Consider the following 144,179-nt stretch of genomic DNA (forward strand, 5'->3'; position numbering starts at 1 on the left):
GCTTTCAATGCAATAAACTAGTCTATTACTGGGTAATTCTTATTAAATTTTCAAAACTTTAGAATTCTCCTAGTTTAAAAATCATGTTGCTTAATTTTGAAAAATAGACATACTAACTAGAGTAACTGTCACAGCCCAGATTAATACAGAAAATTACCAAGTACAACCGTGGTTACTTAAAACAAACATATATAGTCAGGGCTGGTGTCTTTAAAAGCATTTCATTATGACTTTCTTATTTTCACTGTGTCACTTGTTTTAAGGCTACTTATTTTAAAATAAATAATACATTATTCTCATTAGCTGTCCTTCGGCGAAGGAATATACATTACAACACAATATTTAGTAGTATATAATAAATAAATATAATTGGAAAATGAATAAAATCAGTAATGTAAAACCAATTTCAGCAATTTATTTCAATTTAACATTTGAAAAACATAGCAACACGTTTATATTCAGTACCATAAATCATCTTTCCATTTTTAACCACGATAATATTCTAAGTATTAAACATCTGTGCAGTTGTACAAATCCACGAGGACTCTACTAACAGTGGCATTAGGCGAAGCACTTATCTAGTTATATACGCTCGTATTGCCGTATAACCCTTCACTGCCTCGTCTAATGTAAGTGGATTGCTGCAACAGCGTTCAACCTTGTTAGTTACACGTCCACGGCCAGATCAGGTTGGCACTAAAAGCTAGTTATATACGCTCGTATTGCCGTATAACCCTACACTGCCTCGTCTAATGTAAGTGGATTGCTGCAACAGCGTTCAACCTTGTTAGTTACACGTCCACGGCCAGATCAGGTTGGCACTAAAAGCTAGTTAGATACGCTCGTATTGCCGTATAACCCTTCACACTGCCTCGTCCAATGTAAGTGGATTGCTGCAACAGCGTTCAACCTTGTTAGTTACACGTCCACGGCCAGATCAGGTTGGCACTAAAAGCTAGTTAGATACGCTCGTATTATCGTATACCCCTTCACTGCCTCGTCTAATGTAAGTGGATTGCTGCAACAGCGTTCAACCTTGTTAGTTACACGTCCACGGCCAGATCAGGTTGGCACTAAAAGCTAGTTAGATACGCTCGTATTGTCGTATATACCCCTTCACTGCCTCGTCTAATGTAAGTGGATTGCTGCAACAGCGTTCAGCCTTGTTAGTTACTCGTCCACGTGCTGATCAGGTTGGCACTAAAAGCTAGTTAGATACGCTCGTATTGTCGTATACCCCTTCACTGCCTCGTCTAATGTAAGTGGATTGCTACAACAGCGTTCAACCTTGTTAGTTACACGTCCACGGCCAGATCAGGCTTGGCACTAAAAGCTAGTTAGATACGCTCGTATTGTCGTATACCCCTTCACTGCCTCGTCTAATGTAAGTGGATTGCTACAACAGCGTTCAGCCTTGTTAGTTACACGTCCACGTGCTGATCAGCTTGGCACTAAAAGCTAGTTAGATACGCTCGTATTGCCGTATATCCCTTCACTGCCTCGTCTAATGTAAGTGGATTGCTACAACAGCGTTCAGCCTTGTTAGTTACTCGTCCACGTGCTGATCAGCTTGGCACTAAAAGCTAGTTACATACGCTCGTATTTCCGTATAACCCTTCACTGCCTCGTCTAATGTAAGTGGATTGCTACAACAGCGTTCAACCTTGTTAGTTACTCGTCCACGTGCTGATCAGCTTGGCACTAAAAGCTAGTTACATACGCTCGTATTGCCGTATAACCCTTCACTGCCTCGTCTAATGTAAGTGGATTGCTACAACAGCGTTCAACCTTGTTAGTTACTCGTCCACGTGCTGATCAGCTTGGCACTAAAGCTAGTTACATACGCTCGTATTGCCGTATATCCCTTCACTGCCTCGTCTAATGTAAGTGGATTGCTACAACAGCGTTCAACCTTGTTAGTTACTCGTCCACGTGCTGATCAGCTTGGCACTAAAAGCTAGTTACATACGCTCGTATTGCCGTATATATCCCTTCACTGCCTCGTCTAATGTAAGTGGATTGCTACAACAGCGTTCAACCTTGTTAGTTACTCGTCCACGTGCTGATCAGCTTGGCACTAAATGCTAGTTACATACGCTCGTATTGCCGTATATCCCTTCACTGCCTCGTCTAATGTAAGTGGATTGCTGCAACAGCGTTCAACCTTGTTAGTTACACGTCCACGTGCCAGATCAGGTTGGCACTAAAAGCTAGTTACATACGCTCGTATTGCCGTATATCCCTTCACTGCCTCGTCTAATGTAAGTGGATTGCTACAACAGCGTTCAACCTTGTTAGTTACCGTCCACGTGCTGATCAGCTTGGCACTAAAAGCTAGTTACATACGCTCGTATTGCCGTATATATATCCCTTCACTGCCTCGTCTAATGTAAGTGGATTGCTACAACAGCGTTCAACCTTGTTAGTTACTCGTCCACGTGCTGATCAGCTTGGCACTAAAAGCTAGTTACATACGCTCGTATTGCCGTATATCCCTTCACTGCCTCGTCTAAATGTAAGTGGATTGCTACAACAGCGTTCAACCTTGTTAGTTACACGTCCACGTGCTGATCAGCTTGGCACTAAAAGCTAGTTAGATACGCTCGTATTGCCGTATATCCCTTCACTGCCTCGTCTAATGTAAGTGGATTGCTACAACAGCGTTCAACCTTGTTAGTTACTCGTCCACGTGCTGATCAGCTTGGCACTAAAAGCTAGTTAGATACGCTCGTATTGCCGTATATATCCCCTTCACTGCCTCGTCTAATGTAAGTGGATTGCTACAACAGCGTTCAACCTTGTTAGTTACTCGTCCACGTGCTGATCAGCTTGGCACTAAAAGCTAATTAGATACGCTCGTATTTCCGTATAACCCTTCACTGCCTCGTCTAATGTAAGTGGATTGCTACAACAGCGTTCAACCTTGTTAGTTACTCGTCCACGTGCTGATCAGCTTGGCACTAAAAGCTAGTTAGATACGCTCGTATTTGCCGTATATCCCTTCACTGCCTCGTCTAATGTAAGTGGATTGCTACAACAGCGTTCAACCTTGTTAGTTACACGTCCACGTGCTGATCAGCTTGGCACTAAAAGCTAATTAGATACGCTCGTATTGCCGTATAAACCCTTCACTGCCTCGTCTAATGTAAGTGGATTTCTGCAACGGCGTTCAACCTTGTTAGTTACTCGTCCACGTGCTGACTTCACTAAAGTGCAGATCAGTTGGCTATAACAGGGTTCTATTTAGGTTAGGTATCGAAGCGTGGTAATATATCGGTGTCGATTCATAATTAGGAATCTACGACGGTTGGGGATATGAAAACACATTAAAATGGTTTTAAGATTGAGAAATAAACTAGCAGATAGAGTACCAAGAAAGGTGAAGAGGAAAATGTTTATACATGGAACGATGAGGCGGTACCCCAACTCACCAAAGGGTGGTACACCTGGCTCGGATCCAACAATTTAGCTATGGAATGTATTTGTCTGTCGCTAACGGGTTTTACAAGGGCCGTTTGAAATAACGCCCGCACTTTGTCGAGAAATACGGTTCTCAAGTTTACACACTGAACAATTCCGACCACCGAAGCGTGACCATCGAAAACGACGCCCCAACTTTGTTGAAAACCAATAGATCATATTGAGTCGAACTTCTATGACACACAACTCCCTGGTCGTCCAGCAGACGCTATCATACACGATCAGACTACGCCATCTCTATCGGCCAATCGGAGACGATCAGCGATCAAACATCAGGGTTCAAGGTACAACTCAGGCCAGCTTATTGGTGATTTTTAGGGAAGAAAATGCAATCGAAACTATTTTTAATATTAAAATTGAATCTTATTCTCTATCCAAACATAATTGTATATATTATACACAATAGTTTGGTGGCATAGCTTATAATGAAATTTTTTTATACCCTCAACCTGTAATACATGAGAGAGTTTTACGACACAAGTGTCCGACAACAATAGAAACGAGAGAGAGAGGGGGGGAGAGAGGAGGGGAGAGGAGAGGGAGAGAGGAGAGAGCGAGAGGGAGGAAGAGACAGAATGAGAGAGAGAGGTTGAGAGATGGGAAGGGGAGAGAGAGGGACAGAGAGGGAGGGATTGAGAGGTGGTGGAAGGGAGAGGGGGTAAGAGGGAGCGAGGGGAGGGGTGGGGAGAGATCCACCCTAACCCTGAGTCACATTTTCGAACAACTGCTAGCCCGGGCAGCGAACGAGGAACGCCGTGCCGACTGCTCAGGCTATGTGAAGTCAATGTAATTAAACTATTGTCTCGCCCAATGAAGAGCAATCACCCGATTTTACGTCACGTGTACAGTGCAGTGTAGCCAGCACATTGAGTATTAGATAGAGAATACAAATACAAACCGATCTAATCCAGACGATTAAATTATATTTTATACTAATGAAACAGCTATAAATATTATACAACCACCATTGTAATAATTTCTTCCGACACTGTTGTTTTTACCAGAGCCTGCGCCCTTGGGTGGTGCGCCTTCAGGAGAGGACAACCTCGGTGACTTGAGGCCGTGTAGAGGACTCTCGGCCACCACCTACTCCGGGGGCCGCAGGGCCTGTCTGGGCGAGCAGATCATCCACTCCTACACCCACGTGGCGCAGAAGTACAAGCGGAGAGGCTCCCAGTACTTCATGCAGAGTGTGAGGCAGATCGCCGGCCCCAGACCGGTACGTGTATACGGTCAACTGCTACAGGCAGCATAGATCTCGTAGAACTCAACCAAGTTATAAGGGAAATCCGTTTATTTACATTTGCAGGTTTACAGTTGGGTTGACTTTCACAAAACGTAACGACGGCATTAGTTCAATTTGTATATACAGGGTGTTTCATAATCATTTATGAGGTATCTATCTCAATTCGATTGTGAGATTATATAGTAAAATATTTAATTAAAAGCATTTCTCACGAACAATGTTTAAAAAATACATTAATGAATTTTTAATACAGAGTGCGTAGAAATCCATAGGTCTGAGGTTTGATTTTTGGTTTTCCTAAAGGTAACATTTGTAATGTTATACATTATTTTGAAGACTTGTAAGCTAAAAATGTTGGTGTGAATAAAGGTCAATTATCTTTTTTCGTTTCGTTTTTACGTTGTACCGAAAAACTGTGAAAGTCAGGATGTTATTTGATGAGTTCTTAAAAATCTAAATAATATTTTAAGGTGAACATTTTTTACTTGTAAATGTATTATCACACTACTTGTTATTTTAGTAATCAACATGATAATAGTTTGATAATAGTTGAAAAATTACTTTTTCCCCTAAAATGTTTAAAAATTATCATATCTTATTATTTTTAAAATGCTTAAATAATACAAATCCAAATTATTATATATTATATATATATATATATATATATATATATATATGCTAACCAAAGAAATTTTACATTTGCACGTACTTGTTTTAATTACAATAATATTCCGGTATTCGTATTATGACAAAATACATTTTCAGCTGTATTTTAACAGGATTTCAATTTTCGAAAACAGTTTCTAAGCAATTAAATACTATTTAATTTCAAAACTAACATTATACTAATTTAAACTGAACATTAAATCTTTATACTAATAAAATTTTGCACTATTTTAATACAATATTGTTGTATCGAATTTTACTATAAATAAATAGATGATACCCTAATGCGATTTATATAGCCTAGCCTACCGAATTTTACAAATAGAAATCATCTTATTAACAAAAATAGCTGTTCTGATATTCGATTTACACTTTTCAATCATTAGAAAAACTGCTCTCAAGAGTTTATTTTGTGAAAAATCACTTAGTTCACTTCACTCGGATAATATATTTTTCTCCCAAAAGATATGAGACACCTCGTATGAAAACAATTTTGCGTTTAGTTTCTGTATTCATAATTTTTTCTAAATTCTATCACACTTGACTTTATAGTACTGCCGACTACAATGACGCGAATATGCTTTAAATATATAATGTAATATAGTGCAATAATAATATAGCAGTTCCTTGTTCAAAGTTTCAAGAAAAAAATACTTTTTGTAATCATGACTAAACTAATTAGTTTTCTCAAAGTACCTTAATCGTAAGAGTAATAAAATATTTTAATTATTTTGTTTTACAGTTAATTTTATTGTACCTGATCTTTCTTAACTTTTATGCTTAGTATAAAATAGTAATTTATTTATAATTTAGTTATTAATTAATGATTCGAATAATGTAAGAATAATATGTTATCAGAGATTTAGAACTTTAAATTATCAGGGGTTTGTGCACACATTTATTTTCATTCAGCATATTTTTTACGATTATGTTACTGTATTTAGAAAATGTCGAATTAAACCTATTTCAGATTATATTTATGCATTTGGCGTAAATTTAGATTGCCAAATGAAAATGCAGATATATTTTAAATACTAATCTAAAATTTAATCTAAGACCTTATTTATCTTGTTGATTTGTAAAAGAAAAAATCGTTTTCCGCAAAAAAGTTAGAGATCAAGATTGTGTTTTGAAACCAAATGTTAGAATCTTTAATTAACAATTTCGTTGTAGGAGGAAACGTTTACAGTATTTTCCAACGAGAATATCATCTGGAACTCTACCCACAATGCCTTTGTACCAACAACACTTGAACAGAAATACGGACCTTCTGCTGTAGACGCCACCAACTTCACCATTCCAGAGTTTGTATGACAACTTTTCTCTCTTTAACTTGATACTGTTTGACTATCATTCTCTTTTTGTCTGTTTCTCTTCTTAGGAGAAAATTATACATTTGAGTATCAGTATAGATTTGTTTACATAACCTTGAATATGTGCTTCTTTAATTACCGTAGATGTTTATTGTTTTATAAACATTAATAATGCGCAGTAAGTACTCGTAGTATCTAACATCTTAGTTTTCCGATTCTCACAAAGTCAAAACATTGCTTACACAATTAAATTAAATTCTTTAAATATTATGGCTTCGCTGTTGAGAACCATCTTTAGTCAACAGATGTTAAACCGAAACTGGCGCGTGCGTGTGTGTGTGTGTGTGTGTGTGCGCGCGCGCGTGTGCGTGTGCGCGCGTGTGCTGTGTGCGTGCGTGTGTGTGTGTGTGTGTGTTTACATTATAGTTGAAGTTGCATAGTTTGTATAGTGTTTAGCTGAAGCTTACAGTGATCGATAAATATGGTTCATTTATCAAGGGCTGCCTGCTTTTTGACAATCTGATGCTGTCTTCTTTGTTGAGATGAATTTCCTCATTGAATATTTCTAAGGTTTCTTTTATTATCCTTGGATAATAATGTGTAATTTTTTGTTAATTCTTTTTTTATTGTTGAATTCTTTTATACGTATTATGTAACTGCGTTCCAATATGGCCAAGTTTTCATATCCTGACATGTTGTGTGCCTAATGTATTATGAATCCATGGCAGTTATAGCAACAAAACGGTAATCGGTATATTTCCTTGTCAACAGTTACAATTGTTATGTAGATTCCACAGTACATGTTTCGGGGCGAAAGTGACATCTTTAGAGGTGTGTAAAAACGCAAAAATCAACGGAAGTTAAAAACACGTAAAATAACATTCACAAAAACACACACAGAGTCAATAAAAAAACATAGACTTGATAAGTGGTTATTATTAAATCATTATTAATGTTTTAATGTGAAATCGAATGAACAATTTTATGACGCATTTTTGAACCGGAAACGTGGATGTTAATTATGATATTGGCCGCGTAAGCTTAAGCACTAATAAAAATAACATACTAACTAATTTCAACTGTTCTGTACTTTGTTAGTTCTGTTGTGTCTGTCAATAGGCTTTTGTAACGAGCCATAGGCATATACTAAGAAAATTGAAGGCAGATAAGTTCAGTAATGAAAATTACTCTAAAGATTTTGGTCTAGGAAGGATTGAATTCTTTATCCAGATTCTAAGTCAGGCCTTTTGCACTGTTCTGACTCTTAAACATTATTTTTTAGTCAAGATTCATGTTTTAAAATAACACATGGATAACCCCTGGATTGTAATAATCAGTAATTAATTAGATGTTTACATACATTCAACCAACAATCCAAAACAATATTGCGCTCACGTATTTCCATTTAAAGTTATTATCAAAGCAGTAGTATTAAAATTGTTAAAATGTTTCAGCAGTAGGCGTCGTCATAAATTAAAAGATCGGCTGTTCAAGCCTCGTGTTATTTTATTTCAATTCTGTGTCCGTGTGTTTGTTTGTATTTTAAACTTATTACGACGTCCAGTACTCAAACATTTTAACAATATTACTACAGTTTTGACAATGATGTTGTAACATGGAAATGTTTTAATGCATTATTGTTTTTTATTGCTGACTAAAGCTTGTAAAAAACCCCATTTAAATACTTTTTTATTTCAAGGACTTATTATCAACTAGTACACACGTTTCTACGAATAAATGGAAAATATTGGACAAAGTCAAACAGTGGTCGATACCTAAATCTGAAACATTCGTGCTGTCAGAATCGAAACAAACGCCATAGTTTGTTGATCAATAATGTATCAACCAGTTTAAAAGTTATTTATTTATATTCACGATTGCCTCCTAAATTAGTAGCCTTGACCGTTATCACAGTGACCTTTGCCACACGTTATCTTTCTTTCATAAGCCATTTTCATCATTTAGCTTGATTTGTAGGTCACACACAATCTACTATTCAGTTAAACAAATTGAGAACACTCTTGCCAATTATGTCCTTGTGATTATCGAAATTTCCATAGAGTGATTGGCATTCTTAGCAATAGTATAAACATTTTAGCTGAAATAAAATTATTAATGTTGATAACTTACTAGTACGCAATGTATATTATGCTTGTAAATATGTAACAGGATACAAATCTACAGTGTATTCAATGATGGTACTTAGAAATAGTGTTCACTTCATCATATCGTACTGAAAATATTTATTTGGACTTCTGATGCATCACTATATCCACTTATAAGTGAAACTGGATTTTTATTTCATTTGATATATGCAAACACACTTGTATCATCATTATTGTTTTTTATAAATTTTGATTAGTAAGGTTTAATTAATAATTTATATCAATCTTCATGGGGAGGTTTGAGTTGTTTACCTGGGATGAAGTGTAGTGTTGTATTTTAAAAAAAGCCAAATTTTACTACATTCTATATCCAATTGAATGATATTTTTCTAACTTTGTACTTCAGTTATTGTCAATTTTTCTCTTTTTGGGTAAATATATGTTATCCTCTTCTTCTGACATGAATGTAAAAAAGCAATATTAGATAAGCTATTTTCAAGTTTTGTTGAGAAAAACCCAACAATTTAAATGTCCCGTTGTTTTAGGAATATTGGCTTAAAAATCAAACACATGTTAAGTTCGTCTAATATGAGTTTGTGTTGATAAAGGTTACTTGGTGCAATTATTGAAGAAAATTTTGATATATTTTGGAACAGAAAATTGCTTAAAAATACTTGAGTGAGATTCACTGATTATATCAATTATTACTCCCGCCAAAAGGATAATTTCAATAAGTTTTTTTTTGTTTTGTTTGTATTACTCTTGGTATTATATTTAATAAACTAAATAATGTCTACAACTGTAACTAGTTTTATTAATATAGTGACATAAAATAAATAAATGGTATATTTCTATTTAAGTTTATATAAATAAATTATGTAGCTTATTCCGGCGGTAAAGAAGTACATTTATATATCGCTAGGTATAGTCTGCTATAGTCAAAACTTTAAATTAATTTTGTAGAAAGGGGGAAATTTTTGTTTTTCTTCTGTAAAGCAATGGTAGGCCTATAGTTTCACTATATTTCAATAGCTCAGGTAAATCCAGCCAGTATTGGAGCCAGAAATATTTTCAATCCGGAGAGATTTACTCAGTGGGAGGAGATTTTTGGATTTTACAATTTCGACTTTCTAATAAACTACTATTTCACTACTTCATGTTACTTGAAGATTTTAAAAGCTAACAGATCTGTCGTTGTTGCAAACCATATATGTGCACCAATTGTGAGAAAACGAATTTGATATGTAAAATCATATATTTTTGCGGAATTATAATGATAATGAAATAAATGTAAAACTAACCCCACTAATCATTATTTATTTTTTATGGTTATCTGTAATTTCCTTTCTGATCTACAATTTTCTTTAATTTGCTATTCAGCGATTCCTTATCAGCAAGATTAAAAAGTAGCTAAACATTTTAAAATTAAAATTATCGTTACTTTTAACTCAAAATCTCAGATAATCTCAATCTCCAGTCAATGACATCAGAATGCTAAAAACTTAATAACTCAATTAATTTAATCTGACTTTGTGTTATGTAACAAGCTATAAATTGATTAATAAAGTTGCTGCTACACAATTTTTCTGAATAAAAATATATTAAACAAAACTATACCACAAATCCTGTATAATAAATTCCCATAGAATGTATTGTCTGGAAGGAATTCAAGGTGGTTTAGAAAACCCCCCCCCCCCTCCAAAAAAAAAAGAACCATACGTCTCACAAGAACACTGTACACAGAGCCATCCGATGGCCAGACCTAGGAACTACCATAGCAAGACAGCGCATCACTAGCTAGTTCTGTTGGCTAGTCCTAGTTGTCTCAGTGAAACGCCTGGGTTTGGATTTCTTTGCTCACAAAATACTATACCATTTACCAGACTACTAGAGTAATTTTTAGTAAAGTAAAACTAATACTTTTATAGAGGGCTTCCTACACTAGAACCATATATAAGCTGTACCATCTCACTGCTTTGTTCTGTGATAGTTGTACATCAGATGATCCAAATCTCTGCAGTGCGGAGGCAATGGGCTACTTGATCCTTCCACCGATCATCTCTGCCAGACACTCCACAGAGAAGACATTCTCCTTCTGCTACGGAGTCTTGGAGGTCACTGCCAAGCTACCCAGAGGAGACTGGATAGTCCCAGGTAGCAATTCCACTGTTCTCAAAGTCTTTTCTTAGTTTATAGTAGGGACCCTCATATATTTGAGGAAAAAATAAAAGTTTCCACAGATGATTTCAAGTGAATGTTGAGTTTGGCTTCAGTTCACCTTAATTTTAGTGCAGCGTCTGAAATATGACACTGTCACAGACTTGACTCCTGGAATCAGGAGTCATGTTTGTCTGAAGAGATCTAAAAAAAGAGTCGGTGACGAAGAAGCTCAAATGAACTCTTTACATCGTTTCGACACCAGAAACACCCTGACTACAAAACATAGTTTAATCTAGGTGAAGAGGTATTCTCATTATCTCATCAATTGCAAAATAAATGAACTACGATGTTTTAGGCACGATCTCTAATCACGGTGGAGCAATCAAGTTTTCTGCACATAACGTAGCAACGGTGGGAAGGGTTGATTAAATGTGAATGTTGAGTTTATCTCCAGTTCATCTTTCTCTCAGTGCGGTGTCTGGGATCTGACACTGTTACAGACTTGACTCCTAAAATCTGGAGTCATGCTCGTCTGAAGAGATCCAAAAAAAAGTCGGCCACATAACGTAGCAACGGTGGGAAGGGTATTGATTAAATGTGAATGTTGAGCTTTGCTTAGAGATCGTGTCTAAAACATTCGTAGTGCAATCATTCGTGCATCTGATGAAACAATGAGAATACATTTTCACTTAAAGTACATTATATTTTATAGTCAATGTGTCTTTTAAGGACATCTTAATTAATACTTGATTGATCTTCAGTGATTATGTCAATTAACATTTCCCACCATAAGTATGGTTTCAACATGTAACAACTTATCTAAAAATAAAATAAACAAATACTTTTTCTGTATTAAACAGATTTTAATATACCAATACAGAGTTAGTATGGTTTTTGATAAGTTAATTTTAAGGAATGAACCAAAATAATAAAAAAGGCCTATATTCTTGTTTCCTATTTCTCTGCCCATCTTGTTTCTGCTCTTACAATCGCCATTTACTATTGGCCTCTTCTTGTCAGTTCTCAGTGGATTGGTCGTTAAGTGTAGACCTAGTTTGACTTGTTTTATGTAGTTTGACTTTTAATAATATGTGTTTTTAAGTTTTAAAGATAGTGTTGACACACATCATGGTAGTCGTGATTCCTGACTTATGCGTGTCACAGCGCTCTGATATTATTTGCTTACTTCAATCTTGTGGTTATAAGGTTAGGTTAGTTATCCATTTGAAGACGAACCAGATGATGGATCTGGAAAAGTAGTGTTACTTATTTTTGTATCACTGAACGATGGCAAATATCAGGAAAAATCCTGTGTCCTTATACTAACGAGTCATATACTAATGGAAAGTCGTTAATCAACTGTCACCATGCAACAGACTGGTAGAAAAGAAAAGAAAAACCAATAAACTAAATAATTGAATTTACTCACTATAACTGACACTCTACTAACAGCAATCAATATAAAATTGTTTTCGAGTGACTCGATAATCCAGCTGTTGACTTTGTGACACATTCATCATTCTGACACATGCAAATGGACAGTGAAAAGTGACGTCACAAAACTGCCTTTTCTAATCGTGATTGATAGATCACATAACTTTCACTGATGGTTTTTTTATACCGAGAAACCAGTTGATTGAAATGTATGGATATAAATTTATTTGTTTCCTAAACAAATAACAATATTCGGATTAGGTCTACATAAGTAGTATAACTACTGCAAGGGGAGGAATTAGGAGGGGAGAGCTATATCTCAAAAGCTCTAAAAAATATATTAAAATACCCTAAAGACACATTATCAGATTCATTAACCCCCCTCCCCCCTAGTTACCCACTGATCTAAATAAATGGTAGGTTTTGAAATATATTTCTTCATAACTTAGAATAATTTTACTATCTCAGCTTATTTGACAGTTATGTAGCAAATTTATTTGCCTTAAGGTTTATCTTATCAACGAAAAAGTGTGCTGAAATCAAATCTTGTCACCACTTTTGACATTGACTTTCTAATCATTATTTTATATTTTTACTGTGTGAAAAGCTGTGTGTGTTAATGTGCCCCCATATGTTAATATCTCCTGTGATTAGTCTCAGCTTGTTTACAAGCATTTATTTATTTTGCTACTTTTTCACCGTTGTGATCATGTTTACCCATAAGACCACTCACTGTAAAATATTTTCTAATGTTCAGCCAACAGAGTAACATGCAACATCATTTAACTCAATGTTGCCTATATAGAAATGAAGCTTCGTGCAAATTTCAGCTCTATAGGTCAGTTCATTTTTTAGATATTGTACAAACAGACAGACAGAAATCACATTTGTCAAACCCCATAAGTCATAGGCTTCGATAATGCTGAGCCAACTAATACATTTTTATTAACAATTTTAGATTCCAATTCATCCCTAATTAGCCAATATTTTTTCGAATGTTATATCGGTTTATAGTTCGGACCAAATCAAACTCCACATTTAAAAGTAAAGGATTTTCTAAGAACAATGTTATTTCTTTATTTGTATAATTAATTTAACATTATTAATTGTGCTATGTTGTAAAAGTAACCATTAAAATGAAAAAAAAATATTTTTTACATGATATTGAAAGTGTCTTTCTATAAATTGTTTTATACCAAATAAAAATTGCTATAAATTTATACAAAATACAATTAAATAGAAAAAGTATAAAAATAATGAATACACACTGTAACAGATCAATCAAACTGTTGCCAACCAGCTGATTTATATTTGAAACTAGCAATTTACCCGCTGCTTTGCACACAATTTAAGTTTGTGAAACAGGGCGACCATGGGCTTATTCTTTTAAATGGAATTCTAAACAATCCTGAAATAAGTAATATTCACAGAAACATATTCCAATCTCTTGATCAATGTTTAAAGATGGGGCCCTGAAGTCAGAGATTGATAGGGGGTTTTTATAAGTACCTTTATATACAAGGTACTTTTTTTTTAATAATTCATTGAATAGCTTTCAGTAACAATTGAACTATTTTAGGCTAGCATAAAAATATCCTAAGTCTAAAGGGAGACTAAAGGTTTGAAGTTTCTTAGCTTTTCAGTTGACACACTTATAATATAATAAATTAGGGCATTTTACTGTAGTTGATTAAAATGTGATTTTTTAAAATAGGAATAGACCTATATCTTAACCAGAGACCCAAAAAATGTCAGTGTTAAAGTTAAGTACAATCGGTCCAGAAGTTTTTATATGATTGATTAACAAATACACAGAGAGACACCATTAGAATTTTTTAAATTATTGTATAGATACGTAATTCACAATCATAAGTTTATTCTGGGGTCGTTCCATGTTAATGTATACATACTCAGTCCCCCTCTTCGAAAATCCTGGCTATGTCATTCTACTAGGTTAAAATCCATGTCCCATTAAAATACACCCACCTTAAAATACACACTTGACATGATGATATTTTGCATCGGTGATAGTTCTTATTTTGTAGAAATTAGTAATTCTTTTCCTCAGTGTTCCAAAAAAAGAGAGTTGTGTTGCAGAACTGTGGCTCCTACCTAAAGACAACAAGTACGGTAACAGTTCTGGTAGGATCATCCTGGCCATGTCCCGCGGAAACCTGAATCTGTCATCTGCCGAACAGGACTACAGTGGGAGGGTCCTGGAGGCCGGAGTGGAAACAGCCTCTGGAGCCAGGATGTTCAAAAAGATCCAGGATAGGCCATGGTCCAGCGATTATCATAAGTTCAAGCTGGTGTGGACTCCAGGTATTCCTTGATTTTTTCTAGACAGAATGAGGAACCCCTAAGGTTTAGTCTTGCATCCTATTTTATTCCTTCTAGTAATATATTACTTATCTAAGAATGCCTTACTAAAACCTGAATTATCTAAGAGACATAGAAATAAATAGATTATAATAAACAAAATGTTCAAGTATTATTTTTAACAAAATTTTACCCCAACTTAACTGAAATTTTCTGAATGGTGATATAGGTACCTAATAATAGTATTGTTAGAAATATTTCATTCCATATTTCCACTACTGACAAATTTAACTTACTTTCAAGTCTTACTTTTGAAAATCATACTCCTTAACAAATTACTTCTTTACATTGTGTCATTTTATTAAAAAGGTGTATTTTATTTATTTGTCTAATTTGAGAAATATTATATATTTATTGAGCAAAATTAAGATTTACAGACCCAATTGTTTGGCCAGATTTTATTCCAGAAAGAAAAAAAATCATAGAAAGGTAGTAACAATGGTACTTGGAGAACATTTTAAACATCTAGATTATAAATGTGTAGATGAAATATTGTGAAAATATCAAAAGAAAAGTTGTCTCTCACAATCTGGCAACCCAAAGGGTGTTTAGAAACAGAGAATTGCTATATTGTGATGGTTTGAGATCCATATATGGAAAACAATGATCATAATGGGGATTCTCTTTTCGCCATCTTGGGTTTTTTTGGGGGTTTGGATCTGAATTGCAGCCAACCTAGATTACAGGACCTTCTAAGAAGGTTCCTTAATTCATTCAGCCACTTAGGCTTGATAAGGGTTTGTCTTTCCCTCTTATAGAATAGAATGGAGTTGACCAGAGATTTCCTTCCTCCATTCATGGACCACAAATTCTCTAGCTTATCATACTCCATCCCTTAAACCTTTTTATAACTTTTTTCTTACAAAAAAAACAAAAAACCTCATCCACCTCAAGTAAAAAGAAAATCTGAATCCAGCATACTGTTGAGGCAGTAGCATTATGATCTTCCCTAATTTATAAACTTCTTTTTGAACTGAAGTATACGCTGAGAAGTGAGTGAAGAAAATAGTGAAAGAAAAACCAAATAAAAACTAGAAGGTTGAGTTTCAGTATCTTCACTCATCCCATGGCCTACTACTCCAACTGCTTGGCATGTTGTCACCCTATTTGTAGATGAGCTATTTAAAAGAATTTGTGGGCTACAGCAAATCACTTTAGAATTTGAAACTTGAGTTGAGTCCAAACGCCTTTGCTTCAAAACTATGAATGGTTCCTACTTCTCTTAGTATTTTTAGTCAGGATTATATCAATTTCTTTCGCATTCAAATAAAGTGTCTCACAAAACATACACTTATTACGGTACAGGGAGACTTTTTTGGATCTATGCAGGGTTGCCTCCTTTTGGCCGAATAGAGCATCATGATAGTGATTTATCAACATTGGTGCCATAGAAGCTTTTTCCAATACTAATTACAGATGCTAAGCCCTGTAAAAGCCTAAAAAAGAAGCAAAGACCTGTGCATCATTGACACTTAAGCAACACAAGAACTTCTGCTGAATAGTTTTCAATACAGTAATGGCAGCCAAGAATCATTGTGACTAGGTCTATCTCAGAAATACATTGCGTTCTCATTTTGCGCAATCACTTGTCACAGGATGTGATCGTCTCAGATCACAAATTGGGGTTTTACATCTCTGCTAATTAGGGAATAGTGAATAGGGTTCTCTTAGATAACCATACGAAGATTTATCACCACAGCTGATTGAGTTTGTATGGGGTCAGATATTCTGTCTAAACAATCCAATGGGTAAATGACGGGCCCTATTCAATTACAGTCCATGGGAAAGGAGAGACTTTCACATTTGGTCTAGTGAGTGCCATCCTGTTTTCACACGAACTATCCGTACAATGCCACATGTTGAGAGAATCCACACATGCTGGGAAAGGAGAGAAAGTTAGCACCACCATAGATGAATGAGCTATAAAAATAATCACTACATTGTTTTTGGGCAATGAGCTGGGATCTCTTATCAAAGAGAGAGGACTCTTGAACAAGTCTGAAATTGACAAGCTGCAAAGTTTCCAGCTCTGCGTGACATGGAGCTCCAAAGACATGAGTTTTATAGCAAGTGTTGTGTTTTTTTGTTAGGATGAAACTGCCAAACACTTTCTCTTTGATTGCTCTTCAATAGCAAGGGAGCGGTATGCCATCTTTGGTAGTTTGGACAAGGGTGGTGAATTTACCCAGGAGGAACCTGATCGGTTGTTTTCGGCGGTTTGTGGAACTGCTGAAATTGTAAACATTTTAAATTTTTTACAACTTTTACGAATGTTTCTGTTGCAACGAAACATTAAAGTCTCCCGGTTTAAAAACAATACTTGAACCGCACAACGAAACAAATACACCCATTAAAATTCCATGTTCTATTAAAAAGTAAATAATCTCGTTTCGGGTTTGAAATGTAAACTCTTAACATGCCCGACAAATTACTCCGACACACCAATTCACTACGATTGGTCGAAACTAGTGGATGGTTGATCCGTGATCGTCACGCACTCACTCGATTCCAACCTACAGTACACGATATCTTGTGAAGCACTGACTTCTGCCCCGGAGCGCTCAGATAACAAATACGCTATCAGTCCCAGCCGCAGATAATATTTACAGATATCCAGACACAGCACACAAACAGAGAACATTGGATAATGACATTTAAAAATTATTCTACATATTAATTTTTAGTACGTTACTTCTCCACACTAGGTCACTTACTTTATTGTATTTTGATAACAACAAATTTTATTTATAATTTTAGACATTACCACATAGGGTGTTTACAATAAGCAATTAATTAATTTACCTTATACATTTGTTTTATATATTAACTCGTCATCTCCCCTGTAGGCTATCCTGATATTATGTCACAACAATATAATGTTAGCCACATCTTACAACGTAATATTAAACCAGATATTGTAAGTACCCAAAAGAAAGTAGCCAAAAAAATAAAAACAGTAGTATATCATAATGGCCGCTTCTTTACTTTTTAGACAAGATAGCCATTGAATTGTACCTACAATAGTAACCATTTATATAGTGTATTGGACAAGATGTTTATTATTGGATGAATATTTCCAGATAAGCTGGAGTTCTTAGTGGATGAAGAGGTGATTGGCAAGATCCAACCTGGAGAAGAGGGTCTGGAGCCCGGACTGCAGGGATCAAAAATGGCACCATTCGATCAGGAAGTGAGTTTCAAAAATTTCTTAAGTACCTTAAGTGTGGATAGCCAAGCGAACTGAGTTGCACAAATAACTGAGCTGTAGCAAATGTTGCTATGCCATTCCTAAGCACTCTAAATTGGTGTTCAAAATGGCTGCCTCAATCAAATCTCCCACTGACTGTGAAGTATATATCGTCATTATATTTCTTTTCGGATAAAATTCAACCGAAAATTCGTCGTGAATTGTGTTTTGTGTTCGGGGAAGAAATGCTGAGCTGTATTGGAGTTGTTAGTTGTTTTCGTGAAGAACAAACCAATAATCACGATGAAAAGCAAAGTGGCCGACGTCTTGTGGTTACCGATGACCTAACGGAACAAATCAATCATAAACTTCGGCAAAATCAAAAATTCACAATGACAGAGCTAGTGTATGGAGCTGTAACTAAGAGACTATCGTAAATTTTGTGCCTGATGGATACCCAAACTCTGGACTGATGAACCCAAAAAAAAGATTAGGACCAGCTCTAGGAAAATTTCTTATCCGGGTCTCATGAAGGTTTTTTTTAACCACACGGCGACTGGTGTGGGTGAAATGTGGATTTCTTATGTCACAGTCAAACCAATAAGATAGTCGATGGAAGTGGGGCCACCACGAGAATTGAGGCCACCACGAGAATTGCCACAATCGGTTAAGTGCATTGACGGCAGACGTTTATTCGTTACTGAAAAGCTTGTACCTAAATAAGATAACATGTTATATATTTTAAGAATAGTTTAAGAGTTCTATTTCAAAGGTATACATAAAAAAGCAGTAAAAATTATGTTTATTTTTTTATTAGAAAGCAAAAGAAACCAAATAACCAGTGGTAAAAGAATCTCTACATTGACACCAAGCATACAAATAATTTTGATGGTTCTCATTATGTATCCAGATTTTTGACAGAACTACGTTATTTCTAACTATATTGAACGTTGTGTTATCAGTTCTATTTGGTGTTCGGGCTCCATGTGGGCGGTGACAAGGACTTCCCTGACTCAATCATCGGCAAGCCTTGGAAAAACTACGAACCCAAGGTGAGTCTGACTCCGACAGTCAACTGAGTGTGTTAACAGTCAGTAAACGTATTACACTGTAATCTAGATACAGACAAGATCCAGTAAGTAATGTGACCTCTCCTTGAAGAACAACTCCTCAATTTCATGGATGTACGTACTTAACTTAATACCTTGCAACTTTGGTGATTCCACATTGAATTTTTAGGACTACGTAAAAATTCTAATCATTCTGATAATGGCCATGTTTTTTTTTCTTTACTAACATACTATAGTGTTCAATTACACTCTTACAATGTATTGGTAACACTTTAAATGAACAAACCTGAAAACAGAAAGTTTGTGATATCTACGTTAAATTTTACGTATTTTGTTTTTAAATTTTTTTTGTGATACCTACTGTATCAGACTGTTTTCTTAAAACCAAATGAATCAGAATTGAGGATAAATTTATGAAAAATTAAGGTACCTCTAATGGAAGCAACTCACCCAGCTCTATCAGAAATTAACCATAATGGTATTGCTTTATTTGAGAACTAAAAATTAACAGAAATAAATTATGCGACGTTTAATTTTGTTTGATTATTGTTTCAGAATAAACTGAAGTTCTGGTTTGCTCGAGACAGTTGGCTGCCCACTTGGGGCATACATTCCGTCTTTCTCATAAAAGGACTTTCGATCACTGCCTTGCATCAGCCTTAAACTGTGTGTTTTATTCTGCTGTTGTTCCAATACATGTTTTTATTCCAATATATGTTTTATTTTACCCTAGAACTGGCAATTGACAATATAATGTCGATCTGACATTCACATGTTTCGACAGTTTATGTAGTACAAAACTTACTATCACCACTATTTATATACCATTTCAAACAGAGTAATTGCTGATTTCAATACTATGTTACATTTCTATATATTTTGGAAACATTTAGTGTAAAAATTGTATTTTTTTTTGTAAATTGTTGAAAATATCCGTACCTATAGTAACAAATTTGGCCTTTCGTGTTCTATTTGTGGTTTTTACAAAATATATAATTTTTTTCAAAATATACCATTATATATTATACCCAGTATAAAAAAAGTCCCACATGGACTTGATAATTCCCAAACAATTACAGGTAAAGCAATAAAACTTAGTTGATCATTACTTGCACCTATAAATGTACTTTTTAAAGTAACTACCATTTTTATGTCATGTCAGGGGGATGGTCCGCAAGGAGTCAAAAGGAAACCTTAAATTAGAGTATAGGTCGAGTAGTAACATCAAATTAAAGGCCTCTATTAGTGGATTACAATGCCGCAAATCTGACCCGAAAAGGTTCACTCTTTAAAAAATTACGCTGGTTTAAAGTTTGAATCATCTACAATTTAGGTCCTGCTCTAGATGGTTTAATATTCTTGTCTTGGCTTAAGTTGTGAAAGTTAAACTTAGTAAATTAAGAACTTAAGAAATAGTTTTTTATTGACAACGTTTATTTTGGAAGGTAGTTATTGACACTTCACATCCGATGGAGGATGGTCTACAAGGAGTCAGGCAAAAAAAATTTTTAACATAAGCATAGCCCAAGATGTACATTATTTACACAAACAGTATTTGTTTTTTCTCCACTATATACATCCAGATTTTTGTAAACTTGGTAATGATTTGGAAACATCAAGAAACTAATTAATTAAAAAGTTTATAATAATAGTAGTAAATGTTGTTCAATAGTAACAGAATATGTCATTTTTTGGTGTAATAACTTTTGTACAATTTATGTTTATACCTTGTTTATTTGTGTACAATTTTATGAAAATACAACCACTTATTTAAAACGAAGAAAGTCAAAACTCTACATTGTTTTGTTTGTGTTATTATTTTACTTATAGTCAAGATAATTGCTGTATGTAGCTCAATTCACAGAGAAATGCAAAATAATCCCTTGACAAAAGTAAATAGAAAATCCAAAATTCGAAATATTCGTACAAATCTAACAGAAACTAAAACCTATACGCAATTGTTGTTAATCAGAAAACAATATCCACATATCCTTTATTACGTTCAACATTGTGCAGTTTACCTATTCCGATATGTTACGGGGTTAATAAATAATTATAATCCAATACACTTTTTAATTTTAAATGTTTATTGTAACACGAACATTAAAATACAATTAAAATTATACAACGTAAAATGTTTATATTTGAAATTAAATTCGTATATTTTATTGACATAAAAAGTAAAAATATGTTTAAAATTGTTCTGAAGAGAAAAGTATACGTAGCTTTGAGATAGTTAAAATTAACAATGACCTTAATCAAAATGTAAATTTTGTTGTTCACAAACTGTTAATTAACGGTACACAAATATGAGCAATACTAATCTATGTGGTTCTCGAATTGTCATCGTTATCACATTACAGCGAATAAACAAAAAATACTGATGATTAATTAAAGTTTTTGGACACGTTCACAACACTTATCGTCAAATAATATAAAACCACTTAGACTAATAAAACACAACACCCCCACAACAGTATTTACAAACACTCAGGGGTACAGCCGTGAAGTACAAAAACCTTATATTTTGTTGCATCAAAGAGAACTTTTGTAAATTATATTTTTTCTTTTACAATATTTCAATAGTGTCATTGCAATATTGACATTAGTCCAAGCTTTGTTTGTTACAAATGTGAACTCTTCACTGTTTACAAGTTTCTAAAGTAATGAATTTTGTTGCTTAATATACATTATTTAAGTATATTAAATTACATAATATCCAACCAAATTACAATATTCTAGCTTAAAATTAACAGTTTGAAATAAGTAGATACATTTATAAACCTCTGGTAACAATAAAATACTACAACAACAATCTGGTACGTATTCCTGTGTGTACTGTATTTTGATACGTTTTCCAGACACGAATATTGTGTTGAATGCGCATTTGGAGTTAAATTTTCAGTTTATTAAGAGATTGTGGATTCACAGTTTTCAATTCAACATAGTTATAATCTGTTAAGACATTATTTTTAGTTTGATTCCGTTGTTGCATTCTTATTTGCACAAAAAAAGCTCTGGGGAAAACTAACAAAAGGCAAGGCATACACATAAAATGTTGTGATATTGCTATGAATCTTTGTAAAAAATCAATTAAATAACTATTTTTTAAAATATTAATGTGAAAAATGTTCAACAAGTTCATGTACAGCAATCTGTTTCCTCACCATTATTATTCTCAATGGGAACCAACCTCCATAATCCATAATATGATCATTTTGTATTTCGTAACAAAGTCTACTGCACAATAATCTTATAATATAAGTATATTAATGAATAAAAGGATATGGAATATTCAACTCCATACCTTATTATATCATCAAATTAGGCTGTCAAAAATAAAGCAATCCTATTCATTGACAAATAACTAAAGTAAAGGTTTACTTAAAAGTACAATCAAAGGATATAACAGTCGGAAAACCACCAAATAAGGTTAAATTTTAAAAGAACATTATATAGTGGTATGATTACAATGTTTTGGGTGACATCTTTAAGATTCCACTTTTCTGGTAAACAATCTCGTCAGCATAACGCTCTAAAGTCAAAAGGTATAATACTTGTAACCCTTTTTTATGGCTAACTCAGTTTTGATTAGATCATTTTACTTTTTCAATACATTTGAAGTAGACTCACAAATTCCATATCAAAATTGACTCATGGTAGAGTTTGGAGTGGTTGAATCTCAAGATATATTCTGTACCCCAGTCGGCTGTACCCCTAGAGGGAAGACCCCAAACCAAGCACTACGCCAGCATCCCCTTGATGGCCTCCTGTAACTTCAGTCTGGCTGAGTGAACCCTGTCCTCTTGTCTCTTGATGTCTTCGTCTCCTACAGACAGAGCCTGCGGGCAAATGAAGCATTTGATCAATTCAATGTGTCAGAAGTGTCTGATCAATTCAATGTGTCAGAAGCATCAGATTAATTCAATGACGTAAAATAACTCATAAACCTTTAGTGTTCGCTGCTGCTAAAAAATAGCTGAATGACTCAAAAATAGCCGGCCACACTTCGGGAAATTGTAAACAGAATATGACAAAGAAAGACATCACTATAAATGAGGGTCCTAAAGTGGTTATTTTGGTTTCCATCTGTAAGTTTATGTTTATTAGATTATAGTGTGTTTGTAGACAACTATTGTAGCTATAAAGTTGAAATTCTGAACATATGAAATACTCTTGGATCCATCACTGAAAAAAGTAAAAATTGTTTTCCATTACAAATATCGCTCCACCTGGAGCTTGCACGACTAACAATAAGTAAATGCACTCTTGCTAGGTTACATCATAATTAGTACACTCATTCATTAAATTCAATTAGCATGTTACATCAAAACAATTAGTTGTTAAAATTTATCACAGATTATGTATGATATAACTCTACAACATTAGACAATAGACAAATTCTTTATTTACAAATCATCAAGAAATGCAATGGCGTCAAATATTGTATGGTTAGTTTTCATTGAGAGTATTGCTCTTCTCTTTTCCAGTTCAGAAACTCATCCATGGTGTAGAATGGACGGCTAGAGAGCCATTTGGTCAGTGCTGTCTTCAGTCTCTGTCCTAGTAGCATTTTTATATCTTCAGGAAGATGTTTGAAGATTTTTCTGCCCATGTAGGATGGTTTCCTTTCAAATAGTGCAGTGTGATGTAATGGCAGGTGAAAATTTGAAGCATGGCAGTGTTGTAGGTCTGGAAGTCATGGTCTCGTCCCAATTGCTCTTTGTCAACATGGACTATGACTTCTCTGATGTATAGCCCGATAATTGTTATGATTCCCTGATGAGGGAAGGCATCTCTGCAGCTTTCCCTTGGGCCAAGGCCAGACATGATCCTGACTGCTCTTTTCTGTAGTAGCAGTATTCTAATTAAATTTCCTGCAGTTGTGCCTCCACAAACTGCAAGGCCGTACCTTAAGTGTGACTCGAATAACGAACAATAGGCAATTTTTGTAGTTGCTTCATCACTGGCATGCTTTACTCTTTTTTAAACATATAGGCATGAATTCAGCTTTTTGGAGAGTATATCAATGTGACTGTTCCATGATAAATTGCTGTCAATAATCATTCCGAGGAATTTTCTCTCACTTTCCATTGATACGTCAGGCATCCTGGAACTTCTTCTTGTCTCCTTCCAAAATTCAATTCAATTCAATTCAATTCAAAATTCTTTATTTCATTTTTATGCATATGTGATACAATGAATAGTGTCAAAGTTCTAAATACTACCTAAATAATATTTACAATGTTAAGTACAGCTAGTACTTAATTGCAAGCATCTTAGAAACTATAAAGAGAGGTGGATAGTTCCTCAATGGAATAGAGGGCTTTGTTGATTAGGTACTCTTTTAGATTTTTTTGAACTTAGAGCCACTTTCAGTTTTTTATGTTTTGTGGGATGTATTTTAAAAATTTGTTCCCCATGTATGTAGGTTTTTTTCAAAAAACTTCAACTTATGGTTCGGAATAATCTCGTGTTTTGCTCTAGTGTTGTAATGGTGACTGGGTGTCTTAGAATTTAAATTTAATTGTTGATTTTTTGCTAGAAGGATTGATTCAAAAATATATTGTCCATAAACTGTAAAAATGTTTAAATGTTTAAAATGTTCTTTAGCTGAATCATTATATTTCAGCTTCAGCATTATCCGTATTGCCTTTTTTTGTTGTTTTAATATATTTTCCATATTTATTTGCTTAGTTGAACCATACAGGGCTATGCAAAAAGAGATGAGAATGAACATAAGCGAAATATAAATTTTTCAACGTTTTTAGGTCACTGTAGTAACTCATTCTCCGTAATGCATAGACCCCAGAATTTATTTTAATTAAAAGCTTATGAATGTGTTCATCCCAATTCAGATGATGATCTATTGTTAAACCTAAAAAATTTGTGCTGTTTTTCTGTTCAATTTCGAATGAATCACAGACTATTGTAGGTCCCTTCAACGTTCTATTTTGTTTCTTATTTGTTTCTGTTTTGAATTTTACAAAGTTTGTCTTTTTTGAATTTAATATTAAATTGTGGTTTTTTAAATAATTGCCAATATTTTCTAATTCAATAAAAGTATGAATTTCTAATTCTTCTAGAGATCTTGATGACATAGCTAGATTTGCATCATCGGCATATAGGCACAGTTCACTATTTGGCTCATGTGCCAAAACCTTATCTATGCCACCCAGGTAACACAGGAACAGTAGTGGTCCTAAAATAGACCCTTGGGGTACACCAAACCTTAGAGCATTACAATGAGAAGAGGCTTTAATAATTTTGTTCTGTTTTGATAAGTGTGTTATCTCTACATATTGAGATCTGTCAGAGGTAAGACCGAAACCATTTAAGAGCGCTGTTTGCTACTCCTAAGGTTTTTAGTTTTTCCATGAGCTTAGAGTGTTTAACACTATCAAAAGCTTTTGAGATATCCATGAAGACCCTAATCGTATGTTTTCCTTCATCAACTGACTCTTATAATTGTTTCGATAAATGACACAGCAGCACTCACAACTGACCTACCGGATCTAAATCCATGTTGGCCTTTATCAAATAAATTAAATGTTTCTAAAAATTCTGTTAATTGTAAATATACTGCTTTTTCATATATTTTATATATTGCTGGTAGGACAGATATCGGTCGATAATTACAAACGTCCTTTTTATCGTCTTTTTTATGTATTGGTATTATTTTTGCTTGTTTTAATTTAATTGGAAAAATACCAGAAACAAAAGAGGAATTAATTAGATGTGCCAAAACTGCACTTATGTTTGTTTTTACAGCCTTAATTACTGTGACCGGTATTTCATCATGTCCACTAGACGTTTTGTTTTTGAAAGAGTCTATTATTTGTTCCACCTCTCTTTTATCTATTGGTCTTAATCTAAAAGTTGGTTTCATAATGTGAGCATCATTATAATTACATTCAATATCAAAATTCACAAACTGATTGTCACTATTTGTACCTAAATCTTTCACTAAGTTAACAAAATAGTCATTGAAAGCGTTTGCTATCAATTTGGGATCAGATACAATTTGAATTCCCTCCCTTAATGTAATGTTTTCAAGAGTTTCCCTCTCTTTCACCCCTACTTCTGAGTTTTATTAATTTCCATACGGTTTTTTTGAATATTAGCTAATTTGTTGATTTGCTTTTGAAAGTAGCATTTAGATTGGATCAATTCAAGCTTGTAATCTTTTTTTGCTTGATTTAATTTGATTTTTAATTTTAAATTTTTTGTTTTTTCGATACTCTTTAGTTGTTGAATGAGATTTGCTTGCTTATATTTTAGTTCTTCTGTAACCCATTCATTTTTTTTGTTATTTTTTGTTATTAATAATTTTTGGAATGCCTGGTCAAAATAGAAACTTAATGAGTTATAAAACTTATCATACTTAGTTTCCACTGAAGCCAAAATATACATCTTTCCATGTTTCCCCTGATAACAACTGTGAAAAATAATTTAGATTTTCCGGTGACAGCTTTCTTATTTCTTGTTTTACAAGCAACCTCCTTTCATTTAATGTATTTTTCATTTTTATTTCTAGCAATTGTCCATCATTATCAGATAGACTAGTTATCAGGCCTTCTATTTTTATACTACTTAAGTCTATGTTTTTTACCAAGAAATTGTCAATGGCAGTTTCCGAGTTTTCGGCCACTCTTGTGTGGGAAAACCAACTAAAAACTTCATATTTTGGCCCCTTAATGTTTCTTTAAATAGTTTACAATTGTTATCATTTTTAAGAACATCAATATTAAAGTCCCCTCCTACTATTATTTTATCATATCTTTTACTAATATATTCTATTAAAAGGCTAAGCCTATCAAGAAATATCCTAGTATCCGAATTTGGTGATCTATATATTTCAATAATGACAATCTTATTTTTAGGGGTGTTAAAGCTACACACATTAAACTCAAATTGCCTCTCCTCAATTAACCTTACAGCCAAAGAGTTTGGCACAGTCACCCGGTTCAACTCAAATCCCGCCTCAGCCAATATCATTACACCTCCTTTTGTTTTGTTTTTTCTGGAGAAATAAGCTTTTACTGTATAGTTATTAATATTAATTCGTTCTATTTCTTCTTCTTTTGTATCATGTTCTGTAAGTATAATGATTTGTGGTTTTATCTCATCTAAAATTATTTCTAATGCGTTTATTCTGGAAGAAAGATGCTGTATATTTTGATGAAAAACTTTAACGGACTGGAACTTATTTATGTTATCGGAGGGATTGCCTGAACTTGCAAGTTTAAAGACGAATCGGGCGACTGCACCACACTAAAGCCATTGACAGATGTATTAACTATATTGATCACTGCACTATGCTCCTTGTTAACACTGCTCTGCTTTAGCAATGCACTGCACTGCACTGCATTCAGAAAAGCTAATTGTTTGGTTTTTTTTCAGTGTTGACTACTAGATCGTTTTCGTGGCAGTATTGATAGGCCATTTTTAATGCAGTGTAGGAGTTTATGGCTAAGTTATTTGGAGAGGATTCGGACACTAGAAGTGTTGTGTCATCGGCATACATCACTGGAGCACAGTACATGCCTAAGTATTGTTTCTTTGTCTAGTTTAGTGCAGATAAAATCTATTGATAAGATGGATGTAGGGGTGACTCACATTGGTGGTAGTGGTAGTCTTGAGATGCTGTGGCTGCTCACGGTGTTGTTTAACATTTGATTCTTTCTATCTGATTTCAAGCCATCAACATTAATGTCTCCTATAACTATAAGTGGGTGGTTTTCTGCTTTTGTGTCCTCGATTATTGCAGAAAGTAGACTTAGTGCTTCCTCAAGTTGTTCTACAGGAGTTCTGTAGACACCAAGAATGTACAATTGCCTTTTCCCCCCGAGATTAATTTGATCATTCCCATCTCACATATTAGTTCTTGGTTGTTTTCTATGTTTAGAGGCTGTGGCAATGTTTCCAGTTCATCTCTGACAAATATGGCGACTCCTCCTTTTTTGTGGGGTTTTACGACTGAAATACGTTATTAAACAGTAATTTGGTACTCTGGTATTTTCTGTTTCATCCTTTTTTAATCCATGTTTACTGAGGATGATAATGTCTGGATTTATTTCCTCAAGGAGGTGATTTAGCCTGTCTGTTTTATTTTCTCATTTCCTGCATGTTTTGGTGTAGGACAGAAATTTTATTTGGGGGATTTGGTGAACTCGATGTAGTTGTCAGTTTAACTAAATTTTGATTAGCATTGTAATGGGAAATTGTCAGTGTTTTCCTTTTAATTGGCTTTGATGCTAACGCTCTTTTTGGTGTTCTTGGTCTGTTTTCTCCTTGAACTTCTTGAAATGGCTGGCTTCTAAAAAATGTTCAACAGGGCCATTTTTGTACTGCTCATTAATTATTCTATAGATGTCCATGTGGTTATTGAAGAAATCTTCAAGGTTTTCCTCCTCAGAGCGGATTATTTGCTGTAAGTGAAGGTTTCTTTTCTTTTGGTTTCATAAAAACTTCTTCATTAACTGTTCCACTTTCATAGAGAGTTGCATCTTGAGGGGCATTTGACAGTGATTCTATGGCATTGTTGGTTGAATTAAATTCTCCATTAATGGGTTCTCCAATGCTAAAAGCTGGATGATTGGACCTGTACTTGGCAGCTTGCAGTGACATCCTGTATGCACTCCGCTAAGCTACTATCATTGTACTTTTATTGTTTAATGGTTTCATTGTTGTTGAGGAGGTGGAATTTGCTCGTCCAGAAACATTTTTTAAACTTGACTGCCTAGTTCTGCCTGCAGTGTTTTGAGTGTTTTCCATCAGGTCCTGTCTGAGTTTTATCTGAGCCAATTCGTGTTGAGTTGAATCCAACATTTCCAGCTCTGTGTTAACTGTCTGAGTTTCCATTGTCTTCAGTAATTTTGGATGGTGATTTTGAGTTTGTTTCTCAGAAGAATTTATTAAGTAAAAATGTCAAAACAATTTTTATCATGTGAATGTTGAGTTTCAGCTCCATTTCACCTTCCACTTAATGCAGTGTCTAAAATCTGACACAGTACAGATTGACTCCTGGGTCTGAGGAAATTCAAAAACGTATGTATAGACTTTCATAACAAACTCTGCATCGCTTCGATGTCAGATACATTTTGATTACACTTTGATTACAAAGATATAATATATCTGGATTACACAACAGTCATCCAGTGTAATCTATGTATCAGATCTTAGATACGGCACTAAGCGGAGGATGAAATGAAGCTAACTCAACTTTCGCATTGAATAAACCCTCCCACCATAGCACTTTATGAGTAGCCAATCTTTTAGCTAACAAAAGAGCAACAAAAATTTGATAATTTATTTACATTATTTTTGTTTAAGTTATACAACAAAATATTTAATTGTTGATCTTACTTTTATTTACCACAATGTTATTAGAAAAAAACCACAAATTTCCACCACCCTGGACTGAAAATATCATTTTTATATAATTGTAAATCAATGAGTTGATTCAAAAAATAATTTTAATGCTTAACATACATTTAAGGCAATCTAAATTTTAATCATATACAATGTTATTATTAAGAACATTTAAAATGTTATTTGTATGTATAAAACGCTTACTAAACAAAAAAACATGTGCACAGTAGTTAAAATAAAACCAAGATCTCATACAAGCCAGTAAAATGACTCTTGACCTTAAAGGGTTAAGGACAAAACTACCATCTCAAGTATCAGTGCTGCAGCATTGAATTAAGAGTAAGAACAAAGACCAAACTGATTTGAATTGAATCAACACAATATCTGGTAACTCACCTGCACGAGGGGTTGGTCAGGGTTGATGTAGACCCCGGGGTTCTTGTCGAGGGAGGTTCTCGAGCCCGTCTGGCCGGTGATGGGCTGACTGGACACGTGGAGTGCCGTGGCCACGGACTGCAGCAGTGTCTCCTCGTTCACGTGGGGACCCACTGCTTTCAGTCCCCTCGGCAACTCCATGGCCCTCAGCTCGTGACCGTCCGTGTCACACGCTCGTAACCCCTCCAGCCGCTTCTCCCAGAACAACTGACACACCACACAATACAGCTAACGTTTCCATTAATGTAGATGGAGGATAGAAAGGTTTTTGACTACGATACGAAAAAAATTGCCCTGGCTTACCTATTAGTATGAATCATTTTTTTGTCTCTCTTAGTTAAAAACATCAGTGTAGACTAATGCAATAGCTAAATAATAAATTTTAATTTTTAATTTTGTTAGTGAGAGAGGAGACTTTCTCATCAACTTAAATTTAAAATTTCTATATTCACACATGTACAGGTTACATTAATAGCATCAATATAAAATTTGATATATTCCCATTACATGAGCATATACAATTTTGTTCACATTTATAAAACAAAGACATTAACTGTAGCACTAACAGGTGGAGATAGGCCCACTGGGCTTTGACGACCTAAGTGACATCAATTACACTTATAAAATTTTATATACAGGGTGATGCAATGAGAACCACATTTATTTTGTATCACAAATTTAATACTTTTAATATTTTACTGCTAAATAACATATAAAGACATGGTTAATACTGTAAAATTTTACTTAGTCAATGTCGTTTTTTTGAAAATCACATCCTTTAAATGACGACCTTAAATCCGGAAACATTCCTACAGACAGCTAAAAAAGCCACAGAACACTAGCTCCAGCATTTCTTGAGGAACTCCCTGAACTTCCCTGTAATCTTTTGCTTTAGTTCATGCAAATTTCTCGGACGAGTTTGAAAAACCTTGAACTTCAAGTAGGAAAAAAAATCACAAACAGATAAATCTGGGTGTTTGTGCTGGCCAGTATATGTTAACAAATCTTAAGATCAAACAACCATTTAAAACCATTCTGAAAGCAGTAATGGTTAGATCTGCAATGTGCTCAGTGGTCCCGTCTTGCTGAAAGTACAGAGCATTAGAGTCAATATCCAGCGTCTCTAGTAATGGGAATAACAATAGTTATTCTACATTACAACATACTGTGCTGAGTTCACAGTAACCGTGTTTCCCAGTTATCTTAAAAGATGTAAGGTCCAAAAATTCGCTCTGTCGTAACTGCACACCATATTGTCACTTTGGGGCTATGTAAAGGCTTGGGCTGAAGCTCTCTGGGGTTATGAGCACTCCAGTAACGCATGTTGTTTGTTAAAACTGCCAGAAAGATAAAATGTGCTTCATCAGACATAATCAACAGGTTAGAAAAATTTGGGCAGCTCATTTATCAATAATTCAATTAGGCAACTCATGTCAATAATTCATCACAGAACACAACTCTTCTGCCATAGTCTGGCTCTTTAAGTTCTTGCACAAGTTGAATTTTGTAAGGATGAAAATGAAGGTCCTCGTGCAAAATCCTCAGCATGTATCTGCTTGAAAGCCCAAGTGCCAACACTTCCTTCCTGACTGACCACTGTGGACTGAGTAACTACAACTTTCACTCTTTCCACATTGTTTGGCGTGTGTACAGTTTTTTGACTTCCCCAATTTTTTTGGGTAGAGGCTGTATTTCTAAATAAACTTACTCAGGTTTTAATTGTTTCTCAATCTGAAACAGGGCCTTGTCAACCAATGTTGAAGTGAGTTCTAAACAACCTTTGAGTTTTCACATGAAGATCACAGTTCTTATAAACGCTTTTACAGCAAAAGCGAGGTGTTCAGGACCCCAAAACACCATGTTTACTAAAATGGTGCAGTTCACTTAAGGTTATAAACACAGCAGATGATTTATTGTTGCAATATTTATCATATGACAGCTTAAAAAAATTGAGGAGTTCTGATTGTCTCACCCTGGGGATAACTGGGATAACTAGTAGGTATTGGCAGAAAATCAGCCAAATTTCAGATCTGGTGTATGAAATTGAACGATTGTGGGTGTGTGTGATGCTTGTAAGTATGGATGGATGTAACTATTAGATTACAATTTTAACTTTTAAAACCTGACGTTACAAAACAATGTGTTATTGTCAAAATTCAAAGTTTAAAAAAATGAATTTGAATAAACTGAAACTCACCTGCTTGGGTTTCTCTTGTGGACCATGCTTGAAATCAGTCTTTACTTTCCCTTCCTGTGTCTTGTACACTGTTACCGGCTGTTTGAAGATAGATGCAGTCTGGCGAATCGGTGGCACCAGGGAAGCATCTGTCCTAACACCTCGGCTGTACAGCAAAAACAACAATAAGTGACGATTGGTTTATTGAATACAGTACAATTACGACTGATTGTCGATTTATTGTCAAGGGGACACACTGGATCATTTTTGTTGAAAATAAGTTTGCAGCTTTCAATTGTACTCTACAACTCAAACCCCAGACCCTTTATAATTTTAAATGATCATAGCCTTCTTCTTCTTCTTCTTCTTCTTCACTTATTATCATATTTGAACTTGATTTATATGTAAAATCTTTTACCAAAACACAGTGAAATTGACAATTTTATGAACGTATAAGAAGCAGACTTCATTACCCCTCTCACTTTGTAAAGGGGATGATGCTATTTAGGCCAGTAGAATTTTAATTATTAGTCCCTCCAATCGCTTTAAATGGAAAACAATCTAAAACCATTTGCAAAACGGTTTATTGATCTTCCCAGGTATCAAACCCATGATCTCTCGGTTAGAGAAGTGCAACCTAAAAGATGCAAAACCTGTTTGCTACATTACACTATAACGTTAATTTGAGATAAGTGATAAGTTTATTTAACTAAAATTTAGATAATTTACATAAGTCAATTGAACAATGAACAGAATACTGTTAAGAAATACTTATTAGTTGTTTGTTCAAAAGAAATTTATTTTTTATTAATAGTACATTTTCATTTTGGTTCAGATTTGAAACAGTTGATACTCTATTTTAAGTATCTTGAGTAATTAAAGTACTTAATTTTAAAATGTGCATTTGCTCATTCAACTCACGGATGCAGAACTTGTTAGGCCTACTATTGTGAATACTTTTAGTATTTCCGATATAAAAGGTTTTTTTAATTTACTCAGTAGTAAGTTACAGAATTCAATTAAATTAATAATTGCAATAGACAAATGACTCAGATTAACAAATCATTTTAAATTTTATTTGAAGAGACCTTACAATATCTTCAGGTATGAATCCAACAAATTCTTAGCTTCTGTTGGAATAATAAATCCAACAAGTACGGCCTTTGACTTCTATGAAATTATTTTGATTATTTTTCACCAATTAGTAACATTTATCGTGCCCAACTGAGTATTACAGAGATCATAAGTACTAGACTCCTCTGAGGTGTGAACAAATGATCCAACAAAGCAATGTACTTTTTCAGTACACAACGCCTTTGGCATTGAATAAAAATAGGCGTACCGCACAACACGTGTTATTAGGCTAGGTTCCTAAATTTAGCATTTGAAAGAATAAATCTAAATGCAACTAAAGGATGATGCTTCATGCCAGAAACTCAGAGTATTACAGCTAGGTAACTCAAATACAAGCAATGAGATGCAATGCCAGCATAAAAACTTTGTACAAAACAACTCTACTTAGAAGCGCTCATGCAAAGAGAAGCCATAAACTGTATGAGTGTTATTCTACAACATGCATTCAGATCGGTAAAACATTTACTTACACTAATAACTACCCCTGATTAAATAGTTTACTTTCAATTGCCCAAACTCCAGTATCATCATCATTAACTTCACGTATTTTGAAATAATAAGTCTCATACTACCAAATTGTAGTAAATCGAAACAACTTAACTCTGTACTAAATGTAATGGTTATTTTTATACTATAAACTTCGTAAAATTAGCCTTAGCATTTGTTAATAAGATCCACTACACATGGAAGTCACTTCAGATAGTTCCTCTTTGGGGTTAAGATGAGGAATCGAGGATTAATTGTGTGAGCAGTATTGTTAGTAAATCGGTCACTTTAACTATAAAGTACCTAATTCTTGAAAAGGTACACAGATTTTACAGATAAAACTTATAGCCTATGTTATATTTCACATATTAAAAACAAGATTATTATAGATTATAACAGGTACCATTTTAGCATTTTAGTGAACAATTTTGATAACCTTAAAGAATTCTATTGTTAAATACATTTGTCGTCTATTCACGTTTTTTTAATCTTGGCTCTAAAATTTACTTTACAAATTTGATGTGGATTCTAAAGTATTTAAAAAGAACTGAATTTTTCCCCGTTTTACACAGGTAGCTCAAAGACAGTTTAAATTATATTTAAATATGTATTTAAAAATGATAAATGAATTACAAAAATCATAATGAATAGATCATTTATTTATTAACTATTATTTATTTAACATTATTTTAATTTATTTCAAATTTAATAATGCACATATTCACAACGCACAAAATTCACAGATGAATATTGAACAAAATTTGTTCTTTTTATATGAATAACTAGAAATTTGCCACTATGCAACTAACTAATCATTTGAAAACTAACAAGAAACACACAGAATATCTCAAAATTAATTTTTATTGTTTTCTGTTTACACTTAATTTTTTTCTGTAGACATCACCATCAGGTTCAGTCTCTTAGAGACCAAATGTAAAATAAAACTTAAATTTAAAATGTTAAAAAAGGAATTATTTCTATTAGTTATACTAAACACTTATTGAGGCTGCATTTAACAATTTCCCTAAAATATGCCAGCCACTGTTGCATTGTTCTCTCAGTGGTTGACTCCATACACTAACTTCTCTACCTCCTGAAGTATTCACTGAACTTAGATTAAAACTAATTATATACAACCTAATTCGAAAGTAAATTACATCAAATTGTATGAACATCTCCGACACCCACAGCGGTTTGTTCTTCAATATGAATAGTGAAATCTCACCCATGAGCTTTACAAGGACTACACTATCGAGAACACAAAACGCTGTCTGTACGTTAGTCTTCTCCATTCTAGCTTAATCACGTTCTAAGTAAATGTTATGATCTGAATCAAAGTGTTTCATAACAAATTTTGGATCATTGTAAAATAATTATTTTTATTAGAACCGTTCCACTCCATTACGTTTCTGAGGGCAAAGCTGGTCCAAGATTCGGTCAAAGATATGCTGAGCATAATTCAACATTTTTACAGTTTTAAATTTGAATAAAAAAATGGTTACAGACTTTTCATTTAATAGTTGCATTTACGTATAAATTACTTTTGTTCACTTGCTTTTAATTTTTTGTTAAGTTGTAAAACAACATTTGATACAATTTTAATTCATCTAAAATTCATTAGATATCAAACTAACCTTCTAAAACAATATCACTAAAAATCTTGCAAATTAAAAATATGCCTCGACAACTTAAATTGCATTGGTTTGTGCGGTTTTCTAACTAACCAAACAGTCTCATAACACAAAGTTGTGATGAACTTAATCAGTGCAGAACTAAAACCAATGCAACATGTAAGAGGTTAAATGTGAATGGGGGGAGGGTGTGACCAACTCAACAATAATGTACAAAGACCAATGGTGCCAAAGGATAAGATCGGATATTACCTGTATTCTACTTGAGAAGACCTTTGTTTTCTCTGCTTCCGCAGAAGTAGGTTATTGACCTTGCCGCTGCGGAAGTCAAACGACCCATAGTCTATGACGTCTCCCAAACATCGAGCGAGTTGAGGCTTGCTGCGCACCTTCCTTCCGTCCGGGCTGTAAACAACCATAGCCCCTTTACTGTCCCTAAATACTTCTACACCAAGGGACATGGTCACTTGTTTCACCATTAAGGCCTCAACAGTATTCCGTATCATTTAAATTTTTAAACTTAAAGAATGCAAAAGAATGTATATGTAAGCTTAAGGATCTATATAGTCCTATTTTAGGACCTAGGCAAACAAATATGTCTATCACGTTCTCAGTCTTAGAGTGTTTTTTTGTACTCTAAAAGAAGGTTCCTTTAGTACATTTCAAACAGTGAACTTTGACTACTTCATTGCAAGTTAACTTTTGCAATAAAACCATTACCCGTACTAAAACTTTTTTTTCCTGAGGGAAAAGGACGGTTTGCCCTGCGCTTAGTCCTACAAGGACCTTTGCATCTCCCTTACTTAAATTTGTGTCCTCAAAGTCCAAGGCTTTTGTTTTTTTGTACTAGAACTTACTCAAGCTACATAAAAACTATTATTTTACGAATTAATGACGTTGCAAACTAGATAGCATAGAGAAACACTAAGCATATATTTTTAGCTGTTTATTTTTTCTTTGGAATTGGGAACTAAAGAATTGAAACTAAAACTGACGGTTACAGCATCCTTGTACAATACATTTCAAATTTTAAGCTAAAAATAAGCAAGAAAACACAAACAAACCAAAATACAAACACATGCAAGAAAGGTGTAAAAGATTTGATAAAAGCAATGAAAATTAAAAGGAATCTTAATTGAAATTATAGAACTGTGTATAAAGTGAACTTAAATCAATATTAAAATAAATAGATCATAGGTTTTAAGAATAATAGATTAAAAGTAAATATTAGACTACATATAAAGTATCTTAATAATTTATTTTTAAGTAACGGATGAAAAGTATATATGTAGTTTATATATTTTTAATTATAAATAAGTTATTTTTTATTTACAAATTATACAGTGAAGTGTGAGTCAATAAAAACTCGACCGATTGATAAAATAATTTCAACTACGGTACCTACAAATTTGAATTACACAAGTATATCCTTAAGTTATTTCAATTCCATGACACTTATAAAAAAAACTGCAATGTTAAAAACATATTTTTAAAATATTTTTCATATTGAAATACATTAAAAACCATAAACAGATGGAAAACCTTATGGAATTAAAAACATCATTACATCCAGTTGTAAGCATTCACTCTGACAGATGTGTCACGATGGTGTTGGTTAATCAAAGTCATGAAGTTAAGGAGAGGGCTATATTGCATTGGAGGGGTAAGGGGGATGGGACCCTGAACTAAGCAGCAGTGGTGAGGCAAGGTAAGGATTAGCAAACACATCTTTTCTTCTTATGTGTTCACCGTTCCTGATATATTCACATCTATTGACTGGCAGGGAGAGGTTCCGTATTATACAGAGCAGGCCACTATTTTTGGAAGACTTTTCCTTACTGGGGACTTAAAAAAAACTACATTAGAAAGAACAGACTTTATTTTACTTACTGTGAAAATTAAGTGTCATTAAGAAGATGGGCTCTTACTTTTTTGCCTCCCAAAAGCAAGCAATGTCTGTGAGAATGAGGCCACTCTGTCCCTATCTACTACTTATTATTACGCGATATAAGTAGGTTTAGTTAATGATCAGTGCCCACCCAACAATTATGGCAAAAAAAAAGAAAAACGTCCCTTGAGATAGGACTACATTCAAGTTCAGATCACATGAGCGCTCATTAACTTTTTATATTTATAATATGTACGTATGTATTTACCTACTTATATAGCCTAATAACAAATAGTAGGTACGAACAGAGTGGCCTCCTCTTGTCAACACCACATCTTGTGAGAGGCAGAAAACAAGAACCGATCGTCACAATAATGTGTATTTTAAACAGGAAGTCAAATAAAGTTTGTTATTTCTATTAATGCAGTGTTTTAGGTTCCCAGTAAGAAAAACCCACCCAAAAATTGTGGCCTCCGGTAGATATCAAAGCACCAGTTCTCTCTTGTAAAATATGACGTGAACCCCCCCCCCCCCCCCCCCCCCCCCGACTCCTCACAGTACCATGTGGCAACAGCAGCAATATATATATATTTATGTTGCCTAGTCTATTTCAGGCTGTTACTCAAAAACAATGTACGGTAAAAATAAAACATTTGTGTTATCCAAAAAAAGGTTCAATTAGGCCTATTATTTAGGCTTCCCCCTTTTATATCTATAACATCAAATTAATTCAAAAGTATGAATTTTAAATGTAACAGTTTATTTGTAATTTATAGTTACAACTATATCTAGACTAGGCATTGTGCTGCAATACTGATGTTAATACTTGTAAAATCTTATAACTTAACAGTATAAATTGATTGATTTTTTTTATTAGATTATGTAAAATATATAGTTACTTATATAGATTATATAGTTTACTTATAATATGTTTGAGCAAAATAGTACTTACAATTACTTTACATGTTAAACATGTCTGACAGCATTTATAAAATGCTCCAATAAATTACCACCATCTAGGTCATTATCTTACAACCATTTTAAACATTGTTCATTATTTAAAAATACATTTCAAGACAAAAATCACATTTCCATCACCATATTTCTTACCAATGTCACTACATTGCCATTTTTCTTATCGATGTCACTAGCCTACTCAGTATGTACCTAAATGATTTTATTTTATAGAAATAAATTAATTATCAACAACATTATTATTCCGGTAAATAAAAATAGCTGGCAATGATTATGAATATCTATAGGTAAAATGTTTTTATACTTGAAACCTTAATTAGGCGTATTTCAAATCGATAGTTGATTCGACTGTTTACGTGGCCGCTTATTATATATCAGCCTGTAAATAACTAATAGAACCAATACAACCATATTTCCTATTTCAACATGAGATGCTGAATTTTCCAGTCAACACCAAATAATAGTAATGTAAATGCAAAATATTTTATAAATCCATTACAGTAGGCATAAAACAAGTTTTGACCTTTATAAATTGGTTTGTATCAGGCTTGTATAGAGCTGTCTATGATAGCCTATTTTAATTCTTAATGTATAGGCACTTTAACCTATTAAATTGCCTAGAAATTAATGAAAATACAAAGGATAGTATTAGAAGTGAAACACACTTTTGTCTGCAACATAGCAAAGAACATTTATTCAAACCATGCACACTCTTTTGTAGACCTAATTTGTAATAACTAGCATTAAATTCCGTAATGGAGTTTTGCTTGCCTGTAATAATAAACGTCGACTTTTCCTGCAGAAAGACCGTTTTTTCCTCATCACTTCTTCTCTTTGCCATCCTTTAGGTAAAGCTGAACAATCAAATCGTTTTCTTTCAACAGACATGTTTACAGTGTTTACACTGAGGTAAAGGTACAGTAGAATTTGACAAAACAATCCCTAGAGTCACAATGTGAGTTATTGAAATTCGAAAATATTTAGGCCTGGACTATAATACTATAGTATATACATCAAAATAATTTGGTGTTACATGAATTTGTTATAATTATTCACTATCACTAAGACTCTAACACGCTATTTCACTTCAACTCTGTCTATTCATTTCCCAAACTATGTTTTGTTTACAGTCTAGTACAGACCAGACAGTAAAAAAAAAAAAGAGGAAAGTCTTTTTCCCTTTGCTGTTTGTCATATAGGCCAGCTAGTTAATAACATACATCTTTGAAGTTCTCTTTTCTCTTGTTACAGGTTGCCTTTATAATACTACTATATTTTTAGTTATATTGTAACACTGGTACTGTACTTCAAATGGTTACAATAATTATTTAACATACACATTTACAATACATCGTGTTTATTGGTTAAAATATTGTATGTGTGTAGGTAAAGTTTAACATACTGACTATACTGTTAAAGTTTATTTATTTATTTATTATGTTTATTTATACTTTCATTTGGTAACTATCCATTTTTAATTATATTATCAATGGCACTCCACTTCCCTATAGAGCCTATCAATCTATGGTTAGTAAAGAGTGGATATTAAAATGTTCAAAGGATGTCAGTAGGGTTCTGTTAGGATATTCACTGCAAGGGGATCAAGCAGATATTACAATTCGAAATCGGGCTGAACCAAGGGATTAGATACCAAGTTCCGGGATAACAAATATGTATACTAAATAATTCGAGTAGTTATTTTCATAAAGTTAAAGTAGTTAAAAATGTTGATCTTTTTATGATATTTAATATTTTTTCAGCTGATATTCCCAGCAATATTTTATTTTTTCATATATTAATAGGTTATCTGAACCAATTATCTCTATTAGGGAAATAGCATAGGAACCTTATTAGGGGTCTAGATTTTTTTATTTTTACTTTTTTTCTCAATTTTAACTAACTTTAACAGTTTAAAACATTAACTTCGTGTATTTTTGTTTATTATCTCTTTTTTATTTCAATAAGAATAATTTCTTAGTATCCCAAGTGCGATATTTCTTCGCCACTAAGGTTCATCTTTTTAGCTCTTTATATACGGGACTAGTGGGGGAACGTATCAGCTCTGCAAATTCAGTTAGCGGAGTGTGCTTGCCCGGCGGCGCCCGATTGTTCGACATCATCGGCTCTAGCCAAGCATCGTATGAGCCTTGATTATAGATCCTTCAGATCCTCATAAGGATCTATAATCAAGGGTATGAGGCAGGACCTAGCTGCGAGGTGTTGATTGCTGGCACCAATGACATGGCTATCGGCGAATAGCTTAACATCTATCGCCATTTTGAGACTTACGTCGCAAATAATCCGCCCAGCTGGAAACTTGTCCTTGCTACCCTACCGCACCACCACGATCTGTATGCGGACCACTATATCTACAAAGAGACCGTGCTCGTCTATATCGAGGAACTGGCTGTTCATTACAGAATCAACGGCAGCTAGCAGGGGCAATAGTAGAGTCTCATTGCCCTTGAATTAACACTCTTGAGAGCCCAGGAATGTCCTCCCTCAGTCGACACGCCAGTCTCCACGACTACAACTGCTGTCCCCGAGGAATCAGGCATCTCGTGCCAGTAATCTCCGACGTATCAACACATTGCTTATGCTGGGGCCATCAGGGTCTCACCGACGCCTAATCTAAGTAGTGACAAAAGACTGTATCCACAGCCTGTTATAAGAAGTAGTTACTTTTGTCGGTCAGTCTCATGACTGACTTATTTTTTTAATTATTACAATTTTAAACACACAATTTTATTGAAGCAATAAATCATAGCAATATATTATAAAACTTGTAACTTTTGTTTTATTATAAGAGCAATAATTCATACAGTTTTAACGTACAGAATTAATTACCGTATACAATTTAAAATTAATAATATGCTTTCACACAATCCGTATTAGAATAGTTAAATATTTATTTAAAATTCTTAGATTTTAATTGTATAACCATAATTATTGCACACCTAATAAATTTATACAACTATAGAACATGCAATTTATTTGTTGTATTAAGTAATATAGTCGAACAGTTTATTTTGTATAATTTAAACAAGAGCTTTATATATATATATATATATATATATATATATATATATATATATATATATATATATATAAATGAATGTTTGAGTGTTTGTCCTTTATAGACTCAGAAACTATTTGACCGATCATTATGAAAATTTATATGTATATGTATTTTTCCACGTAGAAGGTTTATATGCTATGCCCATTGATGTAACTCACCTCCAGGAGGCGCTGCAAAATATATAAGTTATCAAAGCGCCTGCACATTGTAAAATACAATGACGAGATAGTTGTGTATAATAACCACACACTATGTGAAGGCGCAAAGTGTTTATGGATATTTGTCTTTCAAATGAATTTCTGTTTGGCCTTATAGCTTGAATGTTAGACCACTTTATTATTAAGTACATGTACGTGTACAATGGCTATAAACATACAATTTTGGCAGATTTTCTTGATAGTGTAAACAAGGTAAACTCTACATCGGCGTTGAAAATATAATTCACTTGAAACAGAAGTGCTCATACACGAGCAAAGCTTTCAAAAAGCGTGAGAAGCCGCGGGGTCAGCTAGTAACTTATAAACAAGCTGCTTTTGTTGAGATATATTTCTGGCAATGAAATAATAATGGTCACACTACAACTCTGTTGTTCGTTATAACCCCGTGTTTCAAATAACAGCTGAAGAGTTTTGAATCAGTAACCAGTTTACTGAGTAACCTAATACCAGAAAGCCGTTATGAGAATATAAAATTATCCAGGCAGTGAAAACAGGGTGTTAGCCTGGTAAAAGGTTACCACTGAATAACGATGATACCGACACTAATAAGTATAAATTACACGAAAAACATAAAACCAATATTTAAAACTTTTATTGTTTTGTGAGGCCTTTCGATAGCGAGGCTATCTTCTTCAGACACATCATAGCCTCGCTATCGAAAGGCCTCACAAAACAATTAAAGTTTTAAATATTGGTTTTATGTTTTTCATGTAATTTAACAGTGACCAATATAAGCTCCATCTACAGCACCAATAAGTATCTCTATCTACACAGAATGTGCGGCTCATGACCAGTGCCCTTGATTATAGATCCTTCTGAGGATCTATAATCAAGGCCAGTGCCGAGTGCGGGTTCCAGAACCAGTTTCGGTTGTATATTTTTTTGGCTAGGGCAGATCACGAGCTCCTCGTGGGCAACCCGCATAGACTGATCATACACCTCGGAGAGAAAGAGTAGGGATGGAGGGGCCCCTCCTGCCGACTACAGATAGCTCGTGTATTTGAATAGTGGAATGAGCAGTCCCAAGCGTTCTCGCTCCTTACTATTCTGGATTTAATTTAGTTCAATATCTAGCAAACCTATTAAAATGTACCACTGTGTTTTCAGCCTATAATCTTGAGTTGAAGACACCATTCAGTAGTTTGGTACATCATACATATATTTCAATTAAATTTTTAAGCTGCATGTTGCAGGATGCGGCTCAATTACATTTATTTTATCATACCTTGATTTTACAACGTAATTAATATTCATAGCATTAGAGATCAGTAGGACTAAAATATTGTCAAACGTATTATATAGGTATTTCTACGCAACCATAAGAGTGGTGTTTTAAATTGTAAACCATACTTATACTAGTTTATGATCTTAAACTTAATTTGTCAGTTACATTACTATAATATAATTAGAAAAATGTTGTATTTATTGCAACGATGTCACGTGCTATGTTAAGTATTTAAGTTAGGTAGCTGTGACTTGATTTGTCATATTTCTATATTTGTATTTTTGTTGGACATTTGCTTACAAGTTTCTTTTTTAATCCACTTAGTTTCTAGTTTTAACACATCTATTGTGATAACTCTTTATTACAGCTTTTGTAGCGTAATTATTAATGTATGTACTACTACTTAAGGACTATATTAAAATATGTTACAGTAATGCTTATGGATGTGTTGCTTTGTCCTATTAATTTTAATAGCTTTCCAATGAAATAATTTATATATATATATATATATATATATATATATATATATATATATATATATATATATATATATGGTACATGTGTTTTTTTTATATATTTATTTATTCTAAGCCGCCGTTTTAAGCCTATATGCAAAATATGATGAAATTATGACACTTCATTCGATGTGCACCATCTCACATTTTGTCGAAGTGTCTTTGGAGGTATAAAGAAAGTTCAATATTGATATAACTAAATACAATGTTTTTCATAAAAATTTTGATGTACTATTTTGATGTTAATTTTCCTCTGGTCAAGTCTAGGGTAAATTTTAATAAAGACAAATGGATCAATTATGATTTGGAAAAAGAAAAAGCGGAAAATTATAAGTTTAAGTCAAACTACAAGATTAACCAAAGATAGAACACTAAATAAGCTATTAAAACAGTTGAAAAAAAAATTACAGCAAAAAATTAAACTCTTCAAAAAAGAATATATTGAAAATAAAATTAGAAATTCTGAAAAACGTATGTAAATCTACTTGGAAAATAATTAATAATGAAACAAAAAATTATCACAATTTTAATAAACATATTAAATTGATTTATGAAAACCATGAATATTCTGAACCAGAGGAAATCTGTGAAATTTTTAACAATCATTTTATTGACATTGTAGATAATGAAATATTGCCAAACTTGTCATCACACATCACTGTTAACACTGGTATCTTTAAAACTTCTAATGCTAAAAAGTTCCACACCCAACCAGTAAGTGAGGAAGAATTAAATCAGATTATAATGTCATTTCCTAACAAATATTCAGCAGGCCACGATGAAATTCCCAATGCCAATTGTCAAGCAAGCTAAAATGTACCTGATCAAGCCCCTGACTCATGTTATAAATTCCTCTTTTGTGTCTGGAATCTTTCCTGAAAAACTGAAAATCTCTAAAATTATAACCGTTTTCAAAAAAGGAAGTGAAACTGAACCCTAATAATTATCGACCTTTGTCCATTTTATCTACTTTTTCAAACATTTTTGAACGTGTAATGTATTTACGACTAGTTTGATTTTCTTTCTTGAAAACCAATAATATATTTGACAGAGAACAGCATGGCTTTCAGAGCTGGTAAGTCTGTCATAACTGCTGGGATGGATTTTATTTGAAACCATAGTGGACAATATTGATAAGGGGAATTATGTGGTTGGCATTTTTTATGGATCTTACCAAGGCCTTTGATAGTGTATCACATGAAATATTAATAGAAATTTTTTAAAATATTGGTATTAAAGATGTTACATTAAACTGATTTGCTTCTTATATTTCAAATAGACCACAGTATGTTGACTTGCAGTTTGTAACCAAATTAAATCAAATCACTCATGCAAAATCTTCTTTAAAAATATCAAGGCATGGAGTGCCACAGGGTTCCATTCTGGGGGCCAATTCTTTTCTTACTTTATATGTTGGTTTTGCCAAATGTTCTGACAAAAGATCAGAGCAAGCTGTGTCTATATGCAGATGACTCTAATTTAATAGTTGCTGGTAAAAAAGTTTGAATGAAATAGAAATTGCAGGTAAAACGGAACTCATGTGTATTAATAATTATTTTTGCAGTAAAAAATTTATTACTAAACTTTAATAAAACAAATATGATCTCTTTCTGCACACAAAACAAAATAGAAAAAAACTTATGCCAAACATAACAATAGACAATATACAAATTTCTCAATTAACTAACACTAAATTTTTAGGATTACTTCTAGACGAGAACTTAACTTGGAAACGAACATATTTTGGCTTTGCAAAAAAAAATTTTCTTCCGGATTGTTTGCTCTTAAAACCATGTCAAAATATTGCTCAACTGAAATTTTGAAAACCATTTATTATGCCCACATACATTCTCATATAAACTTTGGTGTTGTGTTGTACGGGGCCCACTAGTATTTCAAATCTGTTAAGCATTCTTCAACTTCAAAAAAAAGCAAGTAGGATAATCATGAACTTAAAAGGATGGGGAATCTGTGAAAGAGTATTTTTCAAAATTAGGAATTTTAACTATTTACGGAATGTATATACTGGAAAACTGTTATGATGGTTAGTTCAAAATTTTGACAAATTACCCCGATTGGGGTCAAATCACTACTTTACTAGAAATAGAAATCAATTGGCAGTACATAAACATGCATTGGAATTTCATTATAAAAAACCTAGCTCGGCAGGTATTAAATTTATAAACCAAGTCCCTAGGAATTTATTTAACATAGAAAAATGATTTATTGTTTAAAAAACATTTAAAATTTTTTTTGACAGATAAGGCTTTGTATTCATTTGGAGAATATAATGGACACATAGGATATAATAAAATAAAAAATGTAAGATGATTCCATTCCTTATTTGTATAAATTCAAATGTAATTGTACAAATAATATGAATAAAGTTAATTTGAATTTGAATTTGAATAATTAATAAAATTATTGTAGTATACGTTCTATATGATTTCTATGTTTTTTCAGATATGCTCGGATATAAAACGACTCATTAATTCGTAATAGATAATAGAAATCATAACCGTTCCGAACTGAGGTCGCTAATCAGTCAAATGTTCGGTATTTGTCGGTATTGCTTGGCTCTGGCCCACTCTTTCTCTCTGAGGTGTATGATCAGTCCATGCAGGTGGCCTATGAGGAGCTCGTGGCGGATCTGTTTCATTCATATGCCGCTATCTCGGGTTTTAAGCTGAAAGTGTACACACTATGGAAGCCTCCTTGATGAGCTGAAAAAAAGCAGCCAGTTGTTGTGTATGTTATTGTTGTAGACGAGAGAGGCACTAAGCGGCTCAGTTAGTGTAGGACTTTTTAAGTTTAAAAAGTTTTAGTAAGAGATTTCTATTGTTCATTAGAACTAATTATTCGGGTAAGTAATAATAGTTAAAAGTCAAAGTTAAATTACACAAAGATTACATAGTTAGCTTTGTTGGTGGAATGTATACCGTTAGACTCTAATATGACCTAACCTAAAAAAATAAAATCAAGTTTCCTTCACATAGCTATGTTTTTATAGGTCGCCTACACTCTTAGTCAATTGTTATTATAAAAAATGATATATTATTCAACTTTGATATTATATAAGCATACATAACAAGAATTAAAATAAATTGACAACAAAAATAATACAATATAATTTTCACAATACCATTAAAAAGTAACAAAACCAACTTTTGCTTACATACCAGATAAAAGATTACAGCATTTATAGCTTGCAGGGGTTTTAAGAAATGGGGGAAAGGATTCTCCCTTGACAGGTGCACTTCCCTGCAGTACAAAAATCACAAAAATAGTCTGCTGTCAGTATTTCACTTAAACTTCTCTTGACCATTCACAAAGAACTTTCAGTTTTTTTATCTCACACAATTTCCTCGTATTAATCACCATTTAAAAATTCTCCAAAAATTAGTTATCTCTTGTTGATTGTTTACACTAAACGTAACTACAATTAGTAAGTTATAAAATATGAGTGTAAATAAATTGTAATAGCAAATTCTTCATTTGATAAAAGCTATTGAAAGCCCGATACTAAAACTGTAGACCACTTATTAAAATCTACCCTTTTTATTTATGAACAATTCTAGACCAAATGAAATAAATTCAGTGAATTATTTTACGATTTTCACATTAACTTATTTGTTATTTTATTCAAAGGGAAAATGTTTAGAAACTGATTGGAGAAACACCACAAAAACAATAATTCTGTTGAGGAAGCCATTTAAGAATAAAAGTAAACTTAAATAGGAAACAGGAGGTAATTGAATGTGATCTGGTCATCAGTGCGAGCTGCGGCAGCACCGATAATGGTAATGAATGGAAAATATCCCTCAAAATAGTATCTATTCCAGTAAAATATAAAAATTCTATAGGATCTGATTATAAATGAAAAAGTCTCCTAGACTGAAGTATTGTTTAAGATATAATCTGTAGTTACACTGTATTATTAATCTTTATTAAATACCGCCTGTGTATGAGAAATTAAGCATTCATTGTGGAAATATAAGTAGCCTATATTAGGTAGACTAGTTTTGAACTATTAGTGGTTAATTTCAATTTGATTTATACTATTTATATAGCTTTCAAATACCACTAGGTAAAATGTACGCTTAATAGGCTTCTCTGGGATTGCAGACAATATTTCAAGTCCATATAACAGTTATTGTGTTAGACTAAGCCTACACGTTTGTGTGTTTGTCACACTTTAAATTATTATACTTCGGTATTATATGAAGCCCAGGATTATACAGCGTGCCTGTGGTAGTTACGTTAGATTAGACGACTTTCGACAGAAAGGTGAAGAGATTAAGCTCTTCAACTCAATAAACATAGGCTACCATAGAGAAACTTAGAATCGTTACATGATGATCCTGTAAAAGGCACTTTTATTTATTATTATCAAGAGATAAGGAACTATAACCGATTTAAAAATTTTTTATTGTAGACATGTGTTTCTGCATTAAGCCATGTTCAGTGTAGAATTCAGTACATTATTATTTAGTGTTTTCATTAGTTTATAATGGCAGTCTACTTTTTATCATATAGCTTATTTCTGTCAAATTTGAAATACTAATTTCTTCTGTGAAATTCAGTTACCTTTTGTCATTTATTGCTTACTTATCTAATCGTGCATATTTTGTTATATCTGCAACTGTTTACCATAGTTTATTCGTTAATTATGATTATGATTGTTTCCTTGTTATCTATTATTGTTAAAAATTGTTTTGTTATCTCGATATATAGTTAATTGTTATAGTAATAATTTTTAACTGTGTGAAGTGATTCATATGATTGCTCCCACAATACATTCTATATCTTATTATTACTTATTATCACATTGTTAACTTGTACTTTTCTTATTTTTCTTTCAATTCTTCTCTCATAGTAACTATCGACATGCGTTAGTTGAGTAGTCTATTATATAATGTTGTTGAGTACATAGTGTGAACTTATTTATGTTTATATATTGTGTGGTTGTATATGTTGACTTAGAGGTTGTCATGAAGGTAGTAAAAAAACTGTGTTTATATTACAAGTGCATTTTAAGTTGTATTATTGTAATTTAAATAGTACGTCTAGTTCACACTATAATCACTCAGAAACACTAACTTGTCTTTTTTTCTTTTATTGGGACAAAATTAATTTTAACATTTTATTTTTTCAGGAGCTGTGTTGAGAAGAATCTGACATTTTATTAAGTTTTATCGACATAGCCTAGTTGAGTGGTTTCTTTATGGCGTCAGTCAAGAAGGAATCTAAGGAAGCAACTACAACCGACTTCAAATCACCTCCAAAATATAAATTCTCTGAAGGTACTGAGATGATATGTTTTACATGCTATTCTAAGGAGGCTGGGTTAAGGTTCGTTTTCAATATTATGGCCAATTTCGTTCCCTGCGATTTTTGTAACAAATAAAGCCTCCGTGTGGTTTGAAAATGGTAAATAAGTAAAGTTAAAAGAAGAATCATTATTTTTAAATATAACATAATATGTTTATATACTTTAAAACAGTAATAAAAACTAGACTTAATGAAATGCATAAAATTATACATTCTTGTAAACAATGTATAGTACTGAGACATAACCATGAATTTTATGGCTAAAATTTTCCATTTTATGGCCTTAAAAATTGTAGCAATTGGGCTGTTTGTTGTTTTAAGTTTTATCCACAATTGCTAAGAAAAAGTTGTATTACAGTTTTTAGATACGTTTACTTGACAAAGAAGCATGATTTCAGATAAGCTTACTTTATTGCTTTAATATTATCTGAAATCATCTGTGCTCATTAGTCACTTGTCTCTATGACAGTGCATAAAATAACAGTAATTTTATCAACGTGGAACTACTTAGTAATACAGTGAATGTATCAGTGACCTAATCTAACCTTAACATTAGTTTTTACCTATTTACAATAACCTACTCTGTGACTAAAATTAGAACAGAATTTCTACATCATGATTATGTGATGTATAAAACGTATTGGTATTTGTCTCTTCAATCGATGTTAACACAAATACAATTAAATGTCCTTAAAAAGACTTTATACTGATTTGAAGAAGAAAACAGGTAATACTAGTGGGCCTACTTCTGGAAATCAATATTTAAATTTTGTTTAAATTGTAATTTTGTTTAGAAATAAGGAAATATATACATCTAATTATATAAAAAAGTAAAAGCCTATTTAAAATAAAAACATAATAAAACTTGTTTAAGTTGCTGACTAATACATGAGTGGGTCTAACTAACAAATGATAACCATTTAATAAGATGTGACGGCCCATTAAGAAAGCCCCTGACCATTTGACACTGTGAGGTCAATATTATTATTGACCAGTGAAGTACTACAGTATTTATATTGTAGTATTACCAACCAACGATTCTGCATTGTTCCTAACAGTAAATGTTACAGTAAAATGTCCTAAAGTACTATATTACTTACAAAATATCTACCATCACCTAAATAATTCAAAGGAAATAAGGAACAGTGATTTATATATTTATTTAGTAAGATATAAGTCCAAGTGATAGTTGCTCGGAATATTCTAGTTGATCTCAACTGAGTTGTTAAGCGGAAGTAGCCCGATACCCGTGGCAGCTTTAGCTGCAGCTGGCTGAGGAATTTGCTGATTCTGCTGATTCCAGCCTGTGTCTGGCCAAGTTGTGTCGTTTCTAGACTCTGTTACGCCCAAGTAAATCGTTTGGGAGCAGCACCGTACGGAGTCTAGTCCGCCATTTTAACAAAAATTTGTAGCGAAAAAGTATGTGCGTGGAGTGAGTTGATCGCCAGTACTCGAACGTAACGCGTCGCTCCGTGTTTGCCCTTCCCTCTTAACCTACTGTTTCGCTGATGAGTGATTAATATATTTTAAAATTACAGTTTAGGGAATGTGAATAGTATTGTAATAATTATTAATGTGAAAGATTAAATTAAAATCAGATTTTTGCGGCCAACTAGTTTTCTGATTATCTAATTCCCAAGTCCCGTCTCGTCCGTTACAAAGAGCTATAGTTGATTAGTTGAAGGTAAAAATACATCTAAGATTTTGAAACAAAAATGAAGTAATTGAAGTAAAATACACGAAAACAGAATATTTTCAAAATGAAACACCATTAAAACAGAACTTTTGGTAGTAACCTAATAGTTTGAAATTTCTCTTTTCTTTTTGTAATTAATCAACAAATATATTGTGGCCTAGATAAATTAGGCTCAGATCAAAATAACCTCTTAAATAGAAATAGGAATTTCTCTTTATAAATTCAATGGAACCTCAGTTCTAAAGAAACACATTTATGAATCAAATATCAATTCTATATGCTGATTATTCAGGATTTTCACATTGTCGTACTGGGAATCTGCACAATTCTTTGGCTAAGATCATCACTTGGGTTTTAAAAAGTTTAAGTAATCTGGTCTCTTTTAATGTTTAATATATTGTTTTTTTACTTTACAGGAGAGAAAGTACTGTGTTTCCATGGTCCTCTGATCTATGTGGCAAAATGTCTGCAGACAAGGTACGATGAGAAGAATAAAGTTCCTGAATATCACATTCACTATTCGGGATGGAACAAAAGGTGAAAAAACTGGTAGTTTAATTCTATCAATTAAAATGCATTTCCAATATGAAATAGTTTAGTAGCTTAGGACATTTTATATACAATTTACAGTTTTTATTACAAAAAAAAAATAAAAACAATCCATGAATTAAAGATTTTTTATAATTTGGAAAGAAAAGAAATATGAAAATTGAAACCAGTTCTTTTTTAACTGAATTGAATTACGTTTTCAATGAGTGAACGTGATTGTTTTGTATGATTGTCCTGGGTTGAATTTGAATTTATTTGAGTTGTTGTGTACAGCTGGGACGAGTGGGTACCAGAGAGTCGGGTGCTGAAGTTCAATGATACCAACCTACAGAAGCAAAAAGATCTCCACAGAGCACAGAAGAATGAACCGTAAGTTACAGCCCACCTTTTCAAGTGAAGAACATTTAGTTTTACTATAAAATATGTTTTGCTGTTGAAATTGTAGATTTTAAAATTTAAAATATCCAATTGGGGTATTACTTTCAAAGTCAAACTAAAAAAATTATTGACAAAATTTCGAACAAAAATCTTTAAACACATTCATAACGACAGCTTATTTCTGGACTTTTTATTTGGCGTCTTTCATTTTTCAGTAATAATGGCAAAACCTAAACTTTATTACGTTAAATGTCTGAGTATAACAAGAAATTTATATATGCTTCGTGATTTTGCATGAACAAATTTGTTTCAACATGTTTTTTCAATGTTTCTTCATGTAACCCAATGGGTATCTAAAAAGTTAATTGACTTAAAAAACTGTAACTGTAAACTGTATGTAATAATAATAAGTTACACAAATTTTATGTAAAATACTGCAAATGTTTTAAACCAGTCTGGCAGTTTGAAGAAATGCCTGGCAGGTTCGTAATTCTTAGCAGGTTCGGAACAGGCTGCAAACAGATAGTTTGGCAGTGAAAGGGTTATAATAATTTTGATTTCTGGCCACTTGAGTAATTTTTAAAATTTGTTTAAAAGTAACTTACAGTAATTCTATATAACATTGACCATTAAAACAAAACACCCAAGTACACATGATAGTCTATAGTGGTTTGTAAACAAGTATAAAGCTAGTAATAGAGATCCAGTTGATGTGCAAACAAGTAGGCAGTGGCAAGCAGCTGATCTCATCAGGTAGAGTCCTGCCCAACATATGATGTTATCTCTACAAAGTTCAGCCTTCAGTAGTCCAACAGTCCAACAGATTGTCAAAGCTTGCTGAGATGCTTCACTCACAACTATCCTTAGTTGAAAATGATCAGAAAACAAACAGTATGCACTGTCTAATACTGTAAGTCTTTTATGATCAAATGCAGTTTTAAAATTGAAATTTTAGTTAAAAAAAGTTATCAATTAAATATAAATTATTGTTTTCCTTCTCACTGTCATGTATTCTCATTAAATGAGTCTACTGAATCAATGGGCTTGCTCTTCATCAATCATAACTTTTAAAAGTATGCATTATAAAAATATATTTAACATTTTTTCCTCCTGATTTCCCTTATAATAAAGAAAAAAGTATTGTAATAGTTGTTCATATTAATATTACTTAGCATAATATTAGTAACAGTTGTTAACCCTTTGAAACCGTTACAAGCTGCCTGGAGTAACGACCGTTGCGGTTTTATATATATATATCTTGATGCAGTTTGGACGAATATGTTGTAATCTGCTTATTCTTTGTTGTGAACCAACCTGCCATCCCTAAGCGAGTTTTAGAAGCAAATTGTCGTAGTTCTTATCGTATCCGCTGGATGTTAGAAGTGTTATAAGAGTAATGTCTAGCGCTGGCTCCCGCCAAACACCAATGAATCTGTTCAGCTGTTTCACGATTTATCTTTTTTACAAGAAGCCTATACAATGTGAATGTCTTACTTGTATTTCAAAAATAAAGCTAATGATAATATTTATATACATTCCTTTCCTTTACATTTCATATTAGTTAAATACAAATTCGGAGTTAAAAAATGTTTTTATTTTATTAAAAAAAGTGCTTAAATGACGTATGTCTTTCAAATAGTAATAATTTCTAAACTTAAATGATGAGATCAAGTAGCAATGTTAATGAATAAAGTTATTTAAACATTTTTTAACTCACGTAAATTGGGCTTGTTAGGATGTCTTTGGAAAGTTACTACTCAAAGGGTTAATATTACAATTTATGATTTTTTATAAACAAGAATAAACGTTTGTTTATTACACGTTATCTGTGTTAAATGTAAACATTATTGATAAAAAATTCAGTTTTAACAAAAATCTAAGAGATCAGACGTTTTTATAAGTTGTATAAGAAATGTAATATTTTATATATTAACATGTATTTTATACAATTTTAGATAAAAAGTAAATATTCTCAAAAACAGCTAGTCAGTCAGTGATGGTGACGCAAATCAATGATCGAAATGAATGTATGTTAATTAAATGCAAATAATTCTTACATAGGTTTTTGGTGACACCTCTAAAATTACCCTAGGCACTAACAAAAAGCCAAATTGCATAGATAAAGATATTTTTGTAGTTGTTATAAAAAGTTAGTAAATAATGTGGATTGGAATTGAACTTTAAATGATTTCAAAATAATTAATATTTAAAGTATTATCAGTCAATCTTATCTTTACTGCTCAAAAGGAATATACCATTTACAGTGTACAAATACAGGTGCATCACCAACAAATTGATAATTATTTTATAATTGATCACTAAATACACCACATTGTGGATAACACAACAGGTAAACTCCAGATAATTGTTCAGTTTGGTTAAATGTGCTATTTGTTCTACCTTATCAGCTAAAGTGAGTGTGATATCTCCATTCTAATGTGTGGTCACTTTCTATATTTTTATTTCTGATAGTACATTTTATTTATTTATTAATATATTAATTTTTATAAATATATTTGTAGAACAGCGATTGGAGTTTATTTAAATTAAGATTTATTCAGATTTATTTTGTACTCCCCGGTGTAGTGTGCTTTTCAATTTGACTTTTCCTCTCCCCAAAGCCGAATCCTAATTACACCACTGATCATTTCAATTTCCATATCAGATAAATATATCACTGAGGAATGAAATAAATTATTTAGGGATACAAAATTGTTCTAGAGTATAGTTAAATAAAAAAGTGAATTGAGAAAAAAGATTTAATATGGAGAAATAGTAGTTTTCAATCACTGTTCTTAATCGAGTATGGGTTATGCAGTACTTGAGATGATATCAACAACAGCAGATAATCAGAAGAGAGCCAGCTGATATCATTTGGCAGTCAAGTTTGTTGGTAATCTCTAACTATTAATAAAACAGAATCAGCTGATAGCAAGATTGATTAAACACATTAGTAATTGGGGTCAATGGACAACCAGCTGTGTTTGAAAATTACAATGTCAAAACATGCTCTAAGAATCTAATCCAAAGTAGTATTGTCTTTCCTTTTCTAAATTATAGTCTACAGTGATATATTTTTACTGTAAATTTCAAATCAAGGCGAAGAACACTAGAAATTGCATTACAAATTGTTTAAATGAAATGTTTATTTGTCCAAGAGGATTATATACAATTGATAAAAATAGTTATTGAAAAAACTGCATACAGCATTATGTGTCTGTGAGTATTCTTATTACTTTATAGTAAAAATGTTTTTCAATTCTATTATTTAAATTTATGTGCACTACTAAATGAGTTTACTTAATTCGCATTATGGAAATATAAAATATAGATTAACACTCAAAGTGGCTCTACATATTCATGTCAAGTAAGACCGTTGTGAAGCCTTGCTACTGCGTACGCAGTTGTACTTGTATACTTTGAGGTTATGTGAGATCTACTGCAATAAATTCTGTGTAGTTGCAACAAGAAAAATCTGAAGTCATCAAAAATATTGGGTATTTGAACATTTCTTTAAATAAAACAAATATGTGAATAGATGAAACATGATTAGCTGATGTATGGCTTCTACATCGTTGTATTTTTGCACAATCATGTATATTGTACTTTTGTTCAAAGTTATTTTTGCAGTATCATTTCAGTATACTAAATACTGAATACGTTCATGTCGTGTTTAGTTGTATTTAATGTATTTGTTTCGAAATATGAACTCTGAAGTCATTGGTGACCAATTCTGATGCCTTCAAGAAGTTAGGGGGAAGAAAAACTGTGTTCATTTGTATTTAAAAATTTAAATAAAAATATATATTTCTGAAATGTTCATAAAATATTGGATAAATACAGGGTGTTCACAAAATGGTATCACAAACTTCTGTGGTTGATAGTATTCATCATTTCAAGCAAAAAATGTTCTTTAAATACAGGTTGAAAAATGTGTCATTTCATCGCTAGCCGCCATTTTGTATTTTTGATCAAAAACATTAATGTCTCCAGAACTATTTAAGCTAAGCAAACCAAATTTGGCACGTAGGTTTTAATAGATAAGAGAAAAATAAAAATAATTGTGTTATTTTAACAACACTTTAATATTAACAATATGGCGTCTGTTGAAAATATGAACATCACTAACCGCAAATTTTGAGATTCTGGGTTGCAAGGGTGGATCGATAGGTTTAGTCTATTGCAAACTATGATTGTTGGAGTTAGTGGGCTTTCCAAGTGTTCAGGGCTGTTGCTAGACATAGACAAAAGGCACAAGGTTGTGTCACTCCCTGCCTGCTTAGAATGGAGAGGCTGGCTTTCCCTTATTCCGAGGAGAAATTACCAAGATTAATGCCCTAAATTCTTCCTCATGGATCTTGACAAGAGGCGACGCTCACCCCCAACCTTACCCATCCAGAATAACCTGTCACTCCGGAAGCAGCGCAAAGGTCCTTTTAGGACTAAGTGCAATAACCTTCTTGTCCTAAGATAAAAAAAAGAAGTGAAGCTGAGTCTATATCGAGGATGACATTGTACAGTACTCCGTAGACCATTCTAGAAATTGTGCTGTTCAAAACTGCTAATGTATGCATGGTGAATGTTATTCACACCTTGTTTCTGGATCTTTTACCTACACTAACTCTGTCAACAGGAAGAACAAGAAAAACAAGAAGAAGAGTGTGGGTGGGGGACCAGAGGGACCAGGAGGTCCTGACAGCAGATCATCTACACCAGTCAACGATAAGGAGAAAGAAAAGAGCGCGGCTGTTGCCGGGGCTAAGGCGGCTGCGGCTGCTGCGGTTACAACACAGTCCTCATCTCAGGAGTCGGCCAGCGATGTGCCGAAGAAGAAGAAAACTCGGACTGATCCTGCAGTGGAGACGGTAATTCAATGTTTCCAGTAGGAATATGAAAATAGGTTGAAATGTTTTGAATCTGAATTTATCGATAATTATTCCATGGAATTTTGTGCTTGATCTGAGTAGTTCATAGATAACCACAATGATGGATCGATGTTTTTGTAAAGAATCGGTTATCCAGCTGAACTGCTGAGATATTATACTCATTCTAAAAACATTTAGCTCAGATTGAAAAGCTCCCAATCCCTATCTTGGGCATTTTGAACTCTTCTCGCCAGTCTATACAAGCAGTCTATACACTGTGGTCTTTTTAGTGGTTGGGTTCATTGTAGAAGCGTTTAATATTTTAAGTAACAACTATGTAGGAAGAGGACTTTCGTAAGGAAACTGTACAATTTTGTTCAGATGGGACTTTATTTCTAAATTTATGTTGGTAATCTGATAGCTCACAATTTGATTCACTGCTTAAATTAATTGTTTATGACATTTAAAGAATACAAACAATGATATAGATCTCTACAATTTTCCAATTATTCTAAGCCGGTCCGAAATACTTATTTTATTATTTTATTGCACCTGACCCAAAAAAGAAAAGAAATAAAATATCAACCAGCTTTGTTAGAGATCTTAACAGTTTGAAAATAAATTGAAATTAAAATAATCATCAATTGAAATAGAAATAAATTAAATGTAAAAAATCTAGAAAAAGGTTCACCCAATCATTATAAAGCTTAACATTATTATTTCTACAAGTAGGCTATACTTAACATATTTATAACCAGTTAATTTAATTTTTAAGTCCTAAAACTTTAGGACCAGGCGTTTTTTTTTATATATACCCCTCGTATATATTCACTCACTGAAGTTTCTGAAGAACAGTTTTTATAGCCGAAATATTAAGAAAGCAAACTTTTACTCTTTTTACAAATATTTTAATAAGCATGTTATTTCCTATTCCCAACAGAAGTTTTCCTCCCTATCAAACAATAAACAGCAATACCCAAAGTTGCATTGGAAAGAAACTTACAAAAGCCCATACTCAAGCCTTAAATGTTTTGTTAGTTCATACATTAGTTTGGTTACAATAATGGAAATTAAGCATTTTTATGTTAACTTTGGAGCTTAGTAGGTCAAAAGGAATTATTTATGGAGTTATGTTGAAAGAAAGAAAATGGTCAGTTTGATTACTACTAAAACATGTGTCTAAGAGGTTTTATGAAGATTGAGAAACATCCTGTATAACTGTACAGTTATACTATTATTTCATTTGGCAGGAGGAGCAGTTCCTGTCTAAGGTGGAGATAAAGGTGAAGATCCCAGACGAACTGAAACCTTGGCTAGTGGATGATTGGGAGCTGATTTCCAGGCAGAGGAAGGTAAGGTTTGCGCCAATTAAGGTGGCTTGTGATTTGATAAAATATGACAATAACCTCATTCTAGCTAATCCTTCACTGTGAATAATTGTGAGCTGATCTTCGTGAAGGTAAGGTTTGTGCCAGACAAGGTGGCTTCCTTTTTGAGTAAAGATATACGACATCCTAGTTCTACACATAACACAGATATGGTGGGGAGAGTTGATCGTATATCCTGAATGATTTGACGACGATGACGTTCAAATCAAAGTTTATCGTTGAAGGAGATGGTTTCTTCTATAGTTCGTGAGCTTTACGTTCTTTTGTCATTTTACTATTTATATAGACAACCAACTTTGTTTTTATCGGTTGTCGATGAAAAGAGTCCAAAATTGATCAACGATACTCAACAAATGTGGTTGATACATTCCATCTCCAATTAAAGTAACAATTTTCAATACCATTAACCCTTTTACTGCCGGCCATTTTTTTATTATACCAGTCAAAATTGCCAAGGGGGAAAATCGCTGTCGTGCATTCATTTACAAAAAATGCTGTATCTTTTTTATTTTTCATTAGATTTGCATGAATTTTTACTTTATTTACTCGTATTTAAATGCTGTTTTTTTAAATAATAAAAAGAAATTTTAATTTGAAACAAACTCATTATTTAATTTTAAAAATTATGTAAATAGCAAATAAATAAAAAAATAAAAATTGTGTTTGGCATCTGATAATTTATTTTTAAAATTATATTAAAATTTTGAGCATGATATCATTATAAACTAGAGCAATTGCTTAGAACATATACCAAATTTGAAGGTGCTACCTTGAAACATAGCTGCACTATGAGGATTTTCCCAAAACTGGTAGGCCTCCTCTAGGCCTACCAGTGGAAGTTGAAGGTAAACTTATCTGTGCCACATCCCCCTCACTATCTAATAACTCCTCATTATCTGATGGTAAGATAAAGTCAGGATCGTCATCAGTGTCATCCACATCACTTTGATTGTCATCAATAGCCCTAACACTAATATCAGAATCGTTCTCGGCATCTGAATCTGACAAATTCTGAAGGAAATCGTCACTCAGTTCGTCTTGCACTTGTACACCACCATCGATTAGACTGTTAATTATTGTTCCAGCACTCACAGGAGAGTTAGATGTAACTCTTTTACTCATTTTATCCTTGATCAACAAAAGTAACACTTCAAAAAACTTTCGATAACATTGTAAACAACAACAATGAACGAAGATTTCAGTAACCTAACCCGATCATCTGGTTTTGACAGCTGTCTAGGTAGTTCGTCAATTCTAGTCAAAGACGACGAAAATAGAAATCCAAAGTTCTTCAAATGGCTTCTTTCATTATCCTTTCCTCCTAAACAACCAAAATACCGAATATTTCGGCATTTGAACATAACAGTAGCCAGTAACAATAAAAAAAAAACAGACGTCCGACATATCGGACGTAGGCGTTTTTGGCAAAAATGCCGACGTCCGATATGTCGGACATCGGCAGTAAAAGGGTTAAGTAAAAAGGTTTAAGATATGTAAACCACTAGATTAATCTAAGTGAAGTACTTGTTTTATGATACTAAATTTACAGTTTATTCTACAAAATCCATGTGTAATAGTATAATGGTTTTGTTTATAATACTTTTTTATAAATTTAGAAAAACCGCATTAAAAATCGTAAAAATAAGTGCTTGGTCATTTGGGATTATACTAATGATCATTTTAGTATTATTACATTTTGACATTTGTAATTGTAAAATTTATCAATTAAATGTCACTTGTAACTAAAACCATGTAATTATTGATTTTCTGGAGCCAGAACTAGATTTGCTTATGTTTTGTCACAGCTATTAAATCTGCCAGCAGCAGTAACGGTGGACCAGATCCTAGACGACTACTACAACATGAAAACATCCAGCAAAAGTACCACACCTAACAAGTACGTAATCTTCCTACAGTTAACATTGTGAATAATATAATTTACATAGTAATGATCATTGTGGCATGGAAGTATAAAGTTATCAAAGTAGATGCTTTATTTTTTTGAAGATATATATATATATATATATATATATATATATACCTCATGTCAACAACAAAGTATATCATGTTATATTATTAACAATTGGTATTAAAATGACAAATTTCATACACATTATGTACGTGTACCTCTGTACCTTCTCAATAATAATAGAAAAAATTGTTCTGGCAAGACTACTGCAGCATCTTTCACAACATCAGCTACTGACAGAAAAACAGCATGGCTTTACAGCGAGCAAATCAACAAATACAGCCATCATAACCATTATAGAAAGCCTCATAAAATCCATTGAAGAAGGAGACACAACCACCGCAGTCTTCCTCGATTACAGCACGGCTTTTGACTGTATCAGTCATGACCTGCTTCTTAAAAAACTCATGGGAGTAAGGGGTACTGCAGGAAAATTGTTTGAAAGTTACTTGACTAACAGATCCCAAGCGGTAGAGGTCAAAAGCTTCAAATCAGATGTCTTTGTGGAAACTATATCCAAACAAGCCACATTTAAATCAGGAGTTTCACAGGGCTAGGTTCTGGGGCCTGTCCTGTACATAATCTTTACAAGTGACCTTCCTCGCTACCTTGAAGACTGCTGCAATACAATTATATATGCTGACAATACCGCATTGTTCCTAAAAAACAAAAAGGCCACTGATCTGGAAATACAATCTTTTGTTGCCTTGGGAATGGTGCAACAATATTGTCATGCTAACGGCCTGGTACTGAATGAGAAAAAAGTCAACAGCTTATCATTGGGAAGAAAAGAGAGGAAGTTGCAGGACTGCCAGATGTGATGCAAGTGTCACAAGTAACATACTTAGGAGTAGTGATAGATGATAAACTTACCTGGTCTGACCACCTAGACAAGTTGTGCTGTAAACTCAGCTCAGCTCTGTATGTGCTACGACGGCTGAGACACATATCTAGTGATGACACTACAAAAGCGGTGTACTTTGCTCTGTTTGAGGCACATGTCCGATATGGGACAGCGGTGTGGGGTAATTCCTCTAGAACAAACACAAAGAGGGTCCTAGTTCTGCAAAAAAAGGCAGTTCGCATTCTAGCTGGCCTTGGACACAAAGAATCATGCCGCACTCCTTTAAAGAACTAAGGGTGTTAACTGTAGTGAGCCTTTTCATCCTAGTAACTGCCTTACATGCTAAAAAGCAAAACCTGCAGAGAGGAACTGATATACACAATTATAACACTAGACGACCCAACAGCATAGTACTTCCGATCCATCATCTCACACTATGAAAAACAACCGACATATCTGGGAGCAAAATTCCTCAACATCCTGCCGGAAAAGGTGAAAAACATCCACTGTGAGAAAACGTTGAGAAAAAAAACATCATAGCATGGCTACAACAGCGCCCTTTTTACACAGTGGACGAATTTGAAAATTGGAGAAAGACTTTTGAATCTTTGTAGTGGTTTTGGTGACACATTTACTGTTCTCGATGAATGATGTAAATAAAGAATTATTGTTTATGTTTCTGTTATAAAAATGCCTTAATATATTTAAAGTACTGATTTGAAGTGTTTTATTTATTTATTTTTTTGTCAGAACAACAGCAATCCTAGAAGTGGTGAATGGCATCCGGGAGTATTTCAACGTCATGTTGGGGACTCAACTGTTGTACAAGTTTGAGAGGATGCAGTATTCAAAAGTAAGTGGTGAAGGAAAAGTTAGAAACCTTAATATTTGGGAACACAACCTACTGTATACACGAGGCTCTCAGTAAAATTTTTACTGTTTACATTTCTGACATAATTAACCATGCATTACAACAATTAAAAACTTATATCTATATTATTTACTGAATGATTTTATGATCAAAATGTTTGAAATTAAATTTAACAACTTTTATTATTCTTTAAAAATTGTCATAGTCATATTAATTTTTTTGGTAATTAAGCTTTAAAAACTTCAACTGTCTGCTATCTTGAAAAGTGATATGATATTAAATAATAAAATTAATATATAATATTATTTTTTCCCTTGATTTGAGACTGCAAAAAATAAATATATTTACATCAAGTGTTTCTGAGTTTTTCAAACTAATTCTTTGTTCTGTTTCTTCCATCCCAATATTTTTATAATGAATTTCGTTTTGCTACTGAGTTGAAACCTATTTAATAGTGTATTTTTAATTAATTCGGTAAATATACATGTTGTTGAATAATAATACAGGTAGTACATTCTCTCTGGGTTATTGAGATACATGTAATGTTCCAGATTGTAGCATCAAATCCAGACACTCCAATGAGTAAAATATATGGAGCCATGCATTTACTCAGGTTATTCGGTGAGTACAACACTTTTAAACTGTAACTGAATTAATTATATGTTTTGTATGTAAATTATTATTTATGTAAGTAGTTGTTCAAGTAGTTTTTTGTAACTTATCTTCCTTGCCCGTCTCAAAAGCATTAACCAGTAATGTTTCTATTACTCAAGGGACAGAAGTAGATTGAGTTGATCCATCAGGTATAATAAGGGTTTTTGAGAACATGCATGTTGGTGGTGTGACATTTTTTTACTAAGAATTTTGAGTTATAAAAATTTTGTTTTGAATTTAGTTCCATTTGCAATATCTGTTTTGGAAGCACCTTGTGAAAGAGGGGTTTTTGTGATAATTTCTGTTTGTGAATGTGTTGGAGTATTTTTAGAGTAAAGCTTCTTTTTAAAAGTTGTCTTTACATTGTTTACCCCGTTAACATCACTATTCCATCTATTATGTAATAAATTAATGTTGTAATAATCATAAATTATATTGCATCACAGTTACTTGTGTACAACAATAATTTTTACTCAAATTTTAATTTTGTTTCAGTGAAACTTGGAGGAGTCCTAGCATACACAGCTCTGGACGAAAAGAGCATTCAGTTGCTACTGCTTCACGTGCACGACTTCCTGAAGTGAGTTAATTGTTTAGTATAACGATATAACAACTTTGAAGTATCCTCCAGTGAAATTCTGAATGTTCTTTATTTTGAATGTCAGGGAGCGACAGATTGTAAACACATTTGATTACATGTAAAGTAGCTAAGGAAGAAAGGGTTGATTCCATATGAGTGTTGAGTTAGGTTCAGTTCACCTTCTTCTTAGTGCAGCATCTGGGATCTGATGTGTTACAGAGTTGACTCCTGAAATCTGGAATGAAAAAAGGAAACTCCTTCGTCACCAACGTTTTTTGGATCTAAGATGAAGGTGCATTAAGAGGAACGTGATTTGGAGCTTAACTCAACATTTCACATGTTTGCTTAGTGAAACTTTATAATTTCTAAGTGTGTGGAGGAAAATAGTTTATGTGCAATCATAGCTTGTTACCATTCAATTACCATTAGATTAAAGCTTATACTCATTTGTGTCAATCTACATAAATGAAGTTCCCAAATTATAATTCTCAAATTGAGTCCGACCAACATGCATTGAAGCTATGGTAAAAACCTTTAACCCTTACTCATTATAATGCATAGTTCACCTTCATTCTTTTCTCAAAACAGCACGTGTTTATGAATTTTAGCAGTTTTGTGGAACAATATTCTTTGTGTTTCATGAATGTTTAGACTATTTATTCTTTAAAACAAGCATTTCTGTATAATGAGTACAATATATGATAAAATGATTTTTGTAGACAGTTTTATCAGTGAGTGCATAATTTCATATTATTATTGAGATTAGTCTTTTGTATTAATTTGAGTTGGTCATGTTATAATTAACACATATACAGTTCTGTATTGCTGTCAGCATCTCTGTATTATGTAACAAAAGTGTGCATCTGAAATGGTTTGCAATTCTTGACAACAACCGTATCTGGGACAAAAACTCACATTTTCTGTATAATTAATTTTAGATTCTTTACTGAATAAAATTTACTACTGAACCAACATTCTAAAAATTGTATAATATATTTTTAAAACTAGATTATATTTAGAACCTATAGGATGTCCAGGAACAGCACATCACTAACTGAGAATGTCAAGATTCTGGGGTGCAAGTGTAGATCCATTGGTCTAATCTACTGCGGGAGATGACTTTTGGAGTCCTTAAGAATCCAAGTGTCATGCTAGCCTAGATATAATAAGGGTGTGCCACCCCCTGCCTGCTTTGACTAGAGTGGCTGGTGCAGAGTTGGCCTCCCCTTCTTCCGAGGAGACGTAACTGAGATTGATACCCTAAATTCTTCCTCATATAAGCTTCTTGTCCTAAGAGAACAAAAAAAATGGTCATTTATAATGAAAAATTTAAGTCAAAAGTGTATTTGGTTTGATAAAATATTTTGTTTCCAGGTTTCTCCACAAGAACGCGGCGACGCTCTTCAGCTTACAAGACTACGGCGTGTCATCATGTGACTATCAAAGGAAGACTATCTAAACCACTCCCAGATCTGTACGTCTGGTCTAGATAGATCGCGTTTTGTTACTCATGTGATCCAACAGTAGTGAGATTCGCTGATACAGGACCCTGGAATCTGTTATACGATAGATGCACCAGCTGTGATTTAAATTTCGGTTTAGAGTTTTGTTGGAAGAATACTCGTTTCTTTTATAATTAGATGACATTGTTTTGTCAATATCGAATCTTCCCCCACTTTTTTTGATATATTCTCTAATTATTATAAAATCTATAATTGTGTGTACCGTACACAGGATTGTACATCAAATAGGTTCTCTACGTATTAGAATGAACAATCCATAAATAGTTTTGATAAAGCTAACAAGCTCTGATGATTATTCCATTCTCGTGACTAGAAGTTAAGGAATGTAGTCATTCTTTGTAGCACATAATTTACATAAAGTATATTTGTAATGTCGGAATGCATAAATGTGGCCATAAATTATTGTAAGTTTTTCCATAATAGTTGTTTAAATATTTGTCATTACAGGTAATGTTTACATCATAATAGTTGTAGTTCAAATGTAAGAGGTCACAATTGTATTTATTTTTCAGTATTTAAAAAAATACATAATCTAGGAGGTTTGTTACATAATAAAAGTTCAAATTAAACGTAACTTGTTGATCATGTTGTAGCATAAGAACGTTTTATTTTAAGTTGGAATGTTAGCGTAATTTCTAGTGCTTAATAATCCTTGATTAAATTAAGAGTACAAGTAATTGTTTAGTAATATTTTTTTACTATGTGCATTACAGACATTAAATACAAATCTTTTTCTAAATGCTCCTGTATCTTTTTCTTGACAAACCACTTTTTAACCCTCCAAACTAACTTATTCCAGTCTTTGGTGTTACATATATTTTTTTATCTCAATTTTTTATAAAATTAAACCATAATCAAGCTGGCATTAAATAGATACAATGTTATATCAACATTCATATGAAATATATTTAAGATTTGTACATTTACACATAGTTTCTGACTTGTCAGTAATAAGAATCATCACTGACACGCAGATCCATAATCACATCAAAAATATTTGTTGCAATCTTAAGATTGAATTCATAGAAAGTAAGAAACCTGTAATTGTCTCTTAATGCTGGCAAATATATTATACTAAATAAAGATTTAACTGATGCAATTGAGGGTGAATAGCCAAAACCTTTCATGAACATGAATAACATTTTTCATACAAATTCAAATCAAAATTATTAAAAAATCCCACTCATTTATGGCCTTCCTAAAATCCTCAAACCTGGCATCCCCCTCCGACCAATAATTAGTTCCCGGGAATTCACCATGTTGAGAACATCTAAAAGTCCTCTAGGGCATCCTTGTACACCACTTGTAAGAAAAACCAACACTTGTATTAAAAATTCTAAAGACTTCGTTAGAAAGTCAAAAACATTGAAAATGGCTGAAACCAATATGCAGTTAGATTTGGCATTGAAAGTTTGTTCACTAATGTGTCAGTTCCAAAAACACTCAAAATAAAAAAAATTGTCTAAAAGAATATTAAACAACAGAAAAACAAAACAAAAGATACAATAGAAAAATCTTCATGAAAACAAGGAAAATTTATATAGCCTACATGTCAACACTTTATGTGCTGGGATTTATCATAGATAATTAGAAGAGTAGGTAGGATAGGATTAGAACTGCTTGTAGAACACAAACACTCTGGCACAAAATCTCAAAAAACCAAACCAAAAATGGCACTCAGGACCCAAAAAAACTTTGTTTACGGTATAATATGTTCTTATAATGGGAATAAAAAGGCCAGACAAAAAGACTGCTAAATGTGAGAATTAAAGAACATCAAGAAAATACAACAAGAGGTCTAGTGGATAAGTCTAAAATTGCTCAACATTGATGGTCTGGAAATCGGCACATGAAATGGGATGAAACCAACACCATACACTGTGAGAAGAATATTTCAAATGCAAATTTATTGATGCTTTATACATATATTAGCAGACCAACCACTAAGTCAACCTACGATTGAGGTTAGGTTACTTTGGTTACCAATATTAAAAGAAGAATTAATTAGTAAACCTTAAAAGATTTCAATAATTAAGCAGACCTCAACCAATAAATTTCGTTCACACACCATGACAAAAATATAAGGCGGGGGCGGCTGCATTTTCCTCTTATCGTCCCGAACATCACCTTCTAGGTGACATGTTGCGATAATACAGGAAATGCCAGTATGCGTTCCTCGTTATAGTTTTATCTACTTTTTTTAATACGTGTTTGTACTCTTAGCTTCCGTTTGTGAGAAGTGGCAGAGTCGCATAACGAGGCTTTTGGAATAATATTTTAAAAATATCTGTGATATTGACTGAAACAATGGAAATGGCTTTATAAAACTAGTTTTGGTTCGTAATTTGCTCTTGTTCTGTAGCCGATGTGAAACGCTACTGAAAACATTCTCCAAACTGTTATGCCAACATTTAGTTGAATAAAAATTGTTTGGACTTTACAATTCGTAAATGTTATGTTCAATTTATCAATTTACATTTTAATGTTCTGCTCTATAGCAAGAAAGCATTAAAAATTAAAGTTAACTAATTTTTCTTATACTTATTTTAGTCAAAACTTCAGTTTTGATTTTTTCATATAGTAAATTATATAATGAATTCAATTCTTAATGTAATGGCACGTACACAATCTTGTGGAGAGCACAATAAGACAATCACTATTTAATTTTATGAGTTAAATTATAATTTTTGAACTAAAATCCTATGCCTTGTAGAAAATTTCAAGAATTGTTTTCATTTTAAATTAATGAAATGTAACATTTTTGTGATTTTGGATTGCCTTTTATTGCTTTATAACGCAAAAGCATTGAAAATAACCATAGTCTACTTTTTAAAAATAGTTAATATAATTAAAACTCAATTTCTATCATTTTCCTGGTAAAAATGCTTAAATAAAGAAAAGTCTTATGGGAGAAATACATTTTTATTATGCTGTATTCCATTTTATAATTCATTAAAGTTTAAAAGAAGATAAAAAGGTTTCAGATACCTCCCTAAATAATAGTTTTATATATTTTCTTCCAAAATCTTGCATTTTTGACCAAAACCCTCTAGGACTTCTCGCATATGAATCCCAAAAATAATGTGGCACATCTAGAATGTAACATTTTTTTAATACCTGGCAATGAAAGGGTTAAAAAAACCTTAGGTTTAATATTTTTTTATGATTATTCAAAGATGTTTCTGAAGAAAATTTAGAAGGCTGCCTATTCGAATTTGATGGAATTCATTTTGAGTCGTAAAAAGATTGGGGGGGGGGGGGAGAGTTGGGATATCTTATATTTTTCTGTAGTGGACAGAAAGTAAGGCCCTATTTTGTTCCTTAAAAAGTTCTTGACCGTTTCTTTGTTGAGAACGATCTTTCAGTAGTACATGTCAGTAATACTAAATTATTTAAATAATAATAATCGTTTACTAAAAAAGTAATTGAAAAATTAAAAATTTGAAGGGGGGTCCGGACCTCCTCGCTGGATACTTTCTTGGATCACAGATCTTTTCTATACCTATCATTTTAAGAATTATTAACTGAGGAAAATTACCCAGCAGGGATCACTTTTGGCTTGTTTATACCTTCCAGTTGAACCCACCACTAGGCACAGCACAGCAAAAACTGATGTGTCACTTCAATCTGGGCAACTTTATGGATGTCCAGGAGCGGCACATCACTAAACACCATTTTTATTTCGAAATTCTGGGGTTCATGGGCAATTCGATAGGTCTAGTCTACTGTGGGAGATGACTGTTGGAGTTGGTGGGGTTTGTTCCCTAACCTCAGAGGTTCTTGTTAACCTCAACAAGGGTGTGCCACCACCCTGCTTACTTTGACTGGAGAGGCTGGTTCAGAGCTTCTTCCCAGGGGGACATGACTTTGAGATGTAGTGCCCTAATTCATAATTCTTCCTCATGGATCTTGATAGGAGGCCGCCCCTACTCTCTAACCTTACCCATTCTGAATATCCTGTCACTCCGGAAGCAGCACAAAGGCTCTTACAGGACTAAGTGCAATTTTATAAGCTTCTTGTCCTATGAGAACAAAAAAAAAAAAAAAAAAAAAAAAAAAAAACTGAAGAAATTAAAAATTCCCATCAGATTTCATTGTAAATATTCAGATTAAAGGTTTATAGTTATCTTGAATAACAGGTACCAGTGCTGTATATAGAAAAATATTTCTGAGGAGATTGGCATACTGAGTGGTTTCAGCAGGTGTAAAAAATACCCCCTCAAAAACAGGTTCTCAGCCTTTGGAAGTCTTCCCCTGGGTAAACATTTGCATAAATGTGTTGTAGCTTAAAAAAACTACTTGGTCCAATTTTAATGTTTGGCTTCCAAATTTCCGGGGGGGGGGGCTTGAGCCCCCTATATAAATGCCCACGACAGGTTACAGTCTAAGTTTTTTCATAATTCTTTTAAAACAGGCAATGTTTGAATTAATACTAAACAGTTTTGGATTATGGGGGGGGGGAAACGTGTTAATACATTTTATAACATTCTTTTGAATACATTTACAAAAAACAGTAGAGAGAAAACTGTTATGGGTTGGTCCAAAAGCGAGCAGGGGTGCCTCCTAGTACACAAAATATATCACAACATTAACAGAACTAAAGAAATCAGCTGTTACATTCAGATGTTTTACTCTGAAAATGTTTATAACTATATAAACAACAATTACACTACACAAGAACACTACAACTCATGCAATTTTCAAGTATTACAAGTAACTATTATTTTTATTGATACAATCTACACACTACATGTATACTTACACTTACACGATTTATTTGAGAGGTAATTCACTGACTTTCTAAAATTTAAATTGGTTTTTATTTTCTTTGCAGATTATAGAACACTTTGGTTATGGAATGAAACTTTTGTATTCTTTCAGTGTTAGTTTTATATACTCCGTTTAAGTAGCTTATGTATGTTTTAGGAGTGGTTTATCAAAGTTTGGCTCTTAGGACACCCCCCCCCCCCCCCACCCCCCCCCCCCCCCACCCCCCCCCCCCCCCACCCCCCCCCCCCCCCACCCCCCCCCCCCCCCACCCCCCCCCCCCCCCACCAACCACTGCCATGCTTCAAATTTTCACCTGCCATTACATCACACTGCACTATTTGAAAGGAAATCACCCTACATAGGCAGAAAAATCTTCAAACATCTTCCTGAAGATATAAAAATGCTACTAGGACAGAGACTGAAGACCGCACTGACCAAATGGCTCTCTAGCCGTCCATTCTACACCATGGATGAGTTTCTGAACTGGAAAAGAGAAGAGCAATACTCTCAATTAAAACTAACCATATAACTAAAAAGCCATTGCATTTCTTGATGATTTGTAAATAAAGAATTTGTCTATTGTCTAATGTAGTAGAGTTATATCATAACTAATCTGTGATAAATTTTTAACAACTAATTGTTTTGATGTAACATGCTAATTGAATTTAATGAATGAGTGTACTAATTATGATGTAACCTAGCAAGAGTGCATTTACTTATTGTTAGTCGCGCAAGCTCCAGGTGGAGCAATATTTGTAATGGAAAACAATTTTTACTTTTTTCAGTGATGGATCCAAGAGTATTTCATATGTTCAGAATTTCAACTTTATAGCTACAATAGTGGTCTTCAAACACACTATAATCTAATAAACATAAACTTACAGATGGAAACCAAAATAACCACTTTAGGACTCTCATTTATAGTGATGTCTTTCTTTATCATATTCTGTTTTACAATTTCCCGAAGTTTGGCCGGCTATTTTTGAGTCATTCAGCTATTTTTTAGCAGCAGCGAACGCTAAAGGTTTATGAGTTATTTTACGTCATTGAATTAATCGGATGCTTCTGACACATTGAATTGATCAAATGCTTCATTTGCCCGCAGGCTCTGTCTGTAGGAGACGAAGACATCAAGAGACAAGAGGACAGGGTTCACTCAGCCAGACTGAAGTTACAGGAGGCCATCAAGGGGATGCTGGCGTAGTGCTTGGTTTGGGGTCTTCCCTCTAGGGGTACAGCCGACTGGGGTACAGAATATATCTTGAGATTCAACCACTCCAAACTCTACCATGAGTCAATTTTGATATGGAATTTGTGAGTCTACTTCAAATGTATTGAAAAAGTAAAATGATCTAATCAAAACTGAGTTAGCCATAAAAAAGGGTTACAAGTATTATACCTTTTGACTTTAGAGCGTTATGCTGACGAGATTGTTTACCAGAAAAGTGGAATCTTAAAGATGTCATCCAAAACATTGTAATCATACCACTATATAATGTTCTTTTAAAATTTAACCTTATTTGGTGGTTTTCCGACTGTTATATCCTTTGATTGTACTTTTAAGTAAACCTTTACTTTAGTTATTTGTCAATGAATAGGATTGCTTTATTTTTGACAGCCTAATTTGATGATATAATGAGGTATGGAGTTGAATATTCCATATCCTTTTATTCATTAATATACATATATTATAAGATTATTGTGCAGTAGGCTTTGTTACGAAATACAAAATGATCATATTATGGATTATGGAGGTTGGTTCCCATTGAGAATAATAATGGTGAGGAAACAGATTGCTGTACATGAACTTGTTGAACATTTTTCACATTAATATTTTAAAAATAGTTATTTAATTGATTTTGTACAAAGATTCATAGCAATATCACAACATTTTATGTGTATGCCTTGCCTTTTGTTAGTTTTCCCAAGAGCTTTTTTTGTGCAAATAAGAATGCGACAACGGAATCAAACTAAAAATAATGTCTTAACAGATTATAACTATGTTGAATTGAAAACTGTGAATCCACAATCTCTTAACAAACTGAAAATTTAACTCCAAATGCGCATTCAACACAATATTCGTGTCTGGAAAACGTATCAAAATACAGTACGCACAGCAATACGTACCAGATTGTTGTTGTAGTATTTTATTGTTACCAGAGGTTTATAAATGTATCTACTTATTTCAAAATTGTTAATTTTAAGCTAGAATATTGTAATTTGGTTGGATATTATGTAATTTAATATACTTAAATAATGTATTAAGCAACAAAATTCATTACTTTAGAAACTTGTAAACAGCGAAGAGTTCACATTTGTAACAAACAAAGCTTGGACTAATGTCAATATTGCAATGGCACTATTGAAATATTGTAAAAGAAAAAATATAATTCATAAAAGTTCGCTTTGATGCAACAAAATATAAGGTTTTTGTACTTCACGGCTGTACCCCTGAGTGTTTGTAAATACTGTTGTGGGGGTGTTGTGTTTTATTAGTCTAAGTGGTTTTATATTATTTGACGATAAGTGTTGTGAACGTGTCCAAAAACTTTAATTAATCATCATTATTTTTTGTTTATTCGCTGTAATGTGATAACGATGACAATTCGAGAATTACACAGATTAGTATTGCTCATATTTGTACCGTTAATTAACAGTTTGTGAACAACTGAATTTACATTTTGATTGAGGTCATTGTTAATTTTAACAATCTCAAAGCTATGTATACTTTTCTCTTCAGAACAATTTTAAACATATTTTTACTTTTTATGTCAATAAAATATACAAATTTAATTTCAAATATAAACATTTTACGTTGTATAATTTTAATTGTATTTTAATGTTCGTGTTACAATAAACATTTAAAATTAAAAAGTGTATTGTATTATAATTATTTATTAAACCCGTAACATATCGGAATAGGTAAACTGCACAATGTTGAACGTAATAAAGGATATGTGGATATTGTTTTCTGATTAACAACAATTGCGTATAGGTTTTAGTCTCTGTTAGATTTGTACGAATATTTCGAATTTTGGATTTTCTATTTAATTTTGTCAAGTGGGATTTTTTTGCATTTCTCTGTGAATTGAGCTACATACAGCAATTATCTTGACTATAAGTAAAATAATAACACAAACAAAACAATCGTAGAGTTTTGACTTTCTTCGTTTTAAATAAGTGGTTGTATTTTAATAAAATTGTACACAAATAACAAGGTATAAACATAAATAGTACAAAAGTTATTACACCTAAAAATTACATATTCTGTTACTATTGAACAACATTTACTACTAATTATTATAAACTTTTTAATGAATTAGTTTCTTGATGTTTCCAAATCATTACCAAGTTCACAAAAATCTGGATGTATATAGTGGAGAAAAAACAAATATTGTTTGTGTAAATAATGTACATCTTGGGCTATGCTTATGTTAAAATTTTTTTGCCTGACTCCTTGTAGACCATTCTCCATCGGACGTGAAGTGTCAATAACTACCTTCCAAAATAAACGTTGTCAATAAAAAACTATTTCTTAAGTTCTTAATTTACTAAGTTTAACTTTCACAACTTGAGCCAAGACAAGAATATTAAACCATCTAGAGCAGGACCTACATTGTAAATGATTCAAACTTTAAACCAGCGTAATTTTTTAAAGAGTGAACCTTTTCGGGTCAGATTTGCGGCATTGTACTCCACTAATAGAGGCCTTTAATTTGATGTACTACTCGACCTATGCTCTAATTTAAGGTTTCCTTTTGACTCCTTGCGGACCATCCCCCTGACATGACATAAAAATGGTAGTTACTTTAAAAAGTACATTTATAGGTAAAGTAATGATCAACTAAGTTTTATTGCTTTACCTGTAATTGTTTGGGATTTATCAAGTTCATGCAGGACTTCTTTTATACTGGGTATAATATATAATGGTATATTTTGAAAAAATTATATATTTTGTAAAAACCGCAAATAGAACACGAAAGGCCAAATTTGTTACTGTAGGTACGAATATTTTCAACAATTTACAAAAAAAATACAATTTTTACACTAAATGTTTCCAAAATATACAGAAATGTAACATAGTATTGAAATCAGCAATTTACTCTGTTTGAAATGGTATATAAATAGTGGTGATAGTAAGTTTTGTACTACATAAACTGTCGAAACATGTGAATGTCAGATCGTCATTATATTGTCAATTGCCAGTTCTAGGGTAAAATAAAACATATATTGGAATAAAAACATGTATTGGAACAACAGCAGAATAAAACACACAGTTTAAGGCTGATGCAAGGCAGTGATCGAAAGTCCTTTTATGAGAAAGACGGAATGTATGCCCCAAGTGGGCAGCCAACTGTCTCGAGCAAACCAGAACTTCAGTTTATTCTGAAACAATAATCAAACAAAATTAAACGTCGCATAATTTATTTCTGTTAATTTTTAGTTTTCAAATAAAGCAATACCATTATGGTTAATTTCTGATAGAGTTGGGAGAGTTGCTTCCATTAGAGGTACCTTAATTTTCATAAATTTATCCTCAATTCTGATTCGTTTGGTTTTGAGAAAACAGTCTGATACAGTAGCAGAAATCTAACTTAGATATCACAAACTTTCTGTTTTCAGGTTTGTTCATTTAAAGTGTTACCAATAAATACATTGTAAGAGTGTAATTGAACACTATAGTACGAGGGGGTACCCAAAAAAAAACCGGAATTGTATTGCTGGCAGCCGGCAGCGTGTAGTACACATTCCTGCCGCTAGGCGTGTGTGTCGCGCAACCCATTGCGAGCTCAGTGACCCCAGTTCTGTTGTCCTAGTGCATTCTGTTTGTTCGTAGTGACTGTTTTCGCTAACCCTGTTTTGTTCTTGTTTCGTTTTTTGTCATGGCAAGTTTAAGTGAACAACGTGCAGCTGTGAAATTTTGTTTTTTACTTGGTAAAAATGCTGCAGAAACTATTTTAATGTTGAATACAGCTTACAAAGATGATGCTATGGGGAAAACTCAGGTCTACGAGTGGTTTGCTCGATTTAAAAATGGCGACATGTCGATTGAAGACAAAAACCTTGTTCTGGACGTCCATCAACCTCTCGAACGCACGAAAATGTTGAGAAAATTCGTGAACTTGTGCTCAGCGACCGTCGACAGACAATTGAGGAACTATCAGAGAGTAGTGGGTTTAACTTGGAGCTCGGTTCAGCGAAAAGTTCGCCAGAAAAGACCCGATTTGTGGCAGACTGGAGACTGGTTCTTCCACCACGACAACGCACCGGCACACACAGCCATCTCAGTTAGGCAGTTTTTTAGCCAAAAAACAGCATGGTTCCGGTGCCCCACACACCTTACTCGCCTGACCTCGCTCCATGCGACTTTTTTTTATTTCCACACACGAAAAAGAGGCTTGAAAGGTCAACGATTTGACAGCGTTGAAGAGGTTAAGAAAAAAAAACGAAGCTCGAGCTTGCAGCCATTTCTAAAGATGACTACAAAAAATGTTTTGATCAATGGAAATACCGTTGGGACAAGTGTATTAGTTGTAATGGAGATTATTTTGAAGGAGATAAGGTCGTATTATAAAAAATTTGATAATGTATAATTTTTTTTTAATAATTCCGGTTTTTTTTGGGTACCCCCTCGTATGTTAGTAAAGAAAATAAACATGGCCATTATCAGAATGATTAGAATTTTTACGTAGTCCTAAAATTCAATGTGCACAACAATCACCAAAGTTGCAAGGTATTAAGTTAAGTACGTACATCCATGAAATTGAGGAGTTGTTCTTCAAGAAAAGGTCATATTACTTACTGGATCTTGTCTATATCTAGATTACACTGTAATACGTTTACTGACTGTTAACACACTCAGTTGACTGTCGGAGTCAGACTCACCTTGGGTTCGTAGTTTTTCCAAGGCTTGCCGATGATTGAGTCAGGGAAGTCCTTATCACCGCCCACATGGAGCCCGAACACCAAATAGAACTGATAACACAACGTTCAATATAGTGAGAAATAACGTAGTTCAGTCAAAACTCTGGATAAATAACTAGAAACTTCAAAATTAATTTGTATACTTGGCACAATTCAAAACTATACAATGTAGAAGTGCCTTCCTTCGCTAACTTAGAGGATTCTCTTTACCATAGATTATTTGGTTTTTTGTTTTCTAATCAAAAAATTGCACAGAACTTATAGCTTTATTATTTATACCTTTGAAAGAGCAACTCTTAAACTATTCTTAAAATATTAACATATATCTTATTTAGGTACAAGCTTTTCGGTAACAAATAAAAGTCTGCCACCAATACGGCAATTCTCGTGGTGGGCCCATTCCATCGACTATCTTATTGGTTTGACTGTGACATAAGAAATCCACATTTCACCCACACCAGTCGCCGTGTGGTTAAAAAAAATCACCTTCATGAGACCCGGATAAGAAATTTTAGAGCTGGTCCTAATCTTTATTTTGGGTTCATCAGTCCAGAGTTTGGGTATCCATCAGGCACAAAATTTACGATAGTCTCTTAGTTACAGCTCCATACACTAGCTCTGTGATTGTGAATTTTTGATTTTGCCGAAGTTTATGATTGATTTATTCCATTAGGTCATCGGTAACCACAAGATATCGGCCACTTTGCTTTTCATCGTGAATATTGGTTTGTTCTTCACAAAACAACTAACAACTGCAATACAGCTCAGCATTTCTTCCCCGAACACAAAACGCAATTCACGACGAACTTTCGATTGAATTTTATCCGAAAAGAAATATAATGACGATATGTACTTCACAGTCAGTGGGAGATTTGGTTGAGGCAGCCATTTTGAACACGAATTTAGAGTGCTTAGAATGGCATAGCAACATTTGCTACAACTCAGTTATTTGTGCAACTCAGTTCGCTTGGCTATCCACACTTAAGGTACTTAAGAAATTTTTGAAACTCACTTCCTGATCGAATGGTGCCATTTTTGATCCCTGCAGTCCGGGCTCCAGACCCTCTTCTCCAGGTTGGATCTTGCCAATCACCTCTTCATCCACTAAGAACTCCAGCTTATCTGGAAAATATTCATCCAATAATAAACATCTTGTCCAATACACTATATAAATGGTTACTATTGTAGGTACAATTCAATGGCTATCTTGTCTAAAAAGTAAAGAAGCGGCCATTATGATATACTACTGTTTTTATTTTTTTGGCTACTTTCTTTTGGGTACTTACAATATCTGGTTTAATATTACGTTGTAAGATGTGGCTAACATTATATTGTTGTGACATAATATCAGGATAGCCTACAGGGGAGATGACGAGTTAATATATAAAACAAATGTATAAGGTAAATTAATTAATTGCTTATTGTAACACCCTATGTGGTAATGTCTAAAATTATAAATAAAATTGTTGTTATCAAAATACAATAAAGTAAGTGACCTAGTGTGGAGAAGTAACGTACTAAAAATAATATGTAGAATAATTTTTAAATGTCATTATCCAATGTTCTCTGTTTGTGTGCTGTGTCTGGATATCTGTAAATATTATCTGCGGCTGGGACTGATAGCGTATTTGTTATCTGAGCGCTCTGGGGCAGAAGTCAGTGCTTCACAAGATATCGTGTACTGTAGGTTGGATCGAGTGAGTGCGTGACGATCATGGATCAACCATCCACTAGTTCGACCAATCGTAGTGAATTGGTGTGTCGGAGTATTTTGTCGGGCATGTTAAGAGTTTACATTTCAACCGAAACGAGATTATTTACTTTTTAATAGAACATGGAATTTTTAATGGGTGTATTTGTTTCGTTGTGCGGTCAAGTATTGTTTTTAAACCGGGAGACTTTAATGTTTCGTTGCAACAGAAAAATTCGTAAAAGTTGTAAAAAATTTAAAATGTTTACAATTTCAGCAGTTCCACAAACCGCCGAAAACAACCGATCAGGTCCTCCTGGGTAAATTCACCACCCTTGTCCAAACTACCAAAGATGGCATACCGCTCCCTTGCTATTGAAGAGCAATCAAAGAGAAAGTGTTTGGCAGTTTCATCCTAAACAAAACACAACACTTGCTATAAAACTCATGTCTTTGGAGCTCCATGTCACGCAGAGCTGGAAACTTTGCAGCTTGTCAATTTCAGACTTGTTCAAGAGTCCTCTCTCTTTGATAAGAGATCCCAGCTCATTGCCCAAAAAACAATGTAGTGATTATTTTTATAGCTCATTCATCTATGGTGGTGCTAACTTTATCTCTTTTCACAGCATATGTAGATTCTCTCCTTTCCCAGCATGTGTGGATTCTCTCAACATGTGGCATTGTACGGATAGTTCGTGTGAAAACAGGATGGCACTCACTAGACCAAATGTGAAAGTCTCTCCTTTCCCATGGACTGTAATTGAATAGGGCTCGTCATTTACCCATTGGATTGTTTAGACAGAATATCTGACCCCATACAAACTCAATCAGCTGTGGTGATAAATCTTCGTATGGTTATCTAAGAGAACCCTATTCACTATTCCCTAATTAGCAGAGATGTAAACCCCAATTTGTGATCTGAGACGATCACATCCTGTGACAAGTGATTGCGCAAAATGAGAACGCAATGTATTTCTGAGATAGACCTAGTCACAATGATTCTTGGCTGCCATTACTGTATTGAAACTATTCAGCAGAAGTTCTTGTGTTGCTTAAGTGTCAATGATGCACAGGTCTTTGCTTCTTTTTTAGGCTTTTACAGGGCTTAGCATCTGTAATTAGTATTGGATAAAAGCTTCTATGGCACCAATGTTGATAAATCACTATCATGATGCTCTATTCGGCCAAAAGGAGGCAACCCTGCATAGATCCAAAAAAGTCTCCCTGTACCGTAATAAGTGTATGTTTTGTGAGACGCTTTATTTGAATGTGAAAGAAATTGATATAATCCTGACTAAAAATACTAAGAGAAGTAGGAACCATTCATAGTTTTGAAGCAAAGGCGTTTGGACTCAACTCAAGTTTCGAAATTCTAAAGTGATTTGCTGTAGCCCACAAATTCTTTTAAATAGCTCATCTACAAATAGGGTGACAATATGCCAAGCAGTTGGAGTAGTAGGCCATGAGATGAGTGAAGATACTGAAACTCAACCTTCTAGTTTTTATTTGGTTTTTCTTTCACTATTTTCTTCACTCACTTCTCAGCGTATACTTCAGTTCAAAAGAAGTTTATAAATTAGGGAAGATCATAATGCTACTGCCTCAACAGTATGCTGGATTCAGATTTTCTTTTTACTTGAGGTGGATGAGGGTTTTTGTTTTTTTGTAAGAAAAAAGTTATAAAATGGTTTAAGGGATGGAGTATGATAAGCTAGAGAATTTGTGGTCCATGAATGGAGGAAGGAAATCTCTGGTCAACTCCATTCTATTCTATAAGAGGGAAAGACAACCCTTATCAAGCCTAAGTGGCTGAATGAATTAAGGAACCTTCTTAGAAGGTCCTGTAATCTAGGTTGGCTGCAATTCAGATCCAAACCCCAAAACCCCCCAAGATGGGGAAAAGAGAATCCCATTATGATCATTGTGTTCCATATATGGATCTCAAACCATCACAACAGGATAGCAATTCTCTGTTTCTAAACACCCTTTGGGTTGCCAGATTGTGAGAGACAAACTTTTCTTTTGATATTTTCACAATATTTCATCTACACATTTATAATCTAGATAATATAAAATGTTCTCCAAGTACCATTGTTACTACCTTTCTATGATTTTTTTCTTTCTGGAATAAAATCTGGCCAAACAATTGGTCTGCAAATCTTAATTTTGCTCAATAAATATATAATATTTCTCAAATTAGACAAATAAATAAAATACACCTTTTTAATAAAATGACACAATGTAAAGAAGTAATTTGTAAAGGAGTATGATTTTCAAAAGTAAGACTTGAAAGTAAGTTACATTTGTCAGTAGTGGAAATATGGAATGAAATATTTCTAACAATACTATTATTAGGTACCTATATCACCATTCAGAAAATTTCAGTTAAGTTGGGTAAAATTTACTAAAAATAATACTTGAACATTTTGTTTATTATAATCTATTTATTTCTATGTCCCTTAGATAATTCAGGTTTTAGTAAGGCATTCTTAGATAAGTAATATATTACTAGAAGGAACAAAATAGGATGCAAGACTAAACCTTGGGGTTCCCTCATTCTGTCTAGAAAAAATCAAGGAATACCTGGAGTCCACACCAGCTTGAACTTATGATAATCGCTGGACCATGGCCTATCCTGGATCTTTTTGAACATCCTGGCTCCAGAGGCTGTTTCCACTCCGGCCTCCAGGACCCTCCCACTGTAGTCCTGTTCGGCAGATGACAGATTCAGGTTTCCGCGGGACATGGCCAGGATGATCCTACCAGAACTGTTACCGTACTTGTTGTCTTTAGGTAGGAGCCACAGTTCTGCAACACAACTCTCTTTTTTGGAACACTGAGGAAAAGAATTACTAATTTCTACAAAATAAGAACTATCACCGATGTAAAATATCATCATGTCAAGTGTGTATTTTAAGGTGAGAATGGACATGGATTTTAACCTCGTAGAATGACATAGCCAGGATTTTCAAAGAGGGGGACTGAGTTGATATGTATTAACATGGAACGACCCCAGAATAAACTTATGATTGTGTGTTATCTATACAATAATTTAAAAAATTCTAATGGTGTCTCTCTGTGTATTTGTTAATCAATCATATAAAAACTTCTGGACCGATTGTACTTAAATTTTACACTTGACATTTTTATGGTCTTTTGTTACCTATTTATAAACCTATTTTTATTTTGAAAATCACATTTTAATCAACTACAGTAAAATACCATAATTTATTATATTATAAGTGTGTCAACTGAAAAGCTAAGAATTTCACCTTTAGTCTCCTTTTAGACAGGATTTTTTACACTGGCCTAAAATAGTTCAATTGTTACTGAAAGCTATTCAATGAATTATAAAAAATAAGTACCTCGTATATAAAGGTACTTATAAAAACCCGTATCAATCTCTGACTTCAGCGCCCCATCTTTAAACATGGATCAAGAGATTGGAATATGTTTCTGTGACTATTTATTATTTCAGAATTGTTTGGAATGCTATTTAAAAGAATGCGCTCATGGTGGCCCTGTTTCACAAACTTAAATTGTGTGCAAAGCCGCGGGTAAATGCTAGTTGCAAATATAAATCAGCTGGTTGGCAACAGTTTGATTGATCTGTTACAGTGTGTATTCATTATTTTTATACTTTTTCTATTTAATTGTATTTTGTAGAAATTTATAGCAATTCTTATTTGGTATAAACAATTTATAGAAGACACTTTCAATATCACGGAAACAACACTTTTTTCATTTTAATGGTTACTTTTACAACATAGCACAATTGATGATGTTAAATTAATTATACAAATAAAGAAATAACATTGTTCTTAGAAAATGCTTTACTTTTAAATGTGGAGTTTGATTTGGATTGAACTATAAACCAATATAACATTCGTAAAAATATTGGCTAATTAGGGATGAATTGGAATCTAAAATTGTTAATAAAACTTATTAGTTGGCTCAGCATTATCGAAGCCTATGACTTATGGGGTTTGAAAAATGTAATTTCTGTCTGTCTGTTTGTACAATATCTAAAAAATGAACTGACCTAAAGAGCTGAAATTTGCAAGCTTCATTTCTATATAGGCAACATTGAGTTAAATGATGTTGCATGTTACTCTGTTGGCTGAACATTAGAAAATATTTTACAGTGGTCTTATGAGTAAACATGATCTCGGTGAAAAAGTAGCAAAATAAATAAACTTGTAAACAAGCTGAGACTAGTCACAGGAGATATTAACATGGGGCACATTAACACATACAGCTTTTCACACAGTAAAAATATAAAATAATGATTAGAAAGTCAATGTCAAAAGTGGTGACAAGATTTGATTCAGCACACTTTTTCGTTGATAAGATAAACCTTAAGGCAAATAAATTTGCTACATAACTGTCAAATAAGCTGAGATAGTAAAATTATTCTAAGTTATGAAGAAATATATTTCAAAACCTACCATTTATTTAGATCAGTGGGTAACTAGGGGGGAGGGGGGTTAATGAATCTGATAATGTGTCTTTAGGGTATTTTAATATATTTTTTAGAGCTTTTGAGATATAGCTCTCCCCTCCTAATTCCTCCCCTTGCAGTAGTTATACTACTTATGTAGACCTAATCCGAATATTGTTATTTGTGTAGGAAACAAATAAATTTATATCCATACATTTCAATCAACTGGTTTCTCGGTATAAAAAAACCATCAGTGAAGTTATGTGATCTATCTATCAATCACAATAGAAAAGGCAGTTTTGTGACGTCACTTTTCACTGTCCATTTGCATGTGTCAGAATGATGAATGTGTCACAAAGTCAACAGCTGGATTATCGAGTCACTCGAAAACAATTTTATATTGATTGCTGTTAGTAGAGTGTCAGTTATAGTGAGTAAATTCAATTATTTAGTTTATTGTTTTTTCTTTCTTTTCTACCAGTCTGTTGCATGGTGACAGTTGATTAACGACTTTCCATTATATGACTCGTTATAAAGGACACAGGATTTTTCCTGACATTTGCCATCGTTCAGTGATACAAAAATAAGTAACACTACGTTTCCAGATCCATCATCTGGTTCGTCCTCAAATGGATAACTAACCTAACCTATAACCACAAGATTGAAATAAACAAATAATATCAGAGCGCTGTGACACGCATAAGTCAGGAATCACGACTACCATGATGTGTGTCAACACTATCTTTAAAACTTAAAAACACATATTATTAAAAGTCAACTACATAATACAAGTCAAACTAGGTCTACACTTAACGACCAATCACTGAGAACTGACAAGAGGCCAATAGTAAATGGCGATTGTAAGAGCAGAAACAAGATGGCGGAAAATAGGAAACAGGAGTGGGCCTTTTTTATTATTTTGGTTCCTTCTAAATTAACTTATCAAAACCATACTGACTCTGTATTAGTTTATTAAAATCTGTTTAATACAGAGAAAGTAATTTGTTTATCTTATTCTTAGATAAGTTGTTACATGTTGAAACCATACTTATGGCGGAAATGTTAATTGACATAATCACTGAAGCTCATTCAAGTATTAATTAAGATGTCCTTAAGAGACACATTGACTATAAAATATAATGTATTCTAAGTGAAGAAATATTCTCATGTTTCATCAGATGCACGAATGATTGCACTACGATGTTTTAGACACGATCTCTAAGCAAAGCTCAACATTCACATTTAATCAACCCTTCCCACCGTTGCTACGTTATGTGGCCGACTTTTTTTGGATCTCTTCAGACGAGCATGACTCCAGATTTTAGGAGTCAAGTCTGTAACAGTGTCAGATCCCAGACACCGCACTGAGAGAAAGATGAACTGGAGATAAACTCAACATTCACATTTAATCAACCCTTCCCACCGTTGCTACGTTATGTGCAGAAAACTTGATTGCTCCACCGTGCTTAGAGATCGTGCCTAAAACATCGTAGTTCATCCAATTTTGCACCTGATGAGATAATGAGAATACCTCTTCACCTAGATTAGACTATGTTTTGTAGTCAGGGTGACTCTGGTGTCGAAACGATGTAAAGAGTTCATTTGAGCTTCTTCGTCACCGACTCTTTTTTTAGATCTCTTCAGACAAACATGACTCCTGATTCCAGGAGTCAAGTCTGTGACAGTGTCATATTTCAGACGCTGCACTAAAATTAAGGTGAACTGAAGCCAAACTCAACATTCACTTGAAATCATCTGTGGAAACTTTTATTTTTTCCTCAAATATATGAGGGTCCCTACTATAAACTAAGAAAAGACTTTGAGAACAGTGGAATTGCTACCTGGGACTATCCAGTCTCCTCTGGGTAGCTTGGCAGTGACCTCCAAGACTCCGTAGCAGAAGGAGAATGTCTTCTCTGTGGAGTGTCTGGCAGAGATGATCGGTGGAAGGATCAAGTAGCCCATTGCCTCCGCACTGCAGAGATTTGGCTCATCTGATGTACAACTATCACAGAACAAAGCAGTGAGATGGTACAGCTATATATGGTTCTAGTGTAGGAAGCCCTCTAAAAAGTAATAGTTTTACTAAAAATTACTCTAGTCTGGTAAATGGTATAGTATTTTGTGAGCAAAGAAATCCAAACCCAGTGCGTTTCACTGAGACAACTAGGACTAGCCAACAGAACTAGCTAGTGATGTGCTGTCTTGCTTATGGTAGTTCCTAGGCCTGGCCATCGGATGGCACTGTGTACAGTGTTCTTGTGAGACGTATGGTTCTTTTTTTTTGTAGGGGGGGGGGGGTTTTCAAACCACCTTGATACTACAAAGTAATTCCTTCCAGACAATACATCTATGAGATTTATTATACAGGATTTGTTGTGGTATAGTTTTTTATAATATATTTTTATTCAGAAAAACAGTGTGGCAGCAACTTTATTAATCAATTCATAGCTTGTTACAACACACAAAGTCAGATTAAATTAATTGAGTTATTAATTCTTCAGCATTTTGATGTTATTGACATGAGATTGAGACATTATCTGAGATTTTGAGTTAAAAGTAACGATAATTTTAATTTTAAAATGTTTAGCTACTTTTTAATCTTGCTGATAGGAATTGCTGAATATTAAATTAAAGAACATTGTAGATCAGGAAAGAAATTACGTACATGATTTGTAGGGCTAGTAAAACTAACATTTATTTCTGTATAGTTATAATTCCGTCAATATATGATTTTACATATAAAATTCGTTTTCCCACAATTGGTGCACATATGGTTTGCAACAACCACAGATTTGTTAGCTTTTAAAATCTTCAAGTAACATGAAGTAGTGAAATTAGTTGATTAGAAAGTCAAAATTGTGAAATCCAAAAAATCTCCCACACTGAGTAAATCTCTCATTGAAAAATATTTCTGGCTCCAATACTGGCTGGATTTACATGAGCTATTGAATATAGTGAAACTATAGGCCTACCATTGCTTTACAGAAGAAAAACAAAAATTTCCCCCTTTCTACAAAATTAATTAAAAGTTTTGACTATAGCAGACTATACCTAGCGATATATAAATGTACTTCTTTACCGCCGGAATAAGCTACATAATTTATTACGTAAACTTAAATAGAAATATACCAATTATTTATTTTATGTCACTATATTAATAAAACTAGTTTGAAGTTGTAGACATTATTTAGTTTATTAAATATAATACCAAGAGTAATACAAACAAAACAAAAAAAACTTATTGAAATTATCCATTTGGCGGGAGTAATAATTGATATAATCAGAGAAGCTCATTCAAGTATTTTTAAGCAATTTTTTGTTCCAAAATATATCAAATGTTCTTCAAAAATTGGACCAAGTAACCTTTATCAACACAAACGCATATTAGACGAACTTAACATGTGTTTGATTTTTAAGCCAATATTCCTAAAACAACGGGACATTTAAATTGTTGGGTTTTTCTCAACAAAACTTGAAAATAGCTTATCTAATATTGCTTTTTTTACATTCATGTCAGAAGAAGAGGATAACATATATTTACCAAAAGAGAAAAATTGACAATAACTGAAGTACAAAGTTAGATTGTTTACACTATTAAAAAAACGATTTTTCACTGGAAAGAGCTAATTTTCTAAAAATATCATTCAATTGGATATAGAATGTAGTAAAATTTGGCTTTGTACATTCCAACACTACACTTCATCCCAGTAAACAACTCAAACCTCCCCATGAAGATTGATATAAATTATTAATAAACCTTACTAATCAAAATTTATAAAAACAATAATGATGATACAAGTGTTGTGCATATTTCAAATGAAATAAAAATCCAGTTTTCCTTATAAGTGGATATAGTGATGCTTCAGAAGTCCAAATAAATATTTTCAGTACGATATGATGAAGTGAACACTATTTCTAAGTACTGTACCATCATTGAATACACTGTAGATTTGTATCCTGTTACATATTTACAAGCATAATATACATTTGTATCCTGTTAAATACTAGTAAGTTATCAACATTAATAATTTTATTTCAGCTAAAATGTTTATACTATTGCTAAGGTGCCAATCACTCTATGGAAATTCGATAATCACAAGGACATAATTGGCAAGAGTGTTCTCAATTTGTTTAACTGAATCGTAGATTGTGTGTGACCTACAAATCAAGCTAAATGATGAAAATGGCTTATGAAAGAAAGATATAACGTGTGGCAAAGGTCACTGTGATAACGGTCAAGGCTACTAATTTAGGAGGCAATCGTGAATATAAATAAATAACTTTTAACTGGTTTGTACATTATTGATCAACAAACTATGGCGTTTGTTTCCATTCTGACAGAATGAATGTTTCAGATTTAGGTATCAACCACTGTCTGACTTTGTCCAATATTTTCCATTTATTCGTAGAAAAAGTGTGTACTAGTTGATAATAAGTCCTTGAAATAAAAAAGTATTTAAATGGGTTTTTACAACCTTTAGTCAGCAATAAAAAACAATAATGCATTAAAACATTTCCATGTTACAACATCATTGTCAAAACTGTAGTAATATTGTTAAAATGTTTGAGTAGGTACTGGACGTCGTAATAAGTTAAAAATACAAACAAAGGCACGGACACAGAATTAGATAAAATAACACGAGGCTTGAACAGCCGATCTTTTAATTTATGACGACGCCTACTGCTGAAACATTTTAACAATTTTAATACTACTGCTTTGATAATAATTTGACATGGAAATACATGAGCGCAATATTGTTTTTGGGATTGTTGGTTAAACGTATGTAAACATCTAATTAATTACTGATTATTACAATCCAGGGGTTATCCATGTGTTATTTTAAAACATGAATCTTGACTGAAAAATAATGTTTAAGAGTCAGAACAGTGCAAAAGGCCTGACTTAGAATCTGGATAAAAATTCAATCCTTCCTAGACCAAAATCTTTAGAGTAATTTTCATACTGAACTTATCTGCCTTAATTTTCTTAGTACATGCCTATGGCTCGTTACAAAAGCCTATTGACAGACACAACAGAACTAACAAAAACAGAACAGTTGAAATTAGTTAGTATGTTATTTTTATTAGTGCTTAAGCTTACGCGGCCAATATCATAATTAACATCCACGTTTCCGGTTCAAAAATGCGTCATAAAACTGTTCATTCGATTTCACATTAAAACATTAATAATGATTTAATAATAACCACTTATCAAGTCTATGTTTTTTATTGACTCTGTGTGTGTTTTTGTGAATGTTATTTTACGTGTTTTTAACTTCCGTTGATTTTTGCGTTTTTACACACCTCTAAAGATGTCACTTTCGCCCCGAAACATGTACTGTGGAATCTATATAACAATTGTAACTGTTGACAAGGAAATATACCGATTACCGTTTTGTTGCTATAACTGCCATGGATTCATAATACATTAGGCACACAACATGTCAGGATATGAAAATTTGGCCATATTGGAACGCAGTTACATAATACATATAATAGAATTCAACAATACAAAAAGAATTTACAAAAAATTACACATTATTATCCAAGGATAATAAAAGAAACCTTAGAAATATTCAATGAGGAAATTCATCTCAACAAAGAAGACAGCATCAGATTGTCAAAAAGCAGGCAGCCCTTGATAAATGAACCATATTTATCGATCACTGTAAGCTTCAGCTAAACACTATACAACTATGCAACTTCAACTATAATGTAAACACACACACACACACACACACACACACACACACACACACACACACACACACACACACACACACACACACACACACACACACACACACACACACACACACACGCACGCACGCACGCACACACGCACGCACGCACGCACACGCACGCACGCACGCCAGTTTCGGTTTAACATCTGTTGACTAAAGATGGTTCTCAACAGCGAAGCCATAATATTTAAAGAATTTAATTTAATTGTGTAAGCAATGTTTTGACTTTGTGAGAATCGGAAAACTAAGATGTTGGATACTACGAGTACTTACTGCGCATTATTAATGTTTATAAAACAATAAACATCTACGGTAATTAAAGAAGCACATATTCAAGGTTATGTAACAAATCTATACTGATACTCAAATGTATAATTTCTCCTAAGAAGAGAAACAGAACAAAAGAGAATGATAGTCAAACAGTATCAAGTTAAAGAGAGAAAAGTTGTCATACAAACTCTGGAATGGTGAAGTTGGTGGCGTCTACAGCAGAAGGTCCGTATTTCTGTTCAAGTGTTGTTGGTACAAAGGCATTGTGGGTAGAGTTCCAGATGATATTCTCGTTGGAAAATACTGTAAACGTTTCCTCCTACAACGAAATTGTTAATTAAAGATCAAACATTTGGTTTCAAAACACAATCTTATCTCTAACTTTTTTGCGGAAAACGATTTTTTCTTTTACAAATCAACAAGATAAATAAGGTTTAGATTAAATTTTAGATTAGTATTTAAAAATATATCTGCATTTTCATTTGGCAATCTAAATTTACGCCAAATACATAAATATAATCTGAAATAGGTTTAATTCAACATTTTCTAAATAACATAATCGTAGAAATGCTGAATGAAAATAAATGTGTGCAACAAACCCCTGATAATTTAAAGTTCTAAATCTCTGATAACATATTATTCTTACATTATTCGAATCATTAATTAATAACTAAATTATAAATACATTACTATTTCATACTAAGCATAAAAGTTAAGAACGATCAGGTACAATAAAATTATCTTAACTGTAAATTTAAATAATTAAAGTATTTTATTACTCTAACGATTAAGGTACTTTGAGAAAACTAATTAGTTTAGTCATAATTACAAAAATATTTTTTTCTTGAAACTTTGAACAAGGAACTGCTATATTATTATTGCACTAAATTATATATTTCTTGTAAGCATATTCGCGTCATTTAAGTCGGCAGTACTATAAAGTCAAGTGTGATAGAATTTAGAAAATATGAATACAGAACTAAACAAATTGTTTTATACGAGGTGTCTCATATCTCTTGCGAGAAAATATATTATCCGAGTGAAGTGAACTAAGTGATTTTTCACAAAATAAACTCTTAAGAGCAGTTTCTAATGATTGAAAAGTGTTAATCGAATATCAGAACAGCTATTTTTGTTAATAAGATTATTTCTATTTCTATTCGTAAAATCGGTATATAAACCGTATTAGAGCAATATTCCATTTGTTTGTGGTATAATTCCATGCAACAATAATATATTAAAATAATAAAATTATCAATATAAAGAATTAATGTTTAGTTTAAATTAGCATAATGTTAGTTTTGAAATTAAATAGTATTTAATTGCTTAAAAACTGTTTTCGAAAATTGAAATCCTGTTAAAATACAGCTGAAAATGTATTTTGTCATAATACGAATACCGGAATATTATTGTAATTAAAACAAATACGTGCAAATGTAAAATTTCTTTGGTTAGCATATATGTATAAAATAGTGTGGTTTTTTTATTATTTAAGCATTTTAAAATAATAAGATATGATAATTTTTAAACATTTTAGGGAAAAAGTAATTTTTCAACTATTATCAAACTATTATCATGTTGATTACTAAACTAACAAGTAGTGTGATAATACATTTACAAGTAAAAAAATGTTCACCTTAAAATATTATTTAGATTTTTAAGAACTCATCAAATAACATCCTAAGTTTCACAGTTTTTCGGTACAACGTACAAACGAAAAAAGATAATTGACCTTTATTCACACCAACATTTTTAGCTTACAAGTCTCCAAAATAATGTATAACATTACAAATGTTACCTTTAGGAAAACCAAAAATCAAACCTCAGACCTATGGATTCTACGCACTCTGTATTAAAAATTCATTAATATATTTTTAAACATTGTTCGTGAGAAATGCTTTTAATTAAATATTTTACTATAATCTGTTAGCTCACAATCGAATTGAGATAGATACCTCATAAATGATTATGAAACACCCTGTATACACAATTGAACTACTGCCTCGTTACGTTTTGTGAAAGTCAACCCAACTGTAAACCTGCAAATGTAATAAACGGATTTCCCTACAACTTGGTTGAGTTATACAAAGATACTGCCTGTAGCAGTTGACCGTATACACGTACCGGTCTGGGGCCGGCGATCTGCCTCACACTCTGCATGAAGTACTGGGAGCCTCTCCGCTTGTACTTCTGCGCCACGTGGGTGTAGGAGTGGATGATCTGCTCGCCCAGACAGGCCCTGCGGCCCCCGGAGTAGGTGGTGGCCGAGAGTCCTCTACACGGCCTCAAGTCACCGAGGTTGTCCTCTCCTGAAGGCGCACCACCCAAGGGCGCAGGCTCTGGTAAAACAACAGTGTCGGAAGAAATTACTACAATGGTGGTTGTATAATATTTATAGCTGTTTCATTAGTATAAAATATAATTTAATCGTCTGGATTAGATCGGTTTGTATTTGTATTCTCTATCTAATACTCAATGTGCTGGCTACACTGCACTGTACAGGTGACGTAAAATCGGGTGATTGCTCTTCATTGGGCGAGACACTTTAATTACATCTGACTTCACATAGCCTGAGCAGTCGGCACGGCGTTCCTCGTTCGCTGCCCGGGCTAGCAGTTGTTCGAAAATGTGACTCAGGGTGAGGTGGATCTCTCCCCACCCCTCCCCTCGCTCCCTCTTCCCCCCTCTCCCTTCCACCACCTCTCAATCCCTCCCTCTCTGTCCCTCTCTCTCCCTTCCCATCTCTCAACCTCTCTCTCTCATTCTGTCTCTTCCTCCCTCTCGCTCTCTCCTCTCTCCCTCCCTCTCCCTCTCTCCCCCCTCTCTCTCTCTCGTTTCTATTGTTGTCGGACACTTGTGTCGTAAAACTCTCTCATGTATTACAGGTTGAGGGTATAAAAAAAATTTCAAATACGAGCGTATGCCACCAATTATTGTGTTTAGTAATATATACAATTATGTTTGGATAGAGAATAAACAATTTTAACGCTGTTGTAGCAATCCACTTACATTCGATTTGCAGTGTAGGGGTATACGACCAATAACGAGCGTATGTACCTTGAACCCTGATGTTTGATCGCTGATCGTCTCCGATTGGCCGATAGAGATGGCGTAGTAACTGAAATCGTGTATGATAGCGTCTGCTGGACGACCAGGGAGTTGTGTGTCATAGAAGTTCGACTCAATATGATCTATTGGTTTTCAACAAAGTTGGGGCTTTTCGATGGTCACGCTTCGGTGGTCGGAATTGTTCAGTGTGACTTGAGAACCGTATTTCTCGAACAAGGTTGAACGCTGTTGTATTTCAAACGGCCCCTTGTAAACGTTAGACGACAGACAAATACATTCCATACGACAATACGAGCAGGTATGTAACTAGCTTTGGTGAGTTGCCAAGCTGATCGTTCCACGTGGACGAGTAACTAAACATTTTCCTCTTCACCTTGAACGCTATCTGCTAGTTTATTTCTCAATCTTAAAACCATTTAGAATGTGTTTTCATATCCCCAACCGTCGTAGATTCCTAATTATGAATCGACAATATCCAAGCTATCGATACCTAAATAGCCCTGTTTAGCCAAGCTGATCAGCACGTGGACGAGTAACTAACAAGGTTTGAACGCTGTTGTAGCAATCCACTTACATTAGACGAGGCAGTGAAGGGATATACGGCAATACGAGCGTATGTAACTAGCTTTTAGTGCCAAGCTGATCAGCACGTGGACGAGTAACTAACAAGGTTGAACGCTGTTGTAGCAATCCACTTACATTAGACGAGGCAGTGAAGGGATATACGGCAATACGAGCGTATCTAATTAGCTTTTAGTGCCAAGCTGATCAGCACGTGGACGAGTAACTAACAAGGTTGAACGCTGTTGTAGCAATCCACTTACATTAGACGAGGCAGTGAAGGGATATACGACAATACGAGCGTATCTAATTAGCTTTTAGTGCCAACCTGATCAGCACGTGGACGAGTAACTAACAAGGTTGAACGCTGTTGTAGCAATCCACTTACATTAGACGAGGCAGTGAAGGGATATACGGCAATACGAGCGTATGTAACTAGCTTTTAGTGCCAAGCTGATCAGCACGTGGACGAGTAACTAACAAGGTTGAACGCTGTTGCAGCAATCCACTTACATTAGACGAGGCAGTGTAGGGGTATACGACAATACGAGCGTATCTAACTAGCTTTTAGTGCCAACCTGATCTGGCCGTGGACGTGTAACTAACAAGGTTGAACGCTGTTGCAGCAATCCACTTACATTAGACGAGGCAGTGAAGGGGTATACGGCAATACGAGCGTATGTAACTAGCTTTTAGTGCCAACCTGATCTGGCCGTGGACGTGTAACTAACAAGGCTGAACGCTGTTGCAGCAATCCACTTACATTGGACGAGGCAGTGAAGGGATATACGGCAATACGAGCGTATGTAACTAGCTTTTAGTGCCAACCTGATCAGCACGTGGACGTGTAACTAACAAGGCTGAACGCTGTTGCAGCAATCCACTTACATTAGACGAGGCAGTGAAGGGGTATACGGCAATACGAGCGTATGTAACTAGCTTTTAGTGCCAAGCTGATCTGGCCGTGGACGAGTAACTAACAAGGTTGAACGCTGTTGTAGCAATCCACTTACATTTAGACGAGGCAGTGAAGGGGTATACGGCAATACGAGCGTATCTAACTAGCTTTTAGTGCCAACCTGATCTGGCCGTGGACGTGTAACTAACAAGGCTGAACGCTGTTGCAGCAATCCACTTACATTAGACGAGGCAGTGTAGGGGTATACGGCAATACGAGCGTATCTAACTAGCTTTTAGTGCCAACCTGATCTGGCCGTGGACGTGTAACTAACAAGGCTGAACGCTGTTGCAGCAATCCACTTACATTAGACGAGGCAGTGAAGGGTTATACGGCAATACGAGCGTATCTAACTAGCTTTTAGTGCCAACCTGATCTGGCCGTGGACGTGTAACTAACAAGGCTGAACGCTGTTGTAGCAATCCACTTACATTAGACGAGGCAGTGTAGGGGTATACGACAATACGAGCGTATCTAACTAGCTTTTAGTGCCAACCTGATCTGGGCGTGGACGTGTAACTAACAAGGCTGAACGCTGTTGCAGCAATCCACTTACATTAGACGAGGCAGTGAAGGGTATACGGCAATACGAGCGTATCTAACTAGCTTTTAGTGCCAACCTGATCTGGCACGTGGACGAGTAACTAACAAGGCTGAACGCTGTTGTAGCAATCCACTTACATTAGACGAGGCAGTGTAGGGGTATACGACAATACGAGCGTATCTAACTAGCTTTTAGTGCCAACCTGATCTGGGCGTGGACGTGTAACTAACAAGGCTGAACGCTGTTGCAGCAATCCACTTACATTAGACGAGGCAGTGTAGGGATATACGACAATACGAGCGTATCTAACTAGCTTTTAGTGCCAACCTGATCTGGCCGTGGACGTGTAACTAACAAGGCTGAACGCTGTTGTAGCAATCCACTTACATTAGACGAGGCAGTGTAGGGGTATACGGCAATACGAGCGTATCTAACTAGCTTTTAGTGCCAACCTGATCTGGGCGTGGACGTGTAACTAACAAGGCTGAACGCTGTTGCAGCAATCCACTTACATTAGACGAGGCAGTGAAGGGTTATACGGCAATACGAGCGTATCTAACTAGCTTTTAGTGCCAACCTGATCTGGCCGTGGACGTGTAACTAACAAGGCTGAACGCTGTTGTAGCAATCCACTTACATTAGACGAGGCAGTGTAGGGGTTATACGACAATACGAGCGTATCTAACTAGCTTTTAGTGCCAACCTGATCTGGCACGTGGACGTGTAACTAACAAGGCTGAACGCTGTTGTAGCAATCCACTTACATTAGACGAGGCAGTGTAGGGGTATACGGCAATACGAGCGTATCTAACTAGCTTTTAGTGCCAACCTGATCTGGCCGTGGACGTGTAACTAACAAGGCTGAACGCTGTTGTAGCAATCCACTTACATTAGACGAGGCAGTGTAGGGGTATACGACAATACGAGCGTATCTAACTAGCTTTTAGTGCCAACCTGATCTGGCCGTGGACGAGTAACTAACAAGGCTGAACGCTGTTGTAGCAATCCACTTACATTAGACGAGGCAGTGTAGGGGTATACGACAATACGAGCGTATCTAACTAGCTTTTAGTGCCAACCTGATCTGGCCGTGGACGTGTAACTAACAAGGCTGAACGCTGTTGTAGCAATCCACTTACATTAGACGAGGCAGTGTAGGGGTATACGACAATACGAGCGTATCTAACTAGCTTTTAGTGCCAACCTGATCTGGCCGTGGACGTGTAACTAACAAGGCTGAACGCTGTTGCAGCAATCCACTTACATTAGACGAGGCAGTGAAGGGGTATACGGCAATACGAGCGTATCTAACTAGCTTTTAGTGCCAACCTGATCTGGCCGTGGACGTGTAACTAACAAGGCTGAACGCTGTTGCAGCAATCCACTTACATTAGACGAGGCAGTGTAGGGTTATACGACAATACGAGCGTATCTAACTAGCTTTTAGTGCCAACCTGATCTGGCCGTGGACGTGTAACTAACAAGGCTGAACGCTGTTGCAGCAATCCACTTACATTAGACGAGGCAGTGTAGGGGTATACGACAATACGAGCGTATCTAACTAGCTTTTAGTGCCAACCTGATCTGGCCGTGGACGTGTAAACTAACAAGGCTGAACGCTGTTGCAGCAATCCACTTACATTAGACGAGGCAGTGTAGGGTTATACGGCAATACGAGCGTATCTAACTAGCTTTTAGTGCCAACCTGATCTGGCCGTGGACGTGTAACTAACAAGGCTGAACGCTGTTGCAGCAATCCACTTACATTAGACGAGGCAGTATAGGGTTATACGGCAATACGAGCGTATCTAACTAGATAAGTGCTTCGCCTAATGCCACTGTTAGTAGAGTCCTCGTGGATTTGTACAACTGCACAGACTGTTTAATACTTAGAATATTATCGTGGTTAAAAATGGAAAGATGATTTATGGTACTGAATATAAACGTGTTGCTATGGTTTTCAAATGTTAAATTGAAATAAATTGCTGAAATTGGTTTTACATTACTGATTTTATTCATTTTCCAATTATATTTATTTATTATATACTAAATATTGTGTTGTAATGTATATTCCTTCGCCGAAGGACAGCTAATGAGAATAATGTATTATTTATTTTAAATAAGTAGCCTTAAAACAAGTGACACAGTGAAAATAAGAAAGTCATAATGAAATGCTTTTAAAGACACCAGCCCTGACTATATGTTTGTTTTAAGTAACCACGGTTGTACTTGGTAATTTTCTGTATTAATCTGGGCTGTGACAGTTACTCTAGTTAGTATGTCTATTTTTCAAAATAAAGCAACATGATTTTTAAACTAGGAGAATTCTAAAGTTTTGAAAATTTAATAAGAATTACCCAGTAATAGACTAGTTTATTGCATTGAAAGCTGAATTAACGAATGAATGAGTTATTTTTAAATGTGTACTTTATTTACTAGCATCCAGTTGTAAATATCTCTTCCTAGCTACAATAGGTTAAATGTACTAGTAAAGAATCATCCCCGTGTGTTTTGTTATTATTTTATAATCTTTTTTCCTTAATTAAGTAAATAATTTATTACGAATTCCAGCAATCATTACACAACATAATTGTTTTATTGGGATAAATTATATTGCAATGAGGTTAAACAATATTAATTTGGCTAGTGTTTGTTATAAGTATGCCCACATACCACGATCCTCATGAAAAAGGTTTAGTACCCAATAAAATCACTTACGACTAACTTTGTAGTTGCCCTTGTAACCCTTCTCCCAGTCGAACCCATGGACCTCTATCCAGTAGTAGATGGTGTCCTCAGGGAACACCTGGAGGTTGGGGAAGGTGTAGCTCCAGAGTTGACCGTTCCCGAGGATGATGCCCTCGTTCAATTCGCCTCTCTTCCAGCCTTCGAACTCCTTATTGATGTTGATATGGAATACCAGCCTGTATTGGTTGCTGGGAGGGTATGGACCTGCAAGGATTCATTAACAATAATTATCTCTTGCACAGTGTGTGGTACTATAGTCTTAATCCTTTAAATCGTGTTGTACCTGAGAGATCCTTTGGGCGTATAACTAGATCTAAATGGCGTAAATGTAAAAGGTCAACATAACTTACTAAAAGCGATAAAGTGCTTAAAGAATCATAAGCTAAAAATACACTTAAATGGTTAGCATTTAAAGAAAAAATCAATTAAAACTGCTTGTCAATGATGTAGCCAGGAAAAAATTGAGGAGGGGGGTTCAAGACGAAAATGGGGGCCTCCCCAGGAAATATTAAAATGTTTAAATCATTTTTAATCATATTTAAGAAGCAAAACAATAAAGTTTTTACGTCTTGGAATATGTTGTATTGACGATTGATATTCATAATTAATTGTGATGTTACTGCTTTAGTAGGCTGTGTAGGATTAATAGTTAAAATTGATTAGACTTATGTTGTAATGTAATTACACAAACAATCATTTTACGGTCTGAAAAATACAGTATATGGTATATAAATAACATTGATAAATGTAAAATTCTTCTTGACTTCTGAGCCATCTTATCTAGTTCTTGCTCTGGGGAAACTGATATTTTCCCGGAGTGGACAGAAAGTAAGGCGAGTGCAGTAAACCGCTCACTCCCCATTTTGTCTCTTTAAAAGTTCTTGACCCATTTCAAAGTCAGGAACGTTCTTTAATCAGTACATGTCAGTAAAATATTTAAATAATAATAATCATTTGCTATCAAAGTAATCGAAAAATTTGAAGGTCCGGACCCCTTGGATCCCTTTGCTGGCTACGGCCTTGCTGCTTGTCGGTTAAGAAAAATAATTTGCAACGATGGCCAGGAGGAGGAATGTAAGGAGCAAACATCTTAGGTCTTACGTTTTAGTCATGAATCTCACTTTTATGGTGAGTTGTATGAGTGTGTGGTGTATGGGTTTTATTAGCTGAGGTTTGTTTGGTTGGTAACAGTTTTTTAGGTTTCCTAGTTAGGTTTTTTAACATTGGCAGCCAAAGTAGCCTACTTCATCATAATGTTAGCTCGGTGGTTGATCCGTTAATTTTATGTATGAAGTCTCAATAAGTTTATATTTACAAAGAAACCCGTGTGAAAACATCGTCTTTCTGTTCTTTTTTGTCATAGAAGACGCGCCGCGATACCACAGGAAGTGCCGACTTTGATTTTCTCTCCAGTCTTCAGCCTTCACTTGTGCGTGTGATATGTGTTGTATAGTTTTCTTGGTTCTGTGCAGTGATATCGCTGTTTGGAATTAATGCTACTGTTTTACCTGTTGGGTATAGTTAGTGTTTGTGACGTAAAACATATTATGTTGTCTGATTTAGTATAGTGTGTGGCAAGTCCATTTGTTAGATTAAAGTGTTTGTTAAATTTATGTTTTAGGATTGTTGAAACCTGAGGAAGAGGATGGATTTCAATTCTCGAAACGTAGTAGTTTATTTTTGTGACGTAATGAAGTCAAATGTCAGAAATTGCTCTGGTCTTTTACTATCATATCCAACAACATCATACAACATCTATCACCAATAACAAACATTAAAAATGAATTATATTTAGGATACCTCTAGTATGAAGTGTCTTAGAAACTTCCGCTTGTAAATATGTTATTTTGAGTTCCAATTACCTTTTGCGGAATATATTATTTCCCTTCTTTTACCATTACATTCAGACTATATTTTTGAAAATCTATAAAAATACAGAAAGGAAAGTAGTGCCATTAAATTTATCAAAAATACATCTTAGTATTTTTGTTTTGATGTGTTATACAAACATTAAAATGTCCGAAATAGAGGAATAACGTAGGCTGTAGTATAAGCAGGAAATGATATTTCGGATATCCATCTAATTATAAACATAGAACTTATATTATTATTGTAAACTTGAGCTTTACTTTTACAAATATATCCGAGACAGTTTAAAGAGAATATATACATAATTAAATATTTGGATTTTATTATAGTTTCTCCATTTTAACTCTTTTACATGCCAATTTGACTTTAAAAAAGCAATATCAGTAATACGTGGGATCCACTATAAAAGTCCTTATCAGATAAGGAGAGTAGGTTGTGTTTGTTTGCGGATTATACCTGTTTATCACTAGCATCAGATGTTTTAAGTAAAAGTAGCGTTTAAGTAAAACTAATAAATGAGACACCAAACACTTTACCTATCTGATACCAAACGTCTCTCATCAGTAAATTAGATTATATTAATATAAATATTCATGTTGGATTGCAAGAGTCCTACTCAAACTATTCTAGAGTTTTGAATTTTGTCAATAAAAAACATACAGACAAACAGACGGAAAGCCATTAGAAACATTTGTAATGTAAAAATATTACGTATGATTAACCTAAGCATTACAATAAAAATGTAATATCAATATATGCAATGCTCTATAAGATAACATAATTTTTGAAATTTCAATACACAAGTAATAACTGAAAGTGTAACATTTAATGAAAACGTAGAAATAAACTATTTACATGGTTACAATAATGAATATGTGAATATAAATACGAGTATAATGATGTCATTTTGTAACACAACTAACATGTAATACAGAAATTAATAATACGGTATGACAAAATACGATATTGTGATATTTCCTGTATGTTTTGACCTACTAAATCATCTGATAAAAGTTTGGTCAAGTAAGGTCTAGGCACCCTGTATTACAGATTTAGAGTGTAACCGAGGAAACAAATTATTACTTTACGGAAATCGTCAATGTCTAATCGATTATGAGCAAAGAATACAATAATTATAATAAAAAAATATTTTTTCTCCCACATAACCTGGTATGGAAATTCGGACGCCTTTTTGGTTTCAAAAATTCAAAAAACGGGAACGTCATTCTGGCGGGGTCGAACAGTCGGGATGGGCTCTGGCAGCAGGACTGGCCTACCGGAGGGATGGGAATCCTGGCCGCAGGCACTTCCACCACCCTGACTACTTGACACTCACATAGACCCCAAAACCCCGGGGAAAATCCACCCCCCCCCCCCCCCACCCCCCCCCCCCCCCACCCCCCCCCCCCCCCACCCCCCCCCCCCCCCACCCCCCCCCCCCCCCACCCCCCCCCCCCCCCAAAAAAAGGGTGTGCAGGGTTTTGAAAAAATGTTTTTTGCTATGTTGCAAGACAAAAGTGTGTTTCACATCTAATACTATCCTTTGTAATTTTCATTTAATTTCTAGGACAATTTCAATAGGTTAAAGATGCCTATCACATTAAGAATTGAAAAATAGGCTATCATAGACAGCTCTATACAAGCCTGATAACCAATTTATAAAGGGATCAAAAACTTGTTTTTATGGGGGGGGCCCCTGCTGTAATGGATTTTATAAAATATTTTTGCATTTACATTACTATTATTTGGTGTTTGACTTTGAAAATTCAGGCATCCTCATGATTGAAAATAGGAAATATGGTTGTATTGGTTCTATTAGTTATTTACCAGGCTGATATATAATAAGCGGACCACCAAAACAGTCGATATCAACTATCGATTGTGAAATAACGACCTAATTAAGGTTTCAAAGTATAAAAAACATATTACCTATAGATATTTTAATCATTGCCAGGCTATTTTTATTTACCGGAATAATTAATGTTGGTTGATTAATTAATTTATTTTCTATAAAATAAAATCATTTAGGTACAATACTGAGGTATGGCTTAGTGACATTGAATAAGGAAAAAAATGGCAAATGTAGTGACATTGGTAAGAAATATGGGTAAATCTTAAGCTCAGCGACATACCGCTCCTGATCGCCGTAATTTTTTTGCCATACTAACACAGGTTAACGTAATTTCACCGAAAAAAATAGTCCCCGATTATCGCTTAACTACATTAAAATACCAGTTTTTTTGGCAGTAAAGATGTTGGCAATACAAAAACACATAAATAACAAGATTTTCGACTATCAAACTAAAAACAATGGCCGACCATGGTTCGTTTTGATGATGTTGACAGTAGTCACGTGACAAACAGGAAAGTTTTCCCGATTGGCCGAGTTGCTAGCGGGTCCACGTGACTATAAGGACGGGCTATCGATTACGTCAAACAAAACAAAAACCACACCATGGGACAAGGAAATATTAGTGAAGTTATTTGGGACATGGCGTGCAATGGTTCTTGTCACACGCCAAAAGCACCCTAGCTTGCCTATTCAAAACTCAGATTCACGCGATGCTTGCCCGCTGCGGCAGCGCTTTCGCGACGCTGCTTGCTCATTTGGATAAAAAAAATTTACTCGAGCTTGCAAAGTCCAAGCCCAGATCAACGGCTCATGAACTGGACTTTACTAACACAAGTCAAAACTCACAGCACAGAACCTAACGCAGGTTTCATTACAGGTTAAAGGTAAGCGGGGCGGCGCAGTTTATCACTGATAGGATAAGACGGAGGGTTTATAACTAGAAAGTAGTACCTGGGACTTACTTGCCCTGACGAGACTAATAAGACCAAAACGAAATTAAATGCAATGTCATGTCAGGTTTTTTTAATTTTATTATTTTTTCCAAAAATTTTTTTGGGGGGGGGGGGGAAGTTTTTGGTGGGCTTACGGCGATAATCGGGATTATTTTTTTCCGGTGAAATTACGTTTAACCTGTGTTAGTATGCAAAAAAAATTACGGCTCGATCGGATCGGTGAGCTGGTAATACGCTGGGATCTTTAAGATATTACCTGAAATATTTGGTGAGGTGGAAATGTGATTTTTCGTCCTTGAAATGTATTTTTTAAATAATGAAACAATGTTTAAAATGGTTATAAGATAATGAACCTGGATGGTCTGGTTAATTTATTGGAGCATTTTTATATAAATGCTTTGTTCAGACATGTTTAACATGTTAAAGTAAAGAGTTGTAAGATACTTCATTTTGCTCAAACATAGTTATAAGTTAAAACTATATAATTCCTATATAAGTAGCTATATATTTTACACAATCTAATAAAAAAATCAATCAATTTATACTGTTAAGTTATAAGATTTTACAAGTATTAACATCAGTATTGCAGCACAATGCCTAGTCTAGATATAGTTGTAACTATAAAATTACAAATAAACTGTTACATTTAAAATTCATAATTTTGAATTAATTTGATGTAAAAGGATATAAAAGGGGGAAGCCTAAATAATAGGCCTAATTGAACCTTTTTTTGGATAACACAAATGTTTTATTTTTACCGTACATTGTTTTTGAGTAACAGCCTGAAATAGACTAGGCAACATAAATATATATATTGCTGCTGTTGCCACATGGTACTGTGAGGAGTCCGTGGGGGGGGGGGGGGGGTTCACGTCATATTTTACAAGAGAGAACTGTTGCTTTGATATCTACCGGAGGCCACAATTTTTGGGTGGGTTTTTCTTACTGGGAACCTAAAAACACTGCATTAATAGAAATAACAAACTTTATTTGACTTCCTGTTTTAAAATACACATTATTGTAACGATCGGTTCTTGTTTTCTGCCTCTCACAAGATGTGGTGTTGACAAGAGGAGGTCACTCTGTTCGTACCTACTATTTGTTGTTAGGCTATATAAGTAGGTAAAATACATACGTGACATATTATAAATTATAAAAAGTTAATGAGCGCTTCATGTGATCTGAACTTGAATGTAGTCCTATCTCAAGGGACGTTTTTCTTTTTTTTTTGCCCATAATTGTTGGGTGGGCACTGATCATTAACTAAACCTACTTATATAGTAGTAGATAATAAGTAGTAGATAGGGACAGAGTGGCCTCATTTCTCACAGACATTGCTTGCTTTTGGGAGGCAAAAAAGTAAGAAACCCATCTTCTTAATGACATGCAATTTTCACAGTAAGTAAAATAAAGTCTGTTCTTTCTAATGTAGTTTTTTTTAAGTCCCCAGTAAGGAAAAGTCTTCCAAAAATAGTTGGCCTGCTCTGTATAATACGGAACCTCTCCCTGCCAGTCAATAGATGTGAATATATCAGGAACGGTGAACACATAAGAAGAAAAGATGTGTTTGCTAATCCTTACCTTGCCTCACCACTGCTTAGTTCAGGGTCCCATCCCCCTTACCCCTCCAATGCAATATAGCCCTCTCCTTAACTTCATGACTTTGATTAACCAACACCATCGTGACACATCTGTCAGAGTGAATGCTTACAACTGGATTTAATGATGTTTTAATTCCATAAGGTTTTCCATCTGTTTATGGTTTTTAATGTATTTCAATATGAAAAGTATTTTAAAAATATGTTTTTAACATTGCAGCTTTTTTATAAGTGTCATGGAATTGAAATAACTTAAGGATACTTGTGTAATTCAAATTTGTAGGTACCGTAGTTGAAATTCTTTTATCAATCGGTCAAGTTTTTATTGACTCACACTTCACTGTATAATTTGTAAATAAAAAATAACTTATTTATAATTAAAAAATATAAACTACATATATACTTTTCATCCGTTACTTAAAAATAAATTATTAAGATACTTTATATGTAGTCTAATATTTACTTTAATCTATTATTCTTAAAACCTATGATCTATTTATTTTAATATTGATTTAAGTTCACTTTATACACAGTTCTATAATTTCAATTAAGATTCCTTTTAATTTTCATTGCTTTTATCAAATCTTTTACACCTTTCTTGCATGTGTTTGTATTTTGGTTTGTTTGTGTTTTCTTGCTTATTTTTAGCTTAAAATTTGAAATGTATTGTACAAGGATGCTGTAACCTTCAGTTTTAGTTTCAATTCTCTAGTTCCCAATTCCAAAGAAAAAATAAACAGCTAAAAAATATATGCTTAGTGTTTCTCTATGTTATCTAGTTTGCAACGTCATTAATTCGTAAAAAATAATAGTTTTTATGTAACTTGAGTAAGTTCTAGTACAAAAAAACAAAAGCCTTGGACTTTGAGGACACAAATTTAAGTAAGGGAGATGCAAAGGTCCTTTTAGGACTAAGCGCAGGGCAAACCGTCCTTTTCCCTCAGGAAAAAAAAAGTTCTAGTACGGGTAATGGTTTTATTGCAAAAGTTAACTTGCAATGAAGTAGTCAAAGTTCACTGTTTGAAATGTACCAAAGGAACCTTCTTTTAGAGTAAAAAAAAAACACTCTAAGACTGAGAACGTGATAGACATATTTGTTTGCCTAGGTCCTAAAATAGGACTATATAGATCCTTAAGCTTACATATACATTCTTTTGCATTCTTTAAGTTTAAAAATTTAAATGATACGGAATACTGTTGAGGCCTTGATGGTGAAACAAGTGACCATGTCCCTTGGTGTAGAAGTATTTAGGGACAGTAAAGGGGCTATGGTTGTTTACAGCCCGGACGGAAGGAAGGTGCGCAGCAAGCCTCAACTCGCTCGATGTTTGGGAGACGTCATAGACTATGGGTCGTTTGACTTCCGCAGCGGCAAGGTCAATAACCTACTTCTGCGGAAGCAGAGAAAACAAAGGTCTTCTCAAGTAGAATACAGGTAATATCCGATCTTATCCTTTGGCACCATTGGTCTTTGTACATTATTGTTGAGTTGGTCACACCCTCCCCCCATTCACATTTAACCTCTTACATGTTGCATTGGTTTTAGTTCTGCACTGATTAAGTTCATCACAACTTTGTGTTATGGGACTGTTTGGGTTAGAAAACCGCACAAACCAATGCAATTTTAAGTTGTCGAGGCATATTTTTAATTTGCAAGATTTTTAGTGATATTGTTTTAGAAGTTTAGTTTGATATCTAATGAATTTTAGATGAATTAAAATTGTATCAAATGTTTGTTTTACAACTTAACAAAAAATTAAAAGCAAGTGAACAAAAGTAATTTAAACGTAAATGCAACTATTAAATGAAAAGTCTGTAACCATTTTTTTTATTCAAATTTAAAAACTGTAAAAATGTTGAATTATGCTCAACATATCTTTGACCGAATCTTGGACCAGCTTTGCCCTCAGAAACGTAATGGAGTGGAACGGTTCTAATAAAAATAATTATTTTACAATGATCCAAAATTTGTTATGAAACACTTTGATTCAGATCATAACATTTAATTAGAACGTGATTAAGCTAGAATGGAGAAGACTAACATACAGACAGCGTTTTGTGTTCTCGATAGTGTAGTCCTTGTAAAGCTCATGGGTGAGATTTCACTATTCATATTGAAGAACAAACCGCTGTGGGTGTCGGAGATGTTCATACAATTTGATGTAATTTACTTTCGAATTAGGTTGTATATAATTAGTTTTAATCTAAGTTCAGTGAATACTTCAGGAGGTAGAGAAACCAGTGTATGGAGTCAACCACTGAGAGAACAATGCAACAGTGGCTGGCATATTTAAGGGTAATCGTTAAATGCAGCTTCAAAAAGTGTTTAGTATATAACTAATAGAAATAATTCCTTTTTTTAACATTTTAAATTTAAGTTTTATTTTACATTTGGTCTCTAAGAGACTGAACCTGATGGTGATGTCTACAGAAAAAAATTAAGTGTAAACAGAAAACAATAAAAATTAATTTTGAGATATTCTGTGTGTTTCTTGTTAGTTTTCAAATGATTAGTTAGTTGCATAGTGGCAAATTTCTACTTATTCATATAAAAAGAACAAATTTTGTTCAATATTTGTCTGTGAATTTTGTGCGTTGTGAATATGTGCATTATTAAATTTGAAAATAAATTAAAATAATGTTAAATAAATAATAGTTAATAAATAAATGATATTCATTATGATTTTTGTAATTCATTTATCATTTTTAAATACATATTTAAATATAATTTAAACTGTCTTTGAGCTATCTGTGTAAAACGGGGAAAAATTCAGTTCTTTTTATACTGTAGAATCCACATCAAATTTGTAAAGTAAATTTTAGAGCCAAGATTAAAAAAAACGTGAATAGACGACAAATGTATTTAACAATAGAATTCTTTAAGGTTATCAAAATTGTTCACTAAAAATGCTAAAATGGTACCTGTTTATAATCTATAATAATCTTGTTTTTAATATGTGAAATATAACATAGGCTATAAGTTTTATCTGTAAAATCTGTGTACCTTTTCAAGAATTAGATACTTTATAGTTAAAGTGACCGATTTACTAACAATACTGCTCACACAATTAATCCTCGAATTCTTCGTCTTAACCCCAAAGAGGAACTATCTGAAGTGACTTCCATGTGTAGTGGATCTTATTAACAAATGCTAAATCTAATTTTACGAAGTTTATAGTATAAAAATAACCATTACATTTAGTACAGAGTTAAGTTGTTTCGATTTACTACAATTTGGTAGGTATGAGACTTATTATTTCAAAATATGTGAAGTTAATGATGATTATACTGGAGTTTGGGCAATTGAAAGTAAACTATTTAATCATGGGTAGTTATTAGTGTAAGTAAATGTTTTACCGATCTGAATGCATGTTGTAGAATAACACTCATACAGTTTATGGCTTCTCTTTGCATGAGCGCTTCTAAGTAGAGGTTGTTTTGTACAAAGTTTTTATGCTGGCATTGCATCTCATTGCTTGTATTTGAGTTACCGTAGCTGTAATACTCTGAGTTTTCTGGCATGAAGCATCATCCTTTAGTTGCATTTAGATTTATTCTTTCAAATGCTAAATTTAGGAACCTAGCCTAATAACACGTGTTGTGCGGTACACCTATTTTTATTCAATGCCAAAGGCGTTGTGTACTGAAAAAGTACATTGCTTTGTTGGATCATTTGTTCACACCTCAGAGGAGTCTAGTACTTATGATCTCTGTAATACTCAGTTGGGCACGATAAATGTTACTAATTGGTGAAAAATAAATCAAAATAATTCATAGAAGTCAAAGGCCGTACTTGTTGGATTTATTATTCCAACAGAAGCTAAGAATTGTTGGATTCATACCTGAAGATATTGAAAGGTCTCTTGAAATAAAATTTAAAATGATTTATTAATCTGAGTCATTTGTCTATTGCAATTATTAATTTAATTGAATTCTGTAACTTACTACTGAGTAAATTAAAAAAACCTTTAATATCGGAAATACTAAAAGTATTCACAATAGTAGGCCTAACAAGTTCTGCATCCGTGAGTTGAATGAGCAAATGCACATTTTAAAATTAAGTACTTATTGAAATTACTCAAAAGCATTGAAAACATCATCAAATTCAAAATATGAGACCAAAATAACACCGGCCATACTATTACACTAAATCGAAAACAATCTTGAAATTTTACACACAACAAAAAAAGTCGCTTATTATCTACTTTAACATTTTGAATCTACAAAAGTGCCAAAAATTAATCATAATATATTATTAAATTACTTTCTGACAAAAAATTTATTATTCAATAGACTTTTAAACAATATTATCTCACATAAACTTATACAACAAATTTAACGTTATAGTGTAAAAAAACACATGACAGGTTTTAATCTATTTAGGTTTTACAATTAACTTAACCTATTTGTACCTGAAGAGATCAATGGGTTCCGAAATGTACATCGTGGGAAGATCAATAAACCGTTTAAAAGTGTTAAAAGTTTATTAGATTGTTTTCCATTATAAAACACTTTTCGAGCTACATCTCTAACATGGACTAATTAAAATTCTACTGGCCTAAATAGCATCATCCCCTTTACAAAGTGAGAGGGGTAATGAAGTCTGCTTCTTATACGTTCATAAAATTGTCAATTTCACTGTGTTTTGGGCAAAAGATTTTACATATAAATCAAGTTCAAATATGATAATAAGTGAAGAAGAAGAAGAAGGCTATGATCATTTAAAATTATAAAGGGTCTGGGTTTTGAGTTTGTAGAGTATAATTGAAAGATGCAAACTTATTTTCAACAAAAAATGATCCAGTGTGTCCCCTTGACAATAAATCGACAATCAGTCGTAATTGTACTGTATTCAATAAACCAATCGTCACTTATTGTTGCTTTTGCTGTACAGCCGAGGTGTTAGGACAGATGCTTCCCTGGTGCCACCGATTCGCCAGACTGCATCTATCTTCAAAACAGCCGGTAACAGTGTACAAGACACAGGAAGGGAAAGTAAAGACTGATTTCAAGCATGGTCCACAAGAGAAACCCAAGCAGGTGAGTTTCAGTTTATTCAAATTCATTTTTCTAAACTTTGAATTTTGACAATAACACATTGTTTTGTAATGTCAGGTTTTAAAAAGTTAAAATTGTAATCTAATAGTTACATCCATCCATACTTACAAGCATCACACACACCCACAATCATTCAATTTCATACACCAGATCTGAAATTTGGCTGATTTTCTGCCAATACCTACTAGTTATCCCAGTTATCCCCAGGGTGAGACAATCAGAAACTCCTCAATTTTTTTATGCTGTCATACGATAAATATTGCAACAATAAATCATCTGCTGTGTTTATAACCTTAAGTGAACTGTGCCATTTTAGTAAACATGGTGTTTTGGGGTCCTGAACACCTCACTTTTGCTGTTAAAAGCGTTTTATAAGAACCGTGATCTTCATGTAAAAACTCAAAGGTTGTTTAGAACTCACTTCAACATTGGTTGACAAGGCCCTGTTTCAGATTGAGAAACAATTAAAACCTGAGTAAGTTTATTTAGAAATACAGCCTCTACCCAAAAAAATTGGGGAAGTCAAAAAACTGTACACACGCCAAACAATGTGGAAAGAGTGAAAGTTGTAGTTACTCAGTCCACAGTGGTCAGTCAGGAAGCAAGCGTTGGCACTTGGGCTTTCAAGCAGATACATGCTGAGGATTTTGCACGAGGACCTTCATTTTCATTCTTACAAAATTCAACTTGTGCAAGAACTTAAAGAGCCACACTATGGCAGAAGAGTTGTGTTCTGTGATGAATTATTGACATGAGTTGCCTAATTGAATTATTGATAAATGAGCTGCCTAATTTTTCTAACATGTTGATTATGTCTGATGAAGCACATTTTTATCTTTCTGGCAATTTTAACAAACAACATGCGTTACTGGAGTGCTCACAACCCCAGAGAGCTTCAGCCCAAGCCTTTACATAGCCCCAAAGTAACAATATGCTGTGCAGTTACGACAGAGCGAATTTTTGGACCTTACATCTTTGAAGATAACAGGGACAAAACGGTTACTGTTAACTCACCGCAGTATGTTGTAATGTCGAATAACTATTTTATTCCATTACTAGAGGAGTTGGATATTGATTCTGATGCTCTGTACTTTCAGCAAGACGTGACCACTAAGCACATTGCAGATCTAACCATGACTGCTTTCTGAAAGGTTTTCAATGGTTGTTTGATCTTAAGATTTGTTAACATATACTGGCCAGCTCGAACACCAGATTTATCTGTTTGTGATTTTTTTTCCTACTTGAAGTTCAAGGTTTTTCAAACTCGTCCGAGAAATTTGCATGAACTAAAGCAAAAGATTACAGGGAAGTTCAGGGAGTTCCTCAAGAAATGCTGGAACAAGTGTTCGGCGGCTTTTTTAGCTGTTTGTAGAAATGTCACCGGATTTTAAGTTCGTCATTTAAAGGATGTGATTTTCAAAATAACGACATTGACTAAGTAAAATTTTATAGTATTAACCATGTCTTTATATGTTTATTTAGCAGTAAAATATTAAAAGTATTAAGTTTGTGATACAAAATAAATGTGGTTCTCATTGCATCACCCTGTATATAACATTTTATAAGTGTAATTGATGTCACTTTGGTTGTCGAAGCCCAGTGGGCCTATCTCCACCTTTTAGTGTTACAATTAATGTCTTTGTTTTATAAATATTTAACAAAATTGTATATGCTCATGTAATGGGAATATATAAATTTATATTGATGCTATTCATGAATATAGAAATTTTAAATTTAAGTAGATGAGAAAGTCTCCTCTCATACTACCAAAATTAAAAAATTAAAATTTATTATGTATTTTTAGCGATTGAATTTGTCTACACTGATGTTTTTAACTAAGAGAGAGAAAAAAAAGATTCATACTAATAGGTAAGCCAGGGCAACTTTTTTCATATCGTAATCAAAAACCTTATTATCCCTCATCTAGATTAATGGAAACGTTAGCTGTATTGTGTGGTGTGTCAGTTGTTCTGGGAGAAGCGGCTGGAGGGGTTACGAGCGTGTGACACGGACGGTCACGAGCTGAGGGCCATGGAGTTGCCGAGGGGACTGAAAGCAGTGGGTCCCCACGTGAACGAGGAGACACTGCTGCAGTCCGTGGCCACGGCACTCCACGTGTCCAGTCAGCCCATCACCGGCCAGACGGGCTCGAGAACCTCCCTCGACAAGAACCCCGGGGTCTACATCAACCCTGACCAACCCCTCGTGCAGGTGAGCACCACATGTTGTGTTGATTCAATTCAAATCAGTTTGGTCTTTGTTCTTACACTAATTCAATGCTGTAGCACTGATACTTGAGACGGTACTGTCCGCATCTGACTTGTTTGCGTGCGCGGGGTGAGGGGGGCGAGGGTGAGGGAATCCCCTCCACAGACAATACGTCACCGTTGTCCCGGCAACGGCGCTACTAGTCACCTCCGCACATTCGCCCGCGAATACCTTGTAGTAGAGAGTTGTGATTTCACCAGTGCACCTCAAATTTGTATTATTACGTTTTAATGTATAACATAGTGTAAATTCATTAGATAGAAAGGAAGTTTAATTTAATATAGTAATATATTTGTGAGTTTTTAGCTTTTTAAAATGGCTTCAGTTCGCAAGAAGGGACAGACAATTCACAGTGAGCAAGGGATGTTATAAGGCGAGTAATTCAAAAGTGTGATGAAGAATCAAAATACGGGTACTCTCCAACATAGACTGAAGCAGAGTAATATCCGGGTAGCTAATTACACGGGTATATCAGTGCGAAGTGTAACATCTATAAGGAAAGAAGGTGTCGAAGCCGGTAATGAAGCCTTAAGTACTCCTGGGAAAAAAAGACCATATTCAGAGGAAAAAAAATTTCACATCGATGAATTTGACCAGAGAGTGATTCGTGATACCATTAATGATTTTTACATTGTACAAAAGGAAGTACCAACCGGTACATAAATTATTAACGGCAATTAAAGAAAAGATTAACTTTCCTTGGGGAGTACACACTTTACGACGCTTACTTCCATACCATGGGGTTTAAGTGGAAGAGATGTGGAAAAATCAGGAACGTTTTAATAGAAACGGCCTGATATAGTAAACTGGCGTGCTCGTTACTTGCGAGAGATACAAAAGTGTAGACACGAGGGTAAAGTTATTGTGTACCTAGACGAGACGTTGGGTGGACAACAATTTAACTTTTGGAAAATGTTGGAGTGGTCCTGGTGTTCCTGGCGTCTTGACAAACACGAGTTCATCTAATAGACTAATAGTGGTTAGTGCCGGCAACGAAAGATGGATTTCTTCATGACTGCAATTTAATTTTCAAAGCTGGCAGAGCTACCGGTGATTACCATGGTCAAATGAATGGCGTTAATTTTGAACGATGGGTTCACGAAAAACTATTGCCACATCTTCCAAAAAACAGCGTAGTTGTCCTTGATAATGCACCATATCACTGGCCTTCAGGACAATAAACCTCCTTCTAAATATGCAGTTAAGAATTACATGGTTGAATGGTTTAAATTAAAAATATAGCTTGTTCCACGACTATGAAAAAATTTGAACTGTACGATTTAATAGTGCAACACAAACCTCCAACAAAAGATTTTCCGTGTAGATTCTTTACTAAAGACACATGGACATTTAGTAATCCGTTTACCACCTTATATGTGCGAGCTAAATCCTATAGAGTTAGCCTGGGCTACCATGAAACGGGAAATTAAAAATCACAATATCAAAGGTGATTTATGATTTAACAAAACTTGAGGAAGTGACAACACATGCTATGAACTCTGTTACCAAAAATAGACTGGGAAGGTTTTACAAATCACATCCTAAAACTAGAGCAGGACTACTGGATAAAGGATGGATTAATAGAAGATGTCATTGACCACTTCGTTATTGAACTTGGTGGCGTGGACTCCAGTGAAAGTGACAACCCCGATGACGAACGACCAGAGTTCTTCTGAATCAGATCTCGCATGTCCACTCGACTAAGGTTAGAAAACAAAACGTAATTTTGTGTCATATTTTGAAAAATATACGGACTTTTTATTATAATAAGTATGGTTTCAAGTCCCAACATTTTTCAAGATAATAAGTAAAACAACTTCAATGTTGCTATTGTTTGAATAATAATTTATAATTTAATTAACTTTACAGTTTTAGGATCAGAGTAAACAATGTTATAGCTCATGTAAAAAATGTCATTATACCCTAAATATAGAATTACTTAAATACACCAATTTCCTGGCGGTATAAATGTGACAAGGCAAATAACTAATAGTTTTAGGCCGGGTAGTAGTGCGGGAGGTGACACCTGGTCGACAGCCTCAGCCAATGGCAGGTGCATTCCTTGAGCTCGCAAACAAGTCAGATGCGGACAGTAGTTTTGTCCTTAACCCTTTAAGGTCAAGAATCATTTTACTGGCCTTGTATTGAGATCTTGGTTTTATTTTAAACTACTGTGCACACGTTTTTGTTTTGTTTAATAAGCGTTTTATACATCCAAATAAAATTTGAAATGTTCTTAATAATAACATTGTATAGGATTAAAATTTAGATTGCCTTAAATGTATGTTAAGCATTAAAAGTTATTCTTTGAATCAACTCATTGGTTTACAATTATATAACAGTGATATTTTCAGTCCAGGGTGGTAAAATTTGTGGTGTTTTCTCTAATAACATTGTGGTAAATAAAAGTAAGATCAACAATTAAATATTTTGTTGTATAACTTAAACAAAAATAATGTAAATAAATTATCAAATTTTTGTTGCTCTTTTGTTAGCTAAAAGATTGGCTACTCATAAAGTGCTATGGTGGGGAGGGTTTATTCAATGCGAAAGTTGAGTTAGCTTCATTCCATCCTCCGCTTAGTGCCGTAATCTAGATCTGATACATAGATTTACTGATACACTGGATGACTGTTGTGTAATCCAGATATATTATATCTTTGTAATCAAAGTGTAATCAAAATGTATCTGACATCGAAGCGTGATGCAGAGTTTGTTGTGAAAGTCTATACATATGTTTTTGAATTTCCTCAGACCCAGGAGTCAAGTCTGTGACAGAGTCAGATTTTTAGACACTGCATTAAGTGGAAGGTGAAGCTGAACTCAACATTCACATGACCAAAATTATTTTGACATTTTTTACTTAATAAATTCTTCTGAGAAACAAACTTATCAAATCACCAACCAAAATTACTGAAGACAATGGAAACTCAGACAGTTAACACAGAGCTGGTAATGTTGGATTCAACTCAACACGAATTGGCTCAGATAAAACTCAGACAGGACCTGATGGAAAACACTCAAAACACTGCAGGCACAACTAGGCAGTCAAGTTTCAAAAAATGTTTCTGGACGAGCAAATTCCACCTCCCTCAAACACCAAAGAAAACATAAAACAATAAAAGTACAAGGATAGTAGCTAAGCGGAGTGCATACAGGATGTCACTGCAAGCTGCCAAGTACAGGTCCAATCATCCAGCTTGTAGCATTGGAGAACCCATTAATGGAGAATTTAATTCAACCAACAATGCCATAGAATCACTGTCAAATGCCCCTCAAGATGCAACTCTCTATGAAAGTGGAACAGTTAATGAAGAAGTTTTTATGGGACCAACAAGAAAAGAAACCTTCAATTACAGCAAATAATCCGCTCTGAGGGGGAAAACCTTGAAGATTTCTTCAATAATTACATGGACATATATAGAATAATTAATGAGCAGTACAAAAATGGCCCTGTTGAACATTTTTTAGAAGCCAGCCATTTCAAGAAGTTCAAGGAGAAAACAGACCAAGAACACCAAAAAGAGCGTTAGCACCAAAGCCAATTAAAAGGAAAACACTGACAATTTCCCATTGCAATGCTAATCAAAATTTAGTTAAACCGACCACTACATCGAGGTTCACCAAATCCCCCAAATAAAATTTCTGTCCTACACCAAAACTTGCAGGTAATGAGAAACAAAAGAGACAGGCTAAATCACCTCCTTGAGGAAATAAATCCAGACATTATCATCCTCAGTGAACATGGATTAAAAAAGGACCAAATAGAAAATACCAGAGTACCAAATTACTGTTAAATAACGTATTTCAGTCATAAAACCCCACAAAAAAAGGAAGAGTCACCATGTTTGTCAGAGATGAACTGGAAACATCGGTACAGCCTCTAAACATAGAAAACAACCTAGAACTAATATGTGAAATGGGAATGATCAAATTAACCTCGGGGAAAAGGCAATTGTACATTCTTGGTGTCTATAGAAACTCCTGCAGGACAACTTGAGGAAGCACTAAGTCTACTTTCTGCAATAATCGATGACACAAAAGCAGAAAACCACCCACTTATAGTATATTAGTAGACATTAATGTTGATGGCTTGAAATCAGATAGGAACAATCAAATGTTAAATAACACCTTGAGCAGCATCTCAAGACTTACCACAACCCCCAACACGAGTCACCCCCACATTCACATCCATCTCATCAATAGATTTTATCTGCACTAACCTAGACAAAGAACGATTAACTTCAACTGTGGTTTCATACTGGAATTTCTGACCATACTGCTCATTTCTGTGACATAAAGTACATAAAAACATCATCGTTCCAAAGGAATACAGTACTCAGAGTATTAAACCAAGAAAATCTAAATCTTCTCAAGGCTCAGTTTGAACAAGAAAACTGGAAAAATGCACAAAAACGTGTACTCAGCAGAAACAGCCTACAACAACTTTTTATCAACTATTGTTGCCATTATGAACACAGTTTGTCCTAGAAAGATTGTGCAACAGAGGAAGAGAAAGCACCAAGATACGTGGAGGAAGAGGCTAGACGTCTCAAAGCAATATAATCTGACATGTCTTCAAAGACATGAGCTTACAGGTGCACAAGCAGATAAAAATAAAATTTGCAAGGCCAAGAAAGACTATGACATGTGGCTAAAAACAATCAAGCGGCAAGCAGCTGCAGATCACATAGCAAATGCTGAAAACAAATCAAAAGCATTATGGCAAGTTATAAACAGAGAGAGAGGTTCAAATGCTCCTCAGCCACAACTCAACATAAAAGGAGAGATCACCACCAACCCCCTTCAAATAATCACCTCATTGAGTTTTTTACGAACATAGCTGATCATACTCTAAATAGCCAGCCAAGAACAAAAGGCAGGCTGCAGTTCAACCTCAAATCATAAACCATGATTTAACCCAGTTGACTCCCACTAATGAACACGAAATTGAGGCCATAGTTAAAAGTCTGAAACCTAAAATATCATCAGGGTTTGATGAAATCTCAGCAAAAATGTTGAAACACTGCATTAAAGCATTGACTCGGCCTCTAGTCAAAATAAACAAACTTATCCCTTGCTCAAGAACACTTTCCATCAGCCCTCAGACGTAGTAAGGTATCCAAAGCTTAAAAGCGGAAGCCATACAGAGGCTACTAACTATAGGCCCATATCTCTGATCCCAACCTGCTCCAAAGTCCATTGAGAAAGTAGTTTTGCAAAGACTAAATTGATCACTGTGAACTACACAAACCTTCTAACAGATAATCAACATGGCTTTATTAAAGAAAGTCTACAAACATCGGCCATTATCAAACTTTCAGAATTCATTATTGATAACTGGCATTACGCTCGATTGGCTGCCTAGGGCATGACCTGATCCTTTACAAACTTGAAAAACTTGGAGTTAAAGGACGTGCCAAAGAATGGTTTAAGAGTTATCTAGAGGGAAGAAGCCAGATAGTAGATATTCAATTTACAAAAAAAAAGGTTCTCACAGACAATAACATCCGAGCCTCTGCATGTTAAATGTGGCGTACCTCAGGGCTCAGCGTTGGGACCCGGTTCTGTTTATTCTCATGACAAATGACATGCCGCAATACTTAGGCATGTACTGTGCTCCAGTGAAGTATGCCGATGACACAACACTTCTAGTGGTCCGAAATACCCACTCTAAAATTAACAGCCATTCCCATAAATCCTGCCTAGCACTTGCATTAAACCTGGAGCCTTATCAATACTGTCAACGAAAACGATCTAGTAGTCAAACACTGAAAAAACCAAAACAAACATTATAGTCGAATTAGATACAACTTCCGTATTGGCGTGCTGGGTGCGTTTCTGCACGGACGGTGTAGAGAGGGCGTGAACTCTTTTTACTCGTAATCTGCCTGGTTGGCTACCTGACCTCCAAAAAGGAGCATGAGGAGCGTCGTGAATGCGGTTGCCATTAGCAACAGGCAGCGACTGGTTGCCCACAGTCTGGCAAAGGGTCATATTTGTGCAAAGGTGGGTAGGCTGATTTATATACTGCACACTGGATACAACTCTGGAGGGGGTTTAGTTTCCATAATTGGTTTGCCTTGTTTATTTATGCTTCAAATGCAAAACCTACAGAAGCTATCCATTGCGCGCCGCCTTACAACACCCAACTAAATATAACCCTCGTAAGATTCAGAACCTGACTGGATTCACTTATCAATTTTCTGAATCCAACACATCTACTCCAAATCGTCAAATCACCCGGCTGAAAACGGAAACCACCGATTCAGGTGGACCAAGACCTTCTGAACGATTGGGGAATCTATTCAAAGATTTCTTTAAGAATGCAAATATTGATTTTGATTTCACTGAAGGGGCTTGAGTACCAAATACACAACAGCAGAACCCTCTTCCAACCCTCGAGCCAAATAAATTCAAAATTCAGTATTAAGACAGTACAATCAAAGTATCAGTAGAAAGAGACAAAGATCAGTCAGTGCTGGAAAAAGAATTTATTATTAGGGAAGCGACCACAATTAGAAACCACAGACCCCCCCAAATGGGAAACCCGCTCGGAGGACCTCCCGCTGGGAGAACATTTTTGTGGTAAACTTATCCGTCACAGAAAAATGCTACAAATAAGCTATCTAAAGATTTTTCCACCAAAATGCAGACCTGAGATGAAGAATAAAAATAGAAAGTTTTATAATTTCACCATTGCCCGTTCATGAGCTTGTTCCGGTATGTAATTGTAATTTCGGAAAACATTGGGCAAGAAATGGTGGATGACTCATGGCCCAAATAACGAAGAACTTATAAACTATAGAGTTGGTTGACATCGTTATTCTGCGAGATGAAGGGTTTATTTGTCAACAAGGATGGAATAGCAATATATAAGCCATAATAAGTTATAGCAAATAATGAAAGTAACAACATTAAAACATATGAAATATCTGATAAGTCACTACAGTCCTCTTGTTTTGCGAAAGTTTCTGCTATTTCCATTGGTCTCAATAGGAAAAACTTAATCTACATGATGTTCCTTCGGGCATCATACACTCGTCCCCCAATACAACGATAAAGGAATGCCTTTACTTTTCGCTGTACCCTAATTGACACTGTACATATTCACATAGAATTATTATTTCTATCAATAAGTTCTGCTGCTCCTTCTGATTACTGGAACAGTGGAGATCAACCAGAAAAATGTGGGTTTTTCCATTCTCATACATATCATTGTCGGTGACTTTTAATGTCGGATGGCCTCAAAAAGAAACGATCCAGTAGAGGGAGTTCCTTTCTGAGAATGAACTACTGGCCAGGATTTTCATATGGAAAAGAATTGATCTGGGCCCCCGACTAGAGTGACTCAGAAAACCATTCTCCTTCTCCTCCATAAGACATGTGCTGTGTCTCTGCAGAGGCTACATCGGGTGATGTCCAACGCAGGATTGGGTTGCAGGTCCTCTCCATACAGGGGAATCTCCAGACACCACAGGACCACACCGTCCTAGCTTGTGTAGGCCTCAATTTTGAAATAAAAAAAAGTCATATTATGAAATAAAAAAGTAAAGTTCTCCAATCCTGTCAACTCGTCGTCACATCAACAGCATAACAACTTGAAAAATTTGAGTATGCAATCTCGACCATTCAATCAATGGGGGATTACGAGTACTAACGTTGTATTGACGTGCGGGATGGGACGCGTATAACAAAGTTTTCTCTTGCTGCCATTGTTAACTATCACTGCCCTTGATACTCACCTGTCCAGGGGCCAAAAATACTAGACAGAAAAAACCTACGTAAATCAAGTTACTCCTGGCTTATGATCAACGAAGCTAATCAAAAAGTGAAACAAGAGTTTCATACATACAGAATCCGAAAATGCAATATTTTAAACTGTACCGGCAGAAGAAAAGAAGGACACAAAAAAAGATCATCGTGAACTGTAAAAAAAAGCCTATGATTAATAGAAACTAAATATCATTGAGAGAAAAGCAAGCTAAAGTGACCAATTTTTTATCTAATAAATAAACGCTGAATCCAAAAATAACTAAGGCAAGAAGCAATATGGAACTGTTCCGATCTAATAAGACGATAAGACGAGAAAAAACTCAAGAACACTCAAACTCAAACGTGAATCACTTGCTTCTCTTCCTCGATGGTGTGCGAGCTGCCATGTCCAGTTCCCCAAGAGATGGCCAATGAGTTTTCATCGAACAAATTCTTTCAACATCAGTGGCTGGAGGATACGTTGAACAGGGTGGGACAAGGGGTGATCCTCGCGACCAATTCCCAGCGGGGACGTCCTGAATCATAGCCTTCCCATTGACAGAGTTTTGAGCCAACATCGAAGAGGGAGTTAAGTAAAATAATAACGTAACATGAAGAACAAGAACTTCAGCGGGGCTAGATGAGTTTCCTCCTCGTGTTGATGTTGAGGGGCTGTGAAAAGGAAACTGCTTGAGCCGCTACTGGCACCGTGTTGTTCAACTTTGGGGTAGCCTCCGACTTTGGGTGTCCTGTACCTGAAGAAAGATGAAGGTCTTCAAAAGGTGATACCCCTTCACCAAAACAAGGAAGCCAAGCATGATTTGGAAAACTACAGGCCGAATTTCTACATGGTTCTCTGAACCTTTGGTCAAAAGGTTATAGAGAAAGTTGTACATATGCGGGAATTCTGTGAACACCTACAGTAAGGAATTCCATACAACTCAGAGACATACAACAATGGAGTTCCTAAGTAAGAAGTCAACTTCTGACGTGCTTTAGTGGAGTTGGTGTGGAATACTCATCATTGATAGGCTCGAGGGAGGGACATAAGTGTGACCGGTGTCTAACCTGGAATCTGAGCAAGGCTTTTGAATTGCCTAGGGTCATTAGAGCTTAATCCTGGCTCAAGCTCAGGTAAAGCTTAGGATTCAGGGGACACCGCTTGTGAAACTGGTTTCAGCAATTACCTTCAAGACAGAGACCAATTAGTTGGTAGAACTAAGGCACTTCGGACAATTAAATGCGAACCACCTTCTTCAGGTCAAGTACAGCTCCCCATTACCAGGGGCGTTCCAACAGGGGCGTCCCCCGTGCTGGGTCCTGTTGATCTTTATCCTGTGTACCTACGATTATACCCAAGAATAACACTCCAAGAGTTCTGCAAAACAATCATGTATGCAGACGGACTCTGTCCTTTTGTCATCCAGTATTTCGGCGGATGATTTGGAAATCAAAGGTATATCATCGCACTTGGTTCTGGCCATGGATTACATGGCAATGGGAATGAGTTTGGTCTTTAATGAAACCAAGAACGAAACAGCTTGTTATGGGTTCAAAAGATGATACCATCGTCTGAGTTTCCTCGGAACTTCAATTGGTGGAATCCACCAAACACCTCGGTATCGTCATCGATGGCAAGTTGTCGTGGGTGCAGACAACACTAAACATCTTAATTGACGGCAAGGCTGAGCAGCGGTATTATCCGTTCGCCCTGAGAAACGTGGGTTTAAGTCCGTCAGCAAAACATTGAAGCCGTTAAAATGGGGGACATTTACTTTTCCATCTTCGAGAGCCATCCTGAGAATATGGAGTTTACTCTGTGGGGCGCAGCTTGTCCCAGCTTCATCTCGAACGTGGTCCTCATAATCCAAAAGACAAGCTCACAGGCAGAATTATGGCCTGAGATATTGGAGTGGAAACGAGATGCCTGCCGTGAAGCACTTCAAAAGATGGAGGATTCTTACAGTTGTAAATATATAACATACTGGAGGTGATCATTTATAGCCTGCAAAAAAGAGCTATAACCTCAGAGGAGAAGATACTTCATCAGCACCACAACACCCGATTTGCCCCACAATTTCATTCTTCCATCCACACAACCTGTTTTTTAGATGATTTGTAATGAAAAACGACGTATGCTGGGGCCAGGCGTGTTTAACCTGCTTACCGGAGGAGCTGAAGAGGACTGATCCAAAAGCCTTCTTAAAAGGAAAAACTCTGACGAGTGGTTGCCCTGAAACGTCCATTTTACAGTGGGATAGGGAATTTAATGGAACGCGGCAAACTGTTATAACAATGTGAAATATTGTTGTAAAGCAAGTATTTGGTATTATTACTAAAAAAAATGTTTGTTATGTTGACGCCAGGGCTTGCTATCTGGTTTGGTTTGTTTGGACAGACGCACTAGCGCAGCGAGAGAGCTAGCTCTCTCTCTTCTCTATCATGAAGAAATGAACCATGACCACTTTTTCAAAATGGTTCAAGTGAATCTAATCTTCTATCATACCTTTCTGCCTCCATCGGTTATTGGTATGCAAAGGACATACGCCGCCATACCACTCCATGATTTTAGTTTAAGGCCCCATCGCAAAGGGTAACAAAAAAAAGCGGAAAATTCAGGCATGGCTTCGCGAGCATAACATACAATTTGCAGATTTTACAAAAGCCGAGTTGTTATAAAATATGTGAAATGAATAAACCACCGGTCCATAAGTGTATTATAGATGAGATGGCTAAAAACCCAAGGACATAAAATTGTCAGACTCCCACCTTACCATTGCCATTTCAATGCAAGAGATGGTTTGGGCACAAGTTAAGGGACACGTTGCCCGGAAACAATAAAACATTTAACATGACTGAAGTTAGGAGGTTAACCGAAGAAGGACTTCAAAAAGTTACAACCGTAGAATAGACGGGTATCGTAAAGCACACAAACAAATCTATTTTAGAAGCATGGGCACAAGAAGGTCTCATTGAAACAGCAGTAGAGGAAATGATAAATCACGTGAATGGAGATGACAGTGACAGTGAAAACTGTTGCGTTGTTTGTTGGTAAGTACGCTGGCGCACACCGTCTGATGTTCTCTTCTCAGTGTTCAGTGAGAAAGTGACCGCTCACGGCAGTGCCCGCACCAACGCGGCAGCACCACGGCATCAGTCTCCCCACTGCTCGCTGCCCCTCTACACCCTTCCAATTCGAAGTTATATCTATTCAACTATAGCTTTTGGAAGGAGACAAGAAGAAGTTCCAGGATGCCTGACGTATCAATAGAAAGTGAGACAAAATTCCTCGGAATGATTATTGACAGCAATTTATCATGGAACAATCACATTGATATACTCTCCAAAAAGCTGAATTCATGCCTACATGTTTTAAAAAGAGTAAGTATGCCAGTGATGAAGCAACTACAAAAATTGCCTATTGTTCGTTATTTGGGGTCACACTTAAGGTACGGCTTTGCAGTTTGGGGAGGTACAACTGCAGGAAACTTAATTAGAATACTGCTACTACAGAAAAGACAGTCGGCATCATGTCTGGCCTTGGCCTAAGGGAAAGCTGCAGAGATGCCTTCCCTCACCAGGGAATCATAACAATTATCGGCCTATACATCAGAGAAGCATAGTCCATGTTGACAAAGAGCAATTGGGACGAGGCAATGACTTCCATACCTACAACACCCGCCATGCTTCAAATTTTCACCTGCCATTACATCACACTGCACTATTTGAAAGGAAATCATCCTACATAGGCAAAAAACTTCAACCATCTTCCTGAAGATATAAAAATGCTACAAGGACAGAGACTGAAGACCGCACTGACCAAATGGCTCTCTAGCCGCCCATTCTACACCATGGATGAGTTTCTGAACTGGAAAAGAGAAGAGCAATACTCTCAATTAAAACTAACTATAAACTAAAAAGCCAATGCATTTCTTGATGATTTGTAAATAAAAATTTGTCTTTTGTCTAATGTAGTAGAGCTATATCATAAACTAAAAAAAAAGTTGTTAAAAAAATAACTACATTTTAACAACTAATTGTTTTGATGTAACATGCTAATTGAATTTAATGAATGAGTGTACTAATTATGATGTAACCTAGCAAGAGTGCATTTACTTATTGTTAGTCGCGCAAGCTCCAGGTGGAGCAATATTTGTAATGGAAAACAATTTTTACTTTTTCAGTGATGGATACAAGAGTATTTCATATGTTCAAATTTCAACTTTATAGCTACAATAGTGGTCTTCAAACACAATATAATCTAATAAACATAAACTTACAGATGGAAACCAAAATAACCAATTTAGGACCCTCGTTTATAGTGATGTCTTTCTTTATCATATTCTGTTTACAATTTCCCGAAGTTTGGCCGGCTATTTTTGAGTCATTCAGCTGTTTTTTAGCAGCAGCGAACGCTAAAGGTTTATGAGTTTTTTTACGTCATTGAATTAATCTGATGCTTCTGACACATTGAATTGATCGATGCGTCTGACACATTAAATTTGATCAAATGCCTCATTTGCCCGCAGGCTCTGTCTGTAGGAGACGAAACATCAAGAGACAAGAGGACAGGGTTCACTCAGCCAGACTGAAGTTACAGGAGGCCATCAAGGGATGCTGGCGTAGTGCTTGGTTTGGGGGGTCTTCCCTCTAGGGGTACAGCCGACTGGGGTACAGAATATATCTTGAGATTCAACCACTCCAAACTCTCTACCGATGAGTCAATTTTGATATGGAATTTGTGAGTCTACTTCAAATGTATTGAAAAGTAAAATGATCTAATCAAAACTGAGTTAGCCATAAAAAAGGGTTACAAGTATTGTACCTTTTGACTTTAGAGCGTTACCTGACGAATTGTTTACCAGAAAAGTGGAATCTTAAAGATGTCATCCAAAACATTGTAATCATACCACTATATAATGTTCTTTTAAAATTTAACCTTATTTGGTGGTTTTCCGACTGTTATATCCTTTGATTGTACTTTTAAGTAAACCTTTATTTTAGTTATTTGTCAATGAATAGGGTTGCTTTATTTTTGACAGCCTAATTTAATGATTTAATGAGGTATGAAGTTGAATTCCATAAACTTTTATTCATTAATATACATATATTATAAGATTATTGTGCAGTAGCTTTGTTATGAAATACAAAATGATCATATTATGGATTATGGAGGTTGGTTCCCATTGAGAATAATATAACATGGTGAGGAAACAATTTCTGTAAATGAACTTGTTGAACATTTTCACATTAATATTTTAAAAATAGTTTATTTAATTGATTTTGTACAAAGATTCATAGCAATATCACAACATTTTATGTGTATGCCTTGCCTTTTGTTAGTTTTCCCAAGAGCTTTTTTTGTGCAAATAAGAATCAACAACGAAAACAAACTAAAAATAATGTCTTTTAACAGATTATAACTATGTTGAATTGAAAACTGTGAATCCACAATCTCTTAATAAACTGAAAATTTAACTCCAAATGCCATTAACACAATATTCGTATCTGGAAAACGTATCAAAATACAGTACGCACAGCAATACGTAAAAGAAATTGGTGTTGTAGTAATTTATTGTTACCAGAGGTTTATAAATGTATCTATTTATTTCAAATTGTAACTTTAAGCTAGAATATTGTAAATTTGGTTGGATATTATGTAATTTAATATACTTAAATAATGTATTAAGCAACAAAATTCATTACTTTAGAAACTTGTAAACAGTGAAGAGTTTTACATTTGTAACAAACAAAGCTTGGACTAATGTCAATATTGCAATGGCACTATTGAATATTGTAAAAGAAAAAAATATAATTCATAAAAGTTCGCTTTGATGCAACAAAATATAAGGGTTTTTGTACTTCACGGCTGTACCCCTGAGTGTTTGTAAATACTGTTTGGGGGTTGTGTTTTATTAGTCTAAGTGGTTTTATATTATTTGACGATAAGTGTTGTGAACGTGTCCAAAAACTTTAATTAATCATCATTTATTTTTGTTTATTCGCTGTAATGTGATAACAAAGACAATTCGAGAATTTCACAGAAAGTATTGCTCATATTTGTACCGTTAATTAACAGTTTGTGAACAACATTACTGAATTTACATTTTGATTGAGGTCATTGTTTAATTTTAACAATCTCAAAGCTACGTATACTTTTCTCTTCAGAACAATTTTAAACATATTTTTACTTTTTATTCAATAAAATATACAAATTTAATTTCAAATATAAACATTTTACGTTGTATAATTTTAATTGTATTTTAATGTTCGTGTTACAATAAAACATTTAAAATAAAAAGTGTATTGTATTATAATTAATTGATTAAACCCCGTAACATATCGAATAGGGAAACTGCACAATGTGAACGTAATAAAGGATATGTGGATATTGTTTTCTGATTAACCGACATTGCGTATAGGTTTAGTCTCTGTTAGATTTGTACGAATATTTCAAATTTTGGATTTTCTATTTACTTTTCTCAAGTGGGATTATTTTTCATTTCTCTGTGAATTGAGCTACATACAGCAATTATTTGGACTCCCCCCCACCCCCCCCCCCCCCCACCCCCCCCCCCCCCCACCCCCCCCCCCCCCCACCCCCCCCCCCCCCCACCCCCCCCCCCCCCCACCCCCCCCCCCCAAGATATTTCCAGTATTATTTAGGAGTGTGCCTTCAAGAAAATGTATCAAAGGGACCCAATTTCGATCATAAAGTGTTTTCTTTCGGCTCTTTTCATTTTACCTTCGATGTAACCAAATTCGATAACCTTATGTGCAAACATTCACGGATTTTTTACATTGAGGTTGTTTTCATAATAGCGTTTAATAGTATTTTCATTGCATTTAGATAGTTTATTGACGATTCTGGTGCGATGACTGGTTGCGACGAATTTTAAATTAAAATTAGGCAATGACGTCCTTCTATGCAACCTGCATTACACTACTGATCAAGCACTTTACAATAAAAAATTTTCTAAATTTTAAATGTAAACAAATGTTTCTGCCTCTTTGATGAACTTCAGCTGAAAGTATTAACAGCTGTTAAGTATCAGTTCGCTTTGTATTACGTGTCGTAGCGCAGTCTGTCGGATCCAATATAAAACACTCCAACAATCAACAACAATTTATAATTAAAAAATTAATTAAATAAACTATTTAAATTAGAACCAAATTGTGAATTTTAAACCATTCTCAAATTCCACTGAAAACACACACAAAATTTCATCAAAATCGGGTCCAATAGTTTTCTAAGTCTATAAAGGACAAAACACACAAACATTCATTTTAATTATAAATTTAATTATATATATATATATTATAGATAGAGAGAGAGAGAGAATAGAGAGAGAGAGACGAGAGAGAGAGAGAGAGAGAGAGAGAGAGAGAGAGATACATACGTGGTAGAATACATTGAGTTAAAAAGAGTCTACTACCAGCACTTGTAATCTACCTCCGGTCTAAGACATTTCAAGTGTTATAGTTAACCTTTTTGTCCCGATGACGAAATTATCTCATAAAACTATAAAGTTAGTGCAATCAATATGAGTCTGTTCTGGTCGTTTAAATTCATTCCCTGTCTAATTTATTTACTGTTCTAAAATTGAATTATGCTGTTGGACTGACCAAGAAAATGATCACATTTGTTGGTTTTGGAATCCAACTCAAATTAATATCTGGTGCTGAAGTGATTTTGATGATTTCGCTGATCACGAAATATGTATAAGGGCATATGCTTCTGATATAAGGGGAAGAGTGCTATCCATTTGATTTTCTTTAACTACAGTAAAAATGCCATACAAAATGCCAAGGGAGCTAACTAGATTCCGTATGTGCAAACATATACAGCTTTGTACAATAAGATAGTTTTTATAACACACTTTTAAATAGTATTTCCATTGCATTAGATGGTTTATTGAGCATTCGTGCAATCTAAATTTAAAATTAGATAATAGCTTTGTTTTTGCAATCTGCATTGCATTTTTGATCAAGCACTTTTACGATCCTAATATAATATTATAAATGCGAAAGTAAGTTTTGGTTTGTTACGCTTTCACGCTAAAAACTATACAACCTGTTGTACTGAAATTTCATCCTTTTGGGCTACGCCTGTTAGCCTTTGAAGTATCGAAATATCCCATCTTGGTAATTTTTCTGCAATATTAATTGAATGATCCTGTCAAATGTAATCAGCTGTTCTGTATAAACATTGTGTATTATTTTAAATTTTTTTACGTTCATAATGAGTAGATTTTTTAATAAGTAATCATAATTTTAACGCTGTTTTATATTTCAGCGATTAGGTAGGTACTAATCTACCTTAGAATATGCCCTAAAACATAAGAAGGTCAGGATTTAACAGCGAAGACTCCCTTCGAAGCAGTCGGCAAGAACTATGCTAGATGAAAGTTCACTGGGCTGTTTTTTGAACTAATGTACCAATTCCAGTTCTAAAATTTCAAAAATATTTCAAAAGTTTACTATAAATTTAAAGACTGATATATAATAAACCCCGTCTTAGTTTTCGTTTAACAGAAGTAGGCACTCTCATCTGTGTTATATATTTTCTTGATCGGAAAACAAACAATATAAACAATGGAACAAAACATACAAAAAACGAAACAAAACTACAATGGCCACAGTTAGAGAAGCTTTTTGAAGTAATTTCTTGATCGTGAAAACAAGGCGTCGGAAATATAGTTCACGCCAACCAGAAGTGGTTATAAACTTGCAACGCCTACTAAATTGCATTCAAATCAGCGGGTAAACTGCTAGCAGTGCTTATATGAGAGAAAATGTTGTCTAACTTTCACTATATAATAAAAAACCGTTATGAAACCTATCTAAACTGCCCTTGACATAAATAGGCTTCCGGAGCTGTGTATGTATAGGCTATATATATATATATATATATATATATATATATATTTATAATATATATATATTCTTGTTCGGGAGAGAGGCAAAATCAGTTTTAGAACAAAAAATAATAATAATACCGGAGTAATTAAAATGACCATAAATATATATATTTTAACACATTTCCTTGGTCGTGGGCAGAAGGTAAACTTAAAATTGGCGTCGGAAATATAATATAATTTACTCAAACCAGAAGTGCTCATACAGGTGAAAACGCTTCGAAATCACAGCGCTCTTCCTACGAAATTTGTATTTTTGAAAGGATTCGAACGTGGAATATGATTCCGATCTTGAATTCTCAGGTGATCAGAGTTTACACAAAATGGACAAGTGGTGGTACTTGGATTCTTCTCTATTCAGCACTTCGTCGAATTGAAATCTACCATCACGTCCTTCACATTCATTATATGACAGTGCACCAAAGAAGACAGTAGAGGGCGTGGCCTGTACGGCCCGACACTTGTATTATCCAACCAGAGTTATACAACGTCGCCAAACTGTCCTCCGCCTGACAAATACAGAGTTTGACTCAGTGTCGTTCTCGATCTTTAACCTTGGGCCTCCGAAAAAAAATATGCGAGCTGTTCTTAATTAAATAGTATATGAGAACGGAGCATATAAGGTGTACGTTTTGGTGAAAATAATTTCTTAAAATTTTTTTACTGGATCTATTTTAACGAAAAACGTGTTCTAACTATCTTCCTGTTTCGGTTTAATCTTAAATTACCAGACTAAATTTGTATAAATAATTAAAATAAAATGTTTATATGTGTTATCAAATCAATTCATAATTTGTCACCATTTTGGTACTTAACACTAAGCGAAAATACACTAGTTTTGTACTAATGATGTCTTAAAGCCTTTGAATATTTATTATATACTTTATTTTAATTAGATATTATAATGATTAATCATACTTCCAATTATTTATGATTTGAGAAAAGAAAACAATTTACATGAACAGAAATTCCTTAGCTGAGGATGTTACTTTTTGTTAGCTGTAAGCTGTTGTAAATTTATATTGAATAATGTTAGGTATAATACGCATGGAGAGTGCAACATCTGTGAGAATATTTTCAAGATACATAAATTGTAAAAAATTACACAAATCACATTTATACTCAATGTTACAATACAACGCCATCCACAGATATTCAAATAATTCAGTAATTGTAAAATAATTTAACTCAGGAAGGTGTATTAGCGTTTTTCATGTTACGAATGAAAATTTGTAAAAGAAGCTAAACGGATTTTTCAATCCAAAACTATAAAGAATATTACGAGATATTTTGGTAGGAGTGAGACGATATGGCAACAGCGACGGCGCACCGCCCTACTATTGGCCGGCCCCCAACTGTCTTCTTTCCTGCTCCCGGGTATAGTAGTCTTCAAACACTCAAAGCAAGGACACTCCGAGCTCAAAGGATTCACTTCCCAGCCCGTTCGGAATGCAAACGATACAGTATGATGATTAATAGATACACGTTAGTTTCCACTTGCTAAGCATTACACTAAGGATGGGGGGCACTCATTTTTACCCACCCTCCGTCGTGCACTGAAGTGCCAAAAGATTTAGTAGGTATTTGGGCAGCTGTCGGCATCGCCAGTGAAAGCAAAAAACATATTTTTGTAAAAGAGGTTACACAATGACAAATTTAGAAGGAAACAATTATTATGTTAAGTAAATAAAGTGGCATTGACTTACTGCAGAGCGATTTATTCGTGATTGCCCTTATAGTTCCAAAGTTGCTCAGCAAATCATTGGATTAGAACTCATACCAGGTTAAAAAAAACTTACTAAGCTAATTCTCATAGTCCTATACATAATGAGGACAAAAAAAAGGCGAACCGCTAGCAGCAGCGCGTGTCTCTCGTTAGTTTCCCGGTCTGCCGCCAGAAACCGCCAGTGGCGCGTGTCGGTCACGTGACCGCCGTTTATCGCGCCTAATTGGCTGCTGGATTATGGCGGGAATCGCCCCTCCCGCCTTTGTCACGTGGTTATTTGCAAACAAATAAAACGTCTTGTTAAAGTAACCGTGCGCCTTTATCGGCGCTGGGGTTTTGGTGGCTGTTTTAATGATGTGCTTTGGAGGTTATTTCGATATCCTGTCCTTTTGAGAGGGAGGGAGCCGCTCTAATCATGATGCGAGGGTTATTACAATACCAACACAACAGCAGGACAACTACTGTCGCTAGCTACATAAATAGTCAACCAAAAACAAGTTTCAGTATGTATTCACATATTGAACTTGTTTGTTCATAAGTGAATTATATGAACTGTACTTGGCAATTAAGCGAAAAAAGTAAAGATGTCTTATTTTTACCAGGAAAAGTTAGGGCTAAGAAGCCCTCTCTAACACTTAACCGGAGACCAAAGGCTTAAAGGTGACTTCCGAAACCACCACCAATGACCGGGCAGGCGAGCTGCTTGCAAGGACAGGATCGCTCAGCGGTCACTCATCCAAGCAACAGCCAAGCTCGACGTTGCTTGATCTGGTTATCTTGTGATAACCGTTGTACCCGCTACACTGCGCAATTGGCTTGTAATTAAGAATTTACGTTTTAGTAGATTATTACTGAGTTTTAATCCTTAGATTTTTTTCGTTCTATAAGAACAAGAAGGTGAGAAACTCTCATTACAATTATCCCTAAAAGGATATTTTTTGCACTTGCTCGCGGAATAACAGGATATTCAGTATGGGTAAGGGTGTGGGTATGTATTCCTCCTGCTGAGATCCACGAGGAGAGATATTTCAGTCATATCTCCAGTCAGGGGTAGCACGGCCTTATGTCTAGGCTAGCAACTGCCATTAATATTTATGGAGCCAACTTCAACAGTCATCTTTCGAAGTAGACTAGACCTGTCTAATCACACTTGCACCTCAATATCTCAACATTTGATGTTAGTGAGTTGCGTTCCTGGACATCCATAGGGATTTCTAGTTTTCAGTGACACATCGGTTTTTCTTCTGTACGCAGTGTACTTTCCATTGGAAGGTATAAACACCAACTAGAAGTGAATCCTGCTGAGGACTAGTCATTAGTTTAACAAATGCTCGAATTGAATATTGGCGAAGTATAATTTATTAAGATTATTCTAAATTAGAGAAAAACTGGTTGAGATTGCCTGATTATTTATTACTCGAAGGATATTCTTGAGGCTATTACTTCCTACTTTCGCAATGCACGGTATTAAAAGAAATTAAGAGTGTAACAGAAGTATTCCGCCATTGTATGCCTTTACAGAGATAGGAGATACAGTAAATTAGAAACTGTAATTTTCAAATTATGGAGGATATTGTACCAGTTGTAGTTGTGATAACAATTATTACAAAACTTTAAATCAAAATTACACAGAGGATTAGTTTACCTTGAACTAATTTTGTACTAGAAAATCTTAAATGGGCTAAGTATGTAGACGTAAACTATGAAATAAGAGTTAATACCTTTAGGGATTTTATTAAATATATGTAACTTATGAAACTCCAATCTTATTAAAAATCGCTATGAATAAAAGCATCCCTTCTATTCTGACACTGTTCAAACTTCAGATATAAAACATGATGAATTACTGTAGAAACGTATGTTTTCATGGTGATGCGAAAACACAAACAATGACTTAACTTTTATTTAACACGTTACTAGTTATTTTTCAAAGTTACAGGCAAATGTATGATAAAATTATTATCTATGATAAATTCAAATAGTATACACTTGATTATACACAGTTTAAAGGGAAAATGATCTGTAAGACTATTTTAGTCGTACGATAGGTCTAAAAACGCACTAAATGGAGTTATAAATGTACTGGGGCACCAGTGATTTATGTAATATTTAGCCAATATCTCACTTTCTGGTTTGGTTTCCTCATTATTTTTCAATGATCAGTTGCCTTTCTAATTTGTATCTTTTATTTTATTATTTATTTAATTAGCCTACTGAGTGTTTTAAAAGGTCATATAGTTGAGATCAAAGACTGAAGATGATACAAATAGAAAATTAAATTTTGTAACACTTTCTTATTTTATCTTGGTTTGTATTTATTGATCTTTGTTTGTATTTATTGATCTTTGTTTGTAATTATTGATCTTTGTTTGTATTTATTGATCTTTGTTTTTATTCATTGATCTTTGTTTGTATTTATTGTTACAGATAAAAAAGGTTGTGTTACGTACGTACGCAGTGTAATATTGACAAACAGGTTCTATTATTTAACGATTCCAAAAGACGATAACAATTGACAATGTTTTATATGTACTACTTGTAATTTCAGCCCATTTGTGTTTTTTCAGCTCTTCTAGAATAGATTTGCTTTTTAATGTGTTACACGATTTTTATAGGTATTGGGCAATAATTGGTGGTTTGAGGAATCCCTTGTGTTACAAACCGCGGGTTTTAATACGGTTCTTGTTGCTCTAAGATACGTAAAATAGCCGAAGATGGTCATTTTAGAGATCAAGATTCATTGCAGTAAACTCTTTAAGGCTTCACTGCAGGAATCTCTTGTGTTAAAAACAGTGGGTTTTAATACGGTTCTTGTTGCTCTAAGATACGTAAAATAGCCGAAGATGGTCATTTTAGAGATCAAGATTCATTGCAGTAAACTCTTGGGGATTCTGCATCTAGATGGGTGTTTTTTTTATATTTACTAACATTTTATTATTTTGATGTATTTTTTTTCAATTCCCTACATGTAAAAACTAATATGTAAATACCTTTGGTGTCATATTTTAATTTTACTTGGATACAATAAAATAAATACTCGTTTTTATTTTGTAAAAACGTTAATTTTTAAAATTGATATTCCATAGCTGAATGACAATCAATTGTTATCCTGTTTATTTTATTTTGATGCTATTGACAGCTACTACATTCCTATGTATTTTCATTGTCATACCCCAATAGATTAAAATTCCATGGGCTTTTAAAAATTAAAAAAAATATTTTCTCATTTATTTTATTTGTATAATTAAAAAAAAATAGGTTAGGTAAGCTGTAGAGTTATGAAAATACATAGGAATTTTAGACATGATATGAATAATACCTGGAAAAAATTTCAGCTCTCTATGTATTATGGTTCTCAAGCAATATCAATTTTTATTCAAAGAAACCTAACTTTCGGAAAATCGCGATAAACTAAAATAGTTTCATTTCTTCAATGTAATCTACAAGTTTATATTAATACAAACAATTTTATATAACATAATATTACATTAATTTGTTATTTTACATAGGCCTATTAGAATAGTATCCATAAATATTTTTTGTTGGTCCAAAATCTAAGTTTTGAAGTCTTAAAAAAAAAAAAAAAAATTAGACCTACCGTATCAAGTAGTGGTTCCAGCATTCAGATCTTTACAGCCAATGTAGCCTACTAGGTTTTAGACCTAGAATTCTCCTGCACCATACACCAGCCCTTCTGTTGCTCTTAGTCTTTCTTCTTTCTGCTATCTGTGCCACTTTCAGTCTCCTCCTATATTCTCCAATCTGTAAACTCTTTGCGCCTTTTTGATAGTCGTAGCCTGCTTTTATCAAAGCGCTTAGCTATCCTATAACTGTGCCTCCCAGGAACTAATACCTGCAGCCTCTTGATAGCTTGAACAAGTTTTCATATAGCCTGTGTTGTAAATGCTGATGGCTTCAAAAATACCCAGTTTCAAGTTTTTGTTTTAGAAGTGTAAACAGTTTTTTGGGGCACTTTGACCAAATAACATTGTGGAGCGCCTCATTGGCATTTTGAGTCCGACCGGCTAAAACACCTAGTCAACAAAAGTTTCGGTGGAGAGCCTCTCATATAAAGGAAGCATTTCTTTCACTACATTAGGAGAGAGAGGTGTTTTGATTTTCAATGCATGTGGTTCAGGAGATCTTCCATCAGCAATGGCTCTTTGGTAAAAACACCAAGATTCCTTCCCTAGCGGACATAATTATGATGTGGTGACTATCAGTGGATTTACAGTGAAAGAGAGTGGCATATATTGCCTCTTTCATTTTGGGTTACATTACCAAGGTTTTTATGTATTACCATTGTGGTAATACCTTGTTAGTTTTTGTATAACTGGTTCACTTAGGTGACCTCGAGATCGACCTCCAACTGGGTTTTTTGATTTTGAACGATCCTTTACTAGTTTTCTCAATCCAGTGCCTAACCTCTTTGCAACATGATTGAGGCACTCCACTTTTTCAATCTGTTTGTCACCATAAATATTGCAATCATTTAGATGTGCAATTGTTTTTGCATCGCCATCCGACAACATGGTTGTATATCTAAATCCAATGCTTTCCGAACGCCGCCACAATCTTTCTGCTGCCTCCCACCTCCATTCCTGGTGATGAACCTACATTAGTTTTGGTTTACATACACCTTTGTGATTGTTTGTACCAAGTCTGAAAATGCTCAGGGTTGCTAATTTTTCGTTTTGCTACCTCACATATGTTACAAAATTTGGATATCACTTCAAAATCTATAACAAGACCTGTCAAAATTTCAATACAACAACCAATCCCTTATTTGGATGTGAAACCACGTTTCTGCCATGATCCGTCATAACTCACAGTTATGTCAAACACCTCATTGTCAGCATCTAAAGTGCCATAACACTTTTTTACTTCGATATCGGGCTAATTCCAAAACATGTTCCATTTCTGTTTTTGAAGAAGCGTGTAGGCTACTTATATGTTTTTGAAACGTTCTATAATTCATTGGACTCATGTTCAAGGACATACAAAACATATCTAAAGCCCTATGCCCTTTGCCAATAGAAGCCAATTGCTTTGACTACTCTGCGGTTTACGTCATAAGAACCTCTCGGAGTGTCGTTTGTATTCGTCGACTGGGACGTACAAAAGCTAGTCTCATAATCACAGTCATCACATTTTACATTCAGGGTAACAGCAAACCTTTTATTGCATTTGGTTATTACTTTTGACCTCTCAGAAAAACACATTTTTACAAGGAAAAGAGCCTATAAAACTTTCAAGCTTCTTGGTTTCGACTAAAATGTATTCTGATGATTCGTTTTTTTTCTGGAATTAACTCATTATAACTAGAATATAATGCAAATCCAGTAGGCCTACTTACATTTTCCACAGTCTCTTCACTTACTTGTTTGTTGGACAAATGGTGCATTTGTAACATGTTGCATACTAACACTAGGTTGTGGATCACAAGTTTGTAGGTTAGGCCTAGGCTCAACTGGAGCTCTATTTCCATTGTCACTTGTATCTTTCCATCTTAGCGAAATCGCTTGTCTATTTCTATCACTTAGTCTCTTTTTGGAGTTCTTTTTTTCGACCCATATTTGACTAAACTATTCACTTATTGTAGACACTAAAACACAAGAAACTGCACAATTACAATTGTAAAACAAACAGAATATTTTGTGAATGTTTGTTTGTGATATGCTACCATATGACTCAAATACATTTGATCAGCTGTTTGAGCAAACAGTTGTTAGCTAACTAACATACAAGCTAGCCAGAAAGACAAACAAACAAAGATAAATAAACTATAGAAACAAAGAGTAAACAATAATGCTTATTACATGTTAAAGTTTCTTTGAAACCAGAAAATGTCGAGTTCACACTCAGGACATGGCCGAATAAAATAATATTATGAGATAAAATATTATTTTTTTAGTCATAAAGTTATGTTTTTTCTGGTTCAGAATTAAACAGAGAACAAGAATATGTATAAATATTTTTTTTTTCAAATTTTTGTCATTTTTTGCCATTTCTAGATGCAGAATCCCCTTAAGGCTTCACTGCAGGAATCCCTTGTGTTACAAACCGCGGGTTTTAATACGGTTCTTGTTGCTCTAAGATACGTAAAATAGCCGAAGATGGTCATTTTAGAGATCAAGATTCATTGCAGTAAACTCTTTAAGGCTTCACTGCAGGAATCCCTTGTGTTACAAACCGCGGGTTTTAATACGGTTCTTGTTGCTCTAAGATACGTAAAATAGCCGAAGATGGTCATTTTAGAGATCAAGATTCATTGCAGTAAACTCTTTAAGGCTTCACTGCAGGAATCCCTTGTGTTACAAACCGCGGGTTTTAATACGGTTCTTGTTGCTCTAAGATACGTAAAATAGCCGAAGATGGTCATTTTAAAGATCAAGATTCATTGCAGTAAACTCTTTAAGGCTTCACTGCAGGAATCCCTTGTGTTACAAACCGCGGGTTTTAATACGGTTCTTGTTGCTCTAAGATACGTAAAATAGCCGAAGATGGTCATTTTAAAGATCAAGATTCATTGCAGTAAACTCTTTAAGGCTTCACTGCAGGAATCCCTTGTGTTACAAACCGCGGGTTTTAATACGGTTCTTGTTGCTCTAAGATACGTAAAATAGCCGAAGATGGTCATTTTAGAGATCAAGATTCATTGCAGTAAACTCTTTAAGGCTTCACTGCAGGAATCCCTTGTGTTACAAACCGCGGGTTTTAATACGGTTCTTGTTGCTCTAAGATACGTAAAATAGCCGAAGATGGTCATTTTAGAGATCAAGATTCATTGCAGTAAACTCTTTAAGGCTTCACTGCAGGAATCCCTTGTGTTACAAACCGCGGGTTTTAATACGATTCTTGTTGCTCTAAGATACGTAAAATAGCCGAAGATGGTCATTTTAGAGATCAAGATTCATTGCAGTAAACTCTTTAAGGCTTCACTGCAGGAATCCCTTGTGTTACAAACCGCGGGTTTTAATACGGTTCTTGTTGCTCTAAGATACGTAAAATAGCCGAAGATGGTCATTTTAGAGATCAAGATTCATTGCAGTAAACTCTTTAAGGCTTCACTGCAGGAATCCCTTGTGTTACAAACCGCGGGTTTTAATACGGTTCTTGTTGCTCTAAGATACGTAAAATAGCCGAAGATGGTCATTTTAAAGATCAAGATTCATTGCAGTAAACTCTTTAAGGCTTCACTGCAGGAATCTCTTAGTCGAAGGTTGCTAGGAACTTGCCTTGATATATCTTTATTAATTAGAAGTCTTTGGAACTTGCACCTTCGAAGGCTACAAAAAATGCCCGGATAAGAGATGCATAGCGAGTAAATTATATTTGATCATCCGATCGATCATATATCAATGTGTTAGGATCGGTGTTTCTCCATTAACGTCCTGAAACCAGTATTTCATTTGGTGACCAATTTCTTTCTGATTTACCAAGTATTACAAATTTTTAAACTCCTACCATTTCCTATTCCAATACTCATGTGAGGTCAATTTTAGCTATTTCATCCTATAAATTGCTTCCAGTTCTCTGCTGAAATTATTATCGTGTCGTCCCACCTGAGCTAACTGTGTCATCTGAAATCCGAATTCAAATTACAGAGAAGATTTTTTCATCGAAATAATCATCTGAGCTTATCTCGAAGTCATATGAATCTTGCTTCAGGCTAGAGTCTAAAAATGTCTATTATTAAAGCGGGTGGGATGGATTCTTTTTCATTAAGTAGGCGAATTCATTACACAAAGCTACAAAAGGTGACTGCTTGAAATTAAATAATCGTCTTTTACTTTCTGTACAACAAATCTCCCAGAGCAGAACGTAGACTTCAGAGAAGCGTTTGTCACTTAGTAATAATTTGAAAGGGGTGCTCAATTATTGCAATTGTCAATCCCAGGAGAAACAGAGAGAGGCGGCACGAGTCAAATTAGCGTACTTGGCGGTGAGAGTAGCTTTTGATTCAAATCATTGCGATTTAATTTAATGGAGAGGGTGACTGCTGAGTGTGGGGAGGGGGAGGGTGCCATATGTTCTATGAGACACCCTACTCTAACAATGACGGCTCAATAACTTAGCAGTGTTAGACATAAACATCGATATTCTAAGTATCGAATCATTCGATTTCAAATATCGATGTTGAGGATCGATTTTTCTCAATCGATGTCAAAAACCGATTAAAAAAATCTTACTATCCTTATCCTGAATCAATGAATACTATAAATTTCTCAGTGCTCATTTGACTTCGACGTTTCCATTCTTTTTTTAACTCAGCTTCCAGTCTTATTGTTATCCCAATTTAGTAATAACAATAACCAAAAATATCTATATCATTTTGTTTTCTCTTTATATCGTCACCATCGATTTGCAGATCCTGTTCTGATGAGGCGTTCCTACTGCATTGCACAAACTATTTACAGCCGCTTTCTAAGCTTTGTATCACACGAAAGATTCATTTGTTTAGTACAGTTAAAGCTGTACAATTAAAGCTGTACAATTAAAACTGTACTAACGTTTGCTTATAGTAAAATTGAAACAATCTAGAAAAAAATACGGTGTCGATAAAAGGAATGCGGATGTGTAGAAAAAGTAGTACTAAATTGAAGATCGCTGGGTTCTGTTAGAAAAATATCGATTGTCCTGGGTCGGTGTTTCTTAGTTATCGAAGGTTCTGTATCGATACTACATTAAATAGCCCCGGAACCTTAGGTCTAATAATTTTAGTTGGCTTGACAACGATCGTGCAATTTCGCAAAATGTTTAATTTTAATTATTATCATGGAACGAATGTTCAACTGAAAACCTATTATTGGATTCGACAAAATAAACAATGTACGAATAATAACTGATTTTGAGTTCAGCCAACTGTGTTGATATTCACGAATGCAAATTAGGTACCTGTAAGCTATTTCAAAAAATGTCTGTAATAAGTCAGCACAGGTAATCTCACTATTGTTATTCCTAAAATGATAATGATTAATAGAAAAAAATTGTCTACATCACTGTTACCAGGAAATAAAATTTTACTTATTTTTAAGATCAAAATTGTCAAAGAAATTTCAAAATATTTGTTCCTTAAGCTGTGTGTAGATTAAGTAAGTTCGTAACAAGTGCTGCGAGTGAAAATGTACATAACTGCATAACTTATAAAGCAGATGATAACATCTGCTTTGGAGGCGGTGGCGATTTCTAAATCTTGCTTTGAAAAAAGTGGTTGTTATTGGAATGGTTGGACTTTTATGTAACGGAATCACCTCTCCTTAACATAACTTCTCTCAGGCAGAAAAACATTTAAACTTCAAATTTAAAATCCTTTTTGTAGAATGTATTGTTATTTTTAACTAACATTTTCAACACTTTTAAATCTGGCCGTGAAAAGGCGGTGGAGTCCGTCAATTTGTACAGAATGTATCTTAAGACTTATCTGAAATCATGTAAATTAATGAACAAGCGTATTTTTCAGTTATTTATGATTCAGGTAATGGAAACTTTTAAAATAAAATGTGATTTATAGAAAATACATTTTCCTTAAATAAAATCTTATTTTCATAACGAATATTCAGTTAAAGTCCATTCGCCTTCCTCTTAGTGTAGTGTCTGGAATCTGTCACTGGTACAGATGGGCTCCTGGAAGAGTCTGCCTGAAGAGATCCATAAAAAGAAGATGTTCAATACAAACTCCTTGCATCGTTTCGACATCAGAGACCTAGTCACTCAGTCTGGTTATCTAGTGTAGTCTAGATGGAGAAACGTCCTCATTGTCTCATGTGGTGCAAAATTTACCGCACTGCGATGTTTTAGACACGGTCCTAATGCACGGCGGATAAACCGAGGTTTCTACACATAATTATGGCTATGTTGCTATGTTGGGAAGAATTGATTCGTGTGAATGTCAAAATTAAATTTCTTTGTGGCCTAGATGTCTCTGATGTCGAAACGATGAAGGAGTTCCTTTTGAACATCTTATTTTAGTGGATATCTTCAGACAAACGTGAACTCCAGATTCCAGGAGCCCGTCCGTACCAGTCTTCAACACTGTACTAAGCAGAGGGTGAATGGTAAGAGATCTCTGATAATAGATGTTAACCAAGGTGTCCCACAAGGCTCAATTTTGAAGCTCGTCCTCTTTTTAATTTAAATTAATGATGTTTCTTGTAATGTTGATTGTTTTTCCACTGTATATGCAGATGATACCTCTTTGATTTCTTCTCAAAATAACATTCATTCGCTTGGAACATTCATCTCAGGGGAGTTTTGACAAAGCTGGTACTGTAACTGGATTACTGTTTGTTTTTATATGCTGACAAAACTAAAAATATGATTTTATCATTGAGTATTGCGTATCTATCTGATAAATATTCTGAGAATGTAGTAAATTTGTTGTTGGGTATCTACATTGATTGTAAATAACATGGACATGCCGTATTGAGTTTGTGTGTAAGAAGTTGTCTGAAGTTATATTTTTACTATGTTTAAAGAAAATTGTTCCTAAGGTTTATTTAAGAATGGTATATCCTGCTGTTTTGAGAGTATTCTAAGGTATTGCTTGATAGTGTGGAGTAATGGTATAGAAATTGGTAATGTTTTAATTTTACAAAAGAAAGCTGTCTGAATATTGACCAACTCCTTGTTACAAGAACATTGTAAGCCATTGTTTGTAGAAACAGGAATTCTGACAGTTGTCAGTTTGTATATTTATGAATTAATTAAGATTGTGAGAAAGGACATTGATATTTTAAGTCCAGGTCTGATGTCCATGTCTACAATACTAGGTTTAGAAATAAAACTGATACAACAGGATGTGGATTGACAATGACACAAAAAATATCACAATACATTTGCTGCAAAATTGTATAATAAGTTGCCAATGTGCCTGGAAGAAGTTACATGTAATAAGATGTTCTCTGAGACTGTTTAATTGTCCTAAACTACATCCTATGTATTCTGTTGAAGGATTTCTTGAATGTGAAACTGTTTTAAAATCTAATAGTCCTGTTTATAATTTTAATAATTAATTGGTTTTAGTTATTTACAATATATTCTTTGTAATGAATCGTGTTTTTATCTAAAGCCTCTATTCTTGTTAATATTATTGTTACTTTAATCTATCTAGTTTTAATTGTTACTTTGTTACGACTTTCAAAATTTTATATCGTTGTGGTCTTATTGGTTACTGTTATTTGGGAATTTGTTATTATTTTATATTGTAATTTAACATGTCAGAATATTACTTGAACAAAGAGGATCTGCCAGGAGCCAATCCAATGTCACTTTTTATTGGCTGCTCCTTTTTTGGATTTCATGAACTGTGTTTCACTTCTGTTTGTAGCATTAGTATTTTTATAACTCTTGACGAGTCCTATTGTAATTTTGGTAATATTGTAATGGTCAATAAATGTCTTATCTTATCTCAACATTGACATTCAATCAACCCTTTCCACCATAGCTACGCTATGTGTTATTTTCACTTATTTTTCTAAAGGTCTGATTACATGATATCACTACAATTCTTCATAAAAGTTCAACGAAGATTTTCTCAAAGAGATATAACTTAATGTTTCTTAAATAAAACGTTTATACGCCTTTCACACCAGCCTAAGGGGGAACGGGAGGGGTAAGAAAGGTTTGCATGGATGTAGTTTCCTCATAAAAGATTTATAAAAGCAGATTATAACATTTATGCAACAAGAGAACATTTTTTTGTTTATGGTGGGAACTTTGAGTAACCCAAAATTGCTTGGTTGAGAACAAGAACTTCTCCAGCATTGTACGTTTGTGGCTCCTCTTTGCCTTCACAGTTGGCATCACCTTCGCAAGTACCCTCCAGTTCCCGACACTCGTCAGTAAGAGGTGACAATCCGACTCCTTCCCTCGCCTAGTCTTGGAGTCTCAATAGCCGGATATACAGGTAATATCCACACATTACCGGCATATCAGTCAGAAGTGGCAGGATCTCAGTCAGAAGTGCCGGAATCTCAGTCAGAAGTGCCGGAATCTCAGTCAGAAGTGTCGGAATCTCAGTCAGAAGTGCCGGAATCTCAGCCAGAAGTGCCGGAATCTCAGCCAGAAGTGCTGGAATCTCAACCAGAAGTGCCAGAACCTCAGTCAGAAGTGCCGGAATCTCAACCAGAAGTGCCAGAACCTCAGTCAGAAGTGCCGGAATCTCAACCAGAAGTGCCAGAATCTCAGCCAGAAGTGCCGGAATCTCAACCAGAAGTGCCAGAACCTCAGTCAGAAGTGCCGGAATCTCAACCAGAAGTGCCGGAATCTCAGCCAGAAGTGCCGGAATCTCAGCCAGAAGTGCCGGAACCTCAGTCAGATGTGACAAAAAACTAACATAAAGTTGTGCTCACGATAGTTCACCAGACAGGAATAAAAAAGCCTGGAATTCTATCAGAATTCTGTTTTAAGATGCAAAACTAGGTCATTTTAAAATGGTTAATATCAACGCTGCAGAATACGGATGCAAACAGTCCAAGAAGAGGTTGTTGCCTACTCACAACTAAGGGAATCTTATCCATCAAACTGAGATAAACATTTTTATGGATTAAGATTCTGAACAACTAACACGATAGCTTATTGCTCTCACGGATCAACGTTTAAGAGCATTAACTCAAATTTTAAGCCTTATAAATTAGTATTTATTGGGAGAAATCCGTAAAATGACTATTAAATGTTGGTATTCACGAATTTTCCAACTTTAAAGTATACGTCTTAAGTTTGGTAAATTATAATTCCTTTAAAGGACTTTCATTGTTTTAAGCCTTATAAATTAGTATTTATTTGGAGAAATCCATAAAATGACTATTAAATGTTAGTATTCACGAATTTTCCAACTTTAAAGTATACGTCTTAAGTTTGGTAAATTATTATTCCTTTAAAGGACTTTCAATGTTTTTAAGCCTTATAAATTAGTATTTATTTGGAGAAATCCATAAAATGACTATTAAATGTTAGTATTCACGAATTTTCCAACTTTAAAGTATACGTCTTAAGTTTGGTAAATTATTATTCCTTTAAAGGACTTTCAATGTTTTAAGCCTTATAAATTAGTATTTATTTGGAGAAATCCATAAAATGACCATTAAATGTTAGTACTCACGAATTTCCCAACTTTAAAGTATACGTCTTAAGTTTGGTAAATTATAATTCCTTTAAAGGACTTTCAATGTTTTAAGCCTTATAAATTAGTATTTATTTGGAGAAATCCATAAAATGACCATTAAATGTTAGTATTCACGAATTTACCAACTGTAAAGTATACGTCTTAAGTTTGGTAAATTATTATTCCTTTAGAGGATTTTCAATGTTTAATAATCATGCAAAACTTCAATTCTTTTAAAGGGATTTCTATCTACTAAGATAAACTTCTCTAAGGCAGACGTGGTAGGCCGTTCTGACGCAGTTCACATCCGAGAGTCCACACCTAAAAATTGTTAATAGACAATTGACATCAAATCAGTTTTATTTCAGCGACAATAATACATTATATAGCAAACGTCACAGATTTGAATCTAAAATTTCTTAAATTAATATCACAAAATTCTAATTCACACATACGATTTTACAATTATGCACCTTTCTTTCATTCTTCGCCAATATAACCCACTTTAAACAGCAGAATCAGCCATGTAATTGGGCGGTCTCCCAGTGCTAAATGCTAAAAATCCCAAGTATTATAAAATGCTTGTAACGCTAAAAGGTGTTTAAGGCACATTTTGAACGCCTTGGGCGTTAGGGAATTTTTTAATCGAATTTGGCAGTCTGTTAAGCCATAATACGCCGTTATCAATACTTGGGCAGTATTTTGCTAAGGATCTCAAAACATAAATGCCTGAGGACATTTTGGCGCTAACATGAATAAATGTGTTCATTCAAAGTCAACCCTCGATCAAGGTGTATTCCTAGGAATTTTGAAGAGAGGACTTCTCCCAATGTGGAGTGAGCTAACAAGACGGCAGGTCCACAATGGTTGCCTACATCGCGAAATGCAAAATTTAAAACGTTGTTTTTGAGGTTTTTGCAGTGAGATTGAGGCTTTGGGGGTATTGCACACAGTTACCCTATTTATGTCAACAAAGGCCTGTTGTTCCAACACTTTCACTTGATATTGCACTAAAACAGAGAATCGTATCATCAACATACTCCACTAGTACTCCATGCAGAAGTGATGATCGTATATCGTTTACATAAAGCAGGAAAAGCATAGAACTGAGAATGGATCCCTGGGGAATACCGTAACTCAGTTCTATTAGTTTTGACGATTGATTTGATATTTGGACAACTTGGGATACATGACTTAGAAATCGGCTAAGCCATTTAAGGGGCACGCCTCTGATGCCATGGGACCCAAGTCTGTCGAGCAGTATGCTATGGTCAACGCAGTCGAATGCTTTGGACAAGTCTTAGAACGCACTCCTTGTGTGGTTCCTACATTCTATTCCCTCTGCAATCATATCGACAAGTCTCACGACTGTGTCGGTCGTCGATTTACCCTTTCTCGATGGAAACGCCAAGCAAGCAAATGACCAGGCTATGACCGGGACCTGGACAGACAGCCCTATTTCGGATATCGCTTATCTCTTATTGTTACGTGACAAACAACCGTAGCTATTTCTCGATGGAACCACCAAGCAAGCAAATGACAAGGTTATGATCGCGACCAGGCCAGACAGCCCTATCTCGGATATCGCTTATCTCTCATTGTTACGTAACAAACAACCGTAGCTATTTCTCGATGGAACCGCCGAGCAAATCGTGTAACAACCCGATTCCAGCTTTGTTTCCCCAATTTAATAAAGTCGGACAGCCAACATAACGGGCGAGTGGGTAAATACATCAGCAATTTGGGCAGCGGGAGGGGTGGGTGGGGGGGGCGAAATTGAATCCGACAGTAAATGGATTTTAACAAACGCCATCCCCCAGAACAATTCCATCAGCAGTGTACATCTAGAGCGGGATAAATTATTTAACTGCAAACAGGAAAATGGCGGACGGTATAATTATAATAGCGATAGAACAACCGAGCGGGGATCGTTTAAACAGGCAGAACCATCGCCGTTTAAATTGGATAAGGTTTGAGTGATTGTTGTAAAGCAATAAATAAACAACGGGTGCAATTCGATGCCTGTATTAACCACCGGGCCGGGCCGTGCGAGGATTGGCGCGCTGCGGGCATGGCAAGTGGGCCATTCCCTCCCATTGGTTCGCGGTCCCTCCCCCTGCCACGGGGGTCGTATGGACGATCAGTTTGTTGTCATCCCTTATTGTTGCAACAGCTGTTTCCGGGCGGAAATGAGGTTAGGAAATTTGCTTTGATGCTTGTTTTGTCAGTGATTTCGTTTTCAGTTGGTTTTGTCTCCTTGGAGGTAAGAGTGTTCATCGTAGTGTACGTATGGTTGCTGTTGTGCCGTTAATTTTACTAATGGCTTCTTAAATTTGTAACTGTTTAACAAGTTCATTTTTAGATAACATCCTGATAAGTGTTTGAAGAAACCATTTTCAAATGGTCAGTAACTTACTATAGGCTGATTCGAGGAGCGTAAAAATACACATAATTTTAAAAGTGGTAACTTTTTGGAAAATTAAACATTTTATTATATGTGACTGCATTTTTGTGGTCGGATCAATTTATAAACTATAATTAGATAATAAATGAAATAATTAATCCATTTTTATTTACTTCTTAATAATGTACGTAAAACATGCAAAAGAGTATCTTTTAAGCTGTGTTATACGTGTCCTTTAGCGCCAACAGAGGGTTTGAAAAATATGTTTAATATGTATAGTTATTTGATTACGTTACTACCGCAAAACATTTACATCCATCAAACATTTACATATTGGGTAATTTGGGAGTATGAGGAATAACCAAGGGCTTTTTCACCATCGAGTTTTTAATTTTTTGATGGTTTTTATCGGAAACCACGGAGTTGATAGAAAATTAAAATTTTTCAGAAAGAAATGTCAAATTTATCCGTGCAAACCGCGTGCGTAGCCCACCTTTAAAACATAAACTTCTAAAGCGATAACATAATAAATTTTAAGTTTTGTGCATAAATGTCCATCAATGTTTAATCTTTTAAAAATATACGGGTTTTTGTAAATCCCGGCTAATTATAGCTTATATGACTTATACTACAGAATACTAGACCCTGATGTGATAAGCCTAGACGCTAAGTACCCGAAGTCAGTGACCGGCTAAGCCATTGGCCGTAGGGAAAAATGCAACTATGTACTTATTATCACAATATTACTAGCCATATTAATCGTTCTTTGTTTAATACAAAATATTGATAGCTTGCTTGCGGAAAGCTTCAGCTACGATAAAGTAGAGAAGCCATCGAATTCCGGCATTTTGGGCGTTAGTTGTAGAAGGTATAAATAAACATTACGCATGATACTGCGTTCAATTTTTTCACATAGAATTTTGTTGGAGTAACGTTTATTAAATATGAACTGAAAAATCACAGAAATGCAGATTTACTAATATGGCTGTACGGCATTGATATCAAACTTGGGATGTCAGGAATGGTGCAGGTTAAAATCCAAGATATGACCGTACCTCATCTTATCAGTACCTTGAGCTATACCGAGTCTCCATATTATTCTACTGGATGAGGTTCTCACACAGGACAGTAGGAGGGCCGAATTAGGCTTAAACGGATATCGGTCTCTCCTTTTTAGTAAGAAAATATGGGTAGTTACTATGTTTTAAGACTGCAGCGTGAAACAAATTTACCATACAACTTCTGTAATGAGTTTGCAAAATGGTGTCACCGTGGGTAAACAAGTGAGTATCACGATATAAAGTCTAGGTTACTGAAGAACTATTATGAGCTACATAACCTACTGGCCTAATCTGGCGCGCTTTTATTTTACTCGGAACCACTGAAGTCGCACTTCGATCTACAGTATGTCTTCTCTATTGCCAATGATCTATACAGAGTTTCAGTTGAAGAGGAATCCAAACTAATCATCTCATATTTCTGGGGGGGGGGGGGGTTGTAGATCGACGTCATATTTGTATTTCTTATGTAATAAAATGTTAAAAATGTCATCTGAAACTTCGAGAAATAATGAAAATAATTTGATTAGACAAAACGTGTCTTCATTGCATTACGTCCTCCTCTTCAACGACTCGGGAATGCGCCCGTTGGAATGTTCCTACATACTATGTTGCGTTGTATTAATAACTAACCACCGTATTAATTTCCCCTATGTTTGCGTCAACTACGGTCTTTTCTAAGAGTACTTTTGGCACCGATAAAAATGCCTAACTTATTTTAATGTAAGATTTACTATAATACAGCGGATGCGACAGATATAAACTGAAATCTAATTCTGCACAGAGAAATTTGTAAAATAGGCGCATTTTTAAGGGGTTATTATATGCAGACGCCATTTTAGAATTGACTATGCTGAACGTTTAAGAAAAAAACTCTTCAAACGATTTTCAAATCTTCGTTTGAATTCCACGAAATCGGATTAGTGACGCCTGGTTTAAACAACAGCAGTTTTAGCCCTAAGCTTTTTGGAACACCCATGTTATATATTCTGTATCCCTATAACAGGCACTAAGACAATTAAATATTCGCTCCTGAATATTTCTATTTTAATGAATGGTAACACTGAA

General features: G+C 34.5%; 4 protein-coding genes and 1 pseudogene across 4 annotated transcripts in view; 3 read left to right on the forward strand and 2 right to left on the reverse strand.

The window, feature by feature from the left end:
* The window catches only part of LOC124366934 (beta-1,3-glucan-binding protein-like), a 23,506-nt gene extending 3,755 nt beyond the window's left edge, over positions 1-19,751 (forward strand). The window contains exons 3-9 of the mRNA XM_046823543.1: positions 4,485-4,699; positions 6,566-6,696; positions 10,801-10,964; positions 14,502-14,726; positions 17,864-17,973; positions 18,933-19,022; positions 19,596-19,751. Of these exons, the coding sequence (XP_046679499.1) occupies positions 4,485-4,699; positions 6,566-6,696; positions 10,801-10,964; positions 14,502-14,726; positions 17,864-17,973; positions 18,933-19,022; positions 19,596-19,703 (1,043 nt within the window). The 3' untranslated portion in view covers positions 19,704-19,751. The remainder of the gene's footprint in view (positions 1-4,484; positions 4,700-6,565; positions 6,697-10,800; positions 10,965-14,501; positions 14,727-17,863; positions 17,974-18,932; positions 19,023-19,595) is intronic.
* A 2,894-nt stretch (positions 19,752-22,645) lies between these two features.
* LOC124366935 (methyl-CpG-binding domain protein 2-like) lies at positions 22,646-39,297 on the reverse strand. The gene is given in 6 exon segments (XM_046823544.1): positions 22,646-22,882; positions 29,811-30,056; positions 32,047-32,191; positions 35,529-35,681; positions 38,911-38,954; positions 38,956-39,297. Coding segments are annotated over 6 exon segments (759 nt in total). The 5' UTR covers positions 39,028-39,297; the 3' UTR covers positions 22,646-22,783.
* Positions 39,298-45,832: 6,535 nt separating this feature from the next.
* Positions 45,833-64,563, forward strand: LOC124366936 (mortality factor 4-like protein 1). The gene is made up of 11 exons (XM_046823546.1): positions 45,833-46,039; positions 48,332-48,479; positions 50,620-50,740; positions 51,026-51,121; positions 55,764-55,995; positions 57,246-57,347; positions 59,189-59,280; positions 60,947-61,049; positions 61,619-61,688; positions 62,217-62,301; positions 63,676-64,563. The coding sequence occupies exons 2-11, from the start codon at positions 48,401-48,403 to the stop codon at positions 63,758-63,760; spliced, it is 1,065 nt and encodes a 354-aa protein (XP_046679502.1). The 5' UTR covers positions 45,833-46,039; positions 48,332-48,400; the 3' UTR covers positions 63,761-64,563.
* An 8,261-nt stretch (positions 64,564-72,824) lies between these two features.
* On the reverse strand, positions 72,825-95,409 carry LOC124366624 (beta-1,3-glucan-binding protein-like). The gene is made up of 9 exons (XM_046823220.1): positions 95,403-95,409; positions 94,518-94,751; positions 88,792-89,006; positions 86,856-86,986; positions 82,492-82,655; positions 78,793-79,017; positions 75,532-75,641; positions 74,481-74,570; positions 72,825-72,980 (listed from the first exon to the last, which is right to left on the reverse strand). Exons 1-9 carry the CDS (start codon positions 95,407-95,409, stop codon positions 72,873-72,875), a joined length of 1,284 nt encoding a protein of 427 aa, XP_046679176.1. The 3' UTR covers positions 72,825-72,872.
* Positions 95,410-101,894: 6,485 nt separating this feature from the next.
* On the forward strand, positions 101,895-120,641 carry LOC124366937 (annotated as a pseudogene).
* Positions 120,642-144,179: the final 23,538 nt, after the last annotated feature.

Source organism: Homalodisca vitripennis, chromosome 7 (genome assembly GCF_021130785.1).
Source record: "Homalodisca vitripennis isolate AUS2020 chromosome 7, UT_GWSS_2.1, whole genome shotgun sequence".
Taxonomy (NCBI): Eukaryota; Metazoa; Arthropoda; class Insecta; order Hemiptera; family Cicadellidae; genus Homalodisca; species Homalodisca vitripennis.

Excerpts from the sequence above, each read along its gene's own strand:
- LOC124366624 (XM_046823220.1), bottom strand. Across the intron at positions 89,007-94,517 it reads GGGCAACTACAAAGTTAGTC|AGCCTGCGCCCTTGGGTGGT; the intron begins GTAAGTGATTTT and ends TTGTTTTACCAG. Across the intron at positions 79,018-82,491 it reads AGGAGACTGGATAGTCCCAG|AACTGTGGCTCCTACCTAAA; the intron begins GTAGCAATTCCA and ends GTTGTGTTGCAG.
- LOC124366936 (XM_046823546.1), top strand. The coding sequence starts at position 48,401 with ATGGCGTCAGTCAAGAAGGAATCTAAGGAAGCAACTACAACCGACTTC. Across the intron at positions 55,996-57,245 it reads CTGATCCTGCAGTGGAGACG|GAGGAGCAGTTCCTGTCTAA; the intron begins GTAATTCAATGT and ends TTCATTTGGCAG. Across the intron at positions 62,302-63,675 it reads CACGTGCACGACTTCCTGAA|GTTTCTCCACAAGAACGCGG; the intron begins GTGAGTTAATTG and ends TTTTGTTTCCAG.